We start from the raw sequence: 144,179 nt of genomic DNA on the forward strand, positions 1-144,179 counted from the left end.
AACACGTTATATGATTTTGGGGAAACTTAAAATGTATGAAAAACCAAACAATAAGAAGAGAGAGGGGGGGCGTTATACTGATAATTAGAAAAAACACAATTAAATTGCCAACATTTATTGTTCATTAAATCTTAATCATACAGACAAAAGGGCAGTTTGAAATAAAAATAATACATCTCCCGGATAACGATGAGCAACATCGGGAATTTCAGGTTTATCCTTCAAATCCTCAAAACAGTTGACACGAAAAAGAGAAAAAACAGATTCTATCACTTCCAGAAGCACCTGCAAGGTTTGGCTAACTAACAAATAAATAAATTAAAAAAATAAAGACGCATACGAAACCAGAAGCCTAGAAAATACAGCATCAAGCAAAACCTAAAAAAAAGAAATGATAGCTAAGGCTATAGGCCTAATAAGGCAAACGGTGTTTTTCCCCACGATACGAGTTATTATCTGGTTATGTAACAAGCCTTGGAAAAAGCTTATTTTGCAAAAAGTTTCAGGGCACAGTGTGCCCCTTGATCCTTGCCTAAGTTTTCAAGAGATGATACTTTCGAGAGAAATGAAAAACTTAAGTCATTAAGTCCTCGAAATGAACAACTCGTCGATTTAAAATAAGAGAAAAAAAGAAAGAAAATCAATAACTGGATTTGACCGCTTAGTCTCAATTTAATGCTGAAAAATGTAATAAAACACGTCCTGTCTTCAACAAAGTTTAACCACAGATTAACACTGGAGCAGGGAACTAAATAATAATTGTATACTATGGAAATTATTGAATAACGCTATTCAAAAGTTTTGACATTTCTAAATATGTCTAAAAGGGATTCCGATAAACAATGCGCTTGAAGTTGACTTTCAATTGTCATTAGGAAAAACTTGGAAATGGGAAAGCTGTCTTTCTGTTTTTTCTAAGTTTTTAAAAAGTTTCAAAATTGCTGATTTACCTATTTCTAAACTCCTAAGAAAACAGCAAAGAATAGATACAGCAATAAAAAAAAACTTTATTCCCACACACTAATTTCCAACTAAAATTGTAGAAGATAAATTAAGCCACATCAGCTAACTTCGGAGAGGGGGGGGGGGGGGGGCTTCGAACCGTCAAAGAGGTAATTGGGGAACTACACTCCTCCCCCACCCCTCCCCCCAAAAAACTTTGAAAGATTCTAAAAAATAGAAAATATTTGATTGACCGTAGAGGGATGTTAATATACTCTAACTAAACGACCAAACGAGGTAACGGAGCAACCAGCATCCACAAAATTACAACTTGGCACCTATGGAGCTGACCTTAACTTTTTTTCCTTTTTTTGCCTAGTGACAGGCGAATTTAAATCATCGCAGGTTTTGTATTGTAGAATAAGAATAGCAATATTTCTTACAATTCCGCGAAAACTTTGTAAAAGAATGTCAATTAGCTCCACTTAACGAGTGATGTCAGCATAAGGACACGCCACCATCAGTTGCAATCCACACAAGAATGTACCAAATACACATTTTTATTTTTCTGCTTAATAACAAATGAAGATAAAAGATAGCACTTCCAGAAACCTACGAATGCTTGCTTACATTAAAGAATTATATTGAACTTTACATACAAAATCACAACCCATACACATTAAAGATTTAAAACAGCAATAGGGTTAAAGTGGATGAAAGCAATAATAAAATGCAGGAATTATAAAAGCAAGTACTGTTAAAAAAAGCCTTTGACAAAGATTTTCTTACATTTATCCTATCCGACAAAAGCATTACATGGAGTGAAATAATAAAAAATCTTTTTAGTTGTTATATAATTAATAAACAACAGTAAAACACCTTTATCATTAAATAACAACCACATTTTCCATGTTCAACTAAAGGTCATGTGAAAATAGCTTAAATAGGGCAAAATAAGAATTTTTTTTTTTACCCACTGGTACGTGGACAAATATCAGTATATACGTTATGTACATTGATTTTTATTTGGGCGACATCTTTAGGACGGTCCGAAGTGCTTCTAACGTTTTCACTTATGGTAAGCTAACCCAGGAATTTAAAGAAGAAAAATTCAAAATATTTAAGAACTGTTTTTGATAAAGGTTTTGATGATCAGAAATGTGATCATAACTCCACTGACTGAACAATCTATTAGAGGAAATTGTTTCTAGATTAAGATGGCACGCTCGGATACAGAAACTGAACAACAAACTTATCGGCCGTTATCAACTGAAATAATGTTGTCTCTAGAGGATTTTGTCTTGTTCATGGTCTAAATGTATATTTTGAGCGTGACATATATATGATTAAATAGGGGGATAATTCCCAAAATTAGCGGCCTGGCACTGATGACACGAGGAAATTTACAAAAAGGTATCTACATGAGATAATAGGAAACGTAGGCCGGAAAATCAATTTAAGATAACTAATTACAGTTCATGTTGCAAGCTTGATTTGCAAGAAATAGGAAGCAAGAACACTACATTTGATATTTCTGATTTTCATAAAGTGCCAGGATAAGCCTGAAGATAGACTTTAGTTCACCTATCTAGAAGTATATCCAACACCCTATATTCCTTGTTTTTGAATGAGCCAGAAGAATGTAACCGATCAACTTTCGATTTTTTATCAATATGGAGTATATAGGCAAATTAGAATTTTCTTCCGATTTGAGTTTATCAAAATAAAACAACTGCTTTACATAAGATATTACACTGACTAGGAAAGACACAAACAATACAATGAATTAAATAACAAAATAGGTCTAAGAGTTTTATGGCACTAATAAAAAAAAAGCAAAAAAACAAATTGGATGGAATCTATCATTCGTCACTCCAGTAAAAGCCCATTCACTCCTTAAAAATTGCATTTCCAAGGTTAATCCCCTTCATTTAACCATTCTAATAAATTTTAGCCTGTTTTTAATTATATTATTATAAATAGGATCTATTCTAAATTACCCTTACCTCTGTTTATCTTCAAACCTTTGTAAAGTTTTTAAAATTTATATTACTTGTCTAAAACTTTTCCAAAGACTTACCCCATCGTCAATCATTTCTTTTAACATTTATATTTTGTGTGTGTGTAGGGAGGATGAGGATCAAAAATGTATACAGTACCAGTTGAGATACTAATTTCTGGTCTGTTTCTACACTTTACTGAGGTTTATACTGCAAATTTATGCTGATGGAGTCTGTGAACCCACTTTAGTGAATTCTAATATTGTAAAATCTCCTACCAACACCACAACATTCTATGAACCCTTTCTTGTTTGTGTTTTGGTATTGAGCCTTGCTCTTTGTCTTCGGCCAGGATCCCACAGCTTGCTGCTTTCGTTTTTCTAGTTCTATCAAACCAGCCGAATTAGAGTTAAAAGAGAGGTAACCATTTCATTATTGGAGAGGGTATGAAATTAATTTTTGCAATTTATACCAAGGACGAATCGTTTTTTTATTTACTGGATACTTAAATTGGTAACAATTACCCTGAATATTTAAACCACTAAAGAAATGAAGAGAGAATTGAACGAACCTGGGTTAAAAAAGGAAAAATTACTGTTAACAAAATAAAAAAAATTTCAGATATGGGGAGGGGTGGGGACTCTTTCAAGACAATGAAAAGTGAACTTTCGAAGCATACCAACATTGTGGCGATATCGCTTTCAGTGAAATAGATAAATATAGGTTAAGACCAAAAATAAAATAACCTAACTATATAAGAAGCTAATTCAACATAGCTTCTACACATATGCTTCGCCGCATCTTTCATTAGTTTGTTTTTATTTCAGATTCTTTAGTCTAGTTTTATTCTAAATTAGTATGAAAAGTGTGTATTCACCCCTGACTATATTTACGGCTATTTCCTTTGCCTCGCGGGCAACTTACTTAGTTCCCAAGGTCATCCCTGAGTGAAGGGATTACGTTAAAAAGAAGAAGTAATGAGAATTTCGAAAGCATGATCATAAATTATTTTTTCGGTTTTTTTTTCGATTTTGCTGTGCACGGCTTTTGGTCATTTACTCCTTTTGGAATTTAGATTTTGAAACAAATAAAAAAGATAATTGATTTGAATTTTGAAGTCTCAGAAACAGAGCACTTACAAAGACCTGACAATAAACGGATATGAGGAATATTTTAGAATAAGTCCTATTTATAATAGTAAAACTAAAAATTGGGCTAACATTTTTAATTGTGAATGCGCTGAATTAACCATGGAAACGAAAATGTCACTTTAAGAGAGTAACCACACTTTCGCTAGAATTGCGAATGAAACTTAATTTTCAGGTTTAGCCTCATTTCAGATACTTTTGTCTCGTTTGTTAATCAGTTGATTGTATATATAAGTATTTCCTAAGCCAGTGTAACATCTTATATAAAATAGTTGTTTTATTTTTATCGAGACTCTAGCGGGAAAAGTTTCTGACAGTGCCAGATATCATACATTCGTATACAGAAGTGTCTTATCAATTTGCTTCTCTCGGCATTTTGTTTTGGCATATCTTGTGCAGTTTTCCGCCCGACAAATGAATCTTTGAGCTCAGTATATTGAAGTCAGAGTAATGACAGTGGTCAAGTGTGGCTCTGAAACGTAAGCGCTACGGATGGTTGAGAAAGACACGAATGCAAATTACCTAAGAATAGTTATAGCTAGTCGTTTGACTGACCGTAAAAAGAAAAAAAATATATATATAAAGAAGAAAGTTACAGAAAAAATGGCGCTCGGTCCCACTTTCTAGGACTGAAAAACATTTACGAGAGAAAGGTTAACAGAGTTAGGTCAGGTTTTATGTATGATAGGTTTCCAAAAATTGCGCGTTTTGGCCAATCATTTTGAACCAAGCGAAAAGGACCTCTTCAATTGGGATTCAGACCCATATGGAAAAATAAGAACTTCAAAGAGAAAGAGAGGAAAGAGTAAACCTTTGAACAAATTGGGACGGAGGAGCATGTACTACAGCGTTTGCCTGTTTCAGCTTCAAATTTCAACAAATAAATCACATATTACTGCAACTCAATTTGGGAACGTTTCTGCCAATAAATTTCAGGGTGAAATAAAAGTCTTATAGTTTGTTGATATTGGAAATGACCACACTAAAAGCATAAGACTTCAAAGATATACAAATAGAAAAGCACTAGATTAAGTGGTAACATTTCCCATTACACTCATAGTTATATTACGGATACTGCCGAATTTTCCTTCTAACTTACACTCAGTGCATACTGTAAAAGATACTGCAACTGCAACAGAGACGGACTAAAAGTTCTTTTTTTTTTATAGAAAAACAAACATATCCTCTTGACACATCAACAAAGACCTATTTCCAAAAGCACAAGGAGGCACTACATCTAATACTCTAATGTAAAGAAAACAAATTGCAAAAAAAAAAAAAAAAAAAAAAAAAAAAAAAAAAAAAAAAAAAAGCATGTGTTACATATTGTTATCAATAAGAAAAAAAAGTGCAAATAACTATTGTGCTGGAATATCACCAAAATATCTAATGGAATCGTATCACTAAAGAAGATAAATAGGGTTTTATTATAAGTTATAACATTTATATGATTAAGCTTATAATTCGTCCATTTCACAGCATTAATATTGTTTGCCCCTGCCCTTCGAAAAAAAAAATTCCTGCGTACCGAGGCACCAATTAGGAGGAAGAGAGGGGAGGGAATTGCTCCCCATTAAACTATTGATTCCCTTTCTCTACCCTACATTTTGATAAGTAATTTTTATGTATTTTAATTCAAAAATCTCCTTTTTTTAGTGTTTTTATTGAAAGACTGCAACCCACTAGATTTTGAACCATGCGTTTTCTCCCCTCTACATTTTTGGGAACTGGCGCCATTGTCTGCGTACCTTTTCAATTATGCCTTTTCTATAATAAAGACTTGTTTTTACACTAGACTCGTGGTTCTTCCATCCACTCTTAGATTTTTCGAAGTAATGCGTTTTCTTTCATTTAATTTCAACTTATCGGAGTTGATCACTTTCTGCAGTTTAGGTTCTATTTTATCCTTGATTTAAGTTACTTTAAAATGTGAGTATGATAGTTACATATATGATAATTATCCATTTCACGTAACCCGTGTTTCATCTAATCCAAATATTTTCAACAACATTGGTCACACTGCTGGGCTCTTCAGCAGAATAAGAAGGAAAAAAACTGCTCATTAAAGTCAGTAGCATTAAATTACCCATCGAAATATAAAGATACACAAGCTTAAAAAATAAAACAGCAGGTGGATCACTGCTAGAAGCCCTTATGAAATCTATAATCAGAAATATTGGTTCAAGTAAACCGTTCAAAACGGTCCAAAATAATGACATGTGCTGGCACCGGAATGTGAAAAGCACGCACAAAGGTTTGTTTTTTTCAAACGATCAAAAATGTACAAGGCCAGAAAAACAGGAAAAATACTTTGTCAATTTTTCGAATGTTAAACACAGTACAAGAGTCTTTTCTTTTGCTTATCCATATAAGATAAAGCAAAAAGTTTAAAGACCGAATTGATTTTTGAATCCGTTGATTTTGAATTAAAATCTAGTATTTTGCAGGCATCAAGACATGACTAATTGTAGAAAAAGCCAAGACAGATAGTCCCAGTAATTGACAGGCAAATCTGGGATAAGCCCATTTTAAGATCGTACAAAAATGATGACAATATTGCAAACCACAAAAAGGTGTATAACGTATTCTGGATGAAAAAAAGATAAACAAGAAGAATAATGTTTTGTGCATTTAAACAGTCAAAAAAGAAGGGGAAGACAAACTGAACCAATCGATCGAACACTTGGAGCTTAAAGGTGGTCGGCCGTAAATCCCAGTTTGACAACTATTCAAACTATACCTTCAGAATTATCGCAGCTGATATGTTGCTAATTCTTTTATTAGCTAGTGACAAAGTAAATGACATAAACTATTCCACACAATCGGGCCACATGCAAGTTAAATACCGTTCGAAGATGTCTAACAGATAGACTCGAGTGGGGAGGAGTTTCCAGATGAATGTCTGGGACCCTCTCAATTTTCAATAAAAAAATTGGCTGCACGCAACCAATCAACCAGCCCCCCCCCCCTCCCGAAAAACCGAGTCTCCCGCAGAATTGTGGTTCGTAGAAGAAGAAATAAAAAAAAAACTTTTCTATTTAAGCCAGGGAAATGTTCAATAACACTGGTGGAACCAAATAATGTTTAAAAGATGTTAAATTTTTTTTGCGTAAAAATGAGCAGAACCAAAAACCTAATTGCGGAAAAAAAAATTTTGTAATCTAGTAATACCGAAAATCCTGCGCAGTTTCATTTCCTATTACATAAAATTGTTTGTTTTTTTTTGTTAGAAATAACATTCTTTCGAAATATATTTTGTTAAGAAAATGTAATAATATTCGCTAAACATCAAAACATATTTGTGTACAACCATAATGATATGATATTTCGAGGCAACACAGTTTTAATAAAACTCATACCCAAATCTATACTTTAGCTGGCTAGTGAATTTTGACTAAAGGAAAACAAAATTTAAGCCTAGGCTACGTCACCGCTGACATAATGCTATGGACGCTACTTTCAGGGTTTCAGTGGTAGCTATCAACCTAGTAAAAGACGATAAACACATAGAGGAGAGAAAGACAGAAAGAAAGTAAGAGAGAGAGATAGAGAGAGAGAGAGAGAGAGAGAGAGAGAGAGAGAGAGAGAGAGAGAGAGAGAGAGAGAGAGAGAGAGAGAGAGAGAGAGAGAGAGATAGAGAGAGAGAGAGAGAGAGAGAGAGACAGAGAGAGAGAGAGAGAGAGAGAGAGAGAGAGAGAGAGAGAGAGAGAGAGAGAGAGAGAGAGAGATAGAGATCCTACCCAGACTAAATATATCTTTGAATTATTATTTCAATCACTGACACAGTTTATGATTTTAATAAATTTTCTTACATTCGATTTCAGCACCGACTAGGTTTTTTTTTTAATTTTTTAAATGATCTACTCAAGCTTTTTTATCATTTTTTCTATATTATTACGAAATAATAAAAAACTTTAGGGTAATATCATACTAATTTTTTTTTTTAAATAAAATTATAAGTTATTTCATACTTTAGTCCACGAATTATATTGCAAAACTCCTGCGAGGATCCAAATACAAATTAGCTCAATATTTGGAAAACGGAATCAAATTTTTTTATCAATATTTTAAGTACTTTTTCTGTTTTTCAAAACATACAAGAAAAGAAGCTTTAGATGGACGGTATAAAACAATATTTAAATAGAAGAGAAATATTGGGAAGGCAAAACACGATTGTTCGTCAAGTTTTCAATAAATAAAAAGGCAGTAAGATGTGTCACGGCTGCAATGAAAGCATAGCAACGAAAGCATTTTTTTCTACTTCGTTTTTCATTGTAATTTACAACAGGTCATAAATAAATTCAATTCAATAGCACTAAAAAAAAAGAAAAAAATAGAAGTTAATAATGGCAATAAAATAGTTATAATAAAACCATCACCATCATCACTTGAAATACTAATAAACATGAGTAAAATACTGAAAAATTGACTATTTACTTGTAATATAGAAAGGATCTTGATAAACAGAAGCTACAATAAGCGAGATCCCCTGGGAAATCATATCTATAACAATTGAATCAAGTTCTGAAAAATCAACACAGTAACAAATACACCGAAACTACACATTAGATCAAAATATATGCATTAAAAAAAGGTAATAATCTCGGCAGCATCTCAAAGCTGAACCTGGAATGTCCTAGTAATTTGTGGATCTGTGCTAAGAAAAGGATTCGTCGCGTTGACTCCATTTTGATTTTTGATAGCCCAATCAGCATTGAACGGGTCTGGTTTTTCTGGTATTTTTGTTGGACTTGATCGAGTCACTGGAGGCGAAGCAACCCGTTGCGAAACTATACTACCAAGCCATTCTTCGCCACGAGAAGGGGCTGTAAAGAAAAACAAAATTAAAAGGGTTTTTCCAATTGGTTATGATCAAGTGAGTCATTCTTTTTTTCACCCTTGCGACAGATATTCCGGGTACACAAATTGCCGGAGTGATTAGTTAACATCAACAAGTGATGCCTTTGTATATAATCTCATTATTTTTTCAAGGTTTTACTTTTTTTTTTAATATCCACGTCATCTGAAGCACAGCAGATAGATTGAATTAATGAACAACTTGAGTTGCAAGATAAACTGTTTGATTTCAATTAATAAGCCAACAAAAGGATATACAGTACTTCAAGGATAGTGAACGGACATGCGTTGGGGTGGAAAGACCTTAATAAACAACCCAATTTTAAAGTTCTCTCACCAATTCTTTAAAAATAGGTGTAATCTTTCTGTCAAAGATTATCCTAAAATATATAAAGGTCACAATAAACTTTTATAAAACCAAGGTAAATTAGCCAATAATCCTGAAATACTTGTGCAATCGTCAAAAGAGCGAAAAAAGGGTATCTACTATATAAATAACTTTGAAGTATTAAAATGTTCATTTGTTAAGCTTCTGACTGCTTAGAGAAAGAAAGAAAGATTTATTAAAAAAAAAAACATATCAACAAAAAATTATTACTTCCTCCCCTAAAAGGCAAAGCTTGTCTGTGGGGGAGGTAGAGAAAACAAAATCCTTAAAACAAAGAACACTTGGCCACCGATACCACTAATACCATCACACTAAACAATAAATAAAAAATAATATCATATATTATTCTTCCTCTGGGAACATCCTATCAACAAAACCCCCACAAAAAATAAATAAATCAATCAATCAAAACTCATATTCAGCAAAAAGCAGTTCCTTAATGATTTTTCTAAAAATATTGGGGTCACCAATAGTCCTAATATCACTATTCAAACTATTCCATTTCCGTGTACCTCTATAAAAAAACAGAAAAACATGAACGGGAAGAAATACCTCTAGGTACACAGAAGTACGCGCTACCCCTTATATCAAGAGAACAGTAGACCTAATGGAGAATAAATCACCAAAACAACGAGGCTGAACATCCTGTTGCAGTCCAAAAATAAACCACAATACATAGAATTCACGAAGGCCTGCAGCCGGAAAAATTTTTAAAGTTGGGTAAATTTCTCGAACAGACATACGTGGAGATATACCGGCAAAAATTCTTACGGCATGATTTTGTAGAACTCTTATTGGTTTTCGGATAGAAGAAAAATTAGAGAGCCAAATACTCGAACAATAAAGTATATACGGGTGCATTAAAGAAAAATAAAGATGGCGAAGGACAGACTTGGGAAAACAATGTTGGAGTTTCTTCATTATACCAAGATTTCTTGCCAGAATTTTGCTAGTTTAAGTTACATGTTCCCTAAAAGATAAAGTTTCATCTATTACAATCCCAAAAGACGCAGTCCATTTTATAACGTCATTGGGCATATCTAATTCCTTGATCCATGGGTAAAAGTTTGATGATCGTGAGAAATAATAAAGTTAGACTTAGCCATGTTAATCCTTAATTTATTTACCCTCAGCCATGCTATAATTCTATTAACTGATTCCTTCATGGAAATCTACAGCAACCCCGCCGTCTTAGCTATGCTAATGACTGTTGTGTCATCAGCAAAAAGTGAAACTGTTTCATTACTCGGGTTTACCGTTAGTTCATTTATTTTATAGCAAAAATTATTCAGACAATTTGGTAAATCATTAATAAATATCAAGAATAATATAGGACCGAGAACTGATCCTTGCGGAACACCTACTTCAATACGCTTTTTTTCGGAAGAAGAATCATTTAGTTGGACATACTGATAACGATTACTGAAAAAACTTCTTAAAAAATTTAATGATTAACCCCTCAAACCATAAACCTCACACTTCTTAAGTAGAAGTTCATGATCCACAGTGTCGAAAGCTTTCATCAGATCTAAAAATATAGCACTTATTTTAAAACCTTTATTTAATACCTCATTAATAATAGTTATCAAATAAATCATCGCCTGTTCCGTTGTCCTTTTTCTACGGAACCCAAATAGTGTCTCTACCAGTAACTTGTGATCCTCCAAATAACTCATCATTCCAATACTAAAGCACTTCTCTAGAATACGGGAATGATGGGTAAAATATATATCGATCTATAGTTTCCTGGGTCATTTTGAATACCACCCTTATGAATTGGGGTTACACGGGCAACTTTAAAATAATCTGGGAATTTTACTTGACGAAAACACTCATTAATTAACCCACATAAGACTTCAGATATATACAGGAAAAATACATTTAAGTGTTTTTAGAGTAATATGATCGCTACCAGATGAATTACTACGCAACCTATAAATAATTTTTTTAATTTCATCAACTGTCAGAAGTCTAAGGTGAAGAGATACATCAATCGGGTCCCTTAGTAAGGACTCCAACGTTGGATCACCACTATCAGGTACAACTGACATATCTAAATTCAGACCAATATTCGAAAAATAGCTCTGAAATTCATTGCATATGTCCTTTTCAGAATTCAAAGTCTTTCCCATTACACTAACTAATTCATCAGGTACACTATTTATTTTTAATCCAATCACTTCTTTTATTAGTCCCCAAGTTTTCTTAGGGCATCCTTCGACCTCCTTAAACTTTTTCTCAAAATATTTCTTTTTTTCATTTCTTAAAATTGTATTCAACCTATTTCGAAAAATTTTATATAATTTCTTATTTTCTTGTGTCAGGTTAATTATTTGAGCTCTAAACAATTTATCTCTTACATTTATTTGCTTCAAAATCACAGGACTAATCCAAGGTTTTTTACTTGAGTGCTTTCTATTAAACGGTTTCAATATGACTGCTTGACTTATCAAACTCTGCAACTTAGAGAAATGAATATTCTAACACCAATCGATCAAGTCAAATAAAAGCATCTAGCTAAAAAAAACGCGTTGTTATACACCGCAAACCATTTCCATTACCAATACCATGGATAGTATAGCTCTATACTATACTATCTTTCTGCCCCTATCTTTCTATACTATCTATATAGTTCTATACTATCTTTCTACCCCTGCTGTTCCGAAGCCCATAACTGAACACTCTCGTTAATGGCTTCCAGGATCCAAAAGAATCTATATCTCCACATGAGTATTTCTAGCGTTGGTCTTATAAATCCCTCTCAGTCCATTCAGGAACACTTTGACACAATAATGTCAGTATTCCATAGAATATCCATTACCCCCCCCCCCGTTCTGTGTGAATCTTCCTCAACATAATCCCTGACAAAATTCAGGCTAAGAGAATATACTAAATTGTCGACCAGCTACGTAGTACCACCACATTCATTAGGAAACTTCCAGATATGATAACTTAATAAAATATTCAACAGCAGATCACTTGCAGGGTTACTATAAATCATGTAATTACAAACCAGGAATTTTTTAGATTTTCCATGAATTTCTTTGATTTAAATCCCCTTACCTTTATTTTACTGTTACTAAAATCCCATTTCCAACCAGGGCTTCAATACTAATTAATTCCAAATTTTCAAAAGAAACAAAATCCTAACGCTAATTTTTTCTGCAATTGTTTGGTTTATATAAAATTCTAATCTAGTGAATTAATAGAGTTACCCCTGGGGGTAGTAGGTGGCGAAAGCGCTGCAGACGATCTTGGGGAGACAGCTGGTGGCTGGGCAAAACTAGGTGATAGTTGGAATGATTGATTTTGGCCTGGGGGTATTCTGGAAGACGGAGTCTCGTTTGATGGGAATGATGTCTGGAATCTTTGGTTATTCCCATTCACTAAATCCAATTTATCACCAGAAGAACTTTCAAATATGGGAGTCACTGAAATAAGAAGATAAATTGTATGAGTCAACATAAACAATAGCTTTTGACGATACAGTATCCAATAATAGTACGTTACAAGTATTTACTTTGCAAAATTAGTTCCAACTTAACCCTAAACGATTTCAGGCCCACTTTACGTTCCAAAATGCCATTAGCGTTTACAAGTGTCCTACTAAGAAAGAAAAACACTTTGAACAATTACAAAACTATCCTTTATTAAAATCCAGTACATTTGTTAAGTCCAATTGAATTCACAGATCTATTCAAATTGTTATCATTATCAAAACCCTTAAAACTGAATTCCGTTATGGTTAAGGCAGCCCAGGTAAGACGAAGTGATAAATTAAAGGCACCACAAAACACTTCACTTGGCATATGAGTGCATTTTTACTACAGGAATGGAATTCAACTATTGTTACATGTTACATAGACTTTGTCTTTTAATTCACCTGCTTAGTTCCCAAGTCCTAAACTGGGACACAATAAAGCAATGACTGCTGGGATCCCCTATCCCCTATTATCCTGAAATAATCTTCTTAATCTTCTAAGGCCTTAAAGCTCTGAATCTAAACCTATAATTAAACCTTACTTTCAAAGGAGATATCAACTGTTAGAATTCAGATACATTTTCTGAGTTTTCTAGTGCAATTTCTAAGTTTTTCAAGTAAACAGACCTTACTGATTACCCACCAGCTTGAATAAATAAAATGAGCGAAAAAAGTGCTGTGAAATTGTTCACCGGCGCAAAAAACAACACAAGTTCAAACTGTGGTAATTTGATTTTATAAAAGAAACAAAACTGTACATATTCAGACTCACAATCCCATGCCTTAGCTGCTAAACAAGCAAAACAAAAATAATACAGTAAGTACTTGAAACAGAATTTTATTTAAAGAAAGCACAAAAGAAAAACAATTGTTTCGTCTTCGAATGGCTTGAAACTTGAAGTGTATATGACAGGGCCAGGTGAACTCAATGAAGAGAAAGCACTTCGAAGTTTGGTTGTATTTGAAGCTCGGGGAACAGATTCCGTTTTCTTCAATTGGCTTAAACGTACAGGAAATGTAGACAGGAACAAGGAGGCCTCAATGACGACAAAAACTATTGAAAACCTTTAATTGTTTTCAATCGTAACACAAAAATAAGTCCAGATTTGTCTTGTATACGATCGCCTTCCAACTTACTAGGCAAATACAATGGCTTTGAAAGAAATCAGGTTGCATCGATTTGTGTCCCCAAAACCAGTGACGTCGTTTGGGGGTGGCAAGAGGGAGGGGCAGTTGCGCCCCCCCCCCCCAAAAAAAAATGGAAAAAAAGCTTTTACATAGCCCATGCCCCTTGACTCTCTGGATGTGGAACTTTTTTGCCCCCTCAATAAAAATGCTGGAGCAACGCCCCTGCCCAAAACGGTTCCAAACTTATTTTTCTCTGAACGGCATGGAACTTTTAGGGAAAGAAGATGGGACCAAGGAGACTTTAATGAAACGAGAACCCTCCAATGACAGCAAATTTTGGAAGAGAACTATGGTTGTATCGATTTGAAGAGAAAAAATTCAATTTTTTTACGCTGATCTGCTTGAAAATTTCGGAGCATTTAACAGTCAAGGGAAACTCCGTTAAGATAAAAAATTAAGGAAATAAATCTAATTGCACTGATCAATGACTTTCATTTTTTTTTAAGATGACAAAGCAGAACACTTTTCCATAAGTGACCAGAACATGAAACAATTCTTTTAATATGATGAATTAACATACGTTCATATTCAGGGGAGTATACAGGGTGGCTTCAGCCCTCCAGAAAATCAAAAATAAACAGATTTTCAATCCGCACGAACAAATATATCCCCATCCATCAGTGGTGTAATTTCGTCAAAATCCTGGGTGGGGGGCAAATTTGGAGCCAATTTTCCCAAATCAAGTGAAAATGACAGCAAAACTGAAAAAAAATCAGCCATTTGGTACCATAAAGTTACTATATAGCACTATAAAGATATTTTATAGTACAATAAAGGTAAACATATACTAAAGAAAACTGATCCGTTTCTGCTTGAATTATCCAGACTTATCTTAGTTTTGGCAAGATTTTTGATGAATCTAAATTTTAGCTGGGGGAAGGGGACTCGGTGGGGCAGGGGGCTAATTGAGGTCTGGGAGGGGCAGTCACCCTTGCCCCATAACAAATTACGCCCCTGCCATCAATCCCAATTTTACAGTAAAAATTGAACCATTAAACTGTTGCAAAATCTTCGCCTGATCAAACAATCTGAAAGAATATTCAAAATTTGTCGAAAATTTAAACTATGGTTCAAGATTTTAGTTCATAAGCAGACAATCCCCCCCCCCCAAAAAAAAATAAACACTCCTAAAATTAACAAATAAAACTCTGTCGATTAAAAAGCGAACAGAGAATAATTTATAAAACAAGTTTTCCGACAAAGAAAGTTTTCAAAAAAATTAGAGCCATTTTAAAGCTTACAAGAAGCAGAAATAAACTCATGGAATAATTGTTACTCAAGACGAACAGAAGTTACTAAGGTAAAAAAAAATAAAACCTAAAACGAAGGGAAGTTAAAATGAATGATTAAATGAAACATAAAGATAAAAGATACTACTACGGATGAATAGATGAATCACAAAACGAACAGAAATTAAATGAATAATCAAGCCAAGCTGAATGGATAGAGTTTACCACAAATAAAAGCAGGGCTACTACTCTCCTAAAGACTCTAAAGGCCAGAGCTTCCATTGCGCTGTTCTGAAACTAATATTTATTTTAAACAGTTTCTCTTCTATAATTACAAAACTGAGGACAAAAAAATTCCTGAGACTTCCGGGAATTAATATAGTTTACCATAGTTAGGCACGTCGTAAATTTTAATTAGACTTTCTCTCTTTACACAAGTTCCTTTCAAATGTATGAAAAGTCAACTATAAATCATTTATTGACTCGTTAATTCAAAATATTACTTTAACAAACGAACCAGATTATTTTTACTTCATAAATTACTAATGTTCATTTTATTCAGGCGTCAATTTTCCACATATGTTTGAATGAAATAGAATCAAAAGGAAAACTTTTTACAAAAAACAAATATCCTTTTAAAATAGTAACATCAAACTGAATATATCTTTTTTCCTGTAATTTAGATTTCTATCGTGATTTCCTCTTTCGTTATTAATTTTCTGACAAATGAAAAATAAACTGTTTGAAATATATATAATTTTCAATAAAGCATAAATGACGTTCTGGCCTTAAGAGGGTTTATGCGATGGAAGTGACGGTGGCCACACTATTACTTGACCTAATTTTTGTTCCTTTTAAGTTCAACTTCATTATTCATTTTAATTTCTATTTCTCTCTTGATTCATATATTCAATCATGGAAGCGTCTGTTGCCTCTATGTTTGATGTGAATATTCATATTAATTTTTGTTCGGTTTGAGCTTCATTTATTCATGACTTAACCCTAAGATCCAAAGCCTTAAATAGGAGGTTTTGAGCCCCCAATGCTGACAAACCACAGACAAGTGGCATTATCCGCCGTTTTCTATCACAAAACATCACTAGAGCCAATCAATTCGTATCACTAGAACCAACCTAAACAAAAGATTTTCAGCATCTCTCAAATGTATCGATTGAAATCAATTATATCAATTGAAATGAAGTATAATCAATTGAAACTTAAAAGAAAGAGGAGCAGAACTGCCACTCCCTAAACTATCTAAGGGCCAGAGCATCATTCATGCTTTACTTCAAACAATTTACTGCTAACAACTAACTGCAGCACCAAGCTGCCTAAGGCCAACACAGCTGCAGCTCCTCCTCCATCCTAGTCTATTCAAAGCTTCCCTTTTTACACCCTCAAGAAAAAAGTCTTAAAAGAAGGCACTAAATTATGATGAACGCTGCAGTGAACTTCGTATTTACTCATATGTCGTCACCTGACAATGGCACGACCTGATAATGGCTGCAGTGATTAGCAAGGCTGTTGATCAATCATCAGCAGATGATGACGTTTTTAAGCAACAAAAGAGATGGTGTCACAGTGAAATAACATTTTCTGCCATTTTGTGCCTCAAAATGTCTGCATAAAGAGGAACAAAATGTATATTTTGTCGGCTTATCACGGTCTAAAACCTTCAACTGGAGGTTTTGATCCTCATTATTAATATTTAATTTATTTTTCTGCCAAGGCTAACATGTTATGGCAAGATCCTGGAGAAGTGTTTAATGGCTCATTTGAAAGCTACTGCCTCTCTCTACTCTGCCTTTTATAAGTCAGTTTGAGAGGCAAATGTTTAAGTGGCTGGGGCTGTACGGGTAAATGGCGGGGCTGGGGCTGTACTGGGGCTGTAACACCTCGCTCTTTACGCTAAAGTTTTTAGTACTTTTAAATAAGTTTCTTATTTTTCTAATTAAACAACCCTTGTGTCTCAGGAGTCTTTCTTAAAGAAATGGGACAAAATTTAAACTTTAACGTAAAGAGCGAGGTGTCGAGGAGGGGGCAGCCCCTTCCATATACTTAGTAATTTCTGTTCGTTTTACTGTTGCTCCCTACCCCGGAGAATTACCCTTAACATCTCCGCGTGTAAAATTGAGACGGAAAAGAAAAAGCAAGACATGAAAAGCAATTTTGTATAGGAATTACGGCAATATCCCCCACTGTAAAATCGCCCCCCCTGGAAACTTCCCTTCCCTTTGAAAATCCCCCCTGCATAAAAGTTGCTCCCCCCCCCCCCGGAAATGTATGCATACTTCCCAATAACAAATACTATTATAAACAATGGACGAATTTTATAACTTAAGGACCTTTTCCCTGGGGCTGTGGGGGGTCATGTTATATTCAAAGGCATAGTTATTGGGCCTATCAACTATGATGAACAAAATGGCTATATCAAAATTTTGATCGGACAATTTTGGGAAACAAGGGGCGGGGGCGGGGGCCTAGTTGCATTCGAATCTTCTTGTTCACTTGAAAAGGGCACTAGAACTTTTAATTTCTGTTTGAATGAGCCCTCTCCCATTATTCTAGGACCACTGGGTCGATATGATCACCCCTGGGAAAAATTAATAAAAAAAACAAACAAATAAACACGCATCCGTGATCTATCTTCTGGCAAAAAATAGAAAATTTCACATTTTTGCAGATATGAGGTTGAAACCTCTACAACCAGGTTCTCTGATACGCTGAATCTGATGGCAGGGCCGGATCGACTAAGTACGAGGCCCGATTGGATTTTTTGCGGGGCCCGCTCTATATATATATATATATATATATATATATATATATATATATATATATATATATATATATATATATATATATATATATATATATATATATATATATATATATATATATATATATATATATATATATATATATATATATATATATATATATATATATATATATATATATATATATGTATATATATATGTATATATATATACAACTATTATATATAGAACTATTGTTCTATATACAGAACTATTGTTGATATTTTAGAGATGGGATAAATCAGGACACAGAATGGTTTCAAATAGAATTATATATAGATACATATATATATATATATATATATATATATATATATATATATATATATATATATATATATATATATATATATATATATATATATATATATTGCATGTATTTTCATGTAACCTTTAGCATAGCTGTTTGTGTCTCATAATACTTCTTCCTAGACATCTGTTGGGCTGCGACTGATATAATAATTTAAAAGACGTAAAAGGTGTCCCTTAACATATCCAGTCTAAAAATTACATTTGGACATATGAATATGGTTCAAAGTCACTTTCAGAGGTCTGTGATGGGTGTGCCGCTAAATTGATTTTGTGATAAATTTGTCCAGCAGTTTTGAAGCTTAAAACATTACGACTATTTTTGGTTCAATCATCATTTACGCTAAATACAGTCAAAGCAAAACATGAGTTCCAGTTTCTCATTTGTTTGTGGACCTCTTTAGAGAACAAGTGATGTTCAATAACAGGCCAAACAAATTCATTTGGAAATTGTTGATGCAAGAATGTAAATCGACCAAGCTTGCAGCAGTCCCCAAGTAACTCATCTTTGTTGGCTACTTTTACAGCGAGATAATTGAGGACTCCACAGTAAATACATACAGAGTTGAAGGGCCCCAATGACTTGTAAATAACACTTGCGTAGTTTACGGCATCTTTATAGGTTTTTACTGGGTTTTACGCCACAGTTAGTTAGCATCGAAGATTGTGATGGGGCTGTTCTTCCAGCATGATATTTTTTTCTTCTACATTCTCATTTTTGACTTGTTCTGATCCTCGCTGTGCTTTAACAGCACAGTTCTTTTTTCTTCACTGTCATTTTTGATACTCTTTTTAGCGTGTCTGCTAACCATACAATTCTTTGTTCTACCCTTTCATTTTTGACACGTTCTGTTGCTTGTAGTTCTCGCTGCTGATTATCTTCTAACAGCAAATTTTTTTGTTCTCGCGGACGTATATCTTCTAACCAGACATTTCACTGTTCTCCATTTTCATTTTGATTTGTTCTGATCCTCACTGTCATATGTCTTGTAACCGCACACTTTGTTTGTTCTTCACCTTCGTTTTTGTGTCGTTGTGATTCTCGCTGCCACTTATCTTTTAACTGCATATTTCTAAGCTCTTCAATTTCGTTTTTGACTTGTTCTAATTGTCGGCTTCACTAATATTCTAACTACATATCTTTATTTTCGTTTAACATTGCTTCGGACATTTTTCAGTGTCTTTTGCCTTAGCTGCTTGGATTGGTCTTGTCACTTTTGATGGTGTAGATTGCTCATTATCATCCGTTGTACATTTACATTTTTCAGGTCGTTCTCTGGATCTTGTCTCATTTGATGGTCCAGTTTGTTCACATTGAGCTTTGGTTTTATCCCCTTTTCTTCTTTTTTGTGCTCATTTTGTGCTTACCTTAATTTAAGTATGTTTCCCCTAGATATTGTGAAAATGCCTTTTGAAATTTACATCAGCGAATATGGGCACGTGAATGTACATATTTCTAAACTTTTGTTCTGCAAATGCTTCTGAAACACTTTTAAAATCTATTTTCCTTGTGTCTTCACTTTTAATCAACATAATTGCTTAACTATTTAGTTTATCCTGATTATTGATGATATCAGATAGTTTTTTTGGGGGGGGGTTTAGCATGGAAAATGATCTCTCTCCAGAAGCAAGGCTTACTGGAATTGTTAAGAACATTTTACAATTTCGAAAATCAATTGTTCACTTTGATGGCAGAGCGGGTTCCCTTCAAGTGCGGGGTCCAATTGGGCCCAATCGCTCCAATCACCCTTTATGCGGCCATGGCCTTTGATGAGTAACACTAAACTTTATGAAACTTATATATTTGGAATCAGCATAATAGGCCAATTCTTTTGATATACCTATTGGTATTAAAATTACATTTTTTAAAGTTTCGTTACTTTTGAGCTGTGTCGCTCCTTACTTACAGGTCGTTACCACGAACTGTCTGATAGCCAAAATTATTGAAAGATCTTTCTATGAAGTTCATTGTGCATGTTTAAAGATAAATAAAAGCAAGCAAAAGTGAACTCAAAATAATTTCTTCTTGGGAAAAAAAGAGCAAAGTTGACACTTAAACGAACACAAACTATGGCTTCAAAGATTACGCAAGCTATATATATATTGTCAAAAACCTTCAGAATTCTAAAAAGTAGCACTTTACTGAAAACTGAGCTTGCTTGAATTTTTTTGAGAATTATACTTGTATGCTAAAAGATATCGATATCATGGTCGATATAGTCTTTGTTTAGTCTTTTGTTTTCTGCAGTGTACTCACAGAACTTTCTGTTTCTAATAGACATACTATTTGTTTTAAATCGGTTTGTGCTTTCAGTAAAGCGCTAGTTTTTAGAATTCAACAGATATTAGAAAGTACCACCCCTCAGTTTATTTGAACTAGTTCTGCAGATATATCTTGCGTAATCTGATAAAGAATAATTTTAGTTTTTTTCAAGTTTCAACTTTGCGTTTTTAAAGTTAATTTCCCGCAATTAAAATATCCAGATTAAACAGTTTAAAGAACACAATATGTTTTGATTTTGGATAGCCGAGAATAGCAACCATAATCTGTTTATCTCTTAGATATGATACAAGTCATCACAGTTTCCCATAAATATTAATTATATTCCCTTTATTTAGTGATCTTACAAAGATACATTTCATTATAATCATGGACTTGTTTAGTGGTCGTCCCATACCCCCCCCCCCCCCCGGCCTAATTAATAAGCAAACGTTATAGACCTATTCAGAGACCACCAACATAAATTTTCCGAGTCAATCATTGGTGGTATGACCCATTGGAATGATAAGGCAACTTACTTTGCTTCGTTGCATCTCTATGCAGGAATGGTTGTCGCTCTCGGTTCAAACGAGGAGGCGCTGCCGGAATTTCTAAACAGATAAAAAAAAATTTACTCAGTGTGTTATTATTATTATTGTCTTTTACAAAACTGCCATCCACTGGAAAAAACTGCCTATCCTGAATACATAAAGGTACTTCGAACCCACCTCGAACCTCTCTGTGTGGGTGTGTAACTAAATACCGTACTAGAACTACATTTGTGTATTTCTGCTTTGGATTACATTCTTTTTTTTTACCATGCTTTGAAAAAAAAAATGGGTATTTTCTAGTTCTTTTATAACCCAAAAATTTTAAGAAATTAATGGTTTTATTACTTAAAAAAAAAAAATAACAACTGACAAATCACTTAGGGAAAGACTTAAAATTACTACAATTGACTAAGATAAAATACCTTATAATTAGACAAGATTAAATTACTAATATCCGAGTAAAATATAAAACTTTATTCGATTCCTCACCACCTAAATTCAGATTTAACAACAAATTCAGTTTAATAACCATAACAGTGTGAACAGTAAAAAATTTTTTTTATAAAAGTAACTGAGAAAAAATGAGAAACAGTAGAAAAAAAATGTTTTTGGAACCCAGGAACTATATCCATAGTCTAACCATCTATATTACAACTAGAATTTATCCTGAGAGCTGCAAACATTAAGCCTAATCCCAACTAGAAGTTAAATTTAAACCACTGGACATACAGGGGGCTAGAAGGCCAGCTTTCAAATTCTGTCTAGGTTAATGAATCCTTATTGTTAAGCAACATCTTTATGAAAATATGAAACTATAACCTATACATTTTCTCAATACATTTTCTGCGCTCTTAAAAACGACTTGTCTACCTTTTTAAGATATGCAAGAAAAACAAAGTTCGCAAGAGGAAAAATTTACAAACTACAAAATCTATAAAATCTACAAAATCTACAATGGTTGAAAAAAGATCTGGGTTGAAAATCCCAAGACATAGAACCCTGGCTGTAACTGAAAACTCCGATATATACCTGAGTAACTATAATATTTTTTCCATAATCAACATATTTTTTCCCAGTAATGAGTCGACTCACCACTAGACAGCAAGATGTTCCTAGAATATCCAGTTCACTGAAGACTTTGCACAAACATGAGCTTGTATCATTCTCTACATGATTTTCAGCAATATGCACGCCAATCAATAAGAATGGAGGCCCAGCATAAGCCATTTCCAAACCTATTTCTTCCGACCCATTTTATAAATAAAAATCAGATTTATACCACGAGAGTACTATATATGATAGTTCAAGCATGGGGTTAATAGTTATATCGTTTTTGCTTTCCGTATGCGTATAAACAGTTGAATGCAAGAGTTAAGTTTACTATTTTGTCTCGTAAGATTGAGCTTAGCGCGTCTATTACAATTAAAAAAGGGATTAGACAGGTTACGAGTTTCTTCATCTTCTCTGTATAACAACACTGTTGCCAAACTGAAAGTAAGGGTTTCAACTACTTGTGTTTTTAGGGGTACTGATATGTCTCTGCAAATTTTGCGGATGACATCCTTTATATTAGTAAAACAGCATCAGGAACTGAAAAATCAGGAATTTTAGGATTTTTGATAATGAGTATAAGCGTTTTGGTCTTCGATTTAATTAGACTAAGACTAACGTTTTGGCCCATAATGACCACTCTGATTGCTTGTTAAATGTCCAAATAGGTGAAAATGTAATTCAAGCACAAGCCACATTGCGCATCTTGACGTCCCAATTGGTTCAAATCTTTGTTTCACGCGGCGAGTTTTAAGGCAATTTTTTTTAGTAAATCTAGGAAAGCATATGGTCAATCAGTTGCATTAAAGCTTAAATTTAGTCACCATACCCTAGTTAAGGTATACAATCCAATAGCTGACCTGTTACCCACCCTTTTTAGTCTCTAGTTTAACCTATTGATATTATAGAAATTCATAGTTGTATCTATAAGTATGAGAAATATCTGCTTCGGCTGCCTATTTGTACTAGCAACAATTAATTGTCTTCTCCATATAGTTACTATTCCTGTGATCACGGCGCAAAAAACAAATGAGAGGAACTGGAAAGCAGCTTTGAAACTGTTCATTATTGATTGTATTATTTAATATTTCTTTTTTGAAGTGACTTTTACATATTTCTTACTTTTCGTTTTTATTTACTTTCTACTAATTACTCAATCAGCGTTGTATATTTATATTTATGACGGGCAATAAACTTATACATAGACACTACAGATTTTCAAATTCCATCATTTTACACACATTGACACAAATAGATTAATTTTTATGAAAACTATCTGTGGCTCATACATTTTTATCATCTAGATCGTACAGAATCATTACTGCAACTACTGATACAATTTATTTTTCAATCACACTGAGGGGTATCAATAGAGATTTATAAGCTAGGGCTTTGATCATCTTAAAGACATCTTGAAGTCATCCATACCACCCTTGAATGATATACACAGGGATAGAATCATTGCGTTGGCGAGGACCCGTTAATAAGCTGTATTCTGAAATTATCCTGAATAAAACAATGAACGTCTTTTAGGTGAACTAGTTAAATTCAAAGTATCCAGAAAAGGTATCATCAAAATTCCATGATCACATGAAATATATATCAGTATGAAACATTAATGGAAGAATGAATACCACAACTACTAGACACTAGTCCACAGAAAAACAAATAGTAACTGCCTGACGAATTCTGCCCATCGTTATTTGGCTGTATTCCTGATACAGGCTAATCACATTCCAAATGATCAAGCCATACTCGCTGCTATACCTAACAATAAGCTTTATTCTTAAATTAACTTCAAGAATGTGTATGACAAATGTCTAGTTGGACAAGTTAAATTCAGAATAACTACAATCGGCATTTCCGTGAAAACAACAAAAACCTCATTTTCACTCCAGTCAAATTATAAAATTATGAGATATGCTCCTTTGCTTTTAGAAATAATAATGAGCAGGCAAATGTTATTTGCCTGCATTTATCTTTCATTATCTTTCATTTATCTTTTTACTACTTTATGATAGACTTACCAGGGTTTTCTGGTGTAGTTAAGGGCGATTTGAATTCAGGAGCATCCAGAGACATAGAGCGAAGCTGTCGTTCAACAGTCGATGGTAATTCACTGACTCGAAGAGACATCTGACGCTTGAAGGGCGAAATCTGAAATCAAATTTAACTTTTGGCAACAAATGTACTGTATGTCTACGGTCGGATGGTCTATTCGGTAAAATGCTTCGATGCAAATTATGCAACCATCTTTAAAGTTCAGCATTTATATTGAGTGGCATTCCAAGGAACTCTCAAGACAGGTCTGTTTTTTTTTTATAGCTAAATTAGATCTTCAGTTATGCGGTGAGTGAGTCGGGGTAAGGATTCAAAATAAAACTTAGAAATAATAAAAATGGTGGATTCAGTAAGGTTACTACAAAACGTTTGATGGGCAGTTTTTCATACCTCTTATACTCAGCTCCAAAGCCATCTGCAAATTTTAACACTCACTGAACAACTGCTCCTCAAAACTTGCTTACTGTCTAGTCCGATATTTGAAACAATCATAAGAAACTCTGGGATGTTCTTTTACATTTTATTACAGGGTTATTTTGGCTCATACTGGCCAATAATCTTACAACAGTCAACAATATTAAATATACTACTTTTCAGATACTAATTAAACATAATATAGTATCATTTTTATAATAATTTATAATAGAACTTAAAATAATTAAAGGCAGGACTTTACTAATGACACCTACATCTCTTCGTTCATCCGAAGGGAAAGTAGAATACATTCCGTCTAGACTGAAAGTGAACGAGCCCCCCCCCCCCATCTCCACTTCGTAGGCCTAAAAATATTACTAAAGATATTAACAACTACATGCAAAGATTAATATTTTGCAAAAATACAACAAAAATCTATCTCGTATAAATTTTCGCCAGTCTTTTATCAGATAAATGATAAAAACTGATTATTTTTTTTTGTAGCAGAGGGTTATCCCATTAAGCTTACAATAAATATAAATAAGACAGTTTCAATACTAGATTATTAACATCATTCATATCCTACTTCTCCGGCAATTGACATTGGAACTATTGTTGATATTTTAGAGATGGGATAAATCAGGACACAGAATGGTTTCAAATATAATTATGTATGTAATAGTTTTCTGATATATATATATATATATATATATATATATATATATATATATATATATATATATATATATATATATATATATATATATATATATATATATATATATATATATATATATATATATATATATATATATATATATATATATATATATATATATATATATATATATATATATATATATACGATTATTAAATTTAGATTTCTAATACAAACTATTTACCAGCCGACCAATTTCTAGTCCAAGGTAGAAGAAAAGATGAATCAGCTCCGTGTTTGACCAAACAGAGAACACAAAACAGAGATTACTAGGCTAAAAATTACATTTTAGTTCACCAAGAAGTCATTAAAAAAAAGTAAACAGCAATAACTCTACAGATTCAACCAAATTCTGTTGCTTTGTTTAAAGGAGTTGGTTCCCAGATTTCCCAGAAAAAAAAAACATTACAAAATAAAAAGAATGCCGTCTATTTTGCTTCGCATTTGTTATATGTAAATGTATGTTTCTTTTCGTTGATCTCCAGTACACCGCCACAGAGCCACCACTTAAGCTAAAGTTTGTAACTGAAATTTCTTCAAATTACCTCTTTTCATGCACTTTTAGTCCTAAAATGAAACTAGAAAAATCGAGAAAAAAACGCGCTACCGTAATCTAGTCTAATGAGAAAATTCATCAAATCTTTCAAGTTAGTTTTATTTTGAGTTCTTCATCCTTACCTGTTAATCAAATTATTGAGCCCCAACGTCTTTTATCACGTCATTATGATTCGCTATGAGTTTACATATTTTAAGATGTGAAACGCTGTGAAGTCTTAGCACAGGCCCCCACAAATCACCATTAATAAATAAATGAAACCCAAAACGAACAGAAATTACAATAGATAACCTAGTCAAAGTCAAAACAAGCAAAAATTAAAAGGAGTAGGGCTGACAACCCCCCTGTCTTCTCAAGACCGCAACATAATTTGAACTTTACTAAAAAAAAAGTAATGACCGTGGATTGTCAGTTTAATCTACCTATACTGATATTTACTCCTTAAAGTCGTAAAACTTTTTTATTTATTAAAGTCAAAACAGTGAAAACATTTAGAATGTATTTTGTTTTCAGTAAAGTGCAAATTATGTTCTAGTCTTGAGAAGGCATGGGGTTGTCAGCACTACTCATATTGATTTTTGCTTGTTTTGAGTTTGACTCGGTTATTTAATGTATTTTCTGTTTGTTTTGGGTTTAATTTATTGAATGATGGTGATTTGTGGTAGTTCTAAGCTTGGAAAATTATTTAAATTTGTTTCTACCCATATTTGGCTTAGTGGAGCTCTTTACTTTTCTTTGACAAGCTTATTTTGTGGAAAAAGTTTTGTAACTTAATTTCTGTTCGTTTTTTATTGACATTAGTTAAAAAAAACTTTTCCACAAAATAAGTTGATCAAAGAAAATTAAAGACCTCAATTAAACTGAAAATGAGCAAAAATAGAATCCAATAATCTACCAAGCGTAAAACTACCACAAATCAGCATCAATAAATAAATGAAATTCAAAACGAACAGAAATTACAATAGATAACCGAGTCAAACTCAAAACGAGCAGATATTAACATAAGTAGGGCTCAAAATCCCTATGCCTTCCAAAGGCCAGAACATAATTTACACTTCACTGAAAAAATACAAGTGAATGTGCATTGTCAGTTTAGTATACATATGCTGATATCCATTAAAATCTTAATAATGTTTGATTTATTAAAGTTACAAAAGTGAAAACATTTAATTTTTTGTTCAGTAGACTGTAAATTATGTCCCTTCTATAAAAACCTTAAATGCCCCCGAGGCATAACTTACAACCCTTGTCCACTAGCTCTGGGGGTTTGTTTCAACCCCAAAAGCCGTGTTAATATTTGGACTATTTTCAATAAAATGGCTATCTCAAATGTCTATTAGACGCATTTCGAGAAAATCCGATGTGTGTGTGTGTGTGGGGGGGGGGGGGGTAGCTGCCCTCCGATCACTTTGACTCTTAAAAAGGGCATTAGAACTTCTGATTTCCAATACGATGAGCCCCCTTCAAAGTTTATACGACCACGCTTCTCAAAATTTTGATCGGAAGTACTTGGGGAAGTGATGGGCGTGGGGGAGGGGCTTATTGCCCTTCAATCACTTTGGCTATTAAAAATGGCACTAATCCTCTCAATTTACAGTCGAGTAAGCCCTTTTTGAAGTTTCTACGACAAATCTTTCTATACGAAGTACCCTAGTCTAAAACCATCCCCCTCCCCCCAAAAAATCAACATTGTGCCAACATTATTCTTTACTTAGGTAGCGCTAGTGTGCTGCCTACGACAGCCTTTTTCATGTAATTTTTTTACATCTTCTTTTCTATTAGATTCCATCATTTTATATTTTTCTATATATTCAACAGGATGGATTTTCGGGGGGGGGGGGGGGTTTCCGCACACGCTGATATTTTCAGGTGGGGTAGACGCCGGCCACCCTGTGAAACAGACGATTTTGAGACAGCTCTACGTACACTTTCTCTTAGAGAATGATCTAATATTGGTTAAAAAAATTTAAAGTTTTCTTTTTCAACGATTTCAACGTATTTTTCATACAAAAGATTCAAAGTGAATTCCGAAATCGTAATTCAACAATAGAAAAGGTAAATCTCAGCAACCGAGTCATAATAAAATTGTCGTTTCAAGTTGAAACATTAAAATGATAGGACTATAGGAACATAACGTACAAAATCTTGCGCAGGGAACATAGACACTAAACAGGCGTGAGCTAAGTATGTTATAGTGAACACCTGGGATTGATCATCGTATTGGATAGGCATTATTTAGGCCACTTAAGGATTTCTACTGTAAGATACCTAGCTTACCTGAGTGGGAAGAGCTACACCTCGTATTGATCCTTGTCTTGCTAAAAGGTGCGGTGCAGCATGAGGTCTTGCAATTGCATGAGGGTTTACTACATTCTTCGACATTGGAGGAGGCTCTGAAAAAGTACATTTTAGGATTACATAAAATAACATATTTCAACTGTCAAACGCCGTAGCGATTATATAAAGACTATACTGTTAGTTTTCATCCAGTGTTCTAACCTAGGTGGACTAACATGATTCACTGATTTCTTATAATACCCAGAACACAACAGTTATTCATTTTTCGGTGACTGAACTTCCAGTGTAGAAGCTATGTCTAAGTAAAGGGGGAACGGAAGACTCTTGAAAACCACACGTCCTAAAATAATTTTGGTAGAATTCTTTGTTGAACTTTGTTGACCCCCCCCCCCCTCGAAAAGATACCATGCAGCAAATGACACCAGTTTGACAAATAAGATTATACATCCAATTACCACTATAATAACAGCTGTAGGATTAATTGGTCTAAGAAATTATAAAGGAAAACAAGGTTTTCAACAGAAACTATTTAGATTTTTAGGCTAATATATGGTCCGTTATTTCTTAGCTTGGTTCGCTTTAATAGGAAGCCGAGCCTTCCAATGACTTATTAGAGCTTTATTGTTTAAGACCCTTTCCATTTATTATTAAGATTATTAGTTGCAATTTGCATTGTTATTCTTCTTGACCGGACTTTTTGATAAGTTTGGTGAGATACACTTAATGAAATAAAAACTGATGTCTTTAGCCCCTTAAACTACGGTATATTTTGTCATGCCAAAAACAGTTAATTTTGACAACAAGAGACACAAGATAGTTTTTTCTCTGTTTAACTTATTCGTTCATTAATTAATTTAATAAGTACGATAAATGCAATGACATTTTTTTTTCATTTGCATTTCATTTTTTCATTTGCAGTCCGTTGATTTTGAATCTAAGTTATCAAGTATTTTGCAGTAGGTTGCCTCAAGACATGGCTAATTGTAGAAAGAGACAAGCCAAGACAGATAGTCCAAGTAATTAAGTTTCTCGTTTTAAAATTTGTTAGATTAAACAAACAAATGAATATTTTCAGCTATGAAAATAGGCGCCATTTTAGTTTTTATTAACAGCAAAATATGTTATTTTGACATAATCAAGCTTGGGAAGCAAGGTATCCAAGAAAAAAGAACTGTTGGAACACAGACAGTTGTACATTCAATGGAGTGCTGCTTTCAATTAACGCTGTTTCAAATTAATAAGTGGTAAGAGTTATGAAAAATAGTAGGGGGTTTAAAGGAACTATAAGATTAATCTAATTTAAGTGTTTTTTCCTGATTGCGACATGGTGAGATATATAGCAAAGTAAACTTGGTTCAAGAAAAACACCTGCCTAGACATAGATGACCAAAGTTATAATAAACCCGTCTTGGTTAGAGATTTCTTAATGTTGGGGGAAAATTGCGAAAACTGTTTTCAGTGAGAAATAGGACAGCTTACAGTAAGGCCGAGAATCAAACCAAGGCAATCGGATTTAGTTCACTGTTGCTTTGAAAGGAAATAAGAACCTTTCAAAGTCTAAGGGCAACTGCTGCAAGAAACTGCGATAGCAACAACAGGTTCAGTAATTGCATTTAGTAGCAATAACATTTGTACAAACACAAAAATCGAAATTTCAGTCATGAATACAACGAAAAATATTATATTTTGACAGTGTTGGGTTACAAAAATTTTACAATAACTGAAAAGAACTCGATTCCCTTTTACACCGGGACTTTCAATATTCGGTTAGCAATCATAGGCAAATTTCATTACTTATTCAATTTAAATTTAGGTTAGCGTTTCCTTATGTCAAAACAGGAAATGGTACTGATGAGGCAGCAAAAATAGCACATCTTAATCTCATTTACAGTAATTATTACCTACATCAGAAAACTTCTAAGCTAGAATATTTATCAAAATGCACCCCAAAAATTGAGATGATAAATAAGGATATGGAATGCTTCTTGAATGCTTCTCCCCCCCCCCCGAGAAAAGTTAATTCCAGAGTTTCACCATTAATTTATCATTAAATAATCTTCGCTTAATCTGAAAATAAAATATAATTGCCACCAATTGTTACTTAGTAGCTCGAGTTCAGGGTGTTCCAAAAAAGGTTTTCCGAAAAGTTATATTGCCCAGGCATTTTCCAACTCCTTTTCACCCGAAATAAAAAAAAAGTATAAATCAAGTATAAATGCTCTAGGTTTAGAGGGGAGTTTGCCAGCAGGGACTATCGTTTATAAGCTTTTTAATAGGGAATGTTATATGGGCTATCCAACTACCTTGGGCCTTTTTGTCAGTAGCTAGCCAGATTCTAGAGTTATGGCTGAGTCACCCAACTTCACGAAGAAATGACTAACTGTTCAGCTCAGGAGATATTTTTCCATCAGTCCTATGTTCGATATAATGCTATTCACAAGAGCTAGTCTTTGGACCCCGCAATTTAAGAAACGAATCACGTCGGCTCGTCAGTCCATCTCCTCATTTCTCCATCAGTTAAAATCCGAGATATACAGAGGACCTCCTCAAATCCAGCTGAAACCCACAACTTTCCTTACTGACCTCGCTCCTATGATGGAAGGGACTAGTCAAAATGGATCACCAAAGACATCTGATCAAGAAAACAGCTTTCTTTCTAAGTTTCTTAACAGGACTGGTTTGTGGACGAACTTTTTAAGGCAACATGTGAACAAAATAAGCATTGACCACATAGGAGCAAATCAAACAGTTTGTGGTAACGAACTGTAAGTAGGGAGCATCCCAGTAAAATAGTAACCGAAACTCTAAAAAACGGAATTTTGATACTAATAGATATATAAAAAGAATCGGTTTTTTCTACTAATTATAATTTTATAAGTTGCATTTAGCTCAATGTTACCCATCAAAGTCTAAGAGCCTGAGAAAATTTGCCTGATTTTCGAAAAAAGGGGGAAACATCCCCCCCCCCTCTGAAAGTCAAAGAATACTAATGAAAATGACTCCATCAAATTCAGCGTATCAGAAGACTCTTATGTAGAGGTTTCAAGCTCCTATCTGCAAAAATGTCAAATTTTGTATTTTTTTGCCAGAAGAAAAATCACGGATGCGTGTTTATTTATTTATTTTTCCAGGGGTGATCGTATCTATCCCTTGGTCATAGAGTATCGTGAGAGGGCTCATTCGAAAGGAAATGAAAAGTTCTAAGGCCTTTTTTAAGTAACCAAAAAGATTGGAGGGCAACCTGGCCCCCCACCCTGCCCCTATTTTCCCAAAGTCGTCCGATCAGAATTTTTAGTTAGCTATTTTGCTCATCATAGCTGAAAGGCCCAATAACTATGCCTTTGGATGTAACATGCTCCCCCCCCCAGCCCCAGGAAAAAGGTATTTAAATCATAAAATTTGCCCATTGTTTACACATAGTATTTGTTATTGTGAAGTATGTATATATTTTCAGGTCGGGAGGGGGGGGGGAGGGAATTTCTGCTGGAGTTTTTTCTAATGGGGAAGTTCCCATGGGGAGGGAGGTTTCCAGGTAGTGAACTTGTCAGGGGAAATTATGCGCTGGAGGAATTTGCCATAGTTCCTATACAAAATTCTTTTTATAGGTCTTGCTTTCTCTTTTTCGTCTCAATTTTACGCGTAGAGTTGTTAAGGGTAATTGCCCGTGGTAAATTCTCACCGGGATTAAATTGTCTAGAGGATATTTCCTTGGAGAGGGGGATTTCTCCGTGGATGTGGGGCCAGATTTCCTGGAACTATTCAAAAAACGATCAGAAATTAAATATAAAAAAAAACAAGTTTTTTTCAGCTGAAGGTAAGGAGCAAAATTAAAACTTAAAACGAACAGAAATTATTATGCATATGAAGGGGATTCCCCACCCATCAATACCTTGCTCTTTACGCTAAAGTTTGAATTTGTCCCAATTCTTTAAGAACAACTCCTGAAACACAAATACTGTTTAATTAGAACAATAGGAACCTTTTTCAAAAGTACTAAAAGACTTTAGCATAAAGAGCGAAGTGTCGAGGAGAGGACAATCCCCTTGATATACATAATAATTTCTGTTCGTTTTAAGTTTTAATGTTGCTCCTTAATTTCATTTGAAAAACCTTTTTTTTTTTAATATCATTAGGACATACGATGAGAGTTCCTATCTACTTGAGTAAAAGACAAAGATCAGAAAAAAAAAAAATCTATTTATCTACTCTGGGGGTATCTACTCCGATAATTCTCTATTGGTTTTAATGTTTACTTCTAACATCTAATCGACATTCCAATGATTCTCCAAATTATGTTCTTTGTAATGGAAACGCCTAAAATTAGGAGCACCCCTCGAATTTAGAAGCGACTACTTGTGCATTTACCTAGAGTTAAGTGAAATTGCATTCATACCCCAAACATCAGTACCGAGGGAAAGTGCATTTAGCACTGCTGGGTATTTTACACGAAAGCAGTGCTCACGAATAACTGCAGTCAACTCAACTTTGAATGCTTTTAAATGATAAATTTTAAGGTATGTGGTCTCGCTGTATATTTGGTCCTAAGATACTAAGCCTAAGAAAAAAACAACAACAAAAAAACAAAAACAACTGAATTATCTGTTAAAAAAGTCTTTTTTAAAGAAAAACTGGTTGTTTCCATTTTCCAGGAAAAAAAAAATGAAAATCAGAAACAGATTTCAGTTTTTTTTTTCCCGCCGCTTCTGTTTGTTGTCTGATTTTCCTTGCCCCTTTTTTCCGTCTCTGTTTTAGCCAAAAACAGAAACAATGCCGAGCTTTATTGGAAACTCTATCGAAACATCCAGTAACTAATTGTTAGGCTGTGGTGATTGAGGTAATTTTTCCGACCTGAGGTTATTAACGTAAACCTCTTAGATTGTACACAGTTGGATTTGGTTTTTAAATGTGTATATTAAGCTAGGCAGGATTCTGGCTTGAAGCTATGCTTTCTATTGATTTTGCTTTTTTCCATCCTTGCCAAAATTACTGTCCACTAATTTACTTGAATACTTTCAGACCCCACTTGCCGTTTAATTCCATTCCAGAGACAACAAAATCAGCCGCGTCGTAATTTAAAAAGTTTCCTCAGCGTCTTCTCTCAGTAAATCTTCTACAAATAGTTTGATGTGCCATCTTCACACCTAACTCTCAATATACGCAAACTACGCCAGCCGCTGATGATTTCAGAATAATTTTCTGTAGGAAATATTGTGGTTGCATACAATCAATGAGTCTACTTTCAATTTTGATGCATAATTTGGAATTTTATAAATAAAATGAAACCATTCCTCTTGGACAGTTATTAGACAAATATTATTTTCATTTTCGTCCCGGACCTAAATTTCCCATGTATTTTATGTACGTCGGGTGAGGTGTCTGCTGCGACATGGTAAGTAATTAAAATTACATGTATTTCGTTTTTCTATTTTATTCTTATCTGCCAAATCTTTCATTTTGACTGAAGGTCCACTTATTTCTTAATGTACATAAGATAGAAAAAAATAAATAAATGAACTACACTAGTTATTTACACGATGAGCTTTCTTAAAAACCAAAAAGTTTTTTTTTTCAGTTATCAAGACCACCTAGAATATAAACAAATCTTTTCATTACTAAAGTATATTCTAATAAACTATCATTTTCCAACATTTTTACCATTTTTATACACACCTTGTGTTTTGTTTATCATAGCGGTTCAGCAGGTTCTTTCTGTTCAGTAAGTGCTGATTATTCCAGTTACCGCGTCACATCTACTATGTCTCTTGGGAGTATACAACTTTGTACTCTTAAATAAATTGCACAGCAGTCTCTTATGCAAATCACCCTTAGCAACTTATTAAATGGACCAAAATCTACTTAAAGTTGTATGGAAAGAATTCATAATGTCGAAGTCAGTCCAAGAAAAAGTGTCTACTAAAGTAACAGAGTTCAATCTTAGCTTGGGAACAGCCCTTTTTTCATAACGAAGAATGTCCTTTTAGAAATCCAAACTCAATGCGTAGCAGCTTAGTAAAGGATTTTTATTTATTTTTAAACATTTATTTTTCATTTTTTTCAGACGTCTGAGCTCAACGCACTCGATGCTTGCTTTTTCGTTACAAAAAATATTGTTTTATTAAAAAAAGAAAAGAAAATGAAATACAAAGCCAGATGTAACCTGCTATGCATTGAGTTTTTTCTCTAAAATGATTTAAAGAATGATTTTTTCTTTAAAGAAATAACGGAAGAAAAATTTCGGCCCCCTATTCCTTATAGATGAATGTTCTAAATAAAATAAAGATAAAGGAAACTTAAACCCCGTAGGTTTATTGGAAAAGATTTTTTGGAATGACTGACTTCAAAATTATGAATGTTCATAAAAGAAATCGTTTTTCTCTAATTAGTAAAAACTATCTAGTTTTCCTGCAGTTTCTGGATCCCCAAATTTTATCAACTTCTGTCTCCAACTAGAAACAGCAGATATTAGAAAATATCTCGGGAAAAAGAGAATTCCCGAAAAATTTGTCTTGTGTAATTTTCTTTCGATTGGTAAGCTGAAATCCCATAAAATTTAAATATTTCAAATCAGTTTCAAAAAGATATCTTTTCACAAGAGAAAAAATACATCAAAACCGAAATAAATGGCATTTTAGTGAAATTTTAAGTGCCTAGAGGCAACCTCACCACGTTCACAGGAGTCTTTTTAGCGAGGGGGTCAACAATAAAAAAAAATTTACTAATACCAAGACAAAGAAATCTTCGAGAACCCTTCATTTTTCCTAAGAGTTGTAATGTTCTTAAGACACTACCAGGTGCACTCTAACCTGACAATTTATTTTCTTGATGATCAATCCTCTCCGTGACAGCTGGTGGACTCCGGAGACTCTGTGATCTTTTGAAACTCCCCAAATCGTTAGTAATGACCGGAGTTGCTGACGAGTCTCTTTCTCTTTTTTGTTTTCTTTCCAGGCAAACAGCAAATGCACATCCAACAGCGTGACTTAGTCTTTCTCCCTAGATAATAATTTATCAGTCAAAGGTTTCAATAAAAAATCAATAGCTGAACTGAAAACCAGGTTTAGAAACATTGTAGGTTGTTCGCTAGAAAGCTATAAGCGAAAAGTAAAAAAAGGAGATGAATAATGGACATTAAATACATTGTTCACTTTACAGCTAGATCTGTTTAGACATATCAATGCCTGGGCTTTGGCAAGCTACATTACTTCTTCCAATTATTTCGTCAGGTACGATGTATTTTAAGAAATTGAAATATAAAAATTAAATAAATACATTTTTAGAGACACTTGGCTATAATAATGAAAAAGTATAGCATAAAATGTTTTAGAAAACAAAGATAACCTAATATATTCGATTAAGCGCACTAGAGTAGATATATATTTTGGTTTTTAAGATATTTAAAGTTTGTGATTTTTCCAACCCGCCCCTCCCTCCCATGTCTCAGTGGCTTGAAATTTCGAAGTTTGAGGTCGATATTTTCCTTCGCTCAGTATCAAAGACAAAAAGCCTTCGTACAATTAGCTAGTCGTTAATAGTGCGTGAAAAACCAATGCCTCAATTTTCGATTCTTCAGCCCCAGGTTAAATTATTCCTCATATACCATAATTACAGCCTCACTACTTTTTAAGGTTTAAACAAATACATGCAAATACTTTCACGAAGGCTGATTGGTCATACAAGCAAGTCAAACAGAGAGTATCTGTTGATTTATTCATAAATATATATATATATATATATATATATATATATATATATATATATATATATATATATATATATATATATATATATATATATATATATATATATATATATATAAATGATGCTTCCAAAGAAGTAAACAAAATTCGGATCGCCACGATTTTAGCCTTTAAAAAACCAATTCACCCAAACCACTTTTAAAATTTGTTGGTTTATTCTTATCTTTGTAGATTCACAAGGAGCTCTCTGAACCTAAGGATTAATGCCACTAAATAATAAATTCATTTTTGCTGTTAAATGCCAAGTAGTCTTTTAAAGGTGACTTGTATATGCTTAAACACACAGAAAGACCGCAGAAAAATAAAAAAAAACTTCCCGGTCACTTCCCCCCACAGAAAATACCTATTTTACGATCAAAACCAGTGGTTTATCTTTGTCGTAAATTTTCTTGGGCAGAATTAACTGATCTGACACCTCCCTATTTCACCTTTGTACGGATAAACATATGAGTGCGATCTTTTATTTCACACTAGAAATATTTAGTTCTACGAGTTTTATATTCTCCCCTTATCGTATTATATTCCCCTCTTATATTATATCCTCCCCATATCACATTATATTTTCCTTTTATTATCCAAATTACATATTTAATCCAAACATACTGTTCTAAATGTAATGATAGTAGGAGTAAATCCCTCTTCTGCCTGTATAGAGAGCCAAGTAGGCTCTATGTATTATTTATTTTTATTTTATTTTTAGCTTTTCACCAAACCACTTCGTATGGAAGAGGTTATCGCAGAAACTTAGGAGGTGGCTCATTCAATTTCAAATTTAAATTTCTAGTGCCCTTCTTAAGAGTCAAAAATTCATTGGAGGGAAACCATCTCCCCTACCATGCCTTTTTTGTTGCCTGCCCCCAAAGATATCCGATCAAAATTTTGAGATAGCCATTTTGTTCAGCACAGTTGAAGGGTCAAATAACTATGTCTCTGGGGATAACATGACCCCCCATAGCCCTTAGGGCAAGGACTGTATGTTATGCAACTTGTCCATTGTCCCCACAAAGGATTTGTCACAGGAAAGGGGAGGGGCACAGTTTGATCCTGAGTATCCGAAAAGGGTAAAGGTGCTAAGGAAAACCTTTCAGGAAATGTTGAGTGGGGTATTGAATTAAATCAAAATCCACTAAGCGCATGAAGGTTGTAAAATAAGCACATCAGCAACATCTCAGGAACGGCTTAGGTTATTAAGTTGAAACTTTCAGAGCATGTTGAGAGGCATGTTGAACTAACCAAAAGACACTACGTGCGTACAACTACTGCTTCTGCAACTGCTAATACTACTACTACAATTACTACTAATATGACTAATACTACTAAGACTAACGGTAGTAAGGTGAAAGTTTCGAGGAATATAAAGTTTAATAAAAACTCACTGTGTGTATGCGGTGTGTTAAAAGGGTGCGTCAGCAATATCTCAGGAGCGGCTTAGAGGACAAAGTTAAAATTTTCAGGGCATGCTGAAGAGGGTACTGAACTAACCAGAAGGTACTATGTGCATACTACCACTACTACTATTACTACTGCTGCTACTACGACTACTAAGGCTAAGGGTATTAAGATAAAACTATCAAGGAATGTTGAACTAAATCAAGACAAACTATGTGCATGCAGGTTGTGAAAAGGGCTTATCAGCAATATCTGAGGAAATGCTAAGAGTGCTAAGTTGAAATTTATGGGAAATATTGAAAGGATGTTGAACAAACCAAAAGGCATTATATGCATGCTACTACTATTACTACTACTGTTAATACTAAGGAAAAGTTTGTAAGGGTAAAATTTTAGGAAATGTTGAGACGTATGTTGAACTAAATCAAAACATACTATGTGCATACAGGTTGTCAAAAGGGCATATCAGCAATATCGCAAGAGTGGCTTAGAGTACTATGTTGAAACTTTCAAGGCACATTGAAGGGGATGTTGAACTATCAAAAGGCACTATGTGCTTTCTACCACTACTACTACTATTGCAATTACTACTACTACAATAGGAACTACTAATTCTAAGGCTAAGGGTATTATGGTGACAGTTGCAGGGAATGTTGAAGGGGTTTTTAACTAAATAAAAATACACTATATGCCAGCAGGTTGTCAGCAGGGCGTATTCAGCATTATAAGGATGGATATTTCAGGGAATGTTGAACTAAATCTAAACACACTATGTGCATGCAGGTTGCCAAAAGGGTGAATCAGCAATATCTCAGGAACGGCTTAGGGAATTAAATTGGAACTTTCAGGGTATGTTGTGAATGATGTTGAACTAGCCAAAAGATACAACGTGCATACTACTGCTACTGCTGATACTGCTACTACTACTACTGCTAAAACTACAGCGACTAAACCGCGACTATTTGTTACTGCGACTACGACTCCTTATGACTGCGACTACTTGTGACTATGATTGCGATTTCGACAGCAAATACTTGCGACTGCGTGTTTTTGCACCTGCAACTACTTAAGACTGACTACTCGTAACTGCGAATATTTGTGACTACGAGTGCCACTACTTAGGATCGCGGCTGTGACTGCTTGTGACTTTGACTACCACTACTACTACTAATGCAATTGCGATTATGACTGGTACATCTACTTCTACTGCTACGACTACTGGTACTGCTGCCACTAGAGCTACTAACTATTGAACTAAATCAAAAGATTTCAAGTGCAACCAGGTTGTCAAAATGGCACATAGATGCAATATCTCAGTAACAGAAAATACATTACAGTAAAACTTTCAGGAAAAATTAAGGGGGTGTGAAACTAGATAAAAATACACAATGTGTATCCAGGTTGCTAACAGGGCGTCAATGCAATATCCTAGGAATAGCTAAGAGTATTACTTTGGAACTTTCAAAGCATGTAGTGGGAAATGTTTGACTAAATCAAAAGAAAATACGTGCATCCAAGGTTGTCAATGAACGCGTCTGCAATATTTAAGCAGCGAATAAGTTTATTAAAGTGAAACTTTCATGACATGTTGAGGGGGGCGTTGAACAAAATCAAAAGAAACTATTTACATACAGGTTGTAACTAGGGCTTATGTACAATATCTTAGCAATAATTAAGGGCATTACGTTGAAACTTTAAGAGGACGTTGAGGGGATTTGAGCTGAATCAAAAGATACTATGTCCATCCAGATGGTCAAAAGCACATATCTTGAATATCTCAGGAATGGCTAAGGGTATTAAATCAAGACTTTCAGGGCCTATTGAAAGGGATGTTGGACTAAATTAAAAGACAATATGTGCAATCAAGGTATATCTAAGGGAATTAAGTTGACAATTTTAGGGTATATTGAGAGAAATGACCACTATACATTTTGTTTATACTTAGGGATCTAACATGATGGTGGTCAGAATGACTTTAATCCAATAGAAGTCCTAAGATTATGCAGATTTTTAATAAGACTACGCAGATTTAAATGATGTTCCAAGTACCTATCCATCCAAAATTCTATAGTACAACTATTATCAAAATTTGTTGCAAAATTTTCTCCAATATGCAAATAGCAAGCCAAAATCTCGATTCATAGCGAGAAAAATCGAAAGAAGTTTCTCAAATACTTATTCTGTTTACCAATAAGAAAAAACTATGTCAATTTAAAACAAAAAAAAATAAATTTGAAAAACCTTTTCCACAAAGGAAATTTTTTAAAGAAAAGTCAAGAGCCAAATTAAACCCAAGACGAGCAGAAATTAAGTAATTCAGTGCAAAACGAACATAAATCACTATCAATAAATCAATGAAACCCTTATACATTTTAAGCGTTTTCTCTTTTATAACGTTAACCAATACAAAATTTCTGAGACTCTTAGGAATGAATAGCAATAGAGCCGTTCTTTTGCACTAAGATCTTACATCTTTATGCAAAGGCTTCGTTCTTTTAACTCATCTTTGTTCTAAGATCTTACAGCTCACTGATGTTAGCAAAAAGTGTGAAGGACGCCATCCTTCTGCCATATAGAACAATGATGAGAGAACTTTGATGATATGCTCATCATTGTTCTTAGACCGCTGATCAGAGCAGAATTATGAAAGACGTTTGTAAAAGAACGCTATAAGATGTAAGATCTTAGTGCTAAGATTTCACTTTTAAGCGTTCCTTGCCAAAAGATGCAAGATCTTAGCACAAAGATGAGTAAAAGAACGGCCCCTAATGTATATGAAACTGTCAATCTGCATTTCATCAGATCTTTTCATTAATCTTGGTTTATTTGATGATTGTCTTTCTTCTTTTTTTGATATTATGACAAATAAAAATCACAGCCCGAAATAAAAAAATTTCAGTAAAGCGCAAGTGACGTTCTGGTTTTTAAAGGGCATAGGGGGCCTACTCTTCTTTATAATTAATTTAAAAAAACTTTTCAAAAAAATACTTTTTTCAACGAAAAATAAAGGCTACTTTTAGCTTGAGCTAGGCAGATACAAATGCCTTTTTAAAACTCAAAATCAAAACGATGAGAAATTAATATTGAAGAATAAACGAAACCAAAAACGAACAGTAATTAAATAAACAATCATAGAAAAAACACACAACAAGTAATAATATAAATGAATAAATAGATCTTAAAACGAGTGAAACTTAAATTGAATATGCAAATTAAGCTTGAAACAATAAAAAATCACCACAAACAAGAGTTTGGGTATGACCTCCTTCTCTCACTGTAAAAGTCTAAAACCTACTGAGTCATTAGCGCTTTACTGAAAACCAATTTTGTGACAAATATTTTCTTTTGTACTTATCTCTGAAAATAAACATTAAAATTATAGTAACATTTTAACTGATGAGCTTTCAGCAATTAATATCATTATACATCAAATATTCAGTTTAATTTATTAGCTCTTTTAAAAGTTGTTAAAGACGAATATAGTTTCCCTACAAACAAGTGATTGGATATTGCCTCTTTTCTTAACTGTAAATAAAAATCAAAAGCCTACTGCGTCATTGGCGCTTAACTGAAAACGGATTATATTACAAATACTTTCTTTTCCAGTTCTTACAGCATTGAAAATAAAAATAAAATTACAGTGAAATAAGCTCTTGAACTGATGGATCTTTCAACAATTATTACCATTATACATCAAATATTCAATTTGATGTTGTTAATACTTTCCAAGACTGTTGAAGACGCATATGGCTTTCAGTAAAGCGCCAATGACGCAGTAGATTATAGACTTTTACAGTGAGAGAAGGAGGTCATACCCAAACTCTTGTTGGTGGTGATTTTTGATTGTTTCAAGCTTAATTTGCATATTCAATTTAAGTTTCACTCGTTTTAAGAATAATTTATTAATTTACATTAATATCTATTGTATGTTTGTTTGCATTCATTGTCTATTTAAATTTTTTTTTCGTTTTAAGTTTCATTTGTACTTCAATAGGAAAATATTTTTTTCGTCTTAAGCTTGATTTTCATATTCAATCTAAGCATTACTCGCTTTAAGATCTATTTATTCATTTATATCATTACATGTTCTATGTTTTTGCTATGATTGTTTATTTAATTTCTGTTCGTTCTGGGTTTTATTTATTCTTCAATAGTAATTTCTGGTCGTGTTGAGTTTGAATTTTAAAAGGTATTTGTATCTGCTGATCTTAAGCTTAAAATGGCCTTTACTTATCTTTGAAAAACTGATTTTTTCGGAAAGTTTTTTTTAATTAATTTTTGTTCGTTTTTGATTGCAAAAAGTTTAAAGTTTTTAAAAATTTCTTATTTCAAAATCAAACTTAAAAAAAAATCAAATATTCATCAAAGTATCAAATCTAATATCAAAGTGACAATATCAAAGTGAAAAAATGGGTTTGTGTCAACCTTGGAGTTTTTATTATCTGATGTTTGAACTATTGTTAATAAAATTGTTATCTCAAAATTTTTATCGGATGGCTTTGGGGAAAAAGGGCGTGGGGTGACTAGATTAAGATTCGGTCTCTTTTGACTCTTTAAAAGTGAACTAGAACTTTCTATTTTGAATCAAATGAGCCCTCTCTGAAGTTTATACGAGTATCCCTTCTATAAAAACCATATAAATCCCCAGAGGATAACTTACAACGCCTATCCCTGGGCCCTGGGGGGTTATGTTGACCCTGGAGTTTCAATATCTGATGGTTGAACTATTTTTAACAAAATGGTCACCTGAAATTTTTATTGGATGGGTTTATCCATCCGATACGCCCAAAGGCGTAGAGGGCGGGAAGAGCTAGTTGCCCTCCGATGTTTTTCCCTCTGAGAAAATGAACTACATCTTTTAATTTCCATTCAAATGAACCCTTTCTGAAGTTTATACGAGCATGCCTTCCATAAGAACCATATATCCCCCCAGAGCAATACTTAAAACTTAAAACGTTGTGTCTACACAGAAGTTTTTCCTATCTGACCTTTGAAGTATTTTTAACGAATGGCCATATGTAAAGGATTTTTGTTATATGATCTTAAAACTATTTTTAACAAAATAGCTACCTCAAATTTTTTATCAGATGTATTTGGGGGAAAAGGGCTTGGGGGGCCAGTTGCCCTCTGATCACTTTTGACTCTTAAAAAGGGCTGGATTTCAATATCCAATCAAATGAGCCCTCTCTAAAGTTTATACGAGCATCTCTTTTATACGAACAATATATGCCCCAGGGCATAAATTACAACGCCTGCCCCCGGGCCCTGGGGGGTTGTTATGACACCTGAGTTTTTGTTATGTGACTTTTGAGAAATTTTTAACTTAATGCCTATCCCAAATTTTTATTGGATATATTTGAGGAAAAAGGGGCGTGGGGGGCTATTTGCCCTCTAATCTCTTTTGACTCGAAAAAACTGACCTAGAAGTTTCAATTTTCAATGAAATCAGACATCTCTAAATTTTTCACGAGCGTCCCTTCAATAAGAACCATATATTCCCAAAGGGCATAACTTACAACACCTGCCCTCGGGCCCTGGAGGGTTGTGTTGACCCCTAAGTTTTCGTTATATGGTCTTTGAACTATATATAAAAAAAGTATCTCAAAGTTCTTATTGGATGGGTTTGAGGAAAAAGGGCGTGGAGGGGGGGCTAGGTGCCCTCCAATCTCTTTTGACTCTTAAAAAATGAACTAAAACGTTCAATTTCCAATCAAATGATACCTCTTTAAAGTTAATACGATCATCCATTCCATAAGACCCATATATGCCCCCAGGGCATAACTTACAACGCCTGCCCCCGTGCCCTGGTGGGTTGTTTCGATACTGGAATTTTTTTTACATAAACTTTGGACTATTTTAAACAAAAAAGCTATCTTAAAATTTGTATTGGATGCATTTGAGAAAATATTGTTTAGGGGGGGGGGGAGCTGGTTACCCTCTAATATCTTTTGACCCTTAAAAAGTGAACTAGAACTTTCAACTTCCAATCAAATGAGCCCTCTCTGAAGTTTATACGACAATGTTGTCTATACAAAACCTTATATGCCCCAAAGGCATAACTTACAACCCTTGTTCTGAGGGCTGTGGGAGATTTGTCATCCTCAAAGACCTAATTTCCAGAACTTAAAACTACGTTGAACAAAATGGCTATCTCAAAATTTTGATTGGATGTGTTTGGGGAAATGGTGGGCGTGAGAGGGGGGTTAGTTGCCCTCAAATAACTTTCGACTATTAAAAAGGGCTAGCCCTATGAATTTTCAATCGAATGAGCCTTTTTTGAAGTTTCTACGACACCGCCTTCTATAAAATCCTTATATGCCCCCAGGGTATAACTTAAGACCCTTGCCTTGAGGGTTGTGGGGGAGTGTCCTCCTCAAAAACATATTTTCTATATGAAAATCAACTACGCTGAACAAAATGGCTATCTCAAAATTTTTATTGGCTGTGGTTTGAGGGACTGATGGGTGTGGGAGGGGGGCTAGTTGCCCTCCAATCACTTTCGACTATTAAAAAGAGCACTAACCCTTTGAAGTTTCAATCGAATGAGCCTTTTTTGAAGTTTCTACGACAACGCCTTCTATAAAAACCTTATATGCCCCCAGGGCATAACTTAAAACCCTTGCCCCAAGGGTTGTGGGGGAGTGTCCTCCTCAAAGACATATTTTCTATATGGAAATCAATTACGCTGAACAAAATGGCTATCTCAAAATTTTTATTAGATGTGTTTGGGGTAATGATGGGCGTGGGGGGGGGGGGGCCAGTTGCCCTCCAAACACTTTCGACTATTAAAAAGAGCAACATCCCTTTGAATTTACAATCGAATGAGCCTTTTTTGAAGTTTCTACGACAACGCCTTCCATAAAAACCTTATATGCCCCCAGGGCATAACTTAAAACCCTTGCCCTGTGGGTTGTGGGGGAGTGTCCTCCTCAAAAACATATTTTCTATCTGGAAATCAGCTACGCTGAAAAAAATGGCTATCTCAAAATTTTGATTGTGTGTGTTTTGGGAAATGACGGGCGTGGGGGGGGGCTAGTTACCCTCCACTCTCTTTTAACTGTTAAAAAGGGCATGAGTTCTTTGAATTTCCAGTTAAATGGGCCTGTTTTTAAGTTTCTACTACACAAACTCTTATAAAACCTTATATGTTCCCAGGGTATTGCTTAAAACTCTTGCCCTGAGGGTTGTGGAGGAGTGTCCTCCTAAAAAATATATTTTCTATGTGGAAATCAACTACGCTGAACAAAATGGCTATCTCAAAATTTTGATTGGATGTGTTTGGGGGAATGATGGGCGTGGGGGGGGGGCTAGTTGCCCTCCAATCGTTTTCGACTATTAAAAAGGGCACTAGAACTCTCGATTTCCAATCGAATGAGCCCTCGAGGGCTCCTTGCCCTGAGGGTTGTGGGGGAGTGTCCTTGCCCCTTGCCCTGAGGGTTGTGGGGGAGTGTCCTCCTCAAAAATATATTTTCTATCTGGAAATCAACTACGCTGAACAAAATGGCTATCTCAAAATTTTGATTGGATGTGTTTGGGGAACTGATGGACGTGGGGGGGGGGATAGTTGCAGTCGAATCATTTTTGACAATAGAAATAGCCCTTTAATTTCCAATCGAATGAGAATGTTTTCAAGTTTCTACGACAACACCTTCTATAAAAACCTTATATGCCCCCAGGGCATAACTTAAAACCCTTGCCCTGAGGGTTATGGGGAAGTGTCCTCCTCAAAAGTATATTTTCTATCCAGAAATCAACTATGCTGAACAAAATGGCTATCTGAAAATTTTGATTGGATGTGTTTGGGGGAATGAGGGGCGTGAGGGGGGGACTAGATGCCCTCCAATCACTTTTGACTATTAAACAGGGTATGAGCTTTTTGAATTTCCAATTGAATGAGCCTTTTTTGAAGTTTTTACGACAACACCTTCTATAACAACCTTATATACCCCCAGGGCATATCTTAAAACCCTTACCCTGAGGGTTGTGGGGGAGTGTCCTCCTCAAAAATATATTTTCTATGTGAAAATCACCTACGCTGAACAAAATGGCTATCTCAATATTGTGAGTGGATGTGTTTGGGGGACTGATGGGCGTGGGGGGGGCTAGTTGCCCTCCAATCGTTTTCGACTATTAAAAAGGGCACTAGAACTCTCGATTTCCAATTGAATGAGCCCTCTTGGGAAAAAATTGAGAAATGATTGCCTCTGGGAAAAAAAAACATGGGAGCCGTATGGCCTTTACTAGGGCGTGGGGGAGGGGGGCTAGTTGCCCTCTAATCACTTTCGACTATTAAAAAGGGCACTAGCTTTTTGAATTTCCAATCGAATGAGCCTTTTTTGAAGTTTCTATGACAACGCCTTCTATAAAAACCTTATATGCCCCCAGGGCATAACTTAAAACCCTTGCCCTGAGGTTTGTGGGGGATTGTCCTCCTCAAAAATATATTTTCTATCTGGAAATCAACTACGCTGAACAAAATGCCTATCTCAAAATTTTGATTGGATGTGTTTGGGCAACTGATGGACGTGGGGGGGGGGGGCTAGTTGTACCCGAATCATTTTCGACAATAGAAATAGCCCTTTAATTTCCAATCAAATGAGAATGTTTTCAAGTTTCTACGACAACACCTTCTATAAAAACCTTATATGCCCCCAGGGCATAACTTAAAACACTTGCCTTGAGGGTTGTGGGAAAGTGTCCTCCTCAAAAATATACTTTCTATCTGGAAATCAACGACGCTGAACAAAATGACTATCTCAAAATTTTGATTGAATGTGTTTGGGGGAATGATGGGCGTGAGGAGGGGGGGGTCTAGATGCCCTTCAATCACTTTCGACCGTCAAAAAGGGCACTAGCCGTTTGAATTTCTAATAGAAAGATCCCTTTTTGAAGTTTCTATAACAACGCCATCTATAAAAACCTTATATGCCCCCAGGGTATGCCTTAAAACCCTTGCCCTGAGGGTTGTATGGGAGTCTCCTCCTCATAAATATATTTTCTATGTGGAAATCAACTACACTGAACAAAATGGTTATCTCAAAATTTTGATTGGATGTATTTGGGGGAATAATGGGCGGGGGGGGGGGGCTAGTTGCCCTCCAATCACTTTCGACTATTAAAAAGGGCAACATCCGTTTAAATTTCCAGTCGACTGAGCCTGTTTTGAAGTTTCTCCGACAATACTTTCCATTAAAACCTTAGATGCCCCCAAGGCATAACTTACAACTCCTTCCTTAAGGCTTGTGGAGCTTTTTCCTCTTCAAAATATTTTTTCAATTCGGAAATCAACTACGCTGAACAAAATGGCTATCTCAAAATTTTTATTGTGTGTGTTTTGGGAAATGCCGGGCGTGGGGGGGGGCTAGTTGCCCTCCAATCACTTTCGACTATTAAAAAGGGCACTAGCCCTTTGAATTTCCAATCGAATGAGCCTGTTTTTAAGTTTCTACGACAAAGCCTTCTATAAAAACCTTATATGCCCACTTAAAACTTAAAACTCCCCAGGGCATAACTTAAAACCCTTGCCCTGAGGGTTGTGGGGGAATGTCCTCCTCAAAAATATTCTTTCTATCTGGAAATCAACTACACTGAACAAAATGGCTATCTCAAAATTCTAATTGGATGCGTTTGGGGGAATAATGGGCGTGGGGAGGGGGGGGGGGCTAGTTGCCCTGCAATCATTTTTGACTATTAAAAAGGGCACTAGAACTCTCAATTTCCAATCGAATGAGCCCTCTTGGGAAAAAATTGGGAAATGAGTGCCTCTGGGGAAAAAAATAAATAAAATTGGAGCCGTATGGCCTTTACTAGGGCGTGGGGGGGCTAGTTGCCCTTTAATCACTTTCGACTATTAAAAAGGGCAGTAGCTTTTTGGGTTTCCAATCGAATGAGCCTTTTTTGAAGTTTCTACGACAACGCCTTCTATAAAAACCTTATATGCCCCCAGGGCATAACTTAAAACCCTTGCCCTGAGGGTTGTGATGGAGTGTCCTCCTCAAAAACATATTTTCTATCTGAAAATCAACTACGCTGAACAAAATGGCTATCTCAAAATTTTGATTGGATGTGTTTGGGGAACTGATGGACGTGGGGGGGGGGGCTAGTTGCAGTCGAATCATTTTTGACAATAGAAATAGCCCTTTAATTTCCAATCGAATGAGAATGTTTTCAAGTTTCTACGACAACACCTTCTATAAAAACCTTATATGCCCCCAGGGCATAACTTAAAACCCTTGCCCTGAGGGTTGTGGGGGAGTGTCCTCCTCAAGAATATATTTTCTATCCAGAAATCAACTACGCTGAATAAAATGTCTATATCAAAATTTTGATTGGATGTGTTTGGGGGAATGATGGGCGTGAGGGGGGGGGGGGGTGGGCTAGTTGCCTTCCAATCACTTTCGACTATTAAAAAGGGCACTAGCTTTTTGAATTTCCAATCGAATGAGCCTTTTTTGAAGTTTCTACGACAACACCTTCTATAAAAACCTTATATGCCCCCAGGGCATAACTTAAAACACTTGTCCTGAGGGCTGTGGGGGAGTGTCATCATCAAAAACATATATTCTATGTGGAAATCAACTACGCTGAACAAAATGGCTATCTCAAAATTTTGATTGGATGTGCATGGGGGAATGATGGGCGGGGGGGGGGGGCTAGTTGCCCTCCAATCGTTTTCGACTATTAAAAAGGGCACTAGAACTCTCGATTTCCAATCAAATGAGCCCTCTTGGGAAAAAATTGGGAAATGAGTGCCTCTGGGAAAAAAAACACATTGGAGCCGTATGGCCTTTACTAGGGCGTGGGGGGGCTAATTGCCCTTTAATCACTTTCGACTATTAAAAAGGGCACTAGCTTTTTGGATTTCCAATCGAATGAGCCTTTTTTGAAGTTTCTATGACAACGCCTTGTATAAAAACCTTATATGCCCTCAGGGCATAACTTAAAACCCTTGCCCTGAGGGTTGTGGGGGAGTGTCCTCCTCAAAAATATATTTTCTATCTGGAAATTAACTACGCTGAGCAAAATGGCTATCTCAAAATTTTGATTGGATGTGTTTGGGCAACTGATGGACATGGGGGGGGGGGGTGCTAGTTGCACCCGCATCATTTTCGACAATAGAAATAGCCCTTTAATTTCCAATCAAATGAGAATTTTTTCAAGTTTCTACGACAACACCTTCTATAAGAACATTATATGCCCCCAGGGCATATCTTAAAACCCTTGCCCTGAGGGTTGTGGGGAAGTGTCATACACAATAATATATTATCTGTGAAGAATTAAACTAAGCTGAACAAAATGACTATATCAAAATTTTTAGTGGATGTGTGTGGTGTAATGTTGGGCGTGAGGGGGGGGGGGGGTCTAGTTGCCCTCCAATCACTTTTGACTATTAAAAAGGGCACTAGCTTTTTGAATTTCCAGTCGAATGAACCTTTTTTGAAGTTTCTACGAAAACACCTTCTATAAAAAACCTTATATGGCCCCAGGGCAAAGCCTATAACCCTTGCCCTGAGGGTTGTGGAGGAGTGCCCTCTTCAAAAACATATTTTCTATCTGGAAATCAACTAAGCTGAACAAAATGGCTATCTCAAAATTTTGATTGGATGTGTTTGGGGAAATGATGGACGTGGGGGGGGGGGCTAGTTGCACTCCAATCACTTTCGACTATGAAAAAGGGCACTAGTCCTTTAATTTCCAATCGAATGAGCCTGTTTTGAAGTTTCTACGACACCGACTTCTATAAAAACCTTATATGCCCCCAGGGTATAACTAAAAACCCTTGCCCTGAGGGTTGTGGGAGAGTGTCCTCCTCAAAAATATATTTTCTATCTGGAAATCAACTACGCTGAACAAAATGGCTATCTCAAAATTTTGATTGGTTGGGTTTGGGGGAATGAGGGGCGGGGGTGGGGTGACCAGTTGCCCACCAATAATTTTAGAATATTAAAAAGGGCACTAGAACTCTCGATTTACAATCGAATGAGCCCCCTTTGAAGTTTCTACGAACACCCCTTCCATATGAAGTGCCTTTGGAAAAAAACATAAAACATTGGAGCCGTATGGCCTTTACTATAGGCAATGCTACAGCGTTGCCTCTGATAACTTCAGTTTGTTTTAAGCTTAACTTGATTATTTACTGTAATTTCTGTTCAATTTACACTTGAATTACTATTTGACTTCATTTCTTCTCATCTTAGGTTTAATGTAGCTCTTTACTTTTCTCTGAAAATATTCTTTTGTGGAAAGTTTTCTAAATTACAGAAGAAAAAATTGTATTTATCGAAAAGTATAATCATTAGTAGCATTGCATATATGTTCTATAGTTATAGGCAATAATGTTGCATTGAACGAATGCTCTGCTACGTTGCAAGAGGACCTCTGAAACTGGGAGGCTATGCACATAGACTTTCGATTATTCTAAACTGATTGGCAATAGCAGCATTTTTATTCAATAGCTTCATGGACAGGTCGGCATTTTTATTTTGGAGCATAAAATGGCAGAAATCGATACTTATTTGTAGTTTCGAAAACCTAACTTGTGACAATCTAACTTGTCATTCTGTCGTAAGTATTCGTGCAATTTGCATGTTGATATTGGAAGTTATTAAGATATTTCAAACTCCAAATGTACGAGAGACAATCTAATTTATTATTCTGTTATGCGTATTCGTGCTATTTGCACGGTGATATTGGAATTAAGACATTTCATTACCAAACTCAAACTGTACCAGATGCAACCTAACTTGTCATTCTGTCGTGGGTATTCGTGCTATTTGCATGATGACATGGAAGCTATTAAGATGTGGGAAGTGAGTTTTATTTTTCTTTATATGTTTCGTTTCGTTTAATTTATATTTCGTTTTTTTCCGTTGATAAAGGCTTCCTACGTGAAGTCAAAATATTCGAATTTCTTTATTATTTAAGGTCTGTTGTTTTGTTTTTTTTGGTTTTATCCACTGATTTGTTTAAAATATTATAACTATTTTCATTATATTTTAATTTTTTTAATTCTGTAAGCGGAATAGTTACCCTACAATTTCCTCTAGATAGCATTTTGGCCCTGTTTACACCAAAACATTGGTTTTACGGCGTAATTTGGCAGAAATTGGCACTTTCCTGTGGTATGATCTCTTCTGCTACTAAGAAAGGGCATTTGAACTTTGGGTTATCTTTCAATAAGACCTTCGATACAAGCTTATCGTTCTATAAGATCACTCCAAGAAAAAAAGATAACACAACTCACAAACAATTTAACAGGGGTCCGTCATCACTCTTCTAGGAAAAAAAAGTAAATTTTCTTGTTTTCATATACTGCAACCTATGGTGCAAGGTTCTTGGACATGCCAAAATTTATAGTGTGCTTTTCATACACTGCACTTTTTAAAAAATTCCCGAACTGCAAAACCTTGAAGCCTTCTGGCACCCGGACCAACGGAGTAAATTTCTAGAGTAAACTCTCTTTGGCTGTGGATATGTCAAGGAAATGCCGAGTTAATCGCGGCAATTAAGTGTGGAAGAAAAGAGTGGCTCAAAAGTGGCGTAAGCCTCTCCTAATCCACCCCCTCTGTTCTATTAGCCCAATGTACCGGTCCCATAAGCTACAAGCAGATAGGTGAAAAAATTCCACCTATCATTATGCTGAAAAGTTGGTGGTGGGGTGGTGTTGGTAGGTCCATAAGCCTGATTTGCGTCCCCAATCATGCTGATCGAAAACCTTTCTAAATTCAGTTTTTAAAAAGAACGTCGAGCCTACCTTCATGCATAATGTTGCCAGTGTAAGAGACGTTAAGTGGACTAGGGGTCCTCTATATGCCTTCATTAATATAATTTAAAAAGCGTTGCGTGACTCCACTTCAAACCAGGTGCAAAATACATGCCTTAATGCAATAAAATTGGTGAGGAGGAACGAAGGAGAGGGTGCTGGAACTCCCAGAAGATTCATGTGTGATTTGAGTTCAAACAATATTCCATATGCCTGCCTTTTTCGTAGAAAGTTGGTCGCGGTTGAGGGGAAGGGAGTAAGAGAGCCCAGGGGCCTAATTTGGTCCTTTGATCATACAGATGGAAAATCTTTGTGTGATTCTGCTTCAAACAAGGTGCAAAAATTATCTAGCTTTTCGCAAGAAAGTTAAGAGGGGGAGGCAAAAGGGTGGGGTGTTGCAGATAGGCCATTGGCCTCTTTTGGCTTTCCAGTCATACGACGATCCTCACAAATAATTAATGGGTACCGGTTCAAACAAGATGCTATATGCCTACCTTTCTGTTAAAAAGTTGATGGTGGGAGGGACAGTAGGCCCACTTTGTGCCTACAATGATACGGACTGAAAATCCGTGCATATTTCCAATTAAAAAAAAAGTGTTACCTGTCTACCCTCATTATCCAATTTTCTTTCTGACCAAATGCAAATTACGTTTCATGATATGTGCTTGTGTGACAAAAGAAGTTTTCTGTTTGGCACTACCCTTGTGTAAGATTTTTTAGTCGGTCAACCGCAATTTGGCTTCTATTTTTGACGGTACTCAGCGTTTCACCAATAAATTAGGACTTTAGGTGACTCTTTCAAAAACAAGAGGTGAATGGATTGTTTACTAAAAGTATCCTGATCTGCATGCTCAATATAGAGCCTATTAATTTATTCCTTTACTAGACGCCACCATAGCCCAGCTGAAACCACGTTTCAAACTCCATCAGAGTGTTTTGCAATCACTTGGCATCCATGCCCCTTCTAAGATTGCTTATATTGATCCCAAGACCATGGAGTTGAAGTTATTACTTAAGTTATAAGGCAATCCCAAGCCAGGCTGCTTAGAATAAGAGGCTGAGTTTTGACGGAGCAAATGGAGAAACTCTCGGATCAAAGAATGGTCTTCTTGTATTGTGTTGTCTCTTCAGAAAAAGGACTCTCTTCTTTTGACTGCTTTCGCGGCGTTAGCTGTAAGTACTACTGCTTTACAAACAATCTTCTTTACAATTAGAAGGGTAAAAATTTTGTTAAAAAATTCAACTGAAAAAAAAGATAAGTGGTTTAGCCCTGCTCGACGTCGATAATATTATTGCAGCCTATCTTGAAAGAGTAATGAACACTTTTACAGGAAAGAAAAATCATCGTTCAGAATTGGCTTTGCACACTTGCTGTATTGAACTTAAAAAAAAAACTTTCAGGTTGACTTTTTGAACTTATTGTGTACATCAATACTAGGCCTTTTTACGAGCCTTTTGAAGCTAGTGAAGCTGTTTGAGAGTTTTTTTTTTTTTTTTTTTTTTTTTTTTTTTTTTTTTTTTCAGTATGAATTTTTTTTTACCCATTCTATGATCCACGGCTAACCATAAAAAAAAAAAATTCGGTGGCACTCTTTTGCAACAGTCATTTTTAGTACTTTTTTTTTTTCTATCGATATTTTTGGAAACAATTCTACTATTTTTTTACTTTATTTTGAGATTCTCCTAATTATTTTAAACATTTTGGTGTATTCTAGATGGCGAAAACTTAATTTTTTGAGTATATATTTTCTAACTATACCTGTGACATGGTCATAGGGACATCATGCTGGTACACATATTTTTTTTTACAGAAACAACCCACAATGATGATTATGGGATTTAAACATGGAACGAAGCAAGTAATGTGACATCTGGGGCATTTTGCTTCATTATGATACGCCACCTGGTGGCTCAAATGACGTAAAGAAAAGTAGTATAAACGATTATATTTTGACAAAAAGACCGGTTGTGCTGCTTTTTAGTGTTTGTTTACATTGCATTACGCACTTAATTAGGCTGTTCCCTCAGCTATACATTATCTTCTGAGCCACCGACAGGCTCATAAATACCTTGCATATTCACAGATGAGTAGGACGGCCGTTATTTCTAGAACTAGTGAAAAACAAATGCAAATTTTGAAACAGATGAAAGACAAATCACCATAGACATGCAGTTGAGAATCGATATTAGCTTTAATTTGCGAAAATAGACAAATTCTTAAATCAAAATGCCTTTCTATTTACACATAAAACGAAACAAAGTTCTACGTTTGCAAGTAACATCACATAAAACTATTTTCAGAAACTCACAACCTGAGCCACACTAAGTGTTAAAAAGAGGTGAAGTCTTCAAGCACTTCTCCAAGCTTACATTACTCTCTCTCCCTCAGTAAAGGCAATACTCTGAAGGAGAACTTTCAACTCCATTAAGAGAAGCTTCAACCGTTTTATACAGCAAAAAGACATTATGTATTCGTAAGAAGGGAACAAATAGTAATAGAGTCAATTTATAAAATGTTACTATTAAAACATATATGCATAGAATTTTCCCTCGAGGCTTGAAGCGGCATACTTTCGATTTTAGTCCACAAGTACAAAAAGAAGAAGAAAAGCTAAGGTTTACAAGTCTAATTATGGAAAACATTAGTTAAGAAACGGAAACTATTTCAATATCTTCTAGATTAATTTGGGAAACTGAGAAACTGAAAATGATACTAAATCTCACATATTTTTAAAGACATTATTGCACTTTCAGACAATAAGCCAAAATGAAAAAAAAAGGTAAAAGCTAAATCTTCATTCAAAATTTACCTCCCCCTTTTTTTACAAGAATTCGACGGTTTGATATATGGAGAGGAAGAAGGCTGATTCCACTGAACATCTCGTCCTGGAGGTATCTTAAAAAATGATTCTCTGCACACCCAGTGATCAGTGAGGCGGATGACGGATGGAATTTACTTTTTATTTTTCGCCATACTTCACTCAACTAATTTTATGGACGCAAGTTTCGTCTCTTTACTTTGTGTTGTAAGGAGCAAGTTAGATTTATGACACTTCCAAATAGACACTCTGCATTTAACGCACCCCCCCCCCCCAAAAATAAAATACATAAAAACATACTGAATCTTTTGATGCCAAGAATCCATGACACATCCATCTTCTTGTAGTTCCATCTCTACAAATATAGGAAAAACCCCGTTCTTGGTATCGGTCAGGTGCACAAAACGAAACTTTTTCTATAGTTTGGTCCACCAGAAGACCTTTTGACTCGTCATCGACAACCCTTAATCCGTCGCCCGAAATGTATAAAGTCCCTTTTAATGGACGACGCCGACTTGACTAAAAGAAGAGATTCAATTACTTTATTTGCTGTGTAGAAAACCATTCCTCTTAAAGCATAGAAAATTCCATCCGGTTAACAGCATAATTGTAAGATATAGATATTTTACAACACGTTTTCAAAAAAAGTTTCAAGGCAAAAGGTAATAGTTTTTTAAAAACAACTAAAAATACTTTTTAAAAGGAAAACAAAATGGTAAAAATTTATATTAAAAATAGCCCATTGGTATAATATTTACAGTATTTTATAGACTATATAATATAAGATAATATACTTGAGCTTTGTTTCTTCTTGGAAGGCTACTTGTTAACTCATCAAATGTTGTACTGTTTTTTTTTATTATTTTTTTCTAAAAAAAAGCTCACTTCAAAAATATTAGTATATAGTATATATACAATATATACGAATATATACAATATTCGTAATATTTAAAATCTGAATCTATAGCGAATAAACGTAAAAGTGCATAAAAATAGAGCCAAATAATTTGATTCTATGGTCATCAGTGACTGATTGCCACAAACTACGTTATTACATTACAATATTGATTATAACTGTTTTGCGAGCCTTTGCATTAAGACAAACCATTTTACCCAAAAATCAATTAAAAACAAATACAAAAGATAGACCAATCTCTACAAGTAGGCTTATGTAGCTTCTGGTCCACGAAAAGGAAAAAATATATTGTTCATACTTATAAGTCATTCATTGCGACCGATGAGAAATCCACAAACTGCGAAAATTTAAACCTACTAGCACCGGGTCTACAAAGTTCAATGGCCAAACATTTGTTAAATAATGGCTCCTTGGATGGAGGTACCTCTCGCTCAGACTATCTGTCTTGGCTTTATCTCCAATTAGCCATGGCTTGATGACACCTTGATCTTAATTCAAATTATTTGATTTGAATTCATTTTGTGTGAATACAGACACTTTAGTGCGGGAGGTAGGTGGGGCTCAAAGGTGGCGGATACTTATAAAAATCCATCCAGTCTGTCCCTTTGGAACGAAATCACTTGCCACATAAGTTTCGAAGTAAAATGGACGTCAGATAAGGGATACATGCCACTAATAATCATCATTATCATATCCCATTCGCCATGGGTACTTGTCCCCTAAACTTTTAGCCGATTCGTCAAACAATACGGAGAACTTTGTTGGCATTGTTAGGGAAAAAAGATCTAAAGGCACAGTTTGTGCTTCTATCAGTATGGCTTTAGTATCCTTCCGTCATTTTCTAAAACAAGATGCAACATGTCTACCATTCTACCAAAATGTAACGGATAGAGTGGAGAGTGCTGTTGGAAAGGCCATAGGCCAACTTTGTGACTCTGCTTAAACAGATTGAAAGCCCTTGCATCTTTTCATTTAAAAAAAAAGGTGTAACATACCTACCATTCTGTTAAAAAGAAGTAGATGGGAAGGACGATACGTCCTGGAAGGGCATGGGCCCAGTTCAGTTGTACAGTAAAAATCTTTGCAAGATTGTGGCTCAGAATATGCCCACCTTTATACTGAAAAACTGGAGGAGCAGCTGGTGAATGTTTTGACTTGACTTGCTTTATTTACTACTAATTACAAAATAAACTATATACAAGCAACCGCCCGGGGAAGGCTCAAAAAGCATTATGAAAGACGGCTGCGATCCTATCATTCAAAACCTCACAAAATTATAATTCTCAAAAAAAAAAAAAAAAAAAAGACCTGAAAAAACACCTTAACACTCTCTCTCAATTTAAAAAAAAAAACCAAAAAATATGAAGAAAAAAAAAAAAATTAATACATTAATGATGACAATAATAATAAATTACCTCCCCTCTCCCAATAAATGTTTTTTTATTTTTACTTTAAACGACCGAATGTGTTCAGCTTCCCGAACGCCAACTGGGATATCATTCCAAATAGCCGGAGCCAAATACCGAATCCCGAAACCTGCACGTGTGGTGTCTCGATACTCAACCGTAAAATTTTCCGCCTCTCTAGTCGCATACTAGAAGGGGTATGGCCGGTTATCCTATAACGTATATTGAACAATCTTCCATTATTTCGTTCAACAAAGGTGCGGCATGCCTACCTTTGCGCTAAAAGTTGGTAATAGGAGGAGTGGGACGGCTTTCACTCGCCCACTTCAGTTCTCCATGTATACTAAATCCTTGAGTAATTCTGTACCAAACATGGGTCAACTTTGCGCTTCTCAATAATGCTAACAACCAAGAGCCTTCTGGGTTACTTTCCCGGTAGTGGCTTCCAGAGAGCCACTCAGTACGTCATCAGGTGGCAGATAGGGGAACGTCCTGCAAATACGCAGGGTATTCCCAGGGTAGGGATGCACGAATCAAGGGGATCATAGCCAGGGTACCCTTATCTGGGGTCAATAAATTCAGATTGGAGACGTGGAAGGCATCTCTGATGTGCACTGGACAGGGCAATCGGCATACGAAAATAAACCCCCAGTCACGAACCTTATCCTAGTAATTGGTCAAATTACTGGTGTTGCAGGATGCCACAAGGGCACATTATCGCTTTTAAATCTTTCTGGGCCCTGCTAGGAACAGAGAGGAGTGGCTTATCGCTGTCCTAAAGCTAGCCAAGGAAGACCTTATTTATCTATATTTATAAGCATGAAAAAGTGAAAACCAGAGCTACCGCGTCCAGGGTAACCGACAAAGGCTAACGCTGGAGGCCACTGTGTTACCAAAAGCAACCCTGACAATGGGTATCCTCAATATCAGAGCCCTTGCCAAAAAAGGGAAGATGGATCTAATTCTGAGAGGATAAACCAGTACAGCTGAAACATTATTGGTCTATCCAAAACCCATTAAGTCTAGTCAATTTTGCCCCAAGAACGAACATAATCCTTGTCAATTGGGGACATTAATGCCACTATTGGGAAGGACCACACAGGCCATGAACATACTATGGCTAAATTTGGTCATGGACAACTAAGTATATGAGGTGAGTGTCTGATAAAATCTAGCCAAGAGAGGGATTTAGTCATCACGAACACACTTCAAGCACAGGCACGACGTAAAACTACCTAGAATTCTTCTGGAAGAAAAATCCTAAATCTCATAGACAACATCCTCGTATCTTGGCGTTAGACGTCGTCTCTTACTAGCACAGTCGCGCTAGCCAGTGGTGACTTTGGCAGTGACCACCCTCTTGTTACGTCTAATCTCGAAACGAGACTTAAAATAGCTTCAAATCTGTCTAGGAAACTTCCCAAATTTTGATTAGTTCTCCTAGGTGACAGAGCGTTTGTAACGCTCAAAAGCAGTTTGTAACGTTTATCGACCAATCAGTCTTACCAGTCATGCCGCTAAAATACTGACAAAAGACATGCTTGGACACATTCGAGCCATGCGCTCAGGGGCGATCCCAGAATACTAAGCGGGTTTCCAAACAAACAGTTCGACGGTTGATCAGATTTTCACACACCGTATGACCATGGAAATATATCTTGGACTTGACCGCTGTATCTAACACTTTTCTATAGACTTTCAACAGGTGTTCGGCCTGATCTGAAGAGAAGGTCTATGGCTCATCCTTCTACACATTGACATTCCACTAAACTTGATTTCTCTGGTCAGAGGCGTCTGCACAAAGCTCAGAGTCCGTGTTATGACAGGAGAAAGCCTTGCCAAAAGCTTTGAAACATCGTCCAGTTTCCTACAAGGCTGGTTGCTATTACCACAGCCCATGAATATCTTTCTAATTGCAGTCCTTTCATCCATGGAAGGTTCGTCTGGTAACCTCCTAAGAGGAGTCACGATAGATAAACTAGCTAACCCCGATCATGTAGATCAAATTACTTAGTCTCTCCGGGCTAGCCAATCTCAGGCCGACATCACCCACAGGACCACCAATCTTTTTAGGATGACCATCCTCACCTCGAAAAAGAAAGCCATGTGCTGATCACGTAAACCTGATTTCCAGGCGAAACCCAGCCTCCAGTGTGGAGGTAATAAAACAGAGTAGGTCAAGAAATTTACCTACATTGGTACCTTACTCACCTCTGAAAACAACCAGTCCAAAGACATTGAGACACCTGGCACTTGCGAACTCCAGTGTTAAAATCCTGAAGCCCATCTGGAGGATTAAGAATTTATCAACAACGCTTGAAGTAAGGCTGTTTGACTCACCCATTACCCACATCACCATTTATGTATGTGAAACTTGTACCCTTAAAATAGATGACAAGTGCCGCAGCGCTGCCTTTGAAACAGAATCACTAAAACGCAGTGTGGGTATTACTTACCTTGATAAAATTCTCAAGACCAAGCTTCTTCGAAGTCTTAAAGTCAAACATACCACTCAAAAGAATAAAACTGCAATAACTTAGATGACTGGCACAGAGCAAACGCAAGGAAAGCACTCCCGCCCTAGATGGCAAACTCCAAAGAGATGGAAAGACATTTCTCGTCGCTCAACATACTATACCTTCTCCGTCAGGCACAAGGTAGATCTGAATATAGGAGTCCCTTTAATGGGACTTAAATAAGTCATAACACTAACTAAAATTCCATGTACGACTTTTGCCTCAACGGATAAATTTTTTTTTTACTCCATAATTATGCTTGCGATAAATCAGGTATTAGTTCGCTTTGAGCAGAATCATTACTCAAAGTTTTTCCGTTGTTTACCACAACAAAAAGTTTTTGTCCCCTCAAAATTTTCAAAATGGTTTTGCTCATGAAGGAAATGTTATACAATAACAATGATACGACATAAGTTCATTAATTCTGTTCATCAATGAATACTGTTCAGCATTAAAATAAAAATCATGTTTCTCTTAGTTCAAAAATTGATTTTTTTTGCCTGGGACAACTTTCTGGGTTAATGTTGCTACTAAAAATGAGCAAAAAGAAACCAGAAATTTCTTTAGCAATGGAATGCATATTAAACTTTAGAAAGCACATATGATACCGTTCTTCTACCCCAGTCCAAAACTCAGAAGACGGAATAATAAACGAAAGATTTAAAAACATAAATGGTTTCTTAAAGAAGATGTTAGATGGCAGCCCTTTTGGAGCGCGGGAAACAGCTCAATTTCGGTTTCAAGATTTTATTGAATACTTTCATTTTTAAAAAAGCCAGGGACCTGTCACACATCTTCAGGGTGACGAACATGCTCTAGAACTCTCATTCGCGTAATGCATAATTCTCACATTTCTGGACCGTACTTCTCCCAAAAATAGCGGTCGAAATCAGCATTCTTAGAAACAGGACTCAGATTTAAACCAACATTCTTGTGGAATTTTGTTTCTTTGAATAAATATATGTAGTTTTCCTTATTTTTGTCTGTCATTTGTTAATTTTTATCATGTGTACCAAGGTTTCAGATACAATGAAAGTATTTCTTTGTATAGATATGCTAATTTTGGCTTATGTTTAGCCATTTGTGACTGAATGCTGTGGATAAGGAGGCCTAGAAACGTGAACGAGATCAAGCGCTTTATTCTTAAAATATGAAACAAAAATTTTTTCGGGAAAAGGTTGCGTATCCTCTGTTGTTTTTTTTTTTTTTTTTAAGTGATTGATTATCCTAATATGTAATTATGTAAAGAGATTTTGAATGAGCTAACCTATACAGACATAAATACTATCTCTAGAGCGAGTCAGCCTACACCATCAAGTAATTTTTTTTAGATATTCCATCGTCTGCTCACATGTGCCTATGCCTCCTTAACCAGAGCATTATAAGTCACAAATGACTAAACCTAGAGCCAAAATTAGTACATCTATACAAAGATACACTTTCATTTTATCTGAAATCTTGGTAAATATGATAGATATTAACAAATGACAGACACAAATAAGGAAAAGTACATGCATTTATTCAAAGAACCAAAATTGGTTCATAGAGCCAATTTTGGCCATAAGGTCTGGTCATAGAGCCTTACAGGGGAGACTAAGTTGAAATGTTTGTTTTTGTTGTATTTAAAATACTGTAGATTTTGTTAAATAGTTATATATTTCTTGGTTTTATTTTCAATAAATTCAATTCAATGTCGATTTGGATTTGAGAATTAAGGTCCAGTTTATAAGAATGCTGATTTAGGCCACCTATTTTGGGAGAAGCATGGTTCAGAAATGCAATACCGATATGTTCCTTTTTAAAATGACCGTGAGAAGGGTGTACCATGTTCACCACCCTCAAATTAAGATTTTTCACATTGTAATATAACTTGAATTTGAAACTACCTGTGGCTTGCTTTAACGGAGCTTCTAACTGAAAGCAGAAACACGACTCTAAGGAAGTTTGGCAGAAAACTTCAAATAGTCCTCTATCACATAGACTATAAAGCTTAACTAAGACACTGTTGAATTTGGCTCAAGGATAAGGAAAAACTATTCTTCTTGGTCCCAGGCAAGAATTATACATTACTTTCCAAACGATACTCACTAAACCGGCCATAAATCCACTTTTCAAAAAAACAGCACACTTTAGACCCCTGCCACCTTTCTGCAAGGAACTCAAGTCTGTGAGAAAAAAAAAAATTTAAAAAAGAAAGAGAGAACGAAACCCAAGTGTTGCTCCAGCCTCCAGCAGCACAACTATCATAAACAAGAGTTGGGGTATCACCCCGTTACCTCTAAAGGTTTGAGTATTATTTGCTAGAAGTTAATCGTAGGAATACTTGTAGCATACATAAAATTAGTCTGAGGAATTTTTATCAATAAAGCCATGTTTTTAAGGCAATCGTTAAAGAAAGCTTTGCTACAATACCATATACCGAAATTCCTACTTTTCTTAATCAATTTGCTTAGAATTCGAAGAGAGAAAACGAGGTAAAAGAATCAAGAATATTAATTATTAAAAAAAAAAAAAAATTTGGATCAATTGAATGGCTAATATTTAATACTCGTACTAGCATGTGTAGACAACAAAAATTGAATATGAAAAATAAAACACAGAAGAATTTATTAGCAGTTGAAACCTGATAAAACGAAAAAAAAGGAATAATAATATAATAAATCGTTAAAAAATAAAACAGGATTATTCAGTTGAATACAACTCAGCTAACTCTTTAAAAATAGCACAAGTCCCATTAATGTACAAACAAATAGATTAAACCTAATTAACTTTTTTTTTGGGGGGGGGGAGAGAGTATGATTTATTTTGAACTATTTTTGGTTTTCACTTCCTCAATTTAAATGCGTGAGTTTTGGTTTAATTTGTTGCTCTTTCTCTAGTAATATTTGTCATGTCTTTTAGGCAAGTGCCGTTGAACACTTATTTTTCTTTTTTAATTGAAAACTCCACTGCTACTGCAAAGAAATTTCAAGGAATTAAAAAAAGAAAAAAACGTTAGGACAGAAGAACAATTATACAACTATTCTTCTAAATTGAAATTAGTTAAAGAACTTTAAACAAAAGGAATAATTGTAGCCTAAGGAACTAGTGAAAAAGATTAAAAAGTCAACAAAAAGTCACTCACCCTCAAAACTTTCAAGGCTTCTTCACAGACTTGCATACCCCTCGATTCAAATACTTCAACACAACCAAGGTACTATAAGAGATGAAACACTTAATCTTTCAAAGAAGATTCATCAATACGCTAAGGAATGATTAAAATTTTCTTTTTGCCGAAAGAGCTAAATCAAGCGTAGGAGAAAAAAACTTTCAAAACTAATATTTTTTTATTATTTAAAATCAAAAAACGGATAAGATACAATTTACACAGAGTAACCTTAATTACACTGGGGATTATAAGTTAACTTTTTTGGCGCAACATTAAAATATGATCATCCAACATTGCTTCTTGTGTTTGATTTAGGCACCTCAAAAACGTCAAACATTGTTTGGAACGTTGATAATTACTTACTTAGTACTTAGGTCCTCCTGAGCCATCTGGGGCGCATATGGGATCGACGAAGCCTCGGTAAATGTCACGTATTGGCGCTGCGGCAAGTACATCCTCCCACTGGGGTTGTAGTGAAGTGTGAGCACTGCGAAGATTATGACCGTAAATCTGTCTGAGTGTGTTTCTCAGTCTTCTCCTCTTTTGACGCCCCTGCGGCTGCTGTTGTTGAACCTGGTATGGGATTCTTGAGTCCTCCATCCGAAGGACGTGGCCAAGATAGCTCCATCTCTCCTTCTTAATCACTTTAGTAATAAGCAGCTGGCCAGTTCTTCTGCGTACCTCAAGGTTGTTGACTCTTCGACGCCAACCAATATTCAGCACGCGTCTCAAGCACATATTTTCGAAAGCTGTGAAACTTTTCTCTGTCCCAACATCTAGTTTCCAGCACTCACTGGCATACAATAGCACGGACAAAACGTTGCTATTAAGAAGTCACAGCTTTAGTACAAGCGAGTACTTCTTGACTTCCATACTGGCTTAAGTTTGTTGAAAGCAGCGTTTACCATGCCAATTCTCCTCTTGACCTCATTTTGTACCTTTCCTGTGTAATCGACCCAACTTCAAATGTATTTAAAATCTTGAACTTGTTCAACTCTACAATTTTTGGGCAGGAGCTTGACTGGCGAGTCTGTTTTTTTCATCGATATAGTCTTGTCTGTATTGATGCTTAGGCCAACTGTCTCCGCTTTAACGCTCGCTTTATCAAGCATCTCCTGGAGTCACTGGTTTGTCATTTCCAGAAGTTCCACAACATCCACAAGTCAAGGTCCGAGAGGATTTTATTTCCGACTGTTATTCCGAAACCATCCGCTTCTCTCTAAACAAAGTACTATAAAATAACAAATAGAAAGGGTAATAAAATGCATCCATGTCGTACCCCTGACGTGATTTTGAAGTATCTAGTTTTTCGGTTCTTTGTCTTTATTCAACACCCTGTATTTTCATAAAAGGCCATGATCAAACTTGTTCTTTACATTGGGACAATATAATACTGTAGAATTTCACAGAGTGTGTCACGGTCCACTTGAAGGCTTTTTCAAAATCAATGAAGAGCATGTATATTTTGTTGGACCACTCATTTGCTTCTTCTATCAGAGTCCTGAGCGTGAATATGAGATCCGAACAAGATCTACCTGTCCGAAAGCCATGTTGCTCTTCTCTCAGATACGGATCGAGTGCTTTTTTCAGGCGTTTGAGTATTATAAGTACTACAACCTTACTTGGTGCTGATATTAGGATTATACCTCGCCAGTTATCGCAGTAAAGAGCATCACCTTTTTTAAATATCTTAACAATTATACCTTTGGTCTAGTCACCAGTGACCTTTTCAAACTGCCAGACTGTTGCAATCAGTGTTATCCACACTGAGAGGCATGTCCTCATTGATGCCTTGATCATTTCCGAAGTTATGCAGTCTTCTTCCCGGTGATCTTCCAATATTGAGTTTCGTCACTGCAACAAGTATTTCCGCAGATGTTGGGGGATTTTCGTCAATCTTAAGGTCAAGAAAGAGCATTGAAGGGATGCTTTCTTGATCAGTTGGTCTCGGTCTGTTTAAAACCTTTTCTAAGTGGGATACCCATCTCTCGTCAATTTTCTCAGTTTCGGTGAGAACATTTCCGCTCTCATCTTTGACTTAGCTGGATCTACTCGGCAGCTTTCCTAGTATTTTATTTGTGAGCCAGTAAACTTCTTTTGAGTCTCCTTTTCTAGCTGCTTCTTCTGCTAGTCTAGCCTTCTTTTCTACACATCTCCGCTTGTCAGCTTTTGCCGACTTTTTGATTTCTTTGTCCTTCATAAAACAAAGAAAAGTTGACAATTAGAAAAAATCTAATTCGTTCTGAGCTTTCTATGTAATAAAGGGTATTATATAACTTTCCTACACACGGTTTTTTTCATCTAAAACACCTGGATGATACAAAAATAATAATAATAATAATAAAAAATATCGAGGCGAAAAAGGATTCCCCGTCTTAACTCATCGAAAGGTAATGATTATTTTGCGACTGCTAATGCATTACACAATGTTGATAGAGTAAATTCTTTCATCAGAAAAAGAAACCTGAAAAAACTTGATTGCCCTTCTCCTTACAAGCAAAAAACAACAACGAAAGTGGACAAATATAATACATACAGTTCTGGAATGTAGAGGCATGGAAAACGGTAAGCCGATATGGGTTGACTAATGAGAACAGACCTCTTCCCCCTTCAACATTGACAAAGATTTAAAAACTGGTCAGGTGTAGCAACTATGAAAAGGTATACATCCCTACAAAAGAGCAATTAGAATAATTGTTCTTGATTTTTCTCCATAGGGCTATACAGGAAGGGGGAGGATTGGTAATAAAGCATTTTCAAGGGGAAGGGTATCGCAAGCCCAAATACATCTTAGGACACAGGTTCCAGTTCTTGGGGAAAGGACCTTTTGATTATTATTAGGGAGAAGTCTTTCTTCTTGGGACAGGGAGAGGAGGAGGAATTTACAAAACAGAATGATACAATTCAGCTTCAACGTTCCTTGGTGAGAGCGACCATAGGAACAATCTAGGGTAAATATCCACACACTTTTATTTTCCTATATTCAGATATGGTTTCTACCATATTTTAGGCTTTCATGGCCTAAAACCATAGAAATGAAGCTAGAATTAAATCTGGAGGTTTTTATTACGTTCGAAATTAAAGCAATTTAAACAAACTATCTTAAACTTTGAATGTTATAATAGTACATAAACCATAATAAATCTGAGGGAACATTAACAAGTTCCTTTTTTGGCAAGGAGATGCACATTTTGGTTTTTGTATTTTCTCTTTTCAAAAGGACGAAACTCATTTCATTTCAATGTTTCAAGAGTTTTTTTTTTGTGAGAATCCAGGTAGACTCAAAGCATGCTTTTAAGATTTATATATTCAAATATTCTTTAATAAACCCATGACAAATCACCCATCCCTAGCTCTAATGAGATATCCTGAAGGAAATCATAGACTTTAAACCTTCCAGTAAAAAATAAAAGCCCCTGTTCTCACTTTTTTTTATTAGAAACGCGGTTCCCTTGGTTACAAACTCACCTTGATTAAAGGATTTAACTGCCAGCCTCTCTAGTGTAACTTGAAAAAAAAGTGAAAACAGACTTATGAAATGATTACTGAGAAGTCTGCCAATGCAATGCAGTTGCAGATTACTGAGCCGATAAGAAGTCTTCCGATGCAGCTGCACAGGCGTTATGTGCTAACGATAGATCTGTAGAGGCAAAAGTGAGACAACCATACTTCTACGGAATAGCACGTCACGTTTCTACAGATATGAGCGATGAAGAACTCTGCGAGATTATTCCGAACTGTTTGAGAGCTTTGTAGTTGGGTAATTCTAGGTCGTTCAAACTTCAGTTTTCTTCCAAGGTGAACCTCGAAAATGCCATCATATCACCCCCAGTAATTGATTACAAATCCATCCCAATCTCTCAATATCTATTTCTTCCAATGAAATGTTTCAATTGTTAAGTATTTCGTCACGTGGCCAAATTCTACTGGAACAAAGGCAAGCGTTCAAGATGTGGGGACAACCACAGTAGCTCTAAGGATAGCCCTTGCATCAAGCTGACTAAGTGTGCACTCTGTGGTTCGGACAAGCATCCTTGTTACATTTTCAGCTGTCCGGAAGTGCAAAAGTTACTTGCAGTCAAGAAATGAATCGCGAATTAAGTCTGATTACTTGGAACATTAACGGAAATGTAATCAACAAACTGCCTATCCTCGAAAACCTAATTCGCAATCATAACATTGTATGTCTCCAAGAACATTTCCTGATTAATGAAGGGACTGAACTTTTAAATATCGGTGATTCAATCGATCTTTTTGCTGTTGGTACGAAATTGAGTGGTAGTGGCTGGCCGTCAGGTGGTATCGCAATCCTTGCTTCAAAGTCTTTACGCGCGACAGTTTTCCAAGTTTCCGATAATTTTATTGTGATTAAGGTTGAACGGACAATAATCTTCTCAGTTTATATGCCTACGGACTACAAATCATCTAGATCATATTCCAAGTTCGTTTGTGATTGTCGGAAATTAGCAAACGCTATTTCAAATTGTCGCACCCAAGATTTGTCGTACATTGTTGCCGGAGATATGAATTGTGATTTGTTGAATCCGGAAAGCCCTAGATCCAAAGTACTCTCGACTACATGCGCTGGTCTAAACATAATAAAAAATGATCTCGATTTCACGTATGTGCATAACTCTGGGGCAACTTCATCTCTTGATTTTATAATGTTTTCTCATCAACCAGTTCCCCTTTACCAGTCACATGTGGATACGTCTATCAGCGCATCTGACCACTTACCAGTTAGTTATGATTTCCCACCTAGTACATCTTCGAACTACAACCCTGATCTACCCAGTGGAAGAAAAAGGCATCAGAAAGTTATGTGGGATAAAATTAATACCTCTTTGTAGCAGAAGGTATGTGACGGTATTTTAGCAAGAATTCGCGTCCCTTACGATCTACTTCATAAATCTTCTTTAGTTGCAGCAAGTGATAATTAAGTACTGATCAATATATACTGTAGCGAAATAGTTCATGCCTTGCAGTGGTGGGAAAAGGCTGCAGTACTGATTTGTCGTGTTCGAATTGGCTCGTAAATACCCCACTGGTCATATAAATCGGATCTTGTAAATGCGTGTGCGGACGCGAAATTCTGGTTAAGAATGTGGATAGATAATGACCGACCAAGGCATGGTATAGTGAACTCCATCCGATTATATACTAAGCGAAGATTCGCAAAAACCCTCGCTAGACATCGTGCTATGATTATTGAATGTGATAGTAAATATATAAAGCAAGAACCCGATCGCATGTGGAAATTCCTAAAAAAGAAGAAACGTAAAGAATCAGTTGATGTTCTGCCCAGTGAGAGTGAGTGGGTTAAATATTTTACGCACGAGTTTTCATCGCCTAATACTGATCTGGAAAATAGATTTTCTATTGAGCTTGATGCGAGTCTTGCGGAATGTGAACGGGAAGTTGGTTTTGTTGTTTCTAAGTCGTCAGTCAGTGAGGCATTCTTGAAACGGAAGAAGAAGTTGTCGAGGGGGCAGATAACCTGTGCGGATTGCATCTGCAAGCGGGAAGTCAGAACCTTGTCGAGCACCTTTGTCTCCTGTACCAAATGATTTTTAATGCTGGGGTTGTTCCAGACCTATTCTGCACGGGGGTAATTACTCCTGTATTAAAGAAGGGAAAAGACCGAGGGCAGTGTTCTTCTTACCACCCGATAACTGTCGCGCCTATACTGTGCAAGTTATTTGAATTGCTTGTTGTAAATAGCCTTAGTGCTATATGTAACACGCCGGATAACCAATTTGGTTTCAAGAAGAAAATGAGTAGAGAACACGCGCATTATTTGATTGCTATTTGTTGTTGATTGTTTGATTTGTTGATTGACGCTGATGATTCAAATGAGACTTTGTATTTTGCCGGTCACGATGTCAACCGCACGTTTGACTCCGGTGTGCACCCTCAGATATTGTTGTCGGCCCGGAAACGTGGCTTGGATAAGTGTATTATACGCACACTGAGGACTATGTATAGTAATTTAAAAGCGCGTGTAAATGTACCGTGTGTTAATGCTTTAATCCTATCTTCTAGTCTTATACCCGTAGTGAAGGGAATACGCCAAGGAGCACTTACTTCACCACCGCTTTTCAATAATAGAATTATTTCATCGCAAGAGCTGGTTTAGTCTAAGTGTATCTTTAGAGGTCTCAATGTTTTGGCAATTGACTCTGCTGACGCCATTTTAAACGTAAGTACAACTATTATAGGCATCGAACATTTTCCCTACTTGGAGTAAGGAGAATGGTTTTATAGGTCTTTCATTCAATCCCCAGATGATTGAAGCGCTTGTATTTAATAGTGATGTTAAAGATAGTGTACCAGTTGATGATATTTTCGGTATTTATACGATTAAGTCTTCGTCTAAGATTATGTACCTCGGCCTTCCAATTTGTAGCGATCTTAAAGAAACCCGCGATTGCTTTGTTTCATTGTTCGCTGTAAAGACACGCAGAAATTATGGAATTCTCGTTTCAATGAAGTGCCACTTTAACCGTTTTCTACTTGCAAGGGTGTATAATGCTTTTGTTTTGCCACATGTGCTAGTCCCTATCTCCGTCTTGGAAAATATTTACTTCGTCTGATCGCCGCAATATTCGGTCTATTTTCTATAGATATGGCAAGTATCTGCTTCATCTTCCAGTTTGGATGAGGAATTCGAATATATCTCTGAAGTATGGTATAGCCGACCCGCTTATAGCTGTACTGAATCGCCGTGCTCGATTTGCAAAGGCGTTTGAACCAAGCCTCTCTTCATTATATGTCGCAATAACTTAAATTTGTATTTTTTGTTTGTCGTAGGAATGTTCTTAATCTTGTTTTTCTGTAGTTGAGTTTTCTTCGGATATTTTGTTGTTATTTGATGTTACTTTTTTTTCTTTTCTTGTACTCTATTTACAACATTTTGTGTGTTTAATAATGGGTAATAAAATAATAATGATAATAATACTTTTCTTCATCTCCGCAATCTTTTTCCTTGAGTAAATTCTTTTATTTCCATATAACCTTACACTTCATTTTTTCCTTCAGTCCTTTGAGATATTAGAATGTTAAACAATTTGAACATAAAATCATTTATTTTGCCAAAATTAAATATCCCAGTCTCCACTGAATGCTTTTGATCTGCTGTAAAATTAACAGTATATCATGACACTTCAATTAGGCTAGGGTCTAATAAAGCTCTATGTAGATTAAATCTCTGTGTTGAAACCAATTCTACAGCCTGATTTAGTACACTGCAACTTTATGTCTCCCAAAACATCATCTTCCCCATTACCCTAAACTGGACACTAAAAATAGCTCTTTTCAGAAGTAACGGTTTTCAACGTTTGACAGCCTGTTTCACGGTACATTTAGAGGTAAGACTAGATTTCCGTTACACAACACCCCCCCCCCCGCTTTCACATCGATCACTCCCTGTCCAAAAATCACTAGTGATGTTAAGCCGTGTGGGTGCATGAGACTCAGGGGACAAATAGTTGGGCCACAAAACATGGAAATTCTTAATTCAGGATTGACCATAATAAAAAAAAAAATTAAACAGTATTCAATAATCTGTATTATGTTTCTTCTGTTCAGTCAACTGGTTTGAGTTCCCTGTGTCCAGTTCCAGGTTTTGAGTTGAATAGGTTGAGGTTTCTATGGAGAATTTCTTATATTTAGTGTCTAAGCTGAACTAACAGGTTTTACTTATGGTATGTTGAGCTTGCTGGATTGACCTTTCTGCGTAAAGCCGTCTCTAGCCCATTAATTTATCTCTGTTTTTTTTCTGTGTTCAGTAGACTGTATCAAGTTGGCTGGGTTATTTTTTTGGGTATTATTGCCTTTTTTTTTAGTTTTGCTGAGTTAAGTTGTCTAAGTTGGCTTTTGGTAGGTTGAGTTATTGGTTTTCTGTACAGGGCTGACTGAGTTGGGTTGTTTCTATTAAGTTACCTGGGTAGTATCCATACCCAAGCCCCCCTCTCAATTGGTGCCTCTGTGTCAGATTGACTGTATTGAACTTTAGATACTTTCAGTGGCCAGTGATGAGCAGTCTGTATTGAGCTCCCCAACTGACCAGATTTGTAAGAAATGTAACATGTCTATACAAAAGGAAGAAGGGGGGGGGGGTTAAAATTAAATATATTATCAAACATAGCATGATTCTGATTGTAACAAGGTGCAATATATCCACTTTTCAAATAAATGCATCTATTCAGTGTAAGTGTGACTAAAAAAGCAATCCTAACATAATCCTGATTTCAACAGGGTGTAACATGTCCCCCAAATTGAATTTACTTAATCTCAATCAGTTTTGACTTTGTGTCTATTTAGTTTTATGTTTCAAGCAAAGTTTCACCTCTAATTTCCCCAAAATAGTTTTCTCAAAATGATCTTGAAAATCGTATGTGATTCTTAAAAGACTTCATCTTACTTACTTTAACATGGAAGCTACAGGTTCCACCTCTAACGTTTGATTCATCTGTCTGCCACTGGTGCGGTTTTGAATTTTCTGAATTACCATCTTTTTTTCTCCGGAATGATTCTCTGAAGCTTCTGCGTAGCCTTTCCATGGAAACAAGTACTGTAAATCCCTGAAATTGAGTTTCAATTTAGAAAGAAAGGAAAGAAAGGAAAGAAAGATTCAAACAAAACAGACAGTTCCTTTTGGGAGTTATTTCTATATATATAAAAAATGTGATTTCATTTTTTTTCAAAATGTGATCCAAAACTGATTTCATATTTTTGTAGTATCTACCCACAGGGGGAGGGTATCTAAATTATAAAAAGGGTCTGAAATTCTGATATCCTTACTCTATGAAATCCTCAATTAAGGTTATAGTAGGAGAAAAATAAGTTTTGACCAGGAAAAAATTGGTACAGAAATGGCTTCTTCACCATCCGAACCGGAATAAATGCTTAACAACATATCAAAAATCTAAATCTCTAGCTCGATGCGAAATTGTTTTTTTTTTAATTTTTTTTTATTTATTTTCTCAAAAACCGGGAAAAAAAAATTAAAAACGTAAACTATAATGTTTTACACATCTTTTTAGATCAGCTTTTGGCTCTGAATTCATTTCTGATACTCATTTCGTTACCTGACCAAAAGAAAAATATTTATCAGCAAAAAAAAAAAAAAAATGGGGAATAAAAATGTGTATTTGGGGAAAAAAAACTCTTACCAGCATTTAACAAGGTCTACTACGAAATAAGTTTGTCGTTCTTGTAGTCTATTGGGCTATGTAAATGAAAGGCTTAGAAAAAAAAAGACTAAACAACAATAAACAGGAATGACAAAACACCTCAGCGCCAAACACCATGAGACAAGGTAGGTTCTAACTTAATGTGTTCAGAGAAAAGCTTTAATCTTATTTTTCAAATATATAGAAATTGCACATCATCAAAATGTAGGAACTAGATTTTTCATCATCACAGTTAACTGTTATTCTTCTTCACTAAGTTGTTCTTCTGGAAACTTCGAATTGTTGCACGAACTCCCCTTACAGGTACGGCAGGCTATAGTACACTCAAGTCCGTTTTTCTTAAAGGTACACTTTTCACTATCACAGCCGTCAATACGACACGAGCATTTGATAATTTTCAGCAGCTGAGACGGAGCGGCAAGAAGATCTGTTTTTATTGGCACAAAAACTTCGTTATCCTGCAGTTTCCATCCCAAGCTTAAAGGGTCTACTGGGTTCCCGAGCCAGATTTGAACTTGGCAGTAGACACGTAGCGAGTGGTACTTCGCTGCTGCCTGAGTCGGTGGCAGTTCTTGTGGATGCACGAAAGTGGTGGCAGTGCTCACTTTTCTGTGAAAGATTAGCTTTCTGGCAGTGTCCAGGTTCGAAACATCAGGGCAACCGTACAGTATCAACAATGCTCGCTCTCCTGCTGCCACAATATCGTCAAGCGATATGAGCTTGTCGCCAAATATAGCAGCGCTGTCCCTGAAACTCTTGTTGGAAAGTAGCAGCTGAACGGCTTTGCCCTTTCCTAGTCCGTAAAGTTGAGAGGTTGTGTCACAACCTAGCACGGCATGACAGAACTGTTGAGATTGCTGACATCTGTTTTTTGCTTTTACTTCATCTCACTAATATTCAAATCTGAAATAGTACCACCAAACTTAGCTTCAGGTGAGAATTATAAACGACCGGAACGCGAATCACATCGACTGATCAGAAGAACCAAGATGTCAGTATCATCAGCAACCACGATTGTGTCTGTAAGACTAGCAGCTTCTACGGCTTTTTCTACAATCAGAACATCGGCGTCTCCTTCCGAGTGGAAAATTCGGAAACCAACGGCTTCCAAATGGTTGCCGAGCAGCTTCAGGAAACGTCCTTTGTTTGTCTTAAATGAAAGAAACTCTTCTTTCTTCATGCAGATGGTCATCTCTTCGGTGAAAAAGACTTGGCGCCAACCATCCTTGCTCGACGTAAATGGGTGGCATCTTTGATCGCTGGACCACCTTCATATCCGTCAAACACAACGATCGCACTAGGGTACCTTGCATGTACGTAATGGACGTATAAAGCAAAGATGACCTTGAAGTTTGACCCTACCTTCCATGGAACTCGATGTAGAAGAGAACCACCATCCAAGGCGATATTACACGCAGAAGCAGGTCTTGAGGTTGACTGAGTCTCAATCCCGCAAGCCTGGAAGATCGCTTTTGCAAGCTCTGGCTTATTTACTTTTCTCATAAGGCCATCGCTTTCGAAAAGAGGAGGAATCGTACAAAGTTCGTACTTGAAATATTCTTCTCGGAGGTCAGTTCGTTGGGCTACTATTATAAACCGCTGGAAAAGGAGCGCCGGATCTATGTGAGCTACCACAGAGGACCCCGCCTTTTTGACATTCATTAGGGTCACTTGGTCTTTTTTCTTGAAGACTTGCTCTTTCAAGGTTATTCCCGTCATCTTACTTAGAATCAACTTTCCAGCCACATCGGCTTCGTCAACATTAATATCTTGGGAAGAAGTTATGCCGTTGGCAATGTTTCTAAGCTGATTGTCACCTCTGAACGGAGAAGATTCTCCGAAGTATCCGACGAGCTTCTGGGTATCGTCGAAGTCACGCTCCTTTCTACTGGAACTCATGTCGCGGTGCTGCTCACTTGTCGAGTAACCAATTTTTGTCAAATTTTGCATCAAGAGGTTGATCTCCAGGCATGCTGGTCTTGACAGAACCCAAATGGCTCTCTGCTGTTCTGTCATCCCACCTCCAGGTGTAAGACCGCCCGATGTTTTCAGACTTCTCATATACTCCTGCTCGATGACAAGATCTGCCGAGAGCCCAGCCCAGCGTCGCTCTGATCTTCTAATGGTGTAACCTCCCTGTTCAAATGCTTCGAAGATTGGTGGGTGACTAGTTTGAAGCTTAGCCATCTGTTGCTGGTATATCCAGACCGACTTGACATAGAGGTTATGTCCAGATGCTGCTAGAAACGGAAGCATCTCTACTGCAGATTATAGGTGCAAATCCCACAGGCCTAGTCTCTCGGCACGTATGAACTTAAGCAGTATCCCAACCAAGTCAAGATACTGAAACCAGAGCTTCGCAGTTCTCTGAGTCAGCAGGTCTTGGCGTCTCTGCTTGAGAAAGTTTTCAAGTTGCTTGAGCTGGGGATCATGACTGAGATCTTCGGGTGGGAGGTATCCATCCAGTACGTTAGCGTACTTGAGATGACCGTGAGTGTTGAAATTTATCCTTGTAGTGCAGAAAAAGCAACACTCTTGGAAGTTGAAACTTGGAGTCCGTGATCGGTGTACCACTTTTTCTGCTTCCGTCTTTTCTTGCAAGGTTCGTCGTCTTTCAATCTCAATTTTCCACAAGTATATTTTGTTTGTGAAAGTCTTTCTGCAAGCAACATGGACTTGGTTCCTTGCCTCGACAGAGATGCTGGTACCTCTCGATTTGCTAGCTTCATTGATCGCCGTAGCTCCTTTTTCTGCCATTACTGACGATTCTGAGGTGTCTATTGAACGTTCACAAAGGGGACATAAAACTGCGGTCTCAGCAATCTAAAAAAGAGAACTGGGAATAAGTGAGCTGTCGGTGAATGTTACAACGAAAACCCTGATTCTGAACCGAAAAATCTGTAGCTAAACCCTCCCTAGTTCAGATAGGTTACTAAAATAAATGAACTGTCAATCTTATTGAGCGCCGGCGTCGAGTATCATGGGTTCTTTAAGGATTTTTGACTAGGGAAATCTGACAGTCATATCTATAACAGGAATCAGTGATATTCGTTAATACTGTTGCTTCCACGAGAGAAATAGCTTTTTCGTCCTACCTAGTGGCGTTAACCGAGCTGCATTCAGGTGATTTGTTTGCTATACTTAAGTTTTCTTCAGACAGATCGCGCTGATAAAATATGTGTCAGAAAACAGAGGTAGGACGAGCGTAGTCTTCTTTCCTTTCTATATTTCCTTCCTCCGATTCCTTTCCGCTTCCTAGTAGTTACGTTACAAAAGCATCGGCAAGAAAAACAAACAAAAACGCACCTGTGTTAAATCTCTGCTCGGACTCCAAAATACTTTCCATCTGAACGCCAGTAGGCTATTTGTTCAGTTGGGGAAAAATGAACCCAAAACTCGGGCACCAATTATAAAAATACCCCTGTTTCGTGTTTCCCTTGTTTTTTTTTTTTTTTTTTTTTTTTTTACTTCATACAAAAACATAACAACTATAATAACTAAATGTTTAAACGTTTAGTTTCTTTCGAAAATATTATCAAAAAAAAAGTAGTTTTTTAAAAGGGAAACCAACAATAAAAAACTTTTCTTTCCACGGTTGCTCATTCTCGGATTCTGGAAGTATATAAAAAACAGGTGCAAAAACCGGGAAAAAAAGGGAATTTCACAACAGGATGGAGATTTAGATTTTTGATATGTTGTAGAGCTCTCTTTTCTGAACACAGTGGTGCAAAAATAATTTCTGTACCAATTTTTTCCTGGTTCGACCATTTTTTCCGTATCTTTCCCCTACTATTACGACCACTGCATCACTATAATACTAACCATAACCCATCCCCTATTACTGGTGAGCTACCACCAGGAAATGTCTCTCTGAGGGATTGATTTCCCACTGGTATAGTTATGCATAATTACAGCAACTGCAATCTAAAGAGAAAATTAGATAGGGCAAGTTCTCATACCACAACCAACGCCCCCCCCCCCAAATTGTTGCCACCGCACCAAGCTTGAAGTCAATCCATATTTAACTACAGTCAGAAGATGCTTTTTTTGGTAATGTCTCAATTTGGTCTGAATTTCGGTAATGTAAGATGAATAAACGATTGTTTGCCTGTTATTTCACGCAAATTAATGGTCCTATGTCAATTCCAAATTTTTGGTCAACCTTCTTAAGACCATAAGCGGGCGTGCCTTGTTTGCCTCTCATTCTAGACAATCTAACGGTACTATGTCAATGCCTGGTCAACATGCCTGAGACCCTAGGCAGGCGTGCCTTTCAAAAACTAACAAACAAGTATACGTCCAATAAGAGAGTCATACTTACTCCCGCCATTTACCCATGCCGCAGCCATTTAAACATTTGCCTCTCAATTACTTGGACTATCTGTCTTGGCTTTTCTCTTTCTACAATTAGCAATGTCTTGATGCAACCTACTGTAAAATACTTGATTTTCAATTCAAATTTCATTCCGTCTTTTTAATGTTTGTCTTTTTTCGGTGATGCTACATATTATTCAGCCACATTTTTCAGGTTTAACTAATTTGTCATTTATTGCATATGCTGATAATTTTTGAGGGAATGAATCTTTGTGACCTGAGTCTGAACTCAGTTTGGTGAATACTGTCCATAAAGATAATGTTGATTATTTGCTGTTAATCAGGCATTTCAAAGTTAGCATAATGAAACAGTTTCAGCTGTTTCAAGTTTGTATGAGCAAATTGGTCTTAATTTAAATACTGAGAAAGATTAATATTAAGTGTTTAATACAATTACCAAACTAGCAATCTTAACTTTGGTTCCTTCTTAGTAATGCTGGTTCCTGTTTTGGTGGCGTGGTATTTAATTGCATAGCTTACAGAGTAAGCTATGCAATTTGCCTATTATTTTATATATAGTATTTGTTATTGAGAAAGAGGGCCTTGTTGGTCTTTTGAACACCAAAGGTCAAATATGCCCTCTTTCCCCATAACAGATACAAGTATATAAACAATGGGTAACTTACAGTCCTTGCTCTGAGGGCTGAGAGGGGTTGACATCCCAAAGGTCAGAGAATATTGAAGAAGAGTTGAACTAAACCAAAACACGTTATGGACATTCTGGTTGTCAAAAGGGGAAAACTCAAGAATCACTGAGGATATTAAGTTGGAACTTTAGGGGAATGATCAAGTGATCAAGGGCATGTTCAGGTTTATGGTAAACAAATCAAAGGGCACTGTATGCATGTTGCTACTATTACTTCATCTTCTGAGGTTAAGGATATTAATGTGAAACTTTCAGGGAGCACTCTGTGCATACTGCAACTACTACTACTGCTGCTACTTCTGCTATTATTGCATCAACCACTACTACTGAGGCTAAGGGTAGGAAGTTGAAACTTTCAGAGAATGTTTAGGGGGGAGTTGAACTAAATAAAAACACCCTTTGTACAAGCAGGTTTTCCAAAGGGCATAACAGCAGTATCCCAGGAATTGTCTAGGGTATTAAGTTGAAGCTTTCAGGACATGTTAAGGGGGATGTTGAACTAGGCAAAATACGAAATGTGCATACTACTACTACTACTATTACTACTAATACAACTTCTACTAAAACTGCTACTACTACAACGACTACTATTAGTACTACTAAAGCTAAGGGTATTACAGTAAAACTTCCAGAGAATGTTGAAGAAAACAGTGAACTAAATTAAAACACACGATGTGGAGGCAGTTTATTAAAAGACCATAATAGCTATGTCTCAGGAACAGGATTGAGTATTAAGTTCAAACTTTCAGTAAACACAAAGAGAGAGAGAGAGAGAGAGAGAGAGATAACACTCGCGACAAAGAAAACAAACGGGATTACGGCCAGTAGAAGAAAAAGACAAAACTAAAGCGACGCGGATATTTCGCCCATATGAAACAAGGCGTCTTCAACGCTAATAAAACAATGATAAAAATTAAAATAGCCTAAATTCAAAAAAATCCAAAGCCAAGAAATAAAAACAACAAATATCTATATCTACAATTGTTCCCAGTGTGACTGATCGCCACAGAATTTTAATAGAGTTGCTTCAATGAGAACACTAAAACGACTGGATAAAATAATATGAATACAAATGTTGATTATCATGCTGCAAAATAATCCTATTGCTTGCTACTATTGCTGCGATTTTCCTAGATCTTGTATTTAATCTAGTCCCCTGGTGATTTTGTAAAACTTCATTACCCTTATTAAATAAATAACAAGTTTTTTCGACTGAAAGTAAGGAGCAACATTAAAACTTGAAACGAACAGTAATTATTATGTACAGGAGGGGGTTGCACCCTCCTCAAAACCTCACTCTTTTCGCTGAAGTTTTTCAGTCCTTATAAAAAAGTGTCTTCAGCGAGGTGTTGAGGAGGAGACAATCCCCCTCACATACGTAATAATTTCTTTCCGTTTTAAGTTTTAATGTTGCTCCTTACTTTCAGTCGAAAAAACTTGTTTTTTATTTAATTTCTGATGTTTTAAATAACGCCAGGAAAGCTGGCTCCAACTCCACGGAAAAATCCCCCATCCCCACGGAAATATCCTCTGGACAATCAAACCCCGGTGAAAATTTACCCTGGACAATAACCCTTAATATCTCCACGCGTCAAATTGAGTGGGTAAAGAGAAAGCAAGACATATAAAAGACATTGCATATGATTTACTGGCAAATTCCCCCAGTGAAAAATTTCTCCTGAAAAGTTCACCCCCTGGAAAATTCTCCCCTTATAAAATCCACCCAGCAGAAAATTTGTCCTCCCCTCTCCGTCCACAAAATGTATGCATATTTCCCACTAGCCAATACTACACGTAAGCAATGGACAAATTTTATAACTCAAAGACCTTTCCCCAGGGGCTGGGGGGGGGGGGGGTAATATTATCACTAAAGGCATTGCTATTGGGCCTTTCAACTATGCTGAACAAAATAGGTGTCTCAAAATTTTTATCAGACGATTTTGGGAAAAAAGGGGCGTAGGAGGGGGCTTAGTTGCCCTCCAATCTTTTTCATCACTTGAAAAGGGCACTAGAACTTTTAATTTCTGTTCGAACGAGCTCTCTCCCGATTTTCTAGGACCACTGGGTCGATATGATTATCCCTAGGGAAAATTAATATACACGCATCTGTGATCTTTCTTCTAGCAAAAAATAAAAAATTCCACATTTTTGCAGATAGGAGCTTGAAACCTCTACAATAGGGTTCTCTTATACGCTGTATCTGATATTCCGATTTTCAATAAAATCCTTTGACTTTTAGAGGGTGTTTTTCCCCTTTTTCAAAAATCAGGCAAATTTTCTCAGGCTCTAAGTCTTTGATGGGTAACACTAAACTTTATAAAACTTACATATTTGGAATCAGCATAATAAACCAATTCTTTGGATATATCTATTGGTATCCAAGTTCTGTTTTTTAGAGTTTTGGTTACTATTGAGCTGTGTTGCTCCTTACTTTACAGTTCGTTACCACGAACTGTTTGATTAGCTATTGGTTCACTTTTTAAGCAGAATGTTATACATTGGATCAACATTTAAATTACCTGTCTCTCTATTTACTGAAATATTAGCCAGAATATGTTGCCTTTTTTTTATTTCAATCGCCTCCCTAGCCCACTGTGTAAACCGTCTATCATTAGAAATGGTTGTGGCACTGTCAAACTGCAAGTAATGATTAGGGTGACAGAAAATGTGTTCTGCCAAAGCTGAAATAAAAATTTCAAGAGGCTTACTAAAAGCTTTACTTATTGAGTTATGATTCTCAATAAATTGTTGAGCAAATTGTTGGCGAGTTTTACAAATTACATTGGAGTTTTACATCCAATGTAAAACTTTTCACATGAACAAGAAATACTATGCACACGACTACCCAAATTGCCACAAGTCAAATCCTTCCCAGAATTGAGAAAACTGCTTAATAGTCTAATTGACTGAAAGCATGTATCAATATTATATTTACATAAAACCCATTCAAATTTTTCACATAGGCCTGGTACATACAGTACCAGGCCTAAAATATAACTTTTTGTCAAATTCAATTTGGAAGACTGTGACACTGCGTTTATTTTATTAATATGTTTAATGTGTCTATTTTCTATTATTTACTTTATGAATTTAATCGGATAACCATTACAAAATAAGATGTCTTTTGAATACAATAATTCTGACTCACTAAATTCCTGGGAACAAATTCTAACAACCCTGTCAACTAATGAAATCACAAATCCTCTTTTCACTGAAACTGGGTGGCATGAGTGAATATTTAAATATATGTTGCTGTGTGTAGGTTTTCTGTATATTGAGAAAAGCAAATGGCTATCTCTTTTTATCAACAAAATATCAAGAAATATAGCTTGTTATTTTCTTCAAATTCAACTGTATCTTTTTTTTTTACAAAGCTGTTTAAATGTTCAAGAAAAAGATTAAGGATTCAAATCCGTGCTTCCAAATACGGACTACATCATCCACGAATCCACCCCATAAACATGGGGAAAGTCTAAAACTCTGTATAGCAGACGTTTCAACAAAATCAACGAAAAGATTTGCCAACAGAGGACTAAGAGGAGCTATTCATTAACCAAAGTAACCAATTTCATTATAAAATCAACATCCATGCTCACTAAAGAAACATCCTGTAATAAATTGAAGTGTTTTTGTATTTAATTCTTTAATATATATTCACACTTTTTTACACCACAATTCAAATACATGGAAATAACATCAAAACTGCAGAGAATCAAATTCTCCTCCAATGCAAAGTTATTTATTTTTTTTAATGACGTCAGTGGAATTTTTTCGATGAGATTTTTGAGCTCCTAAAAGTGGACAGAACGTCACTGAGTCATTTTCCTAATTTGGAAACAGGTGACAGAAAAGTTGATACAATGGGATGGAGCAGGATACCATTCTTATGAATTTTGGGTAAACCTTATATTTTGGGCCCCAAACAACCTCTTCAATAAAACTTATAGTAAAATTGTGGGGCTATTTGTAAATTCTTTTTCAATGCCTTTAATTCAGTTCTTGTTGCCTTTATGTATTTTACAGTGGAGTTGAAATCAAGTTTTTTATATGTGGGGCTATCTGAAATAATGGCTTTCATTTTCTGTTCATAATCACAACTGTCCATTATTACAATAGTGTTGCCTTTATCCGCTCAAGTGATAATGAGGTCTTTACTGGCTGTAGCCCCATTTGTTTTCTTTGTTGTGAGAGTTCTCTCTTGCTTTGTGTTTTTTTGTCATGGCTGGCCAGTTCAGCTTTAGATTTTTCATTTGAAACTTTCAGCGCATGTTAAGGGGGATTTTAAACCAACCAGAAGAGTGCTATATATATACTACCCCTACTACTTCTACTATTACTCCTATTAAGGCTAAGGGTATTAAGGATGCTGTGGGGTACACTATATATTATTACTAGTAGTAGTACTACTACTGCTGTTAGTACTAACATTACTAAGACTTATGGTATTAATGTGGATGTTGGGCTAAACTAAGACTTATGGTGGATGATGTTGGGCTAAATCAAAACATAGTGTAAGGACATCCAGGTTTTCAAAATAGCACAGACACAATTTTCTAGGAATGGTATTTCATTTTTATACAGCTCCAATGTTTTATTCTAAATTTTTTCTCCAAGAGGCACTTCATATGGAAGGAGTCGTTGCATAAACTTCAGAGAGGTTTCATTCGATTGGAAATCGGAAGTTCTAGTGCCCTTTTTTAAGAGTCAGAAGTGATCAGAGATCACGAAGCCCCCCCCCCGCACACACCCTTTTCTCCCCAAAGACATCTAATAAAAATTTTGAGATAGCCATTTTGTTAAAAATAGTTAAAAAATCATATAACAAAACTCCAGGGTCAACACAACCCCCTAGGGCCTGGGGGTGGCATTGTAAGTTGTGCCCCGGGGGAGTAAATGGTTCTTATAGAAGGGATACTTGTATAAACTTCAGAGAGGGCTCATTTGATTGGAAATTGAAAGTTCTAATTCACTTTTAAGAGTCAAAACAGATCAGAGGGCAACTAGCCCCCTCCAAGCCTTTTTTTCTCAAATACATCCAATAAAAATTTTGAGATGGGAAGACTAGTTGCCCTCCAATCTCTTTTGACTCTTAAAAAGTGAACTAGAACTTTCAATTTCCAATCAAACGAGCCCTTTTTGAAGTTTATTCAAGCATTCCTTCTATAAGGACTATAAATGCCCCCATGGCATAATTTACAATGCCTGCACCTGAGCCCTGGGGCGTTGTGTCGACCCTGGAGCTTTTGTTATATGATCTTTGAAGTCTCTCTCTCAGTCTCTTTACTTTTGTGTCTGGCCGTGTGTTTGCTTACCTCAATGCCAGTCTTTGTCGATTTGCATGTCTGAATCTATATAGTTGCATGTGTTTTTATCTCTCCCACTCTTTGCCTATGTGTCTGGGTGGATGTTTGCTTCTCTCAGTGTCTGTCTTTGTCGGTTTTTACGTCTGAATCTATACTCTCACTCTCTTTGCCTGTGTGTGTGTGTTTGGGCGGATGTTTGCATGTCCTAGTGCCTTTCTTTGTCGCTATGTATGTCTGAATCTATATATTTTTATGTGTTTTTGTCTCTCTCACTGTCTTAACCAGTGTGTCTGGGTGGGTACCTGCTTGTTCTGCTGTCTGTCTTTTTCGGTTTGTATGATTGAATCTATATAGTTATATTTGATTTTGTCTCTTTCACTCTCTGGGTCTATGTGTCTGGGCAGGTGTTTGCTTATCTCAATGCCTTTCTTTGTTGGTTTGTATGTCTGAATCTATATATTTACACGTGTTTTTGTCTCTCTCACTATCTAAACCAGTGTGTCTGGGCGGGTGTTTGCTTATCCTGGTGCTTGTCTTTGTTGGTTTGCATGTCTGAATCTATATAGTTGTATTTGTTTTAGTCTCTCTCTTAGTTTATTTACTCTCGTGTCTGGCCGCTTTTTTGCTTACTTCAATATCTGTTTTTGTTGATTTTCATGTGTGAATCATATAAAGTTGCATTTGTTTTTATCTCTCCCACTCTCTTTGCCTATGTCCATGGGTTGATGTTTGCTTCTCCCAGTTCCTGTCTTTGTCAGTTTTCATGTCTGAATCTATATATTTGTGTGTGTTTCTCACTCTCTCTGTATGGGTATCTGTTAATCTATTTCAGGTTCTAATCAAACCTCTATGAATCTGTTAGCGTTACATAGAAATAATGGGAGTGTAACAAAGTAATAGATAACATATTTTTAATGAAATAATGACATCTATGATATTAATATAAATATATGGTAGATACATTATTATACATTATTAATATCAATGAATAACTTTGGACATTTTGAATCTGTTCCATAAAATAGTTCACCATGTTCTCTCTTGATACTGTACCTATTGTCTTTTCTTAGTTCGTAATTAGAAGAATAATCACTATTCCATTTTGACTCATACAATTTTTACTGGTGTGTCATCGACAGGCTCAATATGCGTTTCGTCTTTGGTATTATTTGGTTCATTGACTGTTTGATCAATGGTGTATGTAACGTTTGCTGGCACTTTGTTTTTCATCGATTCATCTTTATATTCCTTAGTGATGTTTTCTGACAATGCCCTTTTTATTTTTCTGGCAATTTCACTGTCTATTATCGCATTATTTGTACACAGGTAACAGTTCCGGCATGTAGACATGATATGGTTTATGATATTAGTAGAAGAGTAGGCCTTTCTTTTCTCCTTTGCTTTCATTTGAATGCTAATACCTAAAAGATGATGATAGGTTCTATCATTAGGTAGTAGGTTACCAGAAGCATTAGCAAGAAGATACCCCTCTTCATCAACTTTTATTTTTATGTTGGCATTCTCTTTGAGTACTAACTTCTCTGGAAATGATACTCGCATATCCACCATTTGTACAATGGAATTTTTTTGGTACTCCAAAAAATTTAATTCCTTAGTGTCATGACAACGCACGCATACGTTTCCGATAGTGCTACCACTTGTGCTTGTTTCACAGTTCAAATACTTCTCCTTGTTGGCATTCAATGCTACAATAACATTATCATATGAACACAATTTTTTAAAATGCTCCATCTTCACTTTTTTAAAGATACGACTTATGTGTTTATCGTTCCACTGCGTAAAAAATACTGATTTAATACATGCAATAAACTAGGTAGTGTCGATAACCGGCCATAGAGTTCCAGTGAGAAAGCCGCATCATGTCTCTGAGCAAGCATATATTACGATTGGTAGAGCTGTAAGCATATTTCATGTCATTTTAAGATACGTAAAAAAAAGTTGAATAATTTCTGTTCAAAAAAATTCAGTCCCAAAAAAAGTGCTACTACAAATATTATTTTTCTAATAGTAAAGGTCATGATTAACGTATCTACACCACTCTCATTTTGAGTTTGGAAAATATTAAATGTAAAGTTTTAATGTTTTAAGTATGTTTCATCTCATTCTAGGACAGGTAAAAAAAAAGTTGAAAAAATATATCATGTTAAAAAAAAATAAAAAAAAACTTTAAAAAAACTTCAAAAAAAGTAAAAAAAAATGGCGGAAGGGGCCTAAAAAAGTTGGGGGAAGGGGGCCCCCTGGGAGGTGGGGGTAGGGGACCCTTGGAGGTTGAGGTCCTTGACGGCTAGTGTCACTGATGGTTGCGATCCTTGATGCTTCAAACCTATAATCACCTCACTACTTGATTTCTAAGGATTTCTAAGGATTGTTCTGAATTTCCTCATTAAAATTCTTTTCTTGCCATCAACATCTCTATTAGTATCAACTTTTTAGTATACTAGATTGTTAGAACATATTTTATAATGACGACACTGCTCGATTGGTATTTGTGTATTATTCCAAACACAATTGGGAAGTAAAGCTAGGTCAAATCTCAAGGTCATCTTGACATCAATGGCTCTATTACTTTCAACTTTTTAGCATACTCCATTGCTAAAAACAATATTTTATATCGTCTACATTCCATATTGTGTACATGTCTATTATAACGACCACAGAGTTTCACCCCAAATCATCCTTCAAAATGACGATTAATTTGTTTCGCCCAAATAATCCCTAAAATATTGATTAATTTGTTTCGCCCAAATAATCCCCTAAATGTAATTTCTGAATGTTCCTTTGTTTTGGCATCCCTGCGTTGTCACATTTAAAATTCTCTGGAAACCATTTCCCGCATTAAATATATTCAAACTGTCTTGTATCTCGTTTGAATTTCTGGAAATATCTAAGGTGTTCCTAGTTACACTATTAAGGTTTCGAAAGAATATTAATTTATCTCTGACACTAAAGTAGAAAAGCCAGATTGCTTCTTAATCCCCTCATGATACATTAGAATTCCCCGTCAAATTTCCATCATTGTCGATTATGTAAATCAATTTCGTAAAAATATGGACTTATGTCTGTACTCAAGAAACATCAAACAATTTGAACAACATCATATCACCATCAAACAGAACAGAACCATGAAAAGAAAAAAAATCAAACCAACCATCAACAAACAGAACCATGAAACAACGTCAGCAAACCATCAAACAGACCTAGAATGAGGTGTGGTCTTGTACCGTTAGACTCGATTATAAATAACAGCAGACGGTCCCGTCCACGCTGGCACTCTCCTCCCTACTCCTGTCAACCTTCTTTTCCCCAAATGTATCCAATCAAATATTTTTATCAAGCCATTTTGTTCAAAATAGCCCAAAGATCAAATAACAAAGAACCAAGGGATAACACAGCCCACCAGAACCTGGGGGCAAGTGTTGCAAATTATGCCCCTGGGGCATATTATGTTTCTATGGAAGGAATGGTAGTATAAATTTCGACTGTAAATCAGAACTTCTAGTGCCCTTTCTAAGAGACAAAAGTGATTGGAGGGCAACTATCCCCCCCCCCCAGCCCCTTTTCCCTAAATGCATCTGAACAAAATTTTGAGATAGTCATTTTGTTCAAAATAGTTTAAAGATCAAATAGCAAAACCTCAGGAGTCAACACAACCCTCCAGAGCCCAGGGGAAGTGTTGTAAATTATGTCACAGGGGCAGATAAGGTTTTATATAAGGGATTGTCAGTTTTATGTAAGGGATTGTCATATAAACATCAGAGATGGCTCATTTGACTGGAAACTGAAATTTCTATTCACCTTTTCAATTTCTATTCACTTTTTCCCTAGAAACCCCTCCCCCCCCCCAACCCTATTTTCCCCAAATGCGTAATATCGAACATTTTATATAGCCATTTTGTTCAAAATTAACCAAAAATCATATAACAAAAACTCCAGGAATAACACAGCCCACCTTCTAACTCCCTTTTTAAGAGTCCAAAGTAATCTAATGGCAACTAGCCTCCCCCCCCCCTCTCACCAACCATATTTTCCTCATATGTGTCCAACCAAATTTTGAGATTTTAATTATGTCCAAAATAGACCAAAGATCATATAATGAAAACTCTGGGGTTTAAACAGCTCCCCAGGACCCGGGGGCAAGTGTTGTAAATTATGCACCAGGGGAAAAAGGTTTTTAGGGTAGGAATAATTGTATAGCTTTGTTGGGGGCTCATTCTATTGGAAACTGAAAGTTCTATTTCCCTTTTAAAGAGTCAAAGGGGACCAGAGGGCTGCTAACACTACTGCCTTTTCCCCTCAAATTCATCAAATCAAATTTTTGAGATAGCCATTTGGTTGAAGTAAGTCAAACGATAAACAAAAACTCCATGGTCAACACAGCCCCTCAGAGCCCCAGGGCAAGTGTTGTATGTCCGGGGCCATATAAGGTTCTTATGCAAGGATTTTGAACATAGTTCAAAGATCAGATAAACCAAACCCCCTACCCCAGTAAAAAAACTTATGAAGGATATTTTATTCCAATACTTAAACGAGCTGACCCCTGGTTTTCTCTGCATGGCCTGACCCCCCCCCCCCCAAAGAAAAAAAATTGTTAACGATATTTTATTCCAAAGACTATGGCAACTCAGCCCTGTCCCTCAATGCCCCCCCCCCCCCCAAAAAAAAATATTTATTAACAATATTTTATTCCAGAACTTATGGGAGCTGGCCCCTGGTCCTCCATGAAATATGGTTCTCCATATTTGGCGCTTTACTAAAACGAATTATATTACAAATATTTTCTTTTGTACTTATTACAACATTGAAAATAAAATGAAAATTGTATTGAAAACAGGCCAATATTCTCCCAATAGGGCTACTAGGCCCTGCTGCTTTCACTATTCCCAAAGTTTGGAGGATTTTCCCGAAAATCTTGCAAAAACGGAGCAACAAAAATGCTGGGGCCTAGAAGCGTCAAAGCTTTAAATCCAGCCCTGGGTGAAACAAAATCTTGAGATGGTGAGCTTTCAGCAATAAATATCATTATATACCAAATATTCAGTTTAATTCGATTACTTCTTGCCAAAACTGTTAATTTATCTTGGAATAAAAAATTATTTTCAAATAGGGAATTTTGAAAAAAACTTGAAACTTTGGCAATCAAAAACGGACAGAAATTAATTAAAACAACTTTCTGAAAAAGAGGTTTTCTAAACAAAATGAAAGGAAATATTAAACTTAAGATCAGAAGAAATACAAACCTACACTAACTCGAACTTAAAACGACCAGAAATTACTATTAAAGAATAAATGAAATCCAAAACGAACAGAAATTGAATAAACAATCATAGCAAAAAATACAACAGGTACTAATATAAATGAACAAGTAAATCTTAAAACGAGTAACGCTTAAGTTTAATATGCAAATCAAGCTTAAAACAGACAAAAATATTTTGCTATTGAAGTGAAATGTAACCCAAAATGAACAGAAATTAAATGAACAATCATAGCAAACAAACATACCTACTGCATCATTGGCGCTTTACTGAAAACGAATTATATTACAAATTTTTCTGTTGTATTTATTACTACATTGAAAATAAAAATAAAAATTACAGTAAAAATTAAATTTTGGACTGATGAGCTTTCAGCAATTAATATCATTATATATCAAATATTCAGTTTAATTTTATTAGTTTTTTCCAAGACTGTTCAAGACAAAAAGTCTAAAGCCTATGATGTCATTGGTTCTTCACTGAAACAGACACATATATTACAAATATTTTCTTTTCCAGTTATTGCAACAGTGAAAATGAAAATAAAATTACAGTGAAATAAAATATTGAACTGATGGTCTTTCAACAATTAATAGCATTACATATAAAACATTCAGTTTGATTTTATTTGTACTTTCCAAGACTGTTCGAGACACATATAGTTTTCAGTAAAGCGCCAATGAAGCTTGAATTGCATATCTAACTTAAGCATTACTTGTTTTAAGATTTATTTATTCATTTATAGTAGTACTTGTTGTATGTGTACCTGTTTAATGTTGTATGTAAATTAAATGATTGTTGTTTGTTTTGGGTTTCATTTATTCTTTAACAGTAATTTCTGGTCGTGTTGAGTTATTGTAGGTTTCTATTTCTTATGGTCTTAAGTTTAATATGGCCTTTACTTTTCTTTCAAAAACTTCTTTTTCAGAAAGTTTTTTTTAATTAACCCAATAAAAGTGACTAAGTCAATAAGTCAACAAAAACCAAACAGAAATTAATTTTAAAAAAAAATTGCCTGAAATAAGCTTTCAAAGAAAAGTAAAGAGCAACTTTAAACCAAAAGTGAGCAGAAATAAAGTCAAATAATTTCCAAGCTAAAACTACCAAAAAATAACCATTAATAAATAAATTAAACCCAAAATAAACAGAAATTACAAAAATTAACCAAGTTAAACTTAACCCAGCAAAAACTAAGATGAGTGGGGCTGATGCCCCTCCCCATCCTTCTGATGACCAGAACATAATTTGCACTTTACTGCAAACAAAATATATTTTAGAAGTTTTAACTTCTCAACTTTAATAAATCAAAAATTATTAAGACTTCAAGGAATAAATATCAGTGTATGTATACTAAACTGGCAATCTACATTCATTTGATGTTTTATTCAATAATCTTGGTTATGGTGCTTTTTGAGTTTGACTTGGTTATTTATTGAAATTTCTGTTTGTTTTGGGCTTCATTTAGTTATTGATGGTTATTTTTTTGGTAGTTTTATACTTGAAAAATTATTCAACTTTATTTCTGCTTATTTTTGGTCTAATGTAGCTCTATACTTTTCTTGGAAAAACTTCTTTTGTGGAAACATTTTCTTAAAGTTAATCTTTTCTTTGAAAAACGTATTTTGTCAAAAAGTTTTTTAAATTAATCCTTAAATAGATCCTCCTTCAAATTTTTCGTTGCTTCCCAATGTAATAGGTTTTATGGTGTCTGCTTACAGCATTGGTTTGTTGACAAGAGAAGTAGATTATATGTATTTGAAGCTCTTGTGGCTTTTGTTGTTTTATTATACTCTAACAGGCCTTTCAATGATTTGTTCTGGAAATAAGAGTACAGAACCTCATCAAGAAACATCAAAATCAATATTGCCATCATAGCTGGTGGCACTTGTTCCTGCAAGCTGAAGTGGAAAAGGAAATATGCAGAAAAAGAAAAAGCACACCCCAGCAGGTTCTCTGACCAGAATACACATGACTTTGGATTCATGTTTTTGAACCACAAAGAGCTGCTACCCAGGCTGTTTACTTCATGCTACAAAAAAAAATGACAAGAAAAGTGAGTATTGAGAATAAAATGAAAATGAAACATTGCAAACCAAAACCTCCATGTACTGACTAGCTGGCACAGTTAAAATAGGGACTTTTTCAGAAAATAGGAATTTAAGGACTGTGATTTTAGGGACCACTGGGGACTTTAGGAACCAATTTATGACCCCTGCTTTTTAGTCAGTCCAACATCCCCCTCAGCATTCCCTGAAAGTTTCAACTTATTGTCCCTAGCCATTCCTAAGATATTGCAGATACACAATTTTGAAACTCTAGAGACAGATAGTGCCTCTTGAATTAGTTTGATCTCCATCTAAATAACCCCTGGAAATGCCACCTGCACATGCGTAGTTTTTTTTTATCTAGTTTAACACCCCCTGAGCATTCCCTGAAAGTTTCAAATTACTGCCTTTTGCTTTTTCAGAGATATTGCAGAAATGCAGTTTTGACAACCGGGATACATGCAGTGCCTTTTTGATTTAGTTCAACATTCCCCTAAACATATCCTGGAAGTTATAACTCAACACCCTTAGCTGTTCTTGAGACATTGCATATAGGCTACTTTGACCAACTGGATACAAATAGTGCCTCCTTAGTCTATTATTTCCCTCGAAATTCAATGAAAGTTTTAATTTAATACCCTTATTCCTGAGATATAACAGATAGGCTATGCTGAGAAGCTGGATGCATACAGTGTCTTTTGATTTAGTTCAACATCCCATGAAAGTCTCTATTTAATATCCTTAGCTATGCCCAAGATACTGTAGATACACCATTTGCTAAGCTTGATACACACATTTTTTTCCCCTTATTCCAAAGCTCCCCTCAATATTCCATAAAGTTTTCAACTTAATGCCATTGACTACTCCTGAGATACTGCAGATATGCCATTTTGACCACCTGCATGCAAAAGGTATCTTTTGATTTAAATCAACATCAACCTGAACATTCCCTGGAAATCTGAACTTAAAATCCTTAGCAGTTCCAAGGTATTGCATACATGGCATTTTAATGCAAGTAGTTCCTTATGAATTTGTTCAACTTCCTTCTCTTCCACATGCACCTTTTCTATTCTAAACCTACAGGCAACTTTCATAATTTATGGCCCTCACCCCAAGCACTGTGGGTGCCATGCCATCACTAGAGGCACATTTATTGGACTTTTCCAATGTTCTGAACAAAACAGTGATTTCAAATTTTTGATAGGATATCTTTGGGAGACCAGGAGGGGGCTGTAGCTGAGAAGGATGTAGAAGGTGTGCTGGCTGCCCCCCCAATAACTTTGATTCTTAAAAATATACTAGAACTTTCAATTTCCAATCAAATGATGCCCCTCAAAAGTTTCTAACGTCCATTCTTCCATACAAAGTGGCCTGGTCAAAATAAAAAAAAAAACGATTCATGGAAGCCACTTTACTGTCTACTTAGGGAGCACTTCTCAAGTACCTATTAAATATTTCTCAAAATAAATATTTTTTCAAAACACATGTTTAAAGTTTTGGTTACATTGGACTGTGGTTTGCTCTTAGCTATGTTGCAGCAATTGCAGCAAACATGAAACTAGTTACAACGATGGCATAATTTGGAGCCAATTTTCCCAAATCAAGTAAAAATGAGCCATATAGTAGCTTACCATAAAGGCAAATATATACTAAAGGAAACTGACCTGATTCTGTGGATGCTTAAATTATACAGGTTATTTTAGTTTTGACAAGATTTTTGAAGAAACTGAGTTTCACCTGGGGGGAGTAGTGGTGGTGGCAAACTGCAGTCTGTGAGGTGTGCAATTGCTCCCTATGCCCCATAGCAAATTGCACCCCTGGTTATAACTATTGATACTGTGCCATAGCCCTCTCAGGGCTGGGCTTAGATATAAGTACAGTACACAAAATAACACAACATACAAAATCAAAAACTTACGTACCGGTATATGTTTTATATCCAGGCATTGATGGAGGGGTAGAAATAGGGTGGTAATAATTATTGTTTTTGGAGAGCATTGAATATGGAATTAAATTGTATATTTATTGGTGAAATTCTAAATCTCTGTGTTACATTATAATTTTTCCAAGAATAGTGTCATCTAATTTTCAATTGACACAAAGTATATAAACCAACAAACCATCTACCAGGACCCTTCATAAACTGCAAAAACTTTAGAATTTCATTGAGAGACCCAAAAAGAGAAATTGATTTCTGGCAATTGGTAGCAGATCAATAAGAGTGCCAGTAAAAGGTAACAGGTAGAATACTTATCCTTATATGAGTTTGATTAGCCTACATAATAAAGAAGCCATTATTGAAAAGCAATTATTTACACTATTTGGCAAAGATAAATTATTGTTGTAAGACAGAACTCAGATGGAAAAAAAATACCATTAAGGAAAAGGGTAACACTCTTGTGCATTACCCATTATGAACTAAATGCTATAATAACAAAACAGTCGTGACATTCAATTCCCTATTCAAAACTGTTTCCAAATATAATGATTGCTACCATTACAATTGTATCCTAGTCCTCTCTCTCATTGGGCCTAGATGTAGCCCTAGGTTATAAACAAAACATTGCTGATTAGAGGCATTATTTTTTTACTCATTTCTACTCAGCAATTGCTTCATAGTGCCAAAGAGCACCAATATGAAAAAAAGAAAACACTTGATTAGGTCATTCTGTCTAACCCTGAATTGCTATATAAATAAAGAGAAATGTGTTTCTGTGTGTGTGCCCTGTATGCATTACCATACAATTTGTTGGATTGCCAAGAAACTTTAAGAAGCTGCTGACTATACTCTTATAAAGGTTTTAGTTTTAAATCAGCCTGCTCCCATGGCGCTCTTAGTACTTTTCATGCTGACTGAAATTAGAGACCCATGAAAAAAAATTGACTGTTTCCTTTTCTTCACAATTTTTAATGTTATTATCTAATAATGCCTAATGGGCAAGCTAATACTAATTTTATGGGTATTAAGTATCCAGTAATTCCTGACAGGTAAGTTGAGGTGTCAGAATTAAGTTAGATAAAAATTTAAAACAGTTTCTCATTTTTTTATCCACCATGTTTCTTCTGTCAGCATTAATGTTTTTTTACATTTAGGTGAAACAGCAGTTTTTAAGCAGCCTAACAGAATAAGAAGAAAACATAGCAGATTTGTTTTGAATTTTTTTATTCAACTTAATCTTGACAAATTTGTGTTTGTAAATTAGGTTATATAACTTTTACAAAATGGATTTATAATGAAATAGTAAGTTTGAAACAAAAGTTATATCCCATTTTTATATCCAAAGAATATAGAATGAAATTATTATTTTCAAGGGTCCTAAAGGGGCTTAAAATTGAATTTGCAAGAAAATCAATTATTATATTCAGAAAGAGCATAAAAAATGGCATCTAGTGGTATGTTCAATTTATTTTTAGGCCAATATTATGAACTGCTCAACAGCCTATTTATTGAAAATGTGGTGTATCTTAACAAGAACCAAAACTTTAAACTTACCTCTCATTACCTCTACAGAATTTTAAACTTACCTCTCATTTGCATCAGAAATAAACTTTACGTCCACCCCCTTAATGTGCAAATATATACCCTGAATTGGTATATATAGAGGTGGGGGGGGGGGGGTAAAATTCATTTCCAACAAAAATTATTGTTATATTTGGAAAGAGCAAAAAAAAAGGCATCAAGTAGTATGTTTAATTTATTTGTAAGTCAATAATATGAACTGCCAAAAATTTACTAGGCCTAAATGCTGTGTGACTGTTTTTGTAAAAGTTATCTTGAAAATAAATGTGTTAAATAATTAGTAGGCCTACTTTACTAGCCTACTGTTGTCAAATGACAACATTTCAGATTTCTATGTTATGGCTGCAAAAGATTCTTGAGAAGAGACAGGGTAGATGGACATCCACCACATGGCTAATATGGAAGTAAAGTTCATTTGTGATACAAATGGATGTTATATTTAGATTGAGGATGCAATTCTGGGTATATATTTGCACATTAGGGGGGTGGGGGTATATATTCTGTGAATATATAGGTTCTAAGAAATTCATAAATGTCTTAGAAAAACAAGGAAAGAAGAGAAGATAAAGGCTCTCTCCCTGCAAAATATGTTAACTAGGATTATTCTGCATATTATGGAGTAAGAATTGTTTTCTTAATATGTTTCCTTATGTGCAGCTGGACTCCTAGGCTTAAAATACTGGTTGGCTGGTTGGCTAATTTAAAGATTTGTATATATATATACACTGTCAAATTTGCCATCTGGTGGTATCCTGTAGATCTTGTCTCAGATCATCAGACATCACATATATTCAGAAACATTATAATTTAGATGTTTTTATTGCTGAGAAAAACTCAGGTCAGAAAGGGTTAACAAAGAAGAGAATGTAGGCTAGCCTATGACAAGATGATAAACCACAAAGAAATATGCATTATTAAGACTATGTCTCAGAACATCAAGGGGTGTGCACTATCAGAAAAAAGATCATATTATTTGGAAAGAGCAAAATATAAATATAGGCCAACAGTAGGCCTGCCACTGTTTTTGTTTTATGTTTCCTGTCAGCAGGGGCGGATCCAGGATTTTTTTTTAGGAAGGGGTAAGATAGGTTGATCCCAAAAAAAAATTTTAGGGAGGGGCACAAAAAAGGTTGATCCAATAAACTTGAGTTATGAGAAAGTTTAATTGGTAAATATCTACCAAATCATATTATTGAGTTAGGAATAATGTGAATACACAATTCAATACATTTTTTAAAGCTTATTACAAATATAATCAGCATTTCTATCGGAATTGAATTTCAGCCCCCCCCCCCCACCTATATATACCTAACCCAACCTAACCCTGAATTGGCATATAGGGGGGGGGGGCTGAAATTCATTTCCAATAGAAATGCTTATTATATTTGTAATCAGAATAAAAAAAGGTGGTTAAGTTATACAAAATCATATTATTGAGTTAGGAATAAAGTGAATACACCATTTGATGCCTTTTTTTTATGCTGATTATGAATATAATAATCATTTCTATCAGAAATGAATTTCAGCCCCCCCCCACCTATATATGCCAATTCAGGGTTAGGTTAGGTATATATAGGGGGGGCTGAAATTGATTTTGAGTTTAGGGGGAAGGGGGATTTCAAAAACCTCTTCCTATGACATAATTTGTCCTTTAAAAATGATTTGAATATTTTTACTTGTCTATCTCTTGTCAAATTCCTTCCCTAATTAATAAAGGTTAAATGTCTATAGAGTTGTTTGGCACCTTGATGCTACCCTTAAGGGTAAGGGGTCACTAAGCAAAGTTGTGACATCACAACAAACCCGGTTTCATTATACCATGACCAAAGTCAGCATGAATTGAAAATTAAATGGCTCACAATGAAAATAGGATTTTGGAATAGGCTATAGCCTATTTTAATGAACAAGGTTAAAAGCTGAATTTGTGTAAGGTAAGCAGTGATTTATAATTATGATAGTAATATAGGATGAAATGTGAGCTAAAACAACTAGTAATGTGCAGTAATTTAGCATTATATAGAGGGGGGAGTGGAGGTAGGTACTTCAAAGTACCTTCCCGGGACATACCTTAGCATGTGGTTCCATCCCTGAAAGTTTCATTTACCCAACCCAACCCCTTTCCAAGATAGCCAAAAGTAACTAAAGTAGAATTTTACCAATTACACTACTATGGAATATGCTAGGGGGCATGCCCCCCTTGGATCCACCACTGGTCAGAAGAGCTGCTAAACTATAATTTTACCAAATTTACCCTAACTTTTACCAATTTAATTTCAAAAATCCGCCCCTTTCCCCACTAGAACACAGACTTGAACAGCATTTAGGCCTAATAGGCTACTGAGTGGTTGAAAATGACTTGGATCTGGCATAGCCTACATAGAATTAACTTACCTAATTTTTCAGTTAATTTATCAAGAATTTATGAGTATTCAAGCATAATATAGATAATTTGTGCACTCAAGTTTACACTACAAAATGTAAAGAATTTGAGTCATCACTTGTACAAATATCTAAAGATAAATCTATCAAATGTGAACGTTTTCGTGAGGTATTGGAATGGACTATGGAGTATCTTCACTTCCAATTTAAAATTTAGGAGAAAGGATTCAGCGAGACGAAACGGAACTTCGAAGAAAAAAAAGGGATGAAAAAAGAGTCTGAAATACATAAGAAGGGGTATCAAATGATGTTTAAAATACCTCCATGACTAGCAAATATCAACCAATGTCGCAGAACGCTTTGTACTTAAAATTATCAAAATGCTTCCTCCCGATCCAGAAAGCAGGGGAGTAAATTGCTAGGGGGCAGGGGGGGGGGGGTAGTTGCCCCCCGACCCCGTTCCCTCCCCCCAGAACTGATTTTGCCCCCCCCAGAGTTTTTTAGATTATACCCTTATTTATCCTTCATCCGAATAAAAAGTACACATTTTATCGAATACAAAATCTTATACGAAATGACACGTAACCCGGAGCCTCGTGTTTTCTCTAGCATTGTCAAGTAAAGATAGTAACCCGGAGCCTCGTGTTTCCTCTAGCATTGTCAAGTAAAGATAGTATTGAATGTAGACCCCGGCGCCACGTCAATGAGGGAAGACCGGCGGCGGCGGGGCCAAAAACAGCGCGCCACGCCGTGCCGCCGGTAGGACTCCGGCGGCGCGATCAATGTTGACCGCAAACATTAATGTTTTCATCAGTCTTTCTCAAATCACAGCTTAAATTTACAACAGATTCGAGCCTATTCATAAAATCAAAAATTCACAAGTCGCTGGCGGGAACTGGTCTTCTTTGTTATTCATCAAGAGAAATAGAAATCTGGTAGAAACGAAATGGCTGTGGCGTTTCAGAACCCTTGCATAATACGAGTAGTTGAAGTATCTATTAGCTATGTATTCTTAACATAAATAATTATCAAAATTAGTAGTTTTTTTTTATCGAGCATTACTGCATACAAAACTTCAAATACCGTATCACAAAATTCGTCAGTTATGTGGGTAAAAACTTTGAATATAACCTTGAACTTAGAAACTTAATTTTTTCATAGTGCCCTTTGCCTACATCTATTTTGGCACCTTTAAAACAGTTGAAATGGGCGACTTTGATATTGATTGGGTTTTTTTTTGCTCTTTTGGATTCCTAAGAAGCCTTCTTGTATTAAAAACTGGTTTTTAATAACAATTTAAAAAAAGATGCATTTTAAAGTTTTTTTTGGTTTCTTTATAGAATATATGTCATGTAGGCTAAGGCTGAACTGCTGCTTTTTTATTGGTTTTGGCTGCTCTGTTGGATATTATTCATTTTTTTTCTTTTGGGGATTCATTCCAAATTATAAACTGATAAATACCTAATATCAGTCAAGTTATAAACTGCATCTAAAAGGAGTAAATTTATCAAATTAAAAATACATGATGAACAATTCACATGAGAACACTTCAATTACAATGACACAAAAATACTTAATAGTTTATTGGCTATGAAGAAGAATTAAGTGCCAGCTATTTTCTTAGGTAAAAAATGAAAAGCTCATCCGTTTTAACTGCAATTAAATGAAATAATATGCAGACTGAAGTAGCTCCAGGAAGAAGTTGAAATTTTCATCCTAGTTCGTCACTTTTAATCCAAGCAAAATGTTAGGACACTTAGTATCATTTATTGAGTTTAAGCTTTGATTTCCAAATGCTCCCAAGAATTACCAAATTTAAGAAAGTCGCAACAATACGTCACCTGTGGGCAAAATACTCAACGACTCCTCTTTGATCCCCACCCAGACTCAAAGCTTCTGCTATGGTCATTTCGATGGAAATCTCCAAAGAGTTTCTTTTTAAAATAGCTTTCAAGCGTAGTTAGGCGTATTTAGACTTTTTTACTTTTTTCTTCAAAGCTTTGAAAAAAGTGTTATAATATTCGAAATGTTACATTTGTGCATATTTTTGCTAATCATTTGTGGGGTGATCGAATTTTCTAAGCCACTGTAGATACGTAAGAACGTTGCAACATCTAGTACCCTGAGGTCATAAGACTGTTAAAGACTCCTCCTTGAATCTCCCAAATTGAAAGCTTTTATTATGACCTGGCCTTTTAATGTAGCTTGGGCACTGGACCAAGGGCGCCATTGTTACTCGAGCGCAACGTTAGGTGGAGATGTTGATATCGCTTTCGTCACACCAATTCGTTTTAGTGTGAATCTACCTGGTACATATGAATGAATGTTTTCAAAGTAAACCCGTTTCATCAATAGGAAAAAAAAAACGGATTGGACGCATATGTTCGTTTCCCTTTTGACGATACCACCATGCAAGTGCTGTATCAAGTATAACTCACGAAAATCTTGTTAATTTTGTCAACTCTTCAACTTTTTGGCATCCCTGCTTTCAATAAAAAAAAAAAAATCAAGGTACTATCACTTAAATATAATAACTCCCTATGCTCCCCTTCTGGATACCATCTTGATAGGATACCGTCTCTGTTTTAAATAATAAATCAAAATAATCAACTTATTGGCACCCCTGCTTTAAAATTTTTTTTAGATATTATCATTTAAATATGATAGCTCAATACCCCCCTCCCCCCTCTGAATACCACCTTGATAGGATGCTGTCTCTGCTTTAAATTAAAAAAAATCAACTTTTTGGGATCCCTGCTTTCAATAAATAAATTTTGAACTATCATCATTTAAATTTAATACCTCTCTACCCCCCCCCCCTCTGGATACCACCTTGATAGGATACCGTCTCAGCTTTCATTAGACAAATAATTTACTTAATAATTAACTAGGTCACTATATGGTTCAAACAAACACGCAAAATAACTTTAAAAAGCTTAGTGTTCCTTGAAAAAAAATTGAGGGTATAAGTAAAGGGGTACAAAGACAACAACAAAAATGTCGAAATTATTTAGATATACCTCAAATTATTGGTAAACTGAGTGATAGATTCGCCGTGGCATTCCATAAGATCCAAAGAATCTAATTAAAAGGGAGCACACACAAAAGCCAAATCAGGCCAGTAGCCTATGAGAAATCGCAAAATACTCAAGACAATGAACAAGTCGTAATGTGGGACCCTGGGTCTATCAATATATTTCAATGTTTTTACAGGGAGTTTGATATCATTTTCTAGATTCTCCACTTTAAAAGAAGAAAATAATTATCTTTTTGGCATCCTTGCTTTCAATAAAAAAAAGAGGTATTATCATTTAAAAATGATAGCCCCCTATCCCCCCCCCTATAGGCAATAATTTACAATTTATTTATGAATCATATTTTTGGGGTAAATTCCGGTTCAATCTTTAATTCCCCAACCTTGTACATAGCTTAGTCTATAGCTAAATTTTGTCTCAGCCGAAGGTTGTTTTTATTTTTTTTTTTTGGGGGGGGCGGGGGTAAAAATGTTCCATAAATAAGATTGTATTTTCTATCAGGCGTTCAAAAATTGAGTATTAAACATTAAGAAAATCTTATCTAAAAGCAGCAAAAAAAAAAAAAAATCTGCAAACTTACAATTCAGCTGTAGAAACAATATGTCGGCTATCAATTTCAAAATCCAACAAAAGGCCGAAGCTGTATAGTAGTGATAATTCTATTCAACTTGAAAATAAAATTCTTGACTACGAATGATGTAAGAAATAGCGATTGGGAAACTGCGTTCAAAATGATTTAAACTCATTTCATAAAGACGATACTTTTTTTGTCAACATATGAAGAACTGTGTATATTGCAATATTTACAATAGCATATTGTATCTGTCTGGTTTTTATGCAAAGTAACAAAAGAGACGAAAATTAGTGAACAAGAGAGTAGTGAAGAATTATGGTATGCAAAGTAATATTCGGTAGGGAAAGTCACTGGTGATAAATCGCTAGGGGTGGCATCGTGATTGCGTGATTTTCGGGGATTCGGGGAACCAAATTTTTTTCGGGGTGGTGCATAGATTTTCGGGGAAATACCCGAAAATTCGGGGATAGTGCAAGCTCTGCTTGATTTCTAATCAGGAAAATCGAAATACTAAACCACACGATAAGGAAAATCTCCGACTTTGCGGTTGACGCAGTAAAGACTTACCATTAAAATAATTGTAAGTCGAACTAACGCCGCCACCGCGGTCGGTGGTGGCGTGCTTGCGGCGCGCCAGTGGCGTTATGACACTTTAGCGGCGTTCGACCGGGTCTTTCGTCAGCGGCGTTCGGCCGATCCGCCGGCGTGGCGCCGGGGTCTAATTGAATGAATTCATTTGTTGAATAAGAGTGTGCGATGAGTCAGAGAAAAATATTCGATATTTTTAAACCTAGTCAACTGGCTAAAAACGCTACGTTGGTGGATAGTGTAGCAGCAACCGAGGCAGCAACTGAAGCTGGCCCAAGTGAGGTGTGTAATTTTGCCATTTATGGTTTGTCTAATATAAACTTGTAGCCTTTGCTTCATGCAATAAATTCCATGCGAACTAAAGTTTAGCCTACAGAAGTAAGATCTTAATTTCGCGCTACAACTTTGGATTAATGTATAAATCGCAAATTTTGTGGGAAAAATCATATAACCAAGCATATAACAAACAATTATAGATATAGAGGTGTCATTCAAGGAGGGGGGGGGCAGGCTAGGAATTCAGAGATGACTACAGGGACTACAGCCTGATTTATCAGACATAATTTATGGCAAAGAGTTTTGGAAGAGCTTAAGAGAATGAAAGAGCAGTAAATGCTTTCCTAAGGCCCAGCCATTTTTGCTAGGCGGCCACTCACCATTATTTATACCTCTTGTTAGATTCTCACCCTAGAAACTGGGTATGGCGCAATAAGGGATTGAAAAGAGCTAAAATACATTTGAATTGACAGTTTTAGTATAAATGAAAATGGCTGCTTCGTGAAAAAATTCTACTTTTTAAAGTTAAATCGGCTGTTATTGCGAGGCATTCGCTTCACGTCAGCGTGCTTCATCCAAAACAAAATTTACGACTTGCCCTCCTAGATTTTGCTGATAAGCTAGATAAGTACGAGAATTTTGTTGTATTGAGTTGCTAAGTTTCTTATTCGGATTATGTTATCGTTTAATTTACGAAATTATACTCGTAGTTAAACTGACAAAAAACGATATATATGTTTTAACCCTTTTAAATTTCAGTTGACTAGCTTCGACTATTTTACCAAATTCTAAAAACTGAGAATTTGAGCATTTGGAGGCGACTAAACATGCAGAAGATGCTAGAGCGTATTAAATGATCAGTCGAAAGATATTTGTATGCTATCGTCAATTTTGGCGTAAATAAAGCTATTATTATAAATGAGAGAAAAAGCACCCTATTTAATAGACCACCACGTTATTAATCATGAAATAACAAAAACGAAAAACTATTAAGGGCAAAATGCCAATACGTAACACTAAACGGTAGCAGAAAAGCTAATTAGAAGCTAGGAGCAGGGGCATCACTATCACTTTTGGGGGGGGGGGCGAGCACGACGAAAGTTTTCCAACAAAACTAAAACTGTACCAACCGAAAAAAGGTTTAGAGTGGCGATAGTTTCTGTATAAATGGAAGTAAATGGCTTGAAAACAGTATTTTTTGCTGCGGAGCGTTGGAAATTCTAGAAATATTTCACTAAGAAAGTCTATTATTCTTTATGTCTCCTAGACACCTATTTAGGGGAACAACTCTTTCAGAGCTATCGGCCTCTGAATAAAGTTAAAACGTTTAAAAGCGAAAGCACTGGATTTTTTTCTAGGGTGGAAGTGTAGCCGATGCATCGTATGCGATATTGAGGGTCAATCTTGACATCTCCCACCATAAAAGGGAGGCACCCAACCAGCCAAAGCTAGCCGAATACTCCAAAACAAACGGTCGCCGTTTTTCTGCTTCAGCCTATGAGAAAAAACCATGGATAGAATATTCTATTAAAGAAGACGCCATTTACTGCTTTTGCTGTCGGCACTTTTTCTTAACAAGAAATCATGGAAATACTTCTGATAATGTAGTGTTTGTCGACACAGGAATGAATAACTGGAAAATGCCATTCGAAAGGATTGAAAAAAACGAGGCTTCAGAAGCTAATAAACGAAGCAAATCGCCGCTGGACCAAAGATAAAGTAATTGAGTGTGGCACATCTGAGTCAATAGCTACAACTCTCTATTCAAATCGGAAGGAAGCCATACCGGAAAATCGCCTGCATATAGTCACACTTGCAAAAGTGGCATGTGCCCTAGCACGCCAAGGGCTCCGATTTCGAGGTCAAGATGAACACGACAACTCACACAATCGAGGTAATTTTATATAAATACTATAAATGATGACAGAGGGAAACCCAGATCTTCAGCAAAAAACTAAAACGTCGGTATGAAGCTATTTGAGTCCCGACTCCCAAAATAGTCTTATAAGCATACTGGCTGCCCTCTTGCGAGAACAATCAAGATGCTCTATTAAGAAATATTGGGCAATCTGCGCAGATGAAACGAAAGATCTGTCGAAGAAAGAGCAGCTTGGTTTAATTATTCGGTTTATTGATAGTAATGCATTCATCCACGAGGAGACATTCGGAAGTACACATCTTGAACAATTAGATGCAGCATCCCTTTCTAATGCAATCAAGGATCTTGTTGAAAAGCACAGACTGGATTGGAGCACCTGTGTGGCTCAATGCTATGATGGTGCGAGCGTCATGAGCGGCACATGTAATGGTGTTCAGGCTATTCTTAAAGGATTTGCACCACAAGCTAGTTATATTCATTGTCACGCCCATCGCCTAAATCTTGTGCTTATGCAGTCAATAGCTTCTTGTCCGGAGGTTAGAAACTTCTTATCTTGCATTCAGGCATTATATGTCTTTCTCAGCCAAAGTGCGCCACGTAACGAACTTTTCCTTCGAACCCAACAAGAAGGCGAAGAAAAGAAGATTGAGATCGAGCGGCTAGCCGACACTCGATGGTGCTATTGGTTTTCCTCAATTCAGAAGATCCGGATACGCTTAGGTGCTATTCTCGAAACACTAAGGGTTATTTCGGATGAAGTCAATTCAACAGAGGACTGTTCTGAAGCTTCTGGGTTGCTGGCAACAATTGATGCCAAACTCTTGCTCATTCTTGAAATAATGAGCAATTTCCTTGGTCCGATAGATATTGCATCCAGACAACTCCAGTCCAAGAGCCTCGTTCTTTCAGGTGTAACTTCTCTGCTTCAAGCAGTTCGACAACAGATTCTAGAGCTCCAATCTGAAGAGCGTTGGTTTAAGATGGTCGAAGCAACGAAAAGCTTATGCAAGCAGCACTCAATCCAAATAGAAAAGCCTAGACGCTCGGTTGCTATAAGCAGACGCCTTCTCGATTTTTATGTCGAAACGACTGTTGGTGCCATAGCAAGAAATCAAACAGAAGAGGATCTTGATATTTTTCAAACTTATAGGTCAGACATTTTAAACTTCATAGTCGACCGAGTAACTTCGGAGCTGAGACAAAGGTTTGGTGAAAACTCCTCAGTAATCCAAGGCTTAGAAGCGTTTGAGCCAAGTTCACCGAAGTTCCTGGATGCATGTCTAATACAAGACTTTGTACGTGACTTTCTTACATTATTAGTAAATGAGTTGAAGTTTGGGTTAGAGATAGCCTTGGCAAAATCTTATTTACAAAGGATGAAACCAGAATGCCCATCAAAAGCTCTTGCCTTCCTCTACATGAACAAAGACGCCTTTGCTGTCATCTCGGAAGCTTTCGAAATTGCTGTGACGCTCCCCGGTTCAACTGCCTCTAACGAAAGATTTTTTTCAACGCTTAAGAGGGTTAAGACATATCTCAAGAACAACCATGACTGATGAGTGACTTAGCGATTTGTTAGTTATAGCAACCCAGCCGGAAAAAGCGAAAAAGATAGATTATAACATTGCCGTTGACTAGTTTGCTTCCCTGAAGCAACGACGTTTCCCATTAGAATAGTGGCTCTCTCTGGATACTTCAGTCGTGATGCAAACAAATTTATGATTTATTTGCTTAATTGTGTTTATGTACTTGAATTTTTGTATATCTAATTGTGTTCTAAACTTTGTTATCCAAAGAATTTTAAGTTGGCTACCCCTTATTTTGGCTTGATTTCCCCCTCCCTTGGATTTTTGCTAATTCAACCCACTTGAGGCTACCTATTGAGACATGGAATTTGCCCCTCCCCAGGTTTTTTTTTCATTTCCAACACTGCGCTCCGCGCCAGAAAACCCTGTTCTAGGCCTTCACTCAATTCAATTCTTAATAAAACAAAATGACAATTCCTAATTCTAAATTTTCTTTTTTGGCTTAGACCCTTCACAGCACAATATTTGTTTTTAAATAATTTGGTTCCCTAAAAAGGAGTCTAAGAGGTCCAATATGAGGGATAATACAGTTTTTAATAATATTTCAAAAATATCCGCTACTTTGCGGGAGGAAATGCTCTTTCCAAGCCATCCACTCGCTCTGCTTGGAGTGGAAGCAAATTTCTGCTTGGAGTGAATTGGTGAACTTTCACCAATTCAAAATTTTTTTCTTTTTTTTTTTTTACTTTTTTTAACAGAATATAATGAGCATAGTTTTGTACTTTGCTCACAAAGTAAAAGTGAAAATTTGCAAATTTTCTTCCGTGAGGTGGCAAAAATCTTTGAAGTTTGCCCCCCCCCCTCAGAATTTTTCTGAATTTACGCCACTGCCAGAAAGAGGTGGCTCGAAGCAACCACGCTTGGGGGGGGATGAGATCCCTTGATTTAAACGACTCCTAAATCATATTATATGACTCATGAAAAATTGCTATACATTAACCTTTTATCATTTATAGTTACCTACGGAGACAAACAATAAACTAAAACGGAATACCTCATGTGTAAATGTCTAACTAAACAGTTAAATTTGCATTCGCCTCTTTTTCAAAGTGGACCACTGCTAAAGACAATCTTGTTTAAGTCAACGGCAGCGATGAGGCTTTTCTTATTCGCCGACAACATGAGGGAATCTAGTCGAGGATCAACCATGAGCGTTCTCAGCAATGACTATTAACAAACTTGAGCTTGCTAAATGTTCTTTCGGCAGCAGTAACTCCAATATGTGTTGTTAAGGCCAATTTACAAAGACGATTAGCTTGCATAAACTGATGTTGCCGACGATTTCCTTCTCCTATGACTTTTCTGAAGCAAGTGGCACCGTGGCAAAAGTGAAGTAAAACTTCAAGCTCTACTTAAGGAGCAGTAGAATCTGAAGTTCTTTCTTGGTTTTGGGAATAACGTTGTTGCTAGCTCATTATCTGCAACCGAAACCCTTTTTTTAAAGGAGGCTGAAGTAAGGATCAAAATAGCTGAAAGTTGACAAGGTAGACTTTAAGATTATCTCCCATCATTGTAATCAACCTATCAAGCATGACCCTTGTCAATAGAAATGATACATTGAGATCTTGGCTTGATTCTGAACTCGGCTGTCAAAAAAAAAATGATCCAAGATGCCGACGATAATGTCTGATGAAACCTGCCCCTAATTTGACTTCCGTCCATCTGCCAAACACTGCTGCAATACCCATTAAATCGTTGATTTTATCCTCCGGTATTCTTTTGAAAAGGTCCGTAACAGCTTCAACCATCTAGATTGCATCAATGATGAGAATATCCTCTTCTTCAAGTTTTTCTGTTGCTATCTTTATATTGTTCATTATCTTTTTCTTAAACATGAGGCAGGCGCTAAAGCCTGAGTTTAGAATCCTTTTCAGAAGGCTGCTATCTTGTGCCTTATTCTTCGTATCGGCGTTCTTTAGCTGTTTAAATTCGTCAGTAGCTGAAACGATGGCTTCAAACGAGGACATTTTGAAATTAAAAAGTAAGCTTCGACATTTGATAGAGTGAAAAGTAAATTACTGATTGTGAATTTGAGACGTTTTAAACTTATCCAATTCAATCGCCACAGAATTGAAAAGGACAGACTAGAGCTGTAGTGTTGAAGGAGATACAATATTGTCAATTTGGAAAGACTTGAAGAATATTTGTTGCAAGAAGAGGAAAGTGGACAATAATGGAGCCAGCAGGGGCTCCGGTCAAAATCCCCTATGGCTACCAAAATATGCAAGGACTAACAACAATGCCTGTAGTTAACCAGTATGGGCAAATGTTTATACCAATCCAATCTAATAGCCCTAATAACATGTGTTTACCCAGTGTATCATCCTATGTACAAATGGTACCCACTTACTTACTTAGGTCCTCCTACGCCTGGGGGTGCATAACGCAGCAACGGTGGTTCGCCACGACGACCTCTCCTGAGCCTTCAACCATAGCTCCTCCAACGAGGACCTCACCAGCTTTGCCTCCTTCATTAGCGACCTGATCAAGGGTCATTTTCGGTCTCCCTGATTTGCAGAAACCGGGGGGTGTCCAACACCATGCATCTTGCGGCAGCCTTCCTTCCCCCATTCGCAACATATGCCTCCAATAAATCCATCACCACTTTCTAATAAGATCAAGGAAGAGGGTATGAGTTGTCATACGATAGATTTTATTATTTCGTATTCTTTCAGTCCAATGTATATTTAGGATAGACCTTAGGCAATTATTGTCGAATGCCTGGAGTCGCCGTTCTAGTTGAGCAGTGATGCTCCAAGTTTCGCAACCGTACATAAGGACAGAGACCACATTGATATTATAAATTTTAAGCTTTAACTTCTGGGAATATTCATTATTTCTCCAAACATTTCTAAGGTAGCTGAAAGCAGACCCAGCCAATGTTATTCGGCACAGTATTTCTCTTTCGGAATTGGTATCTTGCGTAAGAATGCTGCCGAGATACTTGAACTCTCACACTTCCTCAATTTCCTCGTTGTTAACCAAAAGTCCTTCGGCTAAGTCAGGTATGACTGCATTCGACATTGATTTGGTCTTGTTAGCATTTATGGAGAGTCCGACAGCATTTGCCATACGACCGAGTTCATTAATGTTGCGTTGCATATCATCTGGGTCGTGGGTAATAAGCGCAACATCGTCAGCAAAATCACCATCATTGAGTTCTCTCAGTGGATTTAATTGTAGACTGCCACTAAAACTGCATCCACGAAGAACAAAATCAATCACTATGGCAAACAGTAATGGTGATAGAATGCAGCCCTGCCTTACACCTGACTGAACAGAAAACCACTCCGTTAGGCCACCCTCTGTCTGCACTGCGCACATGATATCATGACATAGCGCTTTAATTATATTTACAATTTTGGTCGGAATTCCATAATGCACTAAAATCTTCCATATGGTTCCGCGATGTATCGAGTCGAAGGTTTTGAGAAAATCTATAAATACTATAAGTTGCTGAACTTGCCATTCATTGGATTCATCCAGCAGGACTCTCAGGCTAAATATCAGGTAACAACACGATCTATTCTGGCGGAATCCGTGCTGCTCATCTCTCAGAACTTTCTCCACTTTACTTTGAATCCTGTTAAGAATTATTTGGCACAGAACTTTGCTGCCAACAGACTGTAAAGCAATACCTCTCCAATTCTCACACTTAGTCTTTTGTCCCTTTTTGAAGAGTTTTACAATTACTGCCTTGTTTATTCACTAGGGATTTTTTCTTCATCCCAAACACGGGAAAGAAGTTCAAATATGGGTTCGGCTAGGGCGCTTCTACCGTACTTCAGTAATTCTGGTGATATGCCATCATTGCCTGCAGCCTTTCCGTTTTTCAAAGTCTTTAGGGCCTCCTTGACTTCAATAAGTATGAGAGGTCCAGGACATATTCCAAGATCGAACAGTGGTTCTTCAGGGATATTTAAAGTAGTTGTGGGAGGCATCTGATTTATTACCTTGCTAAGATATAGTCCACTACTTGATCAGGAGTATCCACCCTTACCAAGTAGCAGAGAAGCATATAATGAACAGGAAATAGACATGTTCGATTGTGTTAACCCCTATATTGCAGAAGGTGTGAACACTGAAATAGACAAATCAGCTACAAAAAGAAGAGCTACAGATGTGGAGTGTCAACAACCTCAAGCGAAAAAGTATAATTCAGTGAATAATGGCGGAATCTCATCCCAGGTTCCAAAAGATGGAAGGAAAGAGATAAATATGGAGTCAAAACAGAGACAGTGGGTGTTAGCAAAATTAAATATCAACAAAGAATTTGAAATCCCAGAAGAAGAGCTTTTCAAGATCGGAATGGTCGTTGAAGTAAAGGAGGAAGAGGAATCAAAAAGATTTCCAGAAGATTTTAGACTCTCAAAGTGCATGAAAGAACTATTAAAAGAAAACAAGTTTGAGTTCAAAGTTTTGGCTGAAAGAAGGAAAATGTTTATTTTTGTGAAAAATTACATAGCAGCTGAGAAAATTTTGAAACAAAGTCAAATGTGTGGCTTGGCGATAGAGGCCAAGAGAAAAGGTGAGACAGTAAGGGGGATAGTAAAGGGAGTACCCATTGATGTTTCAGAAAACAGGATAGTGGAGCCTAAAGGGGAAGTAACTAAAGAGAAACCAAAAAGAGAAATTCAAAGACCGATAGCGAAAAGAAAAGGCACAAAAAAGACTGAATGCAGGGCATCAGTCCTTCCTGCCCCAGAAAAGAAAAAAGAAACTCCCAAAAGACAACTAAGCAATTTTTCACTAATATAAGAAAGTGAGAGGCCTGAAAAGAAAAAAGGGGCAAATATACCTACAAGGAAATTAACTTGAACATAGGAACATTGAACTTAAATGGTTTAAAGCAGTTGAAGCGGCCAGAAATGTTGTTTAGATTACCTAAAGAGATCAAGCTGGGACATCCTAGCCCTACAAGAACTAGACACTCCGAAAATAAAAAACTTACAAAAGTTACGATACATGCTTTTCACCGCAGGCGCAACACATGCCACAAGCTTCATTATAAAAGAGGAATTAGAAGTGAATCCAGAGGATTTTGCATACGAGGAAGATGGTAAAATATGTTCTATGAAACTTAGTGGAATGACCCTTGTAAATGTACACATGCCATCAGGCACCAATAATGCAAAGGAGAGAGTTTTTGTAACTGAAACAATACTACCAAAGTACACACCACCAAATGGAAAAATAGTCTTACTGGGAGATTTTAACTGCGTATTAAGAGAAGACGACATTTCGGTAAAAAATAAGAAAGTTGCATGTAGACGTATAAATGAAACGCTTAAAAAATTTATTCAGACAGTAAGAGGTATGGTTTACTAGATGTATGGATAGAAAAAAATAATGGCATATCTTTTACAAGAGTGGGAACTCGCAGCGCAAGCCGTATTGACAGAATTTATGTAACATCCGGAATGGAAAAATTAATTAGTCAAGTAATACACGAACATGTAACTTTTTCTGATCACTATGCTGTGCGAATGATTGTTGGAAAACAAACAAAAGATCAAATAATGAAGCCTTTTTTTGGAAACTGCACCCAGACTCGCTTAAAGATAAGTGTGTAAGGAATCAAATCAAAGGAAAAATCCTGGATTTTATGTAAAAAGAAAAAAAAATCAAAAAGTCAACTGGAGAAGTGGTTGAATATGAAAAGGGAGATAGGAAATTTCATACAAAAATTAGAAAGAAAAATAAAATAAGAAAAACGACACATGAGCGTCACTTGAAAAGAGTTCTCACACAACTTAAAGCGGAAATAGATGGCAATGAAAACAGCACTATTATCGAGTATCAGGAAATTAAAAATGAACAAAAAAAACTGGCAAATGAGCGTTTTGAACATTGGAAAAAAACAAATCGACTAAGCGAAATATATGAAGGGGAGCAAATTAATCTAGCTATGTTCCAGAAAGCAAAAACAAAAAGAGAAGAAAATATAATGAAACGTTTGAAACAAGATGATGGAAAAATAATCGAAGAAGAGACACAAATCCGTTTGCAAGTCCGGGACTACTACCGAAAGATATATAAGAGAAAAGAGAATCTGGACATTGGAGGGGTTCTTTTACAAGGTTTCTGCGTCACTAATGAATTAGCCGACCATGAAAATGAACTTTTATGTGAGAATATCACGGAACAAGAACTAAAACAAGCTCTGAAAGAAATAAAGAGCGGGAAAGCCCCAGGAAAGGATGGCCTCAGATATCAGTTCTACAAACTATTTTATAGTGAAATATCTGAAACGCTTTCAGGGGCGATGAATGAAATGATAAGAAAAGGAGCAGACAAAACCCAAACACTAGCAGTGATTACTTTGGTCACAAAAAAGGAGACCCAGAGAAACTGGAAAATTGGAGACCGATTTCGCTACTGCCCTGCGATACTCGATTCTTTTCAAAAATATTGACTAATCGTCTAAAGGAGATTATTGTGAAGATATTTGGAGAGACTCAATACGGTGGGATAAAAGGCCGGAAAATACAGCATATACTTAGAATGCTGAGAGATCTATTCCTGGAAAAAGAAGAAGAGCTTTTAAAACGTGAGCTTTCGTGGGTATTAATCTGCATAGATTTAATTAAAGCATATGACTCGGTAGAGAGAGAAATATTATGGATTTTGATGAAAGAGAAATTTTCTTTTTGTAAAGAGTTTATACATTTTTTTAAGAACCTATTTATAAATGCTACAGGCCAGATTGTTTTGAATGGAGAAAAGACGAGACCATTCCCCTTTGAAATTGGTTTAAGACAAGGAGACCCGAGCTCGTCGTATTTTTTTGAGATTTACCTTGATCCTTTAATAAAATATATTGAAGCACGTATTACAGGTATACCCATTCGCGAGGCAAAGGTACTCAAGTCAGCGGCTTATGTAGACGACACAACTTTCTTAGCGAATGGATCTCAAGATGTACTGGAAGTAACTGGAGCCCTGAGATGGTATGAACAACATTATAAGTTAAAGATCCACAAGAAAAAGAGCAACATGCTACCTCTAAGTGATAATGAAAAATGAAAAAGAAAAAGGAAATTTTTTCTTGGTTACCCGTCGTGACCTCGACGAAAATACTTGGAGTTAATATTAGCACAGAAGGAAACATGTGGCAGAAGGCATGGTCAAAGAAAGTAGCAGAAATTCAGTACATGCTAAATGGCAATGAAAAAAATCGGTCTTTGACAGTATTCCAAAGAGCAACATACATCAACATGTATTGCATCCCCCGACTCCTCTATCGTGCACCCATAACCCCCCTCCCGGATTCCCTGGCGACAGACATTGAGAAACATATTTGGAGGTTTGTATGGCATGTTAAGATTGAAAAACTAAACAAGGGAATACTCTATCAACCTAAAGATAAAGGTGGAAATGGAGTTTTGAATTTTCGGTCAGCCTGCAAGAACCTCCTAATAAGAAATACCATTGACTCCCTAAATAGAGGAAATCATTCTATTTTAAAAAGAGAATGACTAATAAAAGCACTGAATGAAGAATATTTTCCAGAAACAAAGATCCTATTGTATCTACAAAAAATTTTTAAAGTTATACAACAGGCAAAAGAAACTGGCCTTTTAGAAGTAGGGGAAAAAATGAAAAAACATGAAATTGGAAATTTATTGAAATTGACAGAAAATGAACCAATTTATCATGTAAAGGAAAAAGAACCTTTTATAAATTTTGAAACAGCATTTAGTAACCTCCACGCCTTCCCCATGGAAACAAGGGTGAGAGAAGTTATGTTTATGATAATACATAGGATTATGCCGTATAGAGATAGAATTGCGTGTTTTATTAGCAGTGAGAACACAAGGTGTCACCTCTGTTCAGAGGTGTTACTAGATGGACTATCTCATGAATTTTTGGAGTGTGAGAAAAATGAAAATATTTTTAATTTTGTTTTTGAAATAGTAAGAAATTTAGGTGTGAGTATAGAAAGTGAGGAGGATAAAAAAATGATTATAAAGTTAGATATAAAGGAAAAAATGGAGGATAAAAAGAAAAATATGGTGTGTTTTATAGTAGGAAATTTATGCCGGTATGTATGGAGTAGAAGAAAAAGGAAGGAAAAATAAATATCGATATTTTTAAAAAGTTTTTGGATAAAGAAGTAGATTTTTTGAGAATAAGTAATAGATTTGAGAAATATTTTGAAATGAACATTTATTAAAATATGTTTTAATTATTAAATTTTTTTTTTTTTTTTTTTTTTTTGGAATTTGAGTAGTTGAAAAGGGTTTTTAGAAAATGAGGAAATAAAGGAAAAAAATAAAAATGAAAAACTTTGTCTAAGTGTTGAGTGTATGTTTGTGTAAGATGATGTTCAGACAAAGTTTTTTATTTGGGCGTTTTTGAGGTAAGAAAGAGAGTAATTTGGGAGGATGGGATTGTAAGGTAAACAAAGGGATTTTGGAGGCAAATTAAAGTATTTTCTTGGAGTTTGATAGTTGGTGCCACCGTGGAAGGGGTTCCCTATACTGGAAGGGCACCCTGCAAAGCGGCTAGGCAGATGTTGTATTAATGTTGGTTAATTGGTTGTAGAATGCCCTCAAATGAATTCTGTAAAGTATTAACTGCTCAAATTTATAGTTTGATTGTTAGGATAATGTAAAGTTAAAAAATTTTGTAGGTTTTTTTTTATATTTTTTAGTGTAGGTGGTACATAAATGTAGTTATCAGTTTCGGAAATAAAGAAGTTAGTACCACTGAGAGGAGAGGAGGTGGGTTTGAAAAAAAAAAAAAAAAAAAAAGAATTGATGTTTCAGAGGATGATATTTTAGATAGTTTAGATAGCCCAATTGCAATAATTGGGGCCAAAAGGCAAAAAAGATTTAATAGAGAGACTAGAAAAATGGAAGACAGTATTGCAATATTGCTAACATTTGAAAATAATTTCCTTCCTCCTGTTGTCTGGAGGGGGGGGGATGGAGGAGACGGATTGTACATGAATATAAGAGACAATTACTACAATGTCATAAGTGCCAAAGATATGGACATGTAAAGAAATATTGCCCAGAAAAAGAAGAAATTTGATTACGATGTGCTGGCAAGCATACATCAGGACTGTGTCAAATGAAGAACAACAATCTACAAAATAAAACATCTTTATATAAATGCATCAATTGCTATGGTAACCACCCATCAACTTCAATGGAATGTAGTGTGAGACAAAGGAATACCGAGATTTAAAAGTTGCTGAAAGACATCAAATGAGTTTTAGAAGAGCTGAAATAGTTCATAGGTCATATGCTGAAGTGACTAACAAACAGGCATACAAAGAATAAGCAAAAATCAACGTGTCCCTTAGGGATAAAGAAATTGGTCAGATGCAGCAAAGAATAGTGCGAGTAATACTATAAACAAGATTGTGATGGGTCTAGTGTTGTCACCAGAAATTTTAAGCATAGAGAACTTGCCTGTCAGGGAAAAAGTAGATAAACTCTGTAATTTTATTGAAAGTTTGGGAATCATGCAAATGAATAGCAGCCTTATTTTGAATCAGTGTATAAATGACTGTTAAATCATACATAAAAATTATGTCTTGGAATGCAAGATCATTAGTTACAGTAAATGAGGATTTAGTACTAGACTATTGCATTAAGAATAATATTGACGTGTTTTGCATTCAAGAGACTTATTTGAAACCATATATAAATCCATCATTCAGACATTATAATATAGTGAGATTAGATAGATGGAATAAAGAGAGCGGTGGAGTGATTATTGGTATTGACAAGGAAATCAACTGTATCCCAATTTATTTGTCAATACAGCAGGATTATCAAATGGAGGTTGTTGGATGCAAAATACATCTTAAAAACAAAGTAAAGCTGAATATATTCAATATTTATATCCCAGACGGTAATTTACTTTTAAGTGATCGAGGTCTAGAAAAAATCATAGGAACAGTGCCTGGAGGGGAGAAACTAATGATTATAGGTGATTTAAATGCACACAATGGTCTTTGGTGTGGATACGGAAGTGATAATTGAAATGGGAGAACAATCTTTGAATTTTTAATGAAAAACTCAGATATCTGCCTGTTTACTCCAAAGGATTTACCAACTAGGATCAATAGCAGAACAGGAAGATCCGTGACCATAGACTTGGCCATAGGATCAGCTTCATTGGCACCAAAAGTATCAGTAACAAGTGACAGGGAATCCACTCTATATAGTGATCATTTTGCCATTATGGTAGAGATTTCTCAAGATAATAGTGTATGCAAAAATCATGAAGAAACTAGCAAAGTAAATTTAAAGAAGATTAACTGGGAAGATTTTACGAATAAATTACAAGAAACAGACGTTCAGTCACAGGTGAATGGTTGTGAAGATGTCGATGGAAAGATAGATGCATTTCAAAAATCACTCTTAGAAATAGCACAAGAACTGGCTCCAAAAAGTAAAAGAGGTCCTATTCACCGCAAACTGAGTGTTTGGTGGAACAGTGAATGTATAGTTGCAAAGAAACAGCTATTAGAGGCAAGAAGAAGGTACAATCAGCTTCCGAACTTTGAAAATTTTTTAATGTGTCAAAGAAGATATGGAGTCTTTAGGCGCCAAACAGTGGAAGCAAAGAAAATTTCGTATCAAGAATTCGTGGAGAAGTTGGATTTTAGAAAGCCTGCAAGTAGAGTGTACAAAACTGACAAAATTGATTACAGGGAAGACAGATGAAAATGGTAACCCCCCCCCTTGACTGTTAATGGAGAGGAGTTAGTGGAAGAACAAGAAAAAGCGAATAAAGCAGTAGATTTTGTAGAGTCAGTGATTGGAAGACCAGACGATTTTAAGGATGATGAAAAATTTACATTTGCTGAGGTAATAAGACTCTCTAAAATGATATGGATTATAAAATGATATATAGAAAATGATATGGATTATAACAGATATTTTACGGTAGAGGAGTTAAAGAATGTGATTCGAAAGTTACCATTAACAGCACCAGGTTTAGACATGATTTACCCAAAGTATGTCAAACATTTAAGTGACAAATGGATAAAAACATTGTTAGAAATTATTAACAAAGCCTGGGAAGACGGAAAATTTCCAAAAATATGGAAGGATGGGGTAGTAACTCTTACTCCTAAACAACGCAAAGATAATCCAGAAATGGTAAACTTTAGGATGATTGCTCTATTTCATGTGTTATGAAAAGTTTATGAAAGAATGGTTAAGGAGAGGCTTACATGGAAAGTGGAAAGAACAAACATTTTGAAAGAGGATCAATATGGGCTTAGAAAGAACAGATCTACTAGAGAAGTGTTACAAATGTTTGTAAATGATGCAGTATATTGTTTGGAAAATAGAAAAATCTGCTTCTAGTGTCTTTGATAGTGTGGTTCATCGACATATACTAGAAGGAGTGATTCCATCAAAGGTTAGAGGACGTTTACTAAGATTTTCTTATGATTATTTACGTGAACGAGAAGTGACAGTAAAAGTGGGTAAAGCATATTCGGAAAGAAAGGTATTGAGAAAACGTGGCGTACCACAAGGCTCCTCATTGGGGCCAGATTATTAGAATATAAGTGAATTTGATATACCACTGGATACAGGAGAGCATAGAGCTGGGATTTTCCCTGATGATAATGCAATGTGGATAGTGTGTGATAGTGTTGAGGAGGGGCAACGAGTGGCCCAGGAGAAAATAAAATTAATGGAAACGTGGGCCATGGAAAATTGTGTGCAGTTTTCGGTCGAGATAACCAAAGCAATGGTAATCACGCGAACAAAAAAGTACTCTGCTCTTTGTCTTTTTCTAAATGGGGAACAAATTGAAACCGTGAATCAATTTAAATGGCTTGGAATTACCATTGATAGAAAGCTGACGTTTAAAGCTCATACAGGACAGTTAAAGAAAACATATGCCAAAAGATTAAGTATTATGAAAATGTTATTTGGAGCAAATTTTGGCCCAAAGCCCGACTTTTTGATGGAATTTTATATAAAATACATAAGAGCGAAATTAGAATGTGGAGGAATAATTTATTTGGCAGCGTCTAAGTCCTTGTTAGAGGAGCTGGAAACTATTCAATACAGTGTTATAAGGACAGCTTTTGAAGCAAGAAAGACAACTCCACGGAGCTTTCTCGAATCAGAAAGTGCGATTTAGAAGCTACGTAGCAGGAGAGACACAGCAACATTAAAGTTTTTACGGAAGACATGGATGTCTGACCAGTCGAATCCAATTAAATCAAGAATGCTAAAGAGGGAAGGTTGTGGTGTTCATAGAAAAAACTATTCGGTATTGTGAGGGCAAAGGAGATAATGGAAGAGTTTCAAATGGATTGTCAGTTGACATCAATGTTGAGAGCGTCCAATATGTTCATAACCCCTCAGTGGAAATCCATCCCATACCAGTGCAATACTGAACTTGAAAAGTGGGATAATCAAGATTATGATCAATCATTCAAGATGACAAAATAAATGCAATATCTTGACACTGTGGATATCTTCAAAGATGCATCCAAAGTGGATAATAGAGTGGGGGCTGCTTTTGTAATTCCCTCCAAGAATATAGTTAAATTGATTAAATTAAGTGATGTAACTACAGTTTTTCAAGTAGAAGTATTTGCAATAGCCAAAGCAGTGAGATACATAATAGATTTGGGACCCACAGGTGAAAAATATAGAATCTGTTTGGATTCAAAAAGTGGTTTGGAGGCAATCAAGAATATTTATCTAGTAAATAAAGTAGCTCCTGAAGTGATCTTTTGCCTTGAGGAATTACAGAAACTACTGAAAAAGGGAGTAACCATCACATTGGATTGGGTACCGAACATGCGAACATTAATGGAAATGAAATGGCTGACACTGCAGCAAAACAAGCATCCATAGAAGATGGGCAAACATCTGTAGATATCACACCCGGGATGGTTTATCAAATTGGAGAAGTGATAAAGAAATTGAGAATGAAGACATTCGAGGACAGCCGTGCGTTCTCAACAAATATGTTAGTTATACAAAAGAAAGGAAGGCAATTTCAAAAGAAAATATATGGACCGCTAAGTAAATCTGAAGCCAGAGTGATATTCAGACTAACGTCAGGTCATGCAGGAATTCAGAAATATAGAGCCCGTTTTTATAATGAAGATCCAAGATGTGCATTTTGTGGAAATGAGAAAACGGTAGAACATCTGTTATTTGCATGTGCTGGAATAGAAGACAGGAGGAAGAATATTAGAAAGTTTATTAGAGAAAAAAGAATTCCACAGAGTAGTGACATACTAAGTGGAGCGGGCTTGAACAGTGACTGTGTTGATGGACTTATATTGATATGAAACTTCATAAAGGATATTAATCAGATACATCATATGCAAACCAAGTAGTGTAGTGATTAGAAGAAGCCTCCCGAGTCCTTGCAGGAAGAGAGGAGGAACCATCCATTTCAATTCAATTCAATTCAATGGCTTCAAACGAAGTAACTACTGCTTGTATGGTTTCAGCCCTTGCAGCCCACCGAGACATGAATTGCAGTATGTTCTACAACAGTGTTTAGTCTGTGGACCTGGCAGAGAATATAAAGCTCACAGCGATCAAGAATTTCAGATACTTTCTGCTGGGCTCCATTAAATTGACCAGGCATTGCACTTGCATAGTCATAAGACTGGGAAACTAGTTTATCCAGAGGAATTCCTCTAATTGATTGTGTTCCTATTATAATTTCTGCCGTATCCCTGCTCAATTTTGTCATTAGCCTCGCAATAGTCTTTTTTTATGTGTCCCTTCCGAGGTGATAACGCGGGTTATCACGGCAAGCTTATCAAAATGTGGAGCATCGGGTGTCATATCCGCCATCACAGAATAAAATTGCGTATCCATGACTTGGTCGAGTATCTTCTCCCTGAGTTTTTCTTAAAGCAATTAAATGAACTAGTTCTGAGAAATTGTGTGTTAATAGACCAATTCGTATAGTCTATATTGGGTATCAAGAGCCGCCACATATCTCGTTAAAAGTTGAACAATTTGAACAACGTTGCTATTTGTTCCTCAGTTCCCTTAAAGGTAATGCCTTGTCTCACTAAGGTCCTTGCGACGAAAAGGAAGCACCAAAAACGGGAAGAATCTTTCTCGATGTTGTATTCTAAGAACAAGTAATCCTCATGCCATCCCAGATGAAAGCGCCCCTGTTTCATTTTAGATACTGAAGGTTCAACTGAAATACGCTCAGCTTTGGTTGATTAGGACCACATGAAATAAGGTAACCGTTGGTTTTGTATTCCTCATTCCTGGATCCTTGTGAACTGTACTCTCAAAATAGTCACTTTAACTTTCGACAATAGCTCCACTAATTGTTGAAATGTTAAGAAGCTATTCAGTGCAATCGACTATTAGCTCTTTACATAGCTCAAAGACAGAAAATGATTTAGACTGTATTTCCACCAAGATATCTCTTGCACTCAATATAGAATTTTCTTGGACAGCCTTAGCAATGGCATTGAAACCAACAACTACTGATATAATGTATTCCAGCTCTGCAACACACATAAAATACCCTGTTGAGTCTTTGATCGGTGACGTTTTCCCCTACATTTTACTCCTTCTCATCATTTGTGTTGATTTATAGCGTGACATAAGAAATTACCTGTCTACCTGTGTATCATTTGTTTTGATTCATGGCATGACATAAGAGATAACCTGTCTACCTGTCTGTTATAAGTTTCAGCATTACTCATAACTTTCGTCCTAGAAAAAACTTACCTCCCTACTTGATTAAACTATCCCAGCTCTTCAGACGCATTCCAGTCCTAGGAAGCAAGTTCTGCGTACATAGCCAAATCTTGTTTGTTTTTCTCAAGCGTTGTATACATCTCAACCATATTTTGTAATTGAGTTTTTAACTGTCCTGGATTAACATGCTTTAAAAGGGTCTCGGGGGACTCATTTTCTTTAAATTCTCATTAATTTTCCATTGTACTTGAAAATTTCATTCCTTTTTTCCACTCTTAGTCAAAGTTCAACCCACAGTCAGTTCAGGTAACATTGTCTCTTTCTTTTGATTTGTTCATGCTATCTAGTCAGGCTTCACTTGAGTTTTCCAAAACTATTGAACGACCCAATAGAAATAAATCACATGCGAGTTTAAACAAGTTTTTAGGGCGAGCTACTAGGCTACCAGTCCAGTCCCTTTAAACCTGGTTGGATTTAAACGACTGTTTAAATCTGAAATTATTAAAATTAAAAATTAAACGGTAAAACAAAACGAGTCTATCCTGTTTACACACACATTTGATTTTTGGTATCTACGACTGAAGCTAAGCAGGGGTAAAACCAATCTTTTCTATACTGAAAAGTTTGAAAATCCCTAAGTCTTTTCAGAATAAGGTAAATACAACGTAGACTGTCTTTGACTGAATTGAGCGCCTGTGAACCGGGTGAGTCCAAAATAAACGACTTATATGACTTCACAAAAGTAGTGGCTAGATCTGAATGACCAGACAAAACAAATCCTACACGAATATAAGCAGGTTTTAAAGGCACTAGTTGCTATCAGTCCATTCCTTTTAAACCTGGTTTTAATTTAAACAACTCTGTTTAAAAACTAAATTATAAAAATTACAATTAAACTGTAAAATAAAACGATTCTATTCTATTTACGTGTGAGTTTGGTTTTCAGTATCTACAACTAAAGCTGAGCATTTCTTTATGGAGAAGTTTAAACATGCAAAAGTTTTTCCAGGAAAAGAAAATACAACTTAGACTGTCTCTGAATTGAGCATCTGGGACCTCAATGAGGTCAAAATAAATTAAATATTTGACTTCACAAAAAGCAGGGGGGAATCATTACTCCCTTAGAGCCACCCCTGGATCCAGCTGGACAGAAAGTTATATCAGTTAATCCCGTAGGATGCAATAGGCCTATCACACTAGCTTTTGTTTACTGTTCACCAATAAGAAACCAATAAATTAAACCAAGATCCCTCCCCCCCCCCCCGAAAACTGATATTGAGCTCATTAGTATTTTTGCTGACCCAGAAAGCCTCATATGCATAGTAGGGGATTTAAAACTTCTAGAAATCTGAAAATATCCTTCAAGGTCAATGGTCTATGAGGACCCTCCAGGATCAGCCAGCTTGTAACAGAACCAACCAAATACCAAGACAAGCACAATGTATTTAATATTAAGTAACATTTCATACAATAGACCCTGATGCCAGGCCGCTTTTCTTGTCGGTGGGAAATACTTAATTTTTAGGGAAAACGGTGGTGCGCCGTCGGAGAAATATCAACTGACGCTGGTTTTTCAAACAGTTCGTGACAACGAACTGTAAGTAAGGAGCGACCTGGCTCAATGGTAACCGAAACTCTAGAAAGCGGGATTTTGATACCAATAGATACATCAAAAGAATCAGATTTTAATGCTGATTTTAAATATATAAGTTTCATCAAGTTATAGATAGATAGTTCTATCCATCAAAAGTTACGCGCCTGAGAACATTTGGCTGATTTTCGAAAAAGGGGGGAAACACCCCCTTAATGCTATAGAAACTCAATGAAAATTAGACCATCATACTCAGCGTGTCAGAGAACCGTACTGAAGAGGTATTAAGCTTCAATCTACAAAAATGTGAAATTTTATATTTTTTGTCAGAAGACAGATGACGGAAGCGTGTTTATTTTTTTTTATTTTTTACCCAGGGGTGATCGTATCGACCCAGTGATCCTAAAATATAGTAGAAGGGCTCAATGGAATGGAAATTAAAAGTTATAGTGCCCGTTTTAGTGACCAAAAAATGGAGGGCAACTAGGCGTCCTCCCACGCTAATCTTTTTCCCAAAGTCACCTGATCACAATTTTGAGATAGCCATTTTGTTCAGATGTCCGAAAACATTATACGTATGTCTTTTAGTATGACTTAATCCCCCTAAGTACCCGGGGGGAGGGCTGAAAGTTATGAACTTTACCCAATGTTAACATATACCATTGTTTATTCGGAAGTATACAGACCTTTTCAGGGGGGATTTTTCAGGTAGTGGGTGGGGGGGAGGACGGTCGGGGGTTACGTGGGAGGATCTTTCCATGAAGGAAGTTTTCATGGGGGAAGGGACATTCCTATTAAGGAGACGCCGGATTTCCCAGCATTATTTAAAAAAAGATCATAAATTAAATATAAAAAAACTAATTTTTCAACTGGAACATTAGAAACATCAAAACTTAAAACGAACAGATTATATTACATATATGATTGGGTTCACCCCCTAGTCAATACCTCGCTCTTTAAGCCAAAGATTTTTTAGCACTTTCATGAGAGCTATTTATTCTAATCAACGGCCTTTGTGATTAAGCGGCCATTTTTATAAAATTGGAACAAGGTTCGAACTTTAGCTTGAAGAGCAAAGTATTGACTTGGGGGCGAACCCCCTAATATACGTATTAAAAATATATGAATATAGAAGTTCGTTACGTAAGTTAATTCGTAAGTTACGTATATTTATTACTAATAAAAACGTTCGTAAATAAAATGAAACAAGTTACGAGAAAGCCATTTAACCAAATAAAAGTAAATTCATATGCAAATTTTGTTTTAATTATTCATGTACGGTGAGCCAAGATTAAAACCTGCATTAATTCAAAAACGTTCAAAAATTAAATAAAAAAAAAAACAAGTTTTTTTAACTCAAAGTAAGGAACGACGTTAAAACTTAAGACGAACAGAAACTATTCCGTATATGAAAGGGGATGTCCCGTCCTCAACGCCTCGATCTTTACGCTAAAGTTTTTTATTGTTAAAAAAATAGAGTCGTGAGAAAGTCAAACTTTAGCGTAAAGAGCGAGGCGTTGAGGAGGGGACAGCCCCATTCATATACGGAATAATTTCTGTTCGTTTTAAGTGTTAACTTCGTTCCTTACTTTCAGTTAAAAAATGTATTTTTTATATTTAATCTTATTAGGAAAGAGTGTCAAATTTAATAAAAAAAAACGATTGACATATCTCTCAAATCCAAATGAACAGACAAGTCTGTTAAAGCCCCTTAGAACTTCAAGGGAACGTACTAAACAATGACACTCGAAAATTCGAGGAAAACACAGTACAAGCAACAACACTCAAATATTTGTAGGGTCAATAGTCTTCTTTTTCAGTCTATTTACTAACTTTCTTTTCCATAAATGGTAGTGTTCATTCCCTTTGAGTATGAGTTTACATGATACCTGAGGTCGTACTCAATAAAACCTAATAGTCACCGTGCAATACCTTTCAACCCAATATGGGCCACAATAGTCAAGCGGATTTTGTTCTTCGTGTGTAGCAGAACACAGAGAAGCTAAGTGAGTTTTCTTGAATGGATATGGTAGAACTCCAAATTCGTCAACTTTGTATTTTCGTAGTTTTGTCAAATCGGCCCAATTCAAACTAAGAAAGAGATATCTGTTTGTGACCTAAATTAAGTTATTTGCTTACCAAAAATACTGTTTTTGCGTTGATTTGACTTGTTTTATTTTTCATCTTTTTTCAAAAAAGATGAACAGCGAGCAATAAAAACAAAATAAGCGGAATATGACCATGGTTGCATGAGATGACGAATGTGCTTTCAACTCACGACTTCTTAGAAATATTCTTAACTTAAAGTTGTTGATCTGAGCTGATGTTTACGTTTTAAAACAAAAATAGCTATTGAAGATATTCTCCCCTCATTTTTCAGTATGCGATATTCGAAACAAGTTAAAATTTGGGGCGTTTTCAATACTGTCATAGATCCATGCAGTTCAAATCTTCCATTAATACGCAAAAGACAAATACTCTAACAGCTGGAAAAAGACTAAGAGCGTACCAACACTTAAGACAAAGATTAACCCTTCCAACCACCCGCTAATTAGCCTCACCTCCTATCTGAGCAAGCTGATTGAAAAGTTAATCAGAACAGGATCATAAACTATGTGAAAAAGAGAAGCCACTGTTACCCTGAAAAGTTTGGCTGTAGCGACAAAAATGCCTGTGCAACCACGCTTCTTGAGACGCTGGATGATATAACCAAGAAAATCAAAAAGGGAATTAGCATGCTGCTAGTTCTTTTTAAGGTTAAAAAAGCCTTTGACCAGCTCTTCCTCCATGTGGTCCTTGATAAACTAAAAATACATAAAATTGATGAGCCGATACCCATCTGAATAAAATTATTCCTTGGAAATAAGGCGCAAATAGGTAGTGTAGAAGGCCATGAATAGTCAGAAGTACAAGTTGTGGTTGTCATAGAAACTTCAGAGGGGGCTGATCTAATGGGAAATGGGAAGTTCTTGTGCCTTTATTAAGACTCGAAAGTGACTGGGGAGACATCGGATAGTGATTGGATAAGACTTCAAATTGAGATAACCATTTGCTCAAAATAGTCAAACAGGTCCAATGACTATAGTTCCGGAAATGACTTAAGCTTCCATAGCTCTTAGGACAATGGTTGTAAATTACATAATTTTTCCATGGTTTACATGTAATAGTTATTTTTGCGAAAGGGAGATGTTTGATCCTGGGCATATCCAAAAATGGTAAAGATGCTAAGGTGAAACTTCAGGGAATATTGAGGTGGGTACTTACCTAAATCAAAATTGTTACAGTCGCAAGTAGTTATAGTCATATTCGCAAGTAATCGCAGTTGTACTCATAAGTAGTCGTAGCCAAAAAAGGTAGCAGTTGTAGTTAAAAGTAGTCGTAGTGGTAGCACCAAGAGGTCGTAGTCGTAAGAAGTTGTAGAAACTAGTAGTCTCAGTCGGAGCCATAAGTAGTTGACTTCACAAATAGTCACAGTCACTGTCGCAATTAGTTTCACTTGCACGTGGTAGCAGCTCAAAGTCGAGACCGAAGGCCTCGACCGAGTCCGTTGATTTTGGAATCAAAATCAAGTTGTCATCAAGCCAATGGCCAATTGTAGATAAAGCCAAGACAGGTAGTCTGAGTGAGACCAAATAATTGCAGTCACGGTCACAAGTAGTTGCAAGAAGTACATACAGTAGTAGTAGTTATAGTACTAGTAGTAGCAGTAGTAGTGATATTAGTACTGCTAGGCTTTCAATAAGACGCCCAGAAATTAAAGATTACCAAAACAAACACAAGAACAAAGTTGCTACCAGAATAGTGGGTAAATACTGGGATGACAAAAGCTATAATGAAAAAATTAAAACCTCTGCGAGGCTTTATCATAGAACGCATAAGGAAAAAGTGAAAAATTACATTCAGAAGTCCAAGAAGATGAAAAAAATGCATGCTGATCTTCGTAAATTGAGAAATATTTTGCGAATGTTTTACTAGGATTACGAATAGTATTCAAAATTACAGATTAAAATTCTCTTTGAAAGAACGAATGCTGTTGAAAAGTTGGCTGGAAATGCTCTGGCAAAACTTCATAGTAATGACCAAAAGAAATATTATCAGTTTAATGAAAAGCTTCCAAGCTATTGACTGGCAACATTGGATCAGTTTATAGATACAATTGAAAATTCTAGACGATACAGTGAATATACGGAGGCGTACTTCTTAGACAATTCGTATATTAATTTTGGAAGGAACAATTGCAGTTTATGTAACAGTAATAAAAATATATATACAAGCATACCTATAAACAGTGAAGGAAAAGCAATATTTTTCAATTATGGCGGAAACGAACCTGTTAGGGCTATTAGTATATGTCTTTGTAAGATTCCTCCGCAAAAAAAGCATTTCTAACTGTGTCTTAGACAGTTTTTTTAGTTCCACTTAATATTTGGCAAAAAATGCTCTGTGTTGTAGAACAAGCTGTCCTGAAAAGTACAAGACAACTATTGAAAAATGCTCTGAAACTAGATCCGACAAGGATATTATGACGACTGAACTCACCTATAACAATCTGAGTAAACATTCAAAAAAAAATTTTTGGGCACCAGGCTACTTGGCAATGTCATCCTGATATCTGCAAGCTCTATTTGAAGGATATTGCATTATGTCAAATTCTTTTTGAAATCTTTGAAATTAATACAGCGTTAAGATTTTCAACTGACAAAATTGTTGATTTCTACCTTGACGACTTGGATTATTTTGAAATCCTTTACAGGGACATAAGAAAGCATGGGCATTCGTTATACTCTAGCCCAAATGAGGGATGTCTGAGCTATTTGCATTCTCTAAGGGCACTAACTCCACATTTTCCTGTCTTGACCTGTTTCATTAATAGCGTATATAGTCAAGACGTTATCTACGGTGATAGCAATATTAAAGTTTCTGTAGATGAAAATACAATAATAAACTTATTTGGTAAGAGCCTTGATAAGGTAGCTAGCATCAGGGATGTATACCCCACAATGCATTGTGAGAGTTTCGAGCAGATAAAGACAAAATGCCAATTTAAGAGTCTAAGATCTCTTTCAAATAGGAAAGGTTTTAATGTAATGTTGGCCACGATTTTAGAACAACACCAACAGGACATACCCAAAGATGACAGAGAATAGCTGATTGATTGTACAGGATGGAAAGAGGATGTTATAGATTTATTCTTTGTATGTGATTACTGTGCTGGGAAAATGTTGAAAAGTCAGGAGAATGTCCGATCAGTATTAAATAACCTTCTTATCAACTGTACATCGGAATGTATAAAGTGTCTAAATAATTTGAAATAGCAATTATTCAATTTGTAATGCCTTGCCTTCTGATCGTCAGATTAGGGCAAGCTACTGCGTTGAAGAGACCTAGAACAGAACTTGTTGACGCTCTTAAGGGTAGAATAGTATATCTACGTGTTGATGTGCAAGCAAATGCAGATATTCAACCTGAAAAACTTCTTAACATTGATAGTTTTGTAGTCATTGTCAATGGTCAGCCTCATTATAAAAAGAATGTTTGGACTGCACTAATAGATTTGAGAAAAGTCCATGAAGCACTGTTGTGTTTAAGAAAGAACAATAGGTTCTATAAAACAATACGTGCATACACCCTAGAATATTTAAATAAAATACTTGAAACACGTCTTGCTGAAAAAGTGGTTGGTGTTGATAATTTACCTGAAATACCAGAAGCTGCAATCCTTCAGAAACTCACAGAAAGCGCAAAATCTACATTGGTTGAACATTTTTCTGTCCTGCTGCTTAATTCGGTGGTTCCAAAAGACTTCATAGAAAATTTTAAGCAAATGAAAGATCTTGGCACTGACCAATTTAAAATCAAGAAACTAAAGGTGAAAGCGAAGACTTCGTTCAGAAAGAACTTGATCTGAAAGTGTTTCCAAATATTTTCCCGAAAGGCAAATATGGCTTGCGTGACAAGGCAAAACCTTTTCGGATTAAGAATGCAGAATATTTTAATTCAAGGCTTCTTAGGAGACATACTAAGTTTCGTCTTGACAAACAGTTTCTTTTTCCCAGCTTCCAATTGCAAGACTACTCTTACATGTGTAAGAGTAGTCTTGAGTAAAATCAAGAAACTAAAGGTGAAAGCGAAGACTTCGTTCAGAAAGAACTTGATCTGAAAGTGTTTCCAAATATTTTCCCGAAAGGCAAATATGGCTTGCGTGACAAGGCAAAACCTTTTCGGATTAAGAATACAGAATATTTTAATTCAAGGCTTCTTAGGAGACATACTAAGTTTCGTCTTGACAAACAGTTTCTTTTTCCCAGCTTCCAATTGCAAGACTACTCTTACATGTGTAATAAAGTCGGTCATATGTTGCAAACTCTGAAACCAAATTAAAATGCTCGTCAATTAATAGACAGGCTTCATTCCAGTGATGGAGCCTTCATTCAAGTAAGCGACTTTGTTTTCTGTTCAGTCAAAAATCAGAGGATCTCAGTAGTATTTTCAATCTCTTTCCTGTAAAGTCAATGATTGAGCAATTGGGTCCACCGACTTTGTTTCTGACAGTTTCATGTGCTGAGTGGTACTCTCCTGAATATATTGATTATTTACGGACTGTCCATAAAAATGTACCTGGTGTGGCAAAAATGACCCCAGCAGAGTTGACGTGTCTAGATCCAGCTGCAGTTCCAATGCACTTTGACAAAAAATGGACACCTACATTTAATGAGCTAATTTTACATTAAAAGACGATCACTGAAATAACAAACCATTCCATACATTGGACTTAGTTGGCAACTTGATTGTTTCAGTTTCGTCTCTTACTATTTCAAAGAAGAAAAGGCCGTAGGCTTTTTCCTGTTTATATTTACAGTTAAAAAACAAACTCGAGCCCTAAGAAACTGAACCCTGCGGTTCATTCATATTATTTCCATTATTTTAGCTAGGATGTAAATAAACAAGTTTGTTTTCTAAATTTTAAATTTAAAAGATAGTGCTTTTAATTCAACACATTAAAAGTTCTCCCCGACGAAGAATCGAACCCCGTTCTCCCAAGTAACAAGTGGGCATGCTTACCATTAGACTATTGAAAACTTATAAATTACAGTAAAGAACGATCTCTCGCCCATAGTAATTGATATATGGTGGTTTCAATGGTAGTTAAATAAAGGACTATAGTTCTGGAAATGACCTAACCTTCCATAGCCCTTAGGACAATGGTTGTAAATTACATAATTTTTCCATTGTTTACATGTAATAATTATTTTTGGGAAAGGGAGATGTTTGATCCTGGGCATATCCAAAAATGGTAAAGATGCTAAGGTGAAACTTCAGAGAATATTGAGTGAGGTACTTACCTAAATCAAAGTTGTTACAGTCGCAAGTAGTTGTAGTCATATTCGCAAGTAATCGCAGTTGTACTCATAACTAGTCGTAGCCAAAATAGGTAGTAGTTGTAGTTAAAAGTAGACGTAGTGGTAGCTACAAGAGGTCGTAGTCGCAAGAAGTTGTAGCAACTAGTAGTCTCAGTCGGAGCCATAAGTAGTTGACTTCACAAATAGTCACAGTCACTGTCGCAATTAGTTTCACTTGCACGTGGTAGCAGCTCGAGGTCGAGACCGAAGGCCTCGACCGAGTCCGTTGATTTTGGAATCAAAATCAAGTTGTCATCAAGCCAATGGCCAATTGTAGATAAAGCCAAGACAGGTAGTCTGAGTGAGACCAAATAATTGCAGTCACGGTCACAAGTATTTGCAGGAAGTACATACATAGTAGTAGTGATATTAGTACTGCTAGGCTTTCCATTAGAAGCCCAGAAATTAAAGATTACCGAAACAAACATAAGAAAAAAGTTGCTACCAGAATAGTGGGTAAATACTGGGGTGACAAAAGCTATAATGAAAAAATTAAAACCTCTGCGAGGCTTTACCAAAGAATGCATAATGATAAAGTGAAAAATTACATTCAGAAGTCCAAGAAGATGGCGAAAATGCATGCTGATCTTCGTAAATTGAGAAATATTTTACGAATATTTCACCAGGATTACGAAAAGTATTCAAAATTACAGATAAAAATTCTCTTTGAAAGAACGAATGCTGTTGAAAAGTTGGCTAGAAATACTCTGGCAAAACTTCATAGTAATGACCAAAAGAAATGTTATCAGTTTAATGAAAAGCTTCCAAGCTATGGACTGGCAACATTGGATCAGTTTATACATGCATTGAAAATTCTAGACGACAAAGTGAATATACGGAGGCGTACTTCTTAGAAAATTCGTATATTAATTTTGGAAGGAGTAATTGCAGTTTATGTAACAGTAATAAAAATATATATATACAAGCTTACCTATAAACACTGAGGGAAAAGCAATATTTTTCAATTATGGCGGAAACGAACCTGTTAGAGTTATTAGTATATGTCTTTGTAAGATTCCTCCTCAAAAAAAGCATTTCTAACTGTGTTTTAAAGTTTTTTTTAGTCCTACTTAATATTTGGCAAAAAATGCTCTGCGTTGGAGAACAAGCTGTCCTGAAAAGTACAAAACAACTATTGATAAATGCTCTGAAACTAGATCCGATAAGGAAGTTATGACGACTGAACTCACCTATAAAAATCTGAGTAAACATTCATAAAAAAATTTGGGCACCAGGCTACTTGGCAATGTCATCCTGATATCTGCAAGCTCTATCCGAAGGATATTGCATTATGTCAAATTCTTTTTAAAATCTTTGAAATTAATAGAGCATTAAGATTTTCAACTGACAAAATTGTTGATTTCTACCTTGACGGCTGGGATTATTTTGGAATCAATTTCAGGGACACAAGAAAGCATGGGCATTCGTTATACTCTAGCCCAAATGAGGGATGACTGAGCTATTTGCATTCTCTAAGGGCACTAACTCCACATTTTCCTGTCTTGACCTGTTTCATTAATAGCGTATATAAGGCAGTATCAAAATCTAAGATTATACAACATATTAATCTACTAAAAGTCGAGGGTTCTTACAATGAACTAAGTAATTATTTAGAAGAAGTGTCAAGTAGACTCTATTGTAATAGTCAAGACGTCATCTACGGTGATAGCAATATTAAAGTTTTTGTAGATGAAAATACAATAATAAACTTATTTGGTGAGAGCCTTGATAAGGTAGCTAGCATCAGGGATGTATATCCCACAATATATTGTGACAGTTGCGAGCAGATAAAGACAAAATGCCAATTTAAGAGTCTAAGGTCTCTTTCAAATAGGAAAGGTTTTGATGTAATGTTGGCCAAAATGTTCTAACATTTTAGAACACCTCCGACAGGACATACCCAAAGAAGGCAGAGAACAGGCGATTGATTGTACAGGTTGGAAAGAGTATGTCATAGATTTATTCTCTGTCTGTGATTACTGTGCTGGGAAAATGTTGAAAAGTCAGGAGAATGTCCGATCAGTATTAAATAACCTTCTTATCAACTGTACATCGGAATGTATAGTGTCTAAATATTTTTGAAATGGCAATTATTCAATTTGTAATGCCTTACCTTCTGATCGTCAGATTAGGGCAAGTAACTGCGTTGAAGAGACCTAGAACAGAACTTATTGACGCTCTTAAGGGTAGAATGGTATATCTACCTGTTGATGTGCAAGCAAATGTAGATATTCAACCTGAAAAACTTCTTGACATTGATAGTTTTGTAGTCATTGTCAGTGGTCAGCCTACTTATAACAAGAATGTTTGGAATGCACTAATAGATTTGAGAAAAGTCCATGAAGCACTGTTGTGGTTAAGAAAGAACAATAGTTTCTATAAAACAATACGTGCATACACCCTAGAATATTTAAATAAAATACTTGAAAAACGTCTTGCTGAAAAAGCGGTTGGTGTTGATAATTTACCTGAAATACCGGAAGCTGCAATCCTTCAGAAACTCACAGAAATCGCAAAATCTACATTGGTTGAACATTTTTCTGTCCTGCCGCTTAATTCGGCGGTTCCAAAAGACTTCATAGAAGATTTATAAGCAAATAAAAGATCTTGGCACTGACCAATTTCAAATCAGGAAACTAAAAGGTGAAAGCGAAGACTTCTTTCAGGAAGAACTTGATCTGAAAATGTTTCCAAATCCTTTTCCAAAAGGCAAATATGGCTTGCGTGACAAGGCAACACCTTTTCGGATTAAGAATGCAGAATGTTTTAATTCAAGGCTTCTTAGCAGCCATACTAAGTTTCGTCTTGACAAACAGTTTCTTTTTCCCAGCTTCCAATTGCAAGAATACTCTTACATGTGTAATAAAGTCGGTCATATGTTGCAAACTGTGAAACCAAATCAAAATGCTCGTCAATTTATTGACAGGCTTCATTCCAGTGATGAAGAGATGGAAGCGACTTTGTTTTCTGTTCAGTCAAAAATCAGAGGATCTCAATAGTATTTTCAATCTCTTTCCTGTAAAGTCAATGATTGAGCAATTGGGTCCACCGACTTTGTTTCTGACAGTTTCATGTGCTGAGTGGTACTCTCCTGAATTTATTGATTATTTACGGACTGTTCATAAAAATGTACCTGGTGTGGCAAAAATGACCCCAGCAGAGTTGACGTGTCTAGATCCAGCTGCAGTTTCAATGCACTTTGACAAAAAATGGACACCTACATTTAATGAGCTGATTTTACATTAAAAGACGATCACTGAAATGACAAACCATTCCATACATTGGACTTAGTTGGCTACTTGATTGTTTGAGTTTCGTCTCTTAGGGGAGAACGGGGCGAAATTGGACAGGGGCAAACTTGGACGTCGAACCTGACAACTAGCCTATTGCTTCTATCAATCCACAAAAAATAGGGTAGATGGGGCTTATGTATGTCTACATTGGCGGGAAGTTTGAAATCTAACGGAACTGTTAACACCAGGATAAGAGGTAAGAAAGTTTTTAGATGCTTAAAAAAAATCTGGGAGTTGCAACATCAGTTCGATTTGCGGTAACAAAAGGTGGTAGTTTTTCTTTGGTGTTGATGTTGTACAGTTGCTAGATACATCCTCTATCTATGCCCTGAGTGTGATTTGTCTATTCCAAGTACTTCTTTTTCAGGACGCCATTTTCTAAAATTGGTTCGATAGGGGCGAGATTGGACAGAAATTCGGGGGCGACTTTGGACACTGTCAAAGGTCGCTCCGTGTGCCCAGCTTCACCCTATGCTGTTTTTGTTTATCATTTTAGAGAACGTCTTTACCTCTGTAGAGGCAATTTTTAGAGAATTTCTTAACTAATATTTGGAGTTTGATCGATGATGGTAGATGGCGTTGCTTGTGTGTAGATGTGTTTTTTTTCGCACAACACAACAAGATTCAGTTGGCTGTTTCATTAGCTTAATGAAAGGAGCAACATTAAAACTTAAAACGAACAGATATTATTCCGTATATCCCCTCCTCAACGCCTCGCTCTTTACTACGCTAAAGTTTGACTCGTTCTCACAACTCTATTTTATTAAAAAATAAAAATTTTTGCGCAAAGAGCGAGGCTTTAAAGAGGGGAAAACACCTTTCCTATACGGAATAATTTCTGTTCGTTTTAAGTTTCAATTACGCTCCTTACTTTCAGTTAAAAAAACTAGTCTTTTGTAATTTAATTTCAGGACGTTTTTGAATTAATGCAGCTTCAATTTTGGCTCATCGTACATGAATAATTCAAACAAAATTTATATATCAATTTTATTTATTTTTTGGCTAAATGTCTTTCTCGAAATTTTGTTCTGAAGTAACTTATGAATTCACTCACGTAACAAACTATATTCGTATATTTTTATTACGTATTTTAGGGGGTTCACCCCCTAGTCAATACCTCACTCTACGCTAAAGTTCAAATTTTGTTCCAATGCTTTAAGAATGACCCCTTAATCACAAAAGCCGTGAAAATTTTTTTTTAATTTTTAATATAATTTTTTTTTAATTACATGATCAAACAATTCATGGTAACGAACTGTAAGTAAGGAGGGACCCGGTTCATATCATTGCTTCTTAAAGCTATTTCCAGGTTATTTTCCGTGCATTTACTGTTTGTTCTTTCTAGTTGGACAATGGTTCGCAACTACATCAGGAAACACGATCTACCAGATGGCAAATCCATGGAGCAGGCAGTGAATGCAGTCTTAGAGCGTAGACTATCTATTAGAAATGCCGCAACAACCTATGGACTGAAGAAATCAACCGTCGCCTATGCTCTGAAAAATCGACAAGGAGTTACTGAAGAACCTCAAGCGAATCCAGTTACACCCCCATGTCGCCCAAGCCCATCGCCCAACCTGAAGAGAAAAACTGTTTTCTCTAACAAACAAGAAAAAGAGTTTGTAGAGTATCTCCTAAAATGTCAGCTGATGAATCACGGCCTCACTCCGAAAGAAGCGAGGAAACTTGCCTTTGAATGGGGCAAATTGATTGGCGTCGAAACGCCGGAGAGCTGGGTGCGAGACAACATAGCTGGGGTTGACTGGTTCTCAGGCTTTATGAAACGAAACCCAGAGCTATCTATTCGTAAGCCTGAAAATACCACCCAGGCAAGGGCTGCTGGCTTCAATCCAGTGGTTGTGAATTTGTTCTTTGACAACCTGCAGAAACGCTACGAAAAATTTAAGGTCCTACCAAACCGTATCAGGAACTATGATGAGAGTAGGGTTCTTAATGTATAGCCAGCTCCTACGGCAATCACCAAAGCAGTATCAGAGCAAGTGTTCGAGACAGTTACAGCAGAAAGACGGTACAATTTTACAATGCTTGGGTTTATTTCAGCAACAGGTCAAGCTCTTCTCCCCAATTTTTTGTTCCCACGGGTGATGGTAAACGACCAGCTTTTTCTAAAAGGCCCCCGAGGATGTCTCGGGCTTTCTCACCCTAGTGGTTTGATGACTTCCATCAATTTTGTAGCTTCTATTAAGCACTTCATCAAGCTGGTGGAAGCCATCGAAAGAATACTCTGTACTACTGTTATTTGACAACCACGCTAGCCATCTTTCGGTGGAATTAGGGCAGCTGTGCAAAGACAATTCGGCCCGCCTCCTAACCTTTCCTCCCCATTGTTCCCACCGCTTACAGCCATTGGACGTCTCTGTCTACGGACCGTTCAAGTTTGCGATGAGAGAATCACTGAACACCTGGTTGCAGATCCATCCAGGTCAACGAATTACGATTCACGAGACTGCCCAGCTCTGCAAAGAACCATTCCTTCGCAAGTTCAACCCGGAAAATATAACAGTTGGTTTCACGAAAGCTGGAATTTGGCCCTTCAACAGAAGTGTATTTTCTGAGGTAGACTTTCTACCTGCTGAGGTGACAAATCGTCCAGCCCCGGACGATTTGTTACTCGATATGGAGCCAATACCCTATCCCTCTCCTCCTTCACCTTCTCGTCCCCAAAGCAAGCTAGGAAAACAGACTCCTGAAGCAGTAACACCCTTTCAAAGAGCAGATATGACAAAGCCCAGAAGGAATGCGAAAAAGCAAGGTCGAACTCGTATTCTTACCGATACACCCGAAAAAGATACTTTAGAAGCTGAAGCACGAGCGAGAAAGGAAAAGCAGAGTAAAAAGCCTATACCCAAGCAGGCCAAGCAGCCCACTGCCAAGAAAAGAAAGCAAATTGAATCTCCAGTGGAAAGTAGTGTTGATGACATTGAACTTGACGACAATTCATCTGACGATTCTCTGCACCTCCATGCGGCTGATAAGGATGACATAGACAAGGACATTCAAGCCGGAAACTTTGTTCTTGTCAAGTTCGAGTATGGAAAGAAGAAAGCCCTTGTGTATTATGTTGGCAAAGTTCTTGATGTTGTAGAAAACCAGTTTGCAAGGGTTAACTTTCTTCGGAAACAAAGTGACAAATTCATGTTTCTTCAGCTTCCTAATATTGCTGAGATAGACGTTACCGACATAGAACTGAAGCTTCATGTCCCCTCTTCAGCTGGTGGAACCGGTCGTGCAGTTCAGGGGCTTGTTTTTGGTTGTGATCTTTCAATGTACGCTTTAAAATGATAATTCTAGTTGAAACCCGGATGCCCGTGCAATGTTCCTGGCTGATTTTTTTATGCGATTTTGAGTTTTCATATGATTTTGAGTAATTATGTATCATTTTACACGAATATTCTGTATTTGGATAAAGTTTAATTGCTTAAAACTGTCTTGTCCAAGGTCGCCCCATGCCCGTCCAATTTCACCCCGTGTACGGGGCGAAACTGGACACTTGACAAGGTCCTACTCTCATGGTACTCACGCTTCAGGGTGATCTTTAAAAAATCTGAAAAAAATTCACCATTATTTGCCAGACTTTTACCTTTCTAACGACCCACACTAAATTGTTTTATGTCAATCCAGTACCTAGTTATGCTTGGAAAACTAAAAAGTGTCCAAGTTCGCCCCATTCTCCCCTACTGTTTCAAAGAAGAAAAAGCCTTAAGCTTTTTCCTGTTTATATTTACAGTTAAAAAACAAACTCAAGCCCAAAGAAACTGAACCCTGTGGTTCATCCATATTATCTCCGTTATTTTAGCTAGGATGTAAATAAACAAGTTTCTTTTTTAAATTTTAAATTTAAAAGATAGTGCTTTTAATTCAACACATTAAAAGTTCTCCCCGACGAAGAATCGAACCCCGTTCTCCCAAGTAACAAGTGGGCACGCTTACCATTAGACTATTGAAGACTTATAAATTACAGTAAAGAACGATCTCTCGCCTATAGTAATTGATATATGGTGGTTTCAATGGTAGTTAAATAAAGGACCGATATAGCTCATCACAAATGGTGTTTGTAGATTATTACATGATGAGACCATCATTTTAACAAAAAATTATTGCATACATTGGACGTAGTAGCGACTTCATCGTTAGAGGTTCGTTTCTTACTATTTCAAAGAAGAAAAAGCCGTAGGCTTTTTCCTGTTTGTAATATTTTCCTGTTTGTTATCTGGGTTGCAGCGGTATTACACAAAAGACCGATATGGCTCATTATAAATGGTGTTTGTCAATTATTATCCGGGTTGCAGCGGTAGCTAGCAACCTAGTAAGAGACAATCACGTCCAATGTTAAGACATATAAAAACCTTTAACTCCTAAAAAAAAGTCAGATCGAAACAAAACGCATGCCATTCGAACTGCCTTGTCCAAAATCCCTATATAGGAATCTTTCTGTCATTTGACTTTAAAAACAAGGGAAATATCTTGGCTTGAAAATAAAGAAAATTGACAGCTACTATAGCATTCTGTCCAAACGGCATTTTTTTTTTTTTTTCTTTTCCACTGATAGTTTTACATTAAAGAACGAACTTTAGTCCATAGTAAGTTAAGTCTTATGGAGATTATAGTAAAGAATTCATATAAATCTAACAGTTCGTGGTAACGAACGAGCCACTCGTCTCAATAGTAACCGAAACTCTAAAAAACTAAATTTTCATATCAATAAATAGATCAAAAGAATTGGGTTTTTATACCAATTTTCAATATATAAGTTTCATCAAGTTTACCTAACCCCGTCAAAAGTTACGAGCCTGAGAAATGTTTTCCTATTTGCAAAGAAAAATGGTATATGCTACTGGTCTAAGTAGTTCTTGTGCTGTGTAACTATTTAAAAGCCTTTAGTGAAATAAGAGATAAGACTTGGCTTTATCTGCAATAAGAATTTGATCTTTATTATAAATATATAATGATTCCTTATAACATTTCGGTTACTATAGACTACAGATCGTTCTCTAATGTAATTTGGCAAAACTTCATAGTAATATCCAAAAGAAATGTTGCATGTTTAATGAAAAACTTCCAAGGTATGAACTGGCAACTGTGGAACAGTTTACAGATGTAATGGGAAATATTAGACATCACTGTGAATATATGGAGGCATAATTGTCCTTTACTTAGTTTCAGCTTTATTTGATGATCGAGCCCTTATGTAAAAAAATCTTGAGTACCTTATATATCATTTAAATCCTCATGGAATCATTCCTAAAACTTTAGACATACCAGCAGCACCGCCTGACTATGAAGGTAAGGCACCTCTGTAGGTTGGGCTATCATAGATGGCAACATTTATCAGTGGAATATGCCTTGCTGAAGAATTCTAATTTCATTTCAGGGAATTGTTTGCTCATGTTTTTTAATTTTATAGTTTTGGATTTTTCACTCTTCCTTTGGTTTTGTTATTGTTGGGTTTTCTCACAAATCTATACGCTAGTCAAATGATATATGCTACTGGTCTAAGTAGTTCTTGTGCTGTGTAACTATTTAAAAGCCTTTAGTGAAATAAGAGATAAGACTTGGCTTTTTCTCCAATAAGAATTCGATCTTTATTATGAATATATAATGATTCCTTATAACACTTCGGTTACTATGGACTAAAGATCGTTCTTTAATGTAATCCGTTCTTTAATGTAAGTAATGCAACCCGGATTGACAACCCAGATTATGTAAACCCTGATTACAAATAGGAAAAAGCTTACTGCTTTTTCTTCTTTGGAGCAGTAAGAGATGACTCTCAAAGAATCAGGGAGCTAACTAAGTCCAATGTATGCAATGGTTTGTTCTTCTAATGATCGTCTTTTAGTATAATATTTTCAACCCCATTAATTTCCTTTAAAACGAGCCAATGAACAACTCTCTACGATGTTCTAGAGCCAAGCTATCTGTGGAATTACTAACCTATACTATAATTAAGTGGCGTATAAAATTTAGTATAGGCAAGAGGTTCTTCTTTAATTATAAAAAAGATAACAAAAAGTTTGAAGCTTAGTAGAAATCGTTGCTAGAAATCGGACTTGCGGAGTTGCAGTAATAATCAAATCAGTATGTAATAAATTAGTATGAAAAGCGTGCTTAGGGATGAAGGAAGAGCGTGGGTAGGTGTGTTGGCCTCAGGCGGCTTGGTGCTGTGGTGAGTTGTTAGTAGTAGCAGCAGCAGTAGTAGTAATATTTAATCATGAAAAACCGTTTTATTATAATCTCTGAACAATATATAAAATAAAGAACGAACCTATCCCTATACTAACTTGTATAGGCCACTTAACTATAGTATAGTCTTGTGCAGTGATATACGGGTTGCAGCGGTAGCTAGAAACCTAGTATGAGACGATCACGTCCAATGTTAAGAAATATAAAAACCCATAACTCCTAAAACAAGAGCCACATCTAAACAAAAAGTACACCATTAGAACCGCCTTGACAGAAACCCCTGTATAGGAAACTTACTGTCCCTTTGGCTTGAACAGCAAGGGAAATATTACAGTAAAGAACAAACCTCCAGCCCATAGTAAATAAAATAAGACTATAATTTAAGACTCAAACAAGTAATTTGTTTGTTTTGGTATAAAATACTACCAGCGGTAAGATTTGAACCTGCGCCTCCGAAGAGACTGTGAATCCGGGTTGCAGCAGTAGCTAGCAACCGTAAGAGCCGATTACGTCCAATGTCAAGAAATATAAAAATCCAGAGCTCTTAAAAATAGAGTCAGATAAAAACAAAAATACATCAAGAACCACCTTGTCTGAAACCCTACTAGATAATGAATGTTGTCATAGTTTTATTAGAACTATGACGTGAATAGAAATACACGACATTATGTTGTTATTTCTGAAGACGTCATGAAATAATATCATTACGCTATGACGTCTTGGACTAATATCAATACGCCCCGACGTCATAATTACTATATAAGTGGCCCTTGCAATAAGCCGTCTTCAGTATTAGTAAAATGGAATTATCTATAGCATTACTGTTAATTATAATTCTTGGATTATTAGTTTCTGTAGAGACAAGACCTATTACCAAGGGATTAAAGATAGTTGAATCGCTACTAACTGGACCATTAATGGATTTTAATGCACGAATGGGTTACGATAAGATCCCATACCAATGGGGTACTGTAAAGACCAGCAAAGAGAAAGGAATGAAGAATAAAAACCCTATTGATGATTTGGCTGATGATCTGGTTGAAATGTCATTTGAAAAATTAATTAAAGAGAGAATTTAATACTTTACTTTGATTTCTTGGAAAATTACAAACCTTGAAAAGTACTTAGGCCTTAAAACTTCTGAGGAAGTTTTAACTATTACTCAAGCCAAAGGAGATGTTGAAGCCCAACGTGAAAAACTAACAATGGACCTGTTGGCAGCATTAAACGCTCTGGAACACTCTGGTCTGTACAAAAGACCCAGGTCTTTTGTACAGCTGCTCTCCCATGAGCAGCTGAATCAACTAATCATGGAGAAATTGAAACCTGCTTTAAGTAATCTTAGTATTAAGGTCGACAGATTAAAAGCTTTAAATGAGGAAGATATACAAAATATGGTAAAGAACACGTCTACAATGAAAGAGGAAACAAAAAAAATGAGGGTGAAAGAAGCTGAAAGCAGGGCAAATGAGACACTTGGGGCTGCTTTTCCATTGGGACAAAATTTGCATGAACCTACTAGTGTCCAGATTATTGAAGACATGAAAATTCAGGCGAAGATTTCCTCAACTATTATTCAAAATATAAACAGTTCTACGATGACTGAGAAAACAAGAAAAATGAGAGTGAAAAAAACTGAAAATGGGGCAAATGAGACCAAGATTTTTAGCGAGCAATCTAGTGTGGGAAGTAGTACAACGCTGCCACAAATACTCCCCGCTTATGGCAATGATTCCGAACTGCCAATGACAAACACTTCTGATACCAATGACAAACAAAACAAGAATAATCACAACAGTGCTAGAAATAGTTTTATGCAAAATGTTGTAATAACAGCCAGAGTCTTAGGCCTTGTTGTTCTTTGTATTGTAGTTCTTTGTGGAGGCCTTGTAGCTTATTGTTTTTGCAAAACGAGAAAAAATCATCTTCGCAATAATTCTGTGTGAAACTTTGCGCTGAATTAAGTAAGATTGTGAGTTGGTATTCGTATTAATTATCTCTACAAAATATAAATTAGAACAACCAAGTCAAAAACAAGAAATTAGACCGGCCGTTATTAATGCTACTATCAATAAAACTGCAGGCTAAATACAATGTTCTTAGATTTATGTCTAGAAACAGATGCCAAAGACATACATATGAGACAAAATTGCATTTGGCAAGGTCCTTCAACAGTTCCGATTGTTATTTTATTTGCGTTACCCTTTTAACGAACTTCGAATTAATTCTGAACATTAATCAATCAAATATTATATTTATCTTCGGCTAGTATCAAGATAATTTTCAAAGTTAAACAGCAAACCCTCCTTCTATATCGCCCAAAATTTCCTGAAGAGTTTCATCTTCATTTTCATTGTCATTGGATAGTTTTTGATGTTATACATCTCAATGGTAAGTCTGTTCAGCATAGTGGGTGTAGGATCAAAGTCCCTGCAGAACTTACCCTGGCAATTTAGCCAAAGTCGGATGGTCACATTAGAGCTCAGCATTTTCAGCTGCATCCTGTTTCGAATTTTTTACTGGACAAGACTCATAATGGAAAATACTGTCTCGACGATGGTGTTCCTGATGGGTAAGCTTAATACAGAAAGAGCTGCTTGAGCTATGTCGAACCAAGGTCAGCTTTTCCCACTGTTTTTTATATTTTTATCGAAATTTGACCACTTTCCCATATCTGATTTTTCCCGTAATGGACAATGCACACTTTGATAATTTTAAATTTAGGTCGTCATGGAGCCTATAATGCGATATGAGAATCTTTACGGGGCTTTGATAATTTCATCTGTCTTTAATGACAGATTCCTGAATCTGTCAGTAGAAGTTGTCAGTAAACACTAGACTTTAAGATTGTGGGTTTCGTCATTGTTATTGTGATGGCAAAATGTGCCCACTTTGCGCCAAATTGTTTTGACCAGCCCGAAATGGTTGCAATGCGCCAACTTGAAAAATTCAACGCGCAATCAACTTAAAAAAATTGCGCAAATGCGCACCACTTGGCAACACAGTTGCACCGTCTATACAAACCGTCGAGGTCAAGGCTCTTGATGTTTTTGTGAGGCAATACTCATAGTAGATTTTACAAAGGAAAATGGAAAGTTTACTTTCTTCTACTAATAGGATAATAAAGTGCTGAAACGTCCTTTAAACTAGTGAAAGTAGCTGTGTAATTTCGTCAAAATCCTGGGGATGGCAAAGTTAGAGCTGATTTTTCCAAGTCAAGTGATAATGAAAAGTTTCATTTCAAGAATAAAAACAAAGAAACAAAGAGGTTTTTCCCTAATCAACCAAGGCGAAACAACGCTTTTTCAGATTCGGAAACTTGTCTATTCGTCTACTGAGCGATTAACCTCAACCTTCTTCCCTTTTTTGGGTTGGATGCCAATGACCAAAAGGTCACTTAGTCGGCAGTCTGACATAGACGTGCGAAGATATGTTTTGACGCGTTTCATACACGAAAAGAATCGTTCGTTTGATGCAGTCGACACAGGAAGCGATAAAATTGAGTCAAATGCGTTAAGGACTGAAAAGAATGCTTTCGGATTCTTCATAAAAAGTGATCCAGCATGTGATGTGTTATGTGATTTAAGCCGTTTGATGTATGTCTCCGAAAAGCTTAATTGTGACAGCAACGGTAGCTCGTCACTTTTCAGAGACGGGTACTCATTCTGAAGCGTGTGAAGTATCAAGTCCTGTATCAAGGAACTTACTTTGGGTAGAAATTCTCAAGAGACTGCAATAGAGAATCATTGATCTCATACCGGTGGTTCAGTTCGGAAATCAGTCTAACGATAACAAAATAGAGAATTACCACTTTAAAGTCGATACATGGGTCATAGGCCTTGTCATTCTTTGCACATTACCTTTTCCGTGAACCAACAGTAGAATCGATGTAAAAGATGGCCATTTTTTTTTTTAAAGAAACATATAATCTTGGCTGCTGAACTTCAATGTCCATGCTCCGAAACTTCTCTTTAACAGCTGATACAATTGTTTTTACTTGTAAAGGCAGTACGTTAATACTGCTGCTGCTATCAGTGCTACTACTATTACTATTAATAACACTGCTAGTAATACAAATACTACTACTATCACTACTACTACACTTAGGCCTAAGAGTATGGAGGTTATATTTTCAAGGATTTTTTTGTTGGGGGTCGGGGGGGGGGGGTGAGCTTACTCACAATAGGCCGTCTGTATGGAGGTTGTCACAAGGGGTTAAAAGCAATATCTTAAGAACAGTGCGATGTGTGAAGTTAAAACTAACAGGGATTGTTATGGGGGTCGTTGAACTAACCGCAAGATCCCTCCGAAAAATTGATATTGAGCTCAATTGTCTGTTGACAGATCCAACAGGCCTCATATAAGTAGTAGAGGACTTGAGCCTTCCAGGCAAAAATTGAGGGTATAAGTAAAGGGGTACAAAGACAATAACAAAAATGTCGAAATTATTTAGATATACCTCAAATTATTGGTAAACTGAGTGATAGATTCGCCATGGCATTCCACAAGATCCAAAGAATCTAATTAAAAGGAAGCACGCACAAAAGCCAAATAAGGCCAGTAGCCTATGAGAAATCGCAAAATACCCAAGACAATGAACAAGTCCCAATGGGGGGCCCTGGGTCTATCAAAATATTTCAATGGTTTCCCAGGGAATTTGATATCATTTTCTTCCGTCTCCGCTTTAAATTAAAAAAATACTTATCTTTTTGGCATCCCTGCTTTTAATAAAAAAATGAGGTATTATCATTTAAAATGATAGCCCCCTTTCCCCCCTCCCCTTATAGGCAAAACTTAAAAATTTATTTTTGAATCATATATTTTGGGTAACTTCTGGTTCAATCTTTAATTCCCCAGCCTTGTACTTAGCTTAGTCTATAGCAAAATTTTGTCACAGCCGAAGTTTTTTTTTTTTTTTTTTTTTGGGGGGGGGGAGGGGGTAAAAATGTTCCAGAAATAAGATTTTATTTTCTATCAGGCGTTCAATAATTGAGTATTAAACATTAAGAAAATCTTATCTAAAACAGCAAAAAAAAAATTTTGCAAACTTACAATTCAGCTGTAGAAACAATCTGTCGGCTATCAATTTCAAAATCCAACAAAAGGCTGAAGCTGTATAGTAGTGAATGTAATTATGCGTAGCAATATTTGTAGTAGGATTAGTAGCAGTATGCAAATAGCACCTTTTTTCACCATCCCCTTCACACACGATGACATTTTAACTTAATACTATCAACAAGTCCTGAAGCATTGCTGATAAGACCTCTTGACAACCTGTGTGGAAATAGTGTGTTTCGATTTATTTTAATACAGCTTCAATATTACCCAAATTTTTTGCCTTAATACCCTTAGGTTTATTAGTAGTAGTAGTAGCACCAGTGTTTACAGTAATAGCAATAGAAGTATAGTTAATAGCTGTAGTCTTAGCTTTAGTAACAGTAGTAGTAGTAGTAGCAGTAATAACAATAGTAGCAATAGTAGTGGTTGTAGGAGTAGAAGCAGTAGTATTATGATGCAAATTTTGTCTTTTTGTTAGTTCAACACGGAGCTAAACGGAGCTAGTTTTATTTATCAGGTCAACTAGAGGATGTATATGACTAAGTTAAACACTACTATTTGCATTATGATTTTCAAAACGGTTTATGTTGTTTTAAATTGCTAAAAAGTGTTTTTCCAGCATACAAATAGCAGGCCAAACTATAAATTCTTAAAAAAACTGTAAAATTGAAACTATTATTTTCTTTTTCTCTGAAAAAAGACTTTGTCATTATAAAACGAACAAAAATTATTTAAAGAGAACTTTTTCCACAAAATGATGTTTTCTTTAAAGTGAAGAACTCCATTAAACCAAAAATGAACAAAAATAGAATCAAATAATCTACCAAGCGTACAACTACCACAAATCAGCATCAATAGATGAATGGAAGCCAAAACGAACAGGAATTACAATAAATAACCGATTCAAACTGAAAACGAGCAGAAATTAATATGAGTAGGGTTCAAAACCTCTGTGCTTTCTAAAAGCCAGATTAAAACCTGCACTTTACTGAAAAAATTTCAAATGAACGTGTATTGTTAGTTTAATATACATATACTAATATTTATTCATTAAAATTTTAATTCAGTTTTGATTTCTTAAAGTTTTTTAAAACTGATTTCTTAAAGTGAAAACATTAAAAAGAATTTTTTCAGTAAAGTACAAATTTTATTCTGGCTTGTGGAAGGCATAGGGGTTTTCAACCCTACTCATGTTAATTTCTGCTCGTTTTGAGTTTGACTCGGTTATTTATTGTAATTTATGTTCGTTTTGGGTTTCATCTATTTATTGATGCTGATTTGCGGTAGTTGTATGCTTGGTAGATTATTTGATTCTATTTTTGTTTTAATGGAGTTCTTTGCTTTTTTAAAGCTTATTTTGTAGAAAAAAGTTTTTTTTAATTAATCTCAGAAAGACAGACAAAAAATTAAAGGGAACTAAAAAGTGTTTTTTAACAATTCTTTGAACAAGCCAAAGGAGTGATATCTTCGAGCTAATTCAGGTGTCACTTTCCACCCAATATGAATTGCCGTTACAAGATTGAAGTCTAACCTTAGTGGTGGAGCAATTGAAACTGTAATGTTAAGCCACGAAGTAGAAAAAGTTTTTGAACATAGTTTGAAAACATGTTATTTTTCTCTTAATTTCTATGAACTCAAATTTGTAAAGTGGTTTTTCAACGTTTCAGTCAAAATCTTTGATAAATAGAAATTTGCGTGGATAGGGAGAGGGATTACCATTCACATGAATCAAAATTTGTGTAGTTTTTGGTCTTCTATTGAGCTGACACCTTCCTGAACCAAGATCTTGTAGTCATCTTTAAATATACAAGTGTATTAATCCATCGTTTTATTTAAAGGATATTTTTATCTTGTATTTTGTATACATTGTTAGTTTATTTAAATCAATGCCTGGTAGGACGATACAAAAAAAATTTTCTTAACAAGAAACGTCAAAGATGGATACGAACAGATTTGTTCCCTTAGTTTTTTTTCTATCTTAAAAGGGTTTCTTAGTTCTGAAAATTTAAATAGCAATCTATATGATCTGAAATCTTAAAGATGATCAGCGTAAAAAAAACGCTCCTTCAAGCTAACAATCAATTTAAGCACAATCAAAATTTATTACCCTCACTAATGTCCCTTTCTGCCGGGGGAGTTTCTCAATTGTGCCAACTGTATTGGGAGTAAGATAAAAAGGTGACCGCAGCCCTCTCTTTGAAAGAGAATAAATCATGTGACCAAAGTAATTTACAAGTTCTCCAGCCATCAATACAGAAGTCTAGCCTCGTTTCCTCAAGTTATCTCCCTGTCAAGTGCCTGTAATGTTATATAAAAATCTGATTCCTTAGGCAGCGTTACCAATAGAGCACAATCGAACTAGTTATCTACTCTTCGGTGCTAGATATAGAAATATAAATAAAACAACACAGATAGAAAAGTAATAGTTTTATTGAAACTTACATTTTAGGTTTACAACAGTGCTTCACTTCAACTGACGACAATAGAAGCAGAGATAGTAATGACAAAATCTCTACAAAGACTGTATAATAGTCATGCCTGGGTTTTGGATACTTAAAGCATAATAATTCGAAAAACACTTTTACAACACTTTAAAAAATAGTTTCACAGAATAGTTCGAGTATGGTTATGTTCATCTTGGACGACGTGCTTTCTCTAATTATCAAACGGGAAATGATACTTTCTGCTACAGGTGTGTGGAATTTTGCTATCAGAGTTCATTCTCACCTGCTGTTTTTAGATAGTTCATAACGTGCTTTATCATTAAGGGATTGAGCACTGGGATCACGTTAATAGTAGATGGGTTGACTTTCTTCTTAGTATTTCATTTTTGGGCTATTTTGAATCACATGGAGAATGTATTTCTCGTATAAAATTTTTCGTTCGTACACTTGGAGATTATAGTTCTCTTATAATATTTTTCGTGCATGGCCTGTACATATTAGCTTTTGCGGGGACTCCTTGGTTAATCACAGGGGAAATGATGTTTGGATTTGGTATGGGTTGACATCAAACTTTACTGACTCCTTCAACATATTGTCTTAAACTCTGGGGAGGAGTGTATTGTCACTCAGGGGTTATTCACTGGGATTATTTTTTGATTCAATTGCTGGTTTCCAAGTCCATTTTTCGGGAATTATTTCGTAACATTTACGCTAATATCTCTAATATCTCTGTAATCCCGTAATGGAGAAATGGTCGAAGGTGATTCAACGCGTGAATCTACGACATGCAATTAAATTAGGTTCATCAATTTTATTATCAAGGATGATGTATTCACTTACATCTCGTGCTAGTCAAC

The 144,179-nt window shown here is 35.9% G+C and overlaps 3 protein-coding genes and 1 pseudogene across 3 annotated transcripts; 3 read left to right on the plus strand and 1 right to left on the minus strand.

Moving 5' to 3' along the window:
• Positions 1–7,918: 7,918 nt before the first annotated feature.
• On the minus strand, positions 7,919–94,865 carry numb (NUMB endocytic adaptor protein). The gene is made up of 10 exons (XM_089091571.1): positions 94,726–94,865; positions 70,406–70,561; positions 61,956–62,027; positions 54,294–54,512; positions 35,070–35,259; positions 28,246–28,361; positions 24,247–24,376; positions 21,158–21,229; positions 12,551–12,766; positions 7,919–8,916 (listed from the first exon to the last, which is right to left on the minus strand). Exons 2-10 carry the CDS (start codon positions 70,538–70,540, stop codon positions 8,705–8,707), a joined length of 1,362 nt encoding a protein of 453 aa, XP_088947697.1. The 5' UTR covers positions 70,541–70,561; positions 94,726–94,865; the 3' UTR covers positions 7,919–8,704.
• A 4,213-nt stretch (positions 94,866–99,078) lies between these two features.
• On the plus strand, positions 99,079–102,621 carry LOC148950362 (zinc finger MYM-type protein 1-like). Its single transcript, XM_089091847.1, has 2 exons — positions 99,079–99,214; positions 101,264–102,621. The coding sequence occupies exons 1-2, from the start codon at positions 99,079–99,081 to the stop codon at positions 102,619–102,621; spliced, it is 1,494 nt and encodes a 497-aa protein (XP_088947973.1).
• Positions 102,622–109,155: 6,534 nt separating this feature from the next.
• Positions 109,156–109,677, plus strand: LOC148950363 (uncharacterized). Its single transcript, XM_089091849.1, has one exon. It carries the CDS (start codon positions 109,156–109,158, stop codon positions 109,675–109,677), a length of 522 nt encoding a protein of 173 aa, XP_088947975.1.
• Positions 109,678–114,546: 4,869 nt separating this feature from the next.
• On the plus strand, positions 114,547–115,990 carry LOC148950364 (uncharacterized; annotated as a pseudogene).
• Positions 115,991–144,179: the final 28,189 nt, after the last annotated feature.

The sequence above is a fragment of the Artemia sp. Qi Xiang Cuo genome, chromosome 7 (genome assembly GCF_049724085.1).
Source record: "Artemia sp. Qi Xiang Cuo chromosome 7, ASM4972408v1, whole genome shotgun sequence".
Taxonomy (NCBI): Eukaryota; Metazoa; Arthropoda; class Branchiopoda; order Anostraca; family Artemiidae; genus Artemia; species Artemia sp. Qi Xiang Cuo.

What these genes read in the sequence shown, in the direction of transcription:
- numb (XM_089091571.1), bottom strand. Translation starts at nt 70,540, where the DNA reads ATGGAAAGGCTACGCAGAAGCTTCAGAGAATCATTCCGGAGAAAAAAA. An exon ending in CCTGTAGCTTCCATGTTAAA is followed by an intron (nt 62,028 to 70,405) that starts GTAAGTAAGATG and finishes CATCTCTTATAG; the next exon opens with TACCTTGGTTGTGTTGAAGT. An exon ending in GCCACCTACTACCCCCAGGG is followed by an intron (nt 8,917 to 12,550) that starts GTAACTCTATTA and finishes TTTTCTTTACAG; the next exon opens with CCCCTTCTCGTGGCGAAGAA.
- LOC148950362 (XM_089091847.1), top strand. Translation starts at nt 99,079, where the DNA reads ATGAGTCAGAGAAAAATATTCGATATTTTTAAACCTAGTCAACTGGCT. An exon ending in GTGTAATTTTGCCATTTATG is followed by an intron (nt 99,215 to 101,263) that starts GTTTGTCTAATA and finishes CAATCTGCGCAG; the next exon opens with ATGAAACGAAAGATCTGTCG.
- LOC148950363 (XM_089091849.1), top strand. Translation starts at nt 109,156, where the DNA reads ATGCTGAGAGATCTATTCCTGGAAAAAGAAGAAGAGCTTTTAAAACGT.